This window comes from Ambystoma mexicanum, chromosome 11 (genome assembly GCF_040938575.1).
Source record: "Ambystoma mexicanum isolate Mex_15411 chromosome 11, UKY_AmexF1_1, whole genome shotgun sequence".
NCBI lineage: Eukaryota > Metazoa > Chordata > Amphibia > Caudata > Ambystomatidae > Ambystoma > Ambystoma mexicanum.
Window position 1 is genome coordinate 1,394,714,809 of NC_090934.1, and position 113,540 is coordinate 1,394,828,348.

Sequence of the window (113,540 nt, forward strand, 5' to 3'; positions counted from 1 at the left end):
AAACGCTTCCCATTGTGTCCCCACATCTGACACTGATCCCTCATTCACCTAAAAAACAGTAATTTCCTTCTTCAACCTAGTGCGATAGGCAGCGTCCTCCAGTGCCACAACTCTAAATCTCCATACTGAGATCACCGGTCTCTGGAGTGGCCTCACTATTCCACAGGCACTAATTAAGGTTTACAATGGGTACTCGGGTGCTCCCTTTTGGCCACAGGTCACTGCTGTGGGTCTTCCCAAAATATCTAGCACCATTGGTGGTTCATACACGAAGGTCCAGCATGGAAGTCTTCCTGTAGCTAGAAGTGGTTGATAAAGGCACCCTCTGAAGCTCGTGCACGCCAGAATGTGCAGTGTACCGGGGAAACCAACACCACTCTGAGGTTGGTGAGCGCACTTCCCCCAGCTGCAGATGAAGGGCATATAAATGTCTTGGCGCTGAGAGCCATACGTTGGGCATTGAAGTCCATCCGCCAGGTGCACATCGTGACAGTGCAGCTGGACAATACATCGTGCCACCCTAACAAGTAGGGTGGCACGAGATTGGTGCTTTTATCTACAGAGAAACTGAATCTTTGGAGGTGGGCTCTGAAGGAGGGGATCCACATCAGAGCAGAACACCTTCCAGGAAAAGAGAACACCCTAGTGGAAAGACTCAGCAGAGAGTACACAACGTCCCACAAATGAGAACTGAATAATGGGCAGCTTTGTCTTTGGGACGTGTGGGACACCCTAAGCGAACCGGTTTTCTGCCAATGCCAAGTGCTCCCTTTTTGCAACAAGAGACACACAGCCAGCGTCTCTGGGTGACGTCTTCTCCCTTTCATGGAGTTTGTCCCTCAAAGTACATCTCTCACCCATTACTTCTTACATAAGAGGGGCCTCAGTCTCCATCCTTCTTAACTCACCCCACAAGCAAAGATGTTCTTCTATGGACTCTACCGCCGGTGCGGCGATCTACACCACGTTGCAACTCAACACAGTACTAGCAGCTCTAATGTACTCACCTTATGAACCAATCCACTGGTGTTACATAAAGTATCTCTTGCGGAAATTAGCTTTCTTGATTGCTGTAACTATGGCCAGGCACGAAAGCGAGCTGCAGGCTGTGTAAAGCCGCCATTTACTATCTTTGACAAGGACATGGTCCTACTCAAACCTCATCCTAGATTCCTGCCCAAGGTAGTCTCGAAGATGACTCTTACAGCAATCATTGTGCTGCTGACGTCCTTCGGAAATCCCTCCATGGCGGATGAACGCTCTTCGCATTCACTGGATGGGAAGCACATGCTCAAATTCTACGTTGAACGCACAAGTTCTGTTAGTGAGCCTAGGCCACTTCAAAGCAAGAACTAGTCTGCTGAGTGTCCAGCAGCATCGCAAATTACACAAGATAAGGGGCTACCCGCTTACAGGCAGCTCATAGCACATAACAGCTCATTCCACCAGAGGCAAAGAAGCCACAACTGCTTTCCATGCATGAGTATGCCTGAGGTACATCTACAAGGCGGCCACATGGAGCACGCTCCATATATTTGCTAAGCACTACGTCTGAATGTAGATGCCAGGAGATTGTCAGCAGTTGGGCAAGCAGTGCTTCAACATCTGTTTTTCTTTAGGAAGGAGCAACCTCGCCCTCCTTCCCTTTCAGTACCTGTGGCATGCAATATGGGGGCAGACGAAATGGGTGTACACGACTGTATATGTATGCATAGAATAGCCTTAGCTCAGGGTGTACCCTCATGTATAATAGTATGGTACCCTTATTGTGGCTACAATGTCCATGGGCCTGTTCAAACTGCTTGGTATTATATTCAAGTATATGCATCTATAAAAGATCCAATGCAGGAGAAGAATGAGCTGCTTACCTGCTAAGTAGTCCTCCAGCATTACTATCTTTCATAGATTCATATGCACCCTCCCTCCTCCCCTGTGAGGCTGCTCCTAGAATGCCACCAGTCACTTGATTAGAGGTTTGACTCTGAAGATGGCTGCCCTTGGTGGAGCTAAAGCCCTAGCAATCTCCTTGGTTGAGGGACAAAAGAACCAAAATTAGGTGATAGTCTACAAACTCAAGCCTTAATGGCTAAGAGAGCAATTTAAATAGTGTTTCGTCATTGTATACACCAGGGTATTCCCAGTATGATGATGGTTAATATTCAAGCAATTGAATCTATGAAGATACCAATGCTGGAGAACTACAGTTAAAGGTAAGCAACTAGTCTGTCACGTGCGTACGCACACATAAACATGTGTATCCTACAGCAGTGGCTCTCAGGCCAATGATCATGGGTGTCTTGCGGATGGGATGATCTAGTGGTGGTGTTACAAAAGTTATGTGATCTGCATTAGTGGACAAAATCAAACCTTTAAAAAGGAAGACCTTTCACCAACTCGCTAATATAGATTTCAATAACTACAGGCCTCAGTTCAACTCGGGGGCTCATCGTCCTTAGCTTACCACAGATGGGGCATGCGCACAAGACCAGGCAGCTCAAAAAATAAACGTGTTAGAGCTCATGGCAATAAACATGGCTCTACTCTCTTTTCAAGCAAGACTTTACAACAGAAGTGTTTATATCAATACAGACAACACCACTCGCCATTTTCTTTATAAACTAACAGGGTGAAACGCATGCAAAACCCCTGCCACAACTTGCATAGCAGGTATGGCATTGGTGTGTCCAGAGACTCGTCTTCATTCAAGCACAGCACATTCCACGAGATCACCACTTCCTTACAGGCAGGGTGCTCCTTCAAGATCGGAGTAGTAAATCAACAAACACACTCCAAACAGATCTTTGCTGTGTGAGTCAACCAACAGTGAATCTGTTTGCAAACAGCCAGAACACAAGATGACCAGCCTTCACATCCAGTTAACCAGAGAAGGGGTCGCTAGAAAATGCACTATGGATTAATTGGTCAGGGATATTTTCTTGCGCGCCCTCAACCCACCCCCCTCTCCTGAACACCTCTACTATGCAAAGTGGTACACAATCTACTTGGCATTTAACACAAATGTTCATAGCAGCAATGCAGGCTAGGCAAACTTGGTAGCCCCACCCCATGGAGATTCTTGTCCAACTAACAATCACATTACCACACCCCCTCCCTCCAATGTGCAATTTTCTAATGCAACAACAAGCTCAGGTAACTCGTCCAAGCCTCAGACCACAAACTTGGCAGCATTGCTCCTGAAATCATAGTTGCATTTACCACTAAAATGCATGGAAATATTACAATAAATTAAATAGCCCAACACTAGACGCTATTTATCAAATGGAAGTGGTTCATCATATAGTGCTCAAAAAAGGGTACTAACCCGATGGACTGTTCCACAGCAGCTATTAGTACGCATCTGCTATCTTCTAGACTCAGGATTGGTTTTCAACTCCCTTAAAGTCCATCTGGCAGCATTGTCAGCATACACCACATTGCCATACTTGTTATCTTGGTGGATGGTGCCTGTCCTTAAGGCTTTTATGTAGGGAGTCAAACTCATTCACCCACCAGTCGCTCACCTGCCTTCTGGTTGGGACTTAATATAGGTTGGTTTATTACAAAACTTTCATATTTTCAAGAAACACATTACATTTAATCAATTCCAATTCCATATCATTACATTTTCTCATTCTAAAATCTCCTACAAAATCAAATACAATTGCAATCATATCGCTATTACAAAGTTACAACTTCTTCACAAATGACATAACTGCAAAAATCATAGGTCCCCCCCCCCTTAAAAACATATTCCACCATTCTTCAGCCGTCAAAGCTTTAATATTATTAACAAATTCACCTAAATAGCATGTTCTTGGGATCATCAAACCCCTACAACCCACAACTAGATGTTTTATTGATTCAATCGTTCGATCTGTCATCCAGGGGGCCAGGACAAGGCCATCACTATAGGATCCAGTTCCTGGGGGTGGTCTAGTGAGGGAGGATCACTTGGATGAGGGGTCCTCTGGGAGTGGAAGTGGGACACCAAAGGGTGAGTCAGTATCCCCTTCCTTATGGCACCTTTCCCCGTCCTACCTGGTAGGATACTCAGAAATTCTGCCCTACCCTTTTCTAACACAAAGACTTTCCCACAGCATGAACAACAACTGACCAATACCTGAGCCATTTACCTGACATGTCCCATCACAAGGGTCAGGCAGAGTTAGGAAATTACTGACAACTACGCACACCTGACCATCCTTTCCCTCATAGGGATAAAAGGCGGAGCACACAAGCACACTCAGAGCAAGGCCGAACACACGAGGAAGCAGCCTTTCCAGGATGCCAGTTCAAATGAAGGAGAAAGGCGGCGAGACCTGAGAGGACGTCAAGGAGGGAGTTGCCCTTTTCAACCCAGATCCGGAAGCCTCAAATGAAAGAAACCTAAAACCGGGAATCGCAGCTGGCAACCAGTGTAACGGATGTCAGCGGTACATGGCACGCTCCCGCACTGATAGCCAGGGTGGGGAGACCGGTTGCCATCGTGGTACCGTCCTTGACTCCAGCGGCAAAGTAACCACCGAGTTAAGCACAGCCGGTGAGTGGGAAGAACCTGATAGTCAACCGGACTGTGTTGCTCAAGGTTGTAGTGGCAACATTAAGAAGATAAATAAACAGGTTTTTTGTGAAAAAAACTTGGTACCAGAGAGAGAGTTTTCTGGCGCCACGTGGGGGCTCAGTTGAAAGGGGTCTGGCTGGTACCCCTCTCCTGAACGAAGAGACTGTGTTGAACATTGTGAGTAAAGAAACTAAAAATACTTAGTCCATAGGGAAAGTCATGCTGCAAGGCGTTAAGGTGGTCATCCAAAGGTCAAATCAAATCCTTTGTACAATCGAAAGTCCTTGACACATTGCAGATGTTTTTGTTGTTGCAAATTGGCATTTGCACCCGGCTGAGGGGAACGCTGTGTGAACTGTGATGGTAAAAAGATTGCACTTGTCGTCGTTTAACAGTGACCCAGCGAGACAAGATTGCCCTTCGGCAGTCTCTGTTTGAATCAGCAAGCTCTCTGGTTGATCTGAGCCCAGATGAAGGGGGCGTAATCTGAACCTTGTTCTATTGCTCAAAGAGACATTAAGAGTTGCAAATGTCATAGAAGAAGAGGAAAGTTAAGTAAAGCAAACAGTGACTGGGGCAAGTGTGAACCCGACTGGAAATGCCTGGGAATTCATAGTGATGGTAGAACTAGATGAAGCCTGACTGGGGGCTTACGAGAAAGCCTGACTGGAGGCATAAGAGAAAGCCAAGGGAAGTGAATCTTGCATTGTGTTAAAACACCTATGACCATTGTGATGACAAGTGTGAACCCGACTGAGGGATGTCCACAGTGAGTGGTTGGTCTGAACCCAACTGAGGGAGGCTGACAATTGAGAGAAGGATCTGAACCCGGGTGAGGGGATCCAAGGTTGACCAGTATTCACCCCACATAAAGATTACCTGAAGGAACCTTTTTTTTTTGGTGTATCGGGTGTTTTGAAGCAAGAGACTTTGCTTAAGAAGAGACTTGGGCATAGAAGGCCCTGATAATATCTATCCATGTTTCCTTGCCCTGTAAGAAAGGCATGGTATCCAAGCAAGACGGACACAAGTGATGACAGTTCACAGGTGTTTATTAAAATGTAAAATGGATGAAGTAAATGCCTAATCTAAATCTAAGATGGGAGCAAGCTACAACTATTAAATACTAATAATACTGTCCAAGTGGAGTCTAGTCAAATAAAACGGGCCTAGAAAAAAGTGTTCACTAAAATGATAAGTCAGGATGTTATAGCCGCGGTCTCCCTTCCCCACGTTTTGTGCACAGCACACTCCTGGGTTTCTACAGCACACAGTTAGTTCCTTTTCCAGTATCAGGGTCTTTGGTGGTTAAGTCTCTTTTCTACAAAAAGTCTCTTGCCTCCAAGGACGTGATGGGTTTAAAATAACAAAACAAAAAGTTCCTTTCCCCATGTACATTTGGTGATGACTTTTCACCTCTGGATCCCCCTCTTCCGGGCTCAGACCATTCTCAAGTTTTAGCCTCTGTCCGTCAGGTTCACTACAGCTTTTATTCCAAAGATTTCACCTGTTATATTCACAATTCTCAATGTCTTTTTAAACAATCCACTGTGGACCTCCCTCAGTCGGGCTCACGTGTCATTGCAATGTTCATTGGGGTATCATGCTTCACCCCGTTCTACAGGCATCTCTCAGCCGGGTTCACGTTTGCTAGTTTTATAGTTCCCTCTGCTGTATTATGATACAAGATTTATTCCCCTTAGCTTTCCAATTATTTGCGGATCAAAGACTTTCGACTGTACAGGGGGTTTTACTCGACCACTTTGACCTTTTCCTTGCGACTCTCCTTGGGCCTTTTGGTATGGGCAGTTTCAACAAAAAGGGGGGGAACCAGCCAGAGTCTTTTGAGTGAGCACCAACGTGGCGCCAGACCACTCTGCAGCTGGCCTTTCCCTTGCAGTTTTAACAGTTCTTTGATTCACCTTATTTTGCCATTTGCAACCTTTGCTCAACAGAGTTTGGTTTCTTATCGGTTCTCCGACTCCCGGCTGTGATGAACCACTTGGCTTTTCTTGTCTCTTTACTTGATTTATATAGCGCAGCAATGAACCCGGAGGCATGATGGTGCTGACAAACAATTAGGCCCGAAGGCTAGGGACAAGCACACGGAGGCCAGTGGCGGGTCTCTGAGAACAAGAGGCAAGGGTTATGCAAACAGCCATGTTTTCAGCTTTCATTTAAACGGCTCGAGATTGTACTCGAGCCTTAGGTCCAGCAGGAGACCGCTCCACTCCATGGGTGCTGCCACAGAAAAGGCTCCCCTCTCGGTTTTCCTTGATCTGCTTCTGGGGATACCTCATAGTTTGTGATTGTTTGATCTGAGAGTTCTGCTAGTGGCCTTATTTACAATCAAAACCCTCAGATAGCATGGCATCATACCCTGTGTGCACTTAAAGGTAATAATCCAGTTTTGGGCCTACAATGGCTCTTGCTAGGATCTCTGCATTAGCCTGTGTGATGAGGGGGTGCAGGTGGGCAAATAGTTTCAGGTAGTATGCCGCTGAAGAGACCAGGCTCCCTATGTGGGCATTCATGCTGAGGTGCTGGTCGAGAGTGACCCCTAAGGATTTCACTTTCTTAAGTGTGGGAATTTTCACCTCACCAAGTTTGAAACCCTCATAGTCCGGGCTGAGCTTAGATACTGCACGCTGTGAGCCCACGACCAAAAGCTGTGTCTTGGATCTGTTAAGAGCCAAGCCATTCAGAATCATCCAGTTTTCAATACTGGTGTAGGCTTTGTTCAGGGCAGCTTCGTCTAGAGTGTGGGAGCCTGTCAATGGAATAATGCACTGAGTATCGGCAACATTAGTGAACCATATCCCTTCCTGCTCCAGCATGGCAAAGAAGGGGGCTGTGAAGATGTTATATAAGCAGGGGGAAAGACTTGCCTCCTGTGGGATGCTGAATTCAATAGGAATAACTGCCGACTCTGCTATCTTAGAGCAGACTCTGCTCACCTTGTTGTGGAGAAACGATGCAACCCAGCGGGATGCAGCCGGAGAAAAATGTGTCGCTTCTAAGAGCCTGGAGACCATCAAATGATGGTCTACCAGGTTGAAGGCAGTGGACAGATCGAGGAGCATGAGCATGGAGGAGAGACCTTTGACCAAGCGCGCAAAGAGCCTGGATATTAATTACAACAATGCCGTTTCTGTACTATGAACCCTGATTGTCGGTAGTTTAGGATAGGAGAGTTATTAAGGTGGAAGGCCATTTGCTTGCATGCAACCCCATCCAGGATCCTCAATAAAAATGCATTGTTGGTAATAGGCCTATAGTTTAACAGATCTCCCACAGGTAGGTCAGTTTTTTTCAAGAGGTGAGTTACCCCCGACTGTTTGAGATCGTCTGGTACCAAACCTTCCCTGAGCGAGGAGTTCACACATTTTTGGATTGCTACAAGCAGGGTTGGTGGACAGGTTTTGATTATTACAGCTGAACATGGGTCTGCCTTACAGCTGGTAGATTTGAAATGAGCTACTACCTCTGCCAAGTCCTCCAAAGAGATTGGGGGAAAAATTCAATTTGGGGATGGTCGGGCATCTTTTGAAACCCTCGTTGCTCATCTTTTTAGCCTCAGCTAAGGCAGCAGCTATTTTGCTGGAAATGATGGCCTTAATGTCCTGAAGTTTCATCGCCATTGCATACTGGATGCTCTGACTCCATACTTTGAAAAGTTCCTTGGTCTGCGACTTGGCGCTAACAATCCTATCATTAAAGAAGCTTTTCTTGGCATCCAAAATGGTGATTTTATATGCTCTGAAAGCCAATTTGTATGCGGTGTGATGGCTAGGGGTAGGGTTACCCTTCCAAGTATAGTAGAGGTTGAGCATGGTGCATTTGAGCTGTTGAAGGGAGGGGGAGAACCAAGGTTTGTTTTTTAACACTGGGTTGGGTTTCCTGATTTTCACAGCGGCCAGAGTATTGGTGATATCTTCAAAATTGGTAATAAGGGCTTTTGCCATATTTGCCGCCATGCAAGATGGTGAAAAATTGATATTGGTACTCAGCAGTGGGCTGATTTTTTTCCCGATGGGAGAAGCCTGAGATTTCTACCCCTATCAATAGGCAGATATTTGCTTCTATTTTTCAAGGGAAAGACTGTCTGAATAGCAAAGTGTATAAACACATGGTCAGACCATCGGCAAGGAGAGACCAAAAGGTCATTTATAATCCCATTAGTGGCCACAACCCAATCCAGGGTATGCCCAAGACTGTGTGTAGGATAATGGTTTATTTTGGCCGGATCCAAGTTGGTCAAGGCTGTCTTCAGGTCTATACCCCTTAGGTCATCTTTGTGGCCTAACAAAAAATTAAAATCACCCATAACAATAAAACTGGAATGTGGTTTAAGACAAGAAACAAGGTGATTGGATAATGCTGTGGTAAAGTCTTGGGTGAGAGAGGGGGCCTATAGATCACAAGAAGGTTGAGTGTGGCCTCTGCGTTAAATCTAATTTTCACCTGGAGGGATTTGATACCTTCCATGATATTCCCAGCTATTTCCCCAAACCGTACGGCAAGATTTATATATCAAAGCCACATCCCCACCTCTACCCTGTCTGACCTCATCATAATATAACTCTCTGGAATGGCCAGATTAAGAGAGGGACCCGCAGCGCAGTGTGCCCATGTTTCAGTGAAGGCGCAGATGTCCGTGCCGATGAGTTCAATGTATGCTGCTATCTCAGCAGCGTGTTTCACCATAGATTTGGTGTCTACAGTCTCTGGAGTCAAGAACGGAACCACGGTAGCAAGCGTCTCTCCCCGTCCTGGTTATCAGCATAGGAGGACTTCCTGTACCTTTGACATCTGCTACAGCACACAATGGCTATTGTTAATCAGTCTTATGATTCCTTTCATGGAGGCTTTGCAGGTCTGGTTCAAAAAGGGCAAGGCCACTTGTCTCCTTGTCGTCCCTTCGGTTCTCGCTGCTCTATTCCTCCTCTTGAACTGTCATCCTGGAATATTTGTCTAGTTGTGCAGTCTGCCTTGCTCGTAGTGTGCTCTCGTACTCCACCTTTTTTCCCTGTGCGTAAGGGAAAGGGAGGTCAGTTGTGTGTGGTTATTAATAATTGCCTGACTCGGCCTGACCCTTGTGTTGAGACATGTTAGGTAAATGGCTCTGGTGTTAGTCCATTGTCTTTCATGGTGTAAGAAAGTGTTTGTGTCGGAAAAGGGGGGAGGGTAGAGTTTCTGAGCCCTACGTGTTAGGATGGGGAAAAGGTGTTATAAGAAAGGGGATACCACATCTCACCCGTTCGTGTCCCACTTCCACTCTCCGAGGAGCCTCCATCCAGGTGATCCTCTTGCACTGGTCCACCCCCCAGGAACTGGATCCAATAGCCATGGCCGTGTCCTTGTTATCTGGATGTCAGATCCCCGGGGACTAGTCAGGGAGACACCTTCAGGTTTCTCACAGTGCCCACACCTTTAACAAAACCTGACTGACTGGAATCTGGTCGGCCTGCTTCAGTTGCACAGCTCGTCAGTTGGTGCAAAAACCACTGAAGCAAAGATCTTACCCAAAATATGCAAATATGTTTTCTAATGTCTGCACAAAAGATTTTTCCTTCCTCTACTAGGTTTTTATTATAGATATGAATTGGCTTAAACTCAGGCCTCCCTTGTGTCCATCCTTCTTCAAACACAAGCAATACCCAGGGATAATCTAAGCCCAGAATCACATCCTCCAGGTTACCCCTATACTTGGGTATAATATGGGGCATGTCCCAAGACTCGATTCTTAGTCTATTCCTACCTTATATCATTTGCAGCTCTCAAATTGGGGGCTCCAGTACGCTCCTTCCACGTTATTTCCAAAAGGTTAAAATCACTGTTTTCCATTGGTATCACCAAAAGGGATTCAACCAAGTCAACCAAATTACCTGATACAAAATAATAATCCAGGAAGGCGGTCTGATCTCCCCTTGACCAGGCTGCTATTCCTGGAATATCACCTCTGGTCTGACCATTCAGCATATGGAACCCGGTCTTTCATTTCGCACAGCATAACGCCATCTCTTCTGTAGCAATCTCTTGATGGCTGGTTTTCCCTGCTCATACAAACATTTTATATTAAGATCGCCACATATCATGATGTGTGGCTCTTTCAGTCGAATATAAGATGCATCTACTAAGGTCATTACACAGTCAACAAAAGATTCCTCCTCAAATATTGCCGAATTCCAATACAAATGAAGTATTACTGAAGTTCCACTGGAGCCTCCTACATCCCTTTCCAGGACCAACATTTGTACAAACAGGTTTGATTTATGGTTTCTACCATAGATATTCCCAGCCCCATTTTCACCAATATTATGAATCCTGAATAGTCTCTTCCCACAATTCCCTTTTTAGCTTGATTCAGATGGACAGAAAATACGTCACAAATTGGTCTAGACTGGAGCCAAATCTCTTGTAAACCCAGGATCAGAAGACTCCAGTCCTAGATCTTCTCCATTAGACAGGTGTATGTGTTTCAGGAACCAATTAGCAAGGTTCTTTGTTGTTCTTCGACCTTATGTTAATTATTCTTAGCAGTTGCTAACACACCGGCAAGCCATGACCAATCTTGTTTGCCAGTAAGTGATGTAGATGTATCCCGTATCTCAGTAACTTTGCTGTCCTGCACCTTTGTACAATTGAACGGCACTCTTAAAGGGCCGGACGTTCTCGTAAGAGGAGTTAACTGGTTGCTTCCAAGATTTCTTTCAATAGGTTTAGGCGTTCTTGCATTTCTTTTATCCCCCTGTCGGGCCATTTCGACTTCTGCATCTTTTGATAGGAACTGGTGGTGGCACCCAATTATCAATATGCTCCCTTAATTCAAATCCCAGCGCTAGAAATGCTACAGAGGCCTCCGAAAGGGAAGCCTGATTTTAAAGGGAGGATTACCCAATCCAGGAGATCTTCGTTCACAAATTCTACCACTTGTATGTCCTCAGATTCAATATATTGCAATTTTGGAATGTGATGCCATAACTTTAGGACATTTCCGTGGTTCACAATTAGGTCATCCTCCAAGGATAACAGCCGCTCTAGAGATAATGTTATCCCACAGGATTGATTATTTTGTTGTTTGTTTGGGACATCATTAAATGTGTTGCCAACATTAGTAAAAGCAGGCTCAACAATGTCCAAACCTTGCAGATTGGACTTCAAGACTGCACCCTTCTGCCAAGGGTGGACTGGCACATCGGCCTTTCGGCCAGGGGCCGAACAGAATTCTTGTTGGTGTAGGCGATTTTAAAAAGCCATATCATTGGGCTGAAATTAAACTGTATTCAACACAAACCTTTACGTGTGTGTGTTTAAAAGAAAAGTAAAACTTCCTTTCTTCTGGCTGCTGCAGTGTTCGGCAGCGCTCTCTGAACTCTGACTATGTTTCTATGTGGCCTAACTTGTTACAGTGAACACTTTAAGTTAGGACGAAAAAAGCAGGCCCTCTCCCCTGTGCTCTTTGTGCTTCCTGCCACCAGTCGCCATGGTGCCATCCGTAGTCAAGCTCAGCTGGCAGCAGCAGCCCACCCAGGAACATCCTAGAAATCTGGCCCATTTGCTGGAGTACAAGTCTGTGGAGAAGAACTCTTTATCGCAGCATGTCCATACATTCTACTACCTTCAGAGTGGCTCAGCGCTGGCAAGGTATTATTTGCTGTGGGCGCTCTGCTAGGCCAGTTGGATTTTATGGGGAAAACTGCATTTGTAAACAGCGTAAATGCTAAATGTTGGGAGTTTGCCTTTCTGCAAAGTGGTTTCAACAGCACAAAATGTAAGTTCATGTCATGTTCCTAACACACGAATGCTTAGTGTTTTTATTTCTATAAATGTATGGTTTCAGAAGGGCAAATTGCTGTTTGGGCAATGGGGAATGTCTCAGGGAACAAGAAAAACTTATATTATAGATTAAGGACTTACATTAGCAGAAAGGATAGTTGTCGGGCGGGGGTCATAATGATCAATTAATTTAATACTTTATTAAACTTTATTCTAAAAAGATTAATAGTCATATGATTTACACAAGCACATAATATTGTTTAAAAAACATCTAATAGGTCACATATTCAATAAACACATTTTATCAAAAAATTTTGCGAAGGTATGTGCAAAACAAGTGCCACAGTCTAGAGTACTATGGGAATATAATTAAAGGCAACCGATTCCCGTACCTTCAAAATGGAACATTGTCTTGTCTTCTATATTTGCACTAGGGTGCTAAATATCATATCACTAAAGTGCCAGCTGTCCGTGTCACTAAAGTGTTAAGTGTCATAACATTAAAGTATTAGCTGTCATATCACTAAAGTGCTGAATGTCATGTCACTAAAGTGCTTACTACCCGTGCCACTAAAGTGCTAAGTATCTGATCACTAAAGTGCGAGATGTCAACTAAAGGTATTCTAGAACGGGAAAACAAATCTCAAACACTTAATAAAAGAATATTCCTTCATATTTGGTTTCGACAATTGGTTCATCTAGTTGTTGAAACACCAACGGATGTTCATCTTCCTCAGGACAATGGTACATTTATCAAGGTAATACATCAATAAAAGACAACATATGGCAATCATTAACAATTTAAAACATGATGTGGTGTTGTCCATAGATTTGTTCATGTTTCTTTACATTTCTTTATACACCATCCACACAAAGAATACCCACAACGTATTCTATAAGAAGATACACACATTTCAATTAAAACCACATTAAAACCTGACCGAGCACTAATCCAATTCTGAAAAACCCTTTGAGTTCCATTTATTTGAAGACGAACAATTCATCCTTGTTTCTTCTGTGTTCGGGTGGAGGGAATCGCTTCTTCATTCAACCGATGAATGCGTCAGATAATTAAATCACTTTTTATCTGCAGAGACCAGAAGAAAAAAAGGACTGGGGTTAACCAACCACTGGTTCTAATGCGTGGAATTGCAAGCTCCCGCCTATGTCACTTTAACACAGCAAATCAACAAATGAATAGTGAAACATTGGCTATTCTCTGTCTTTTCACAAGGGTCGATCTAACGAGCCTTTCCCATCAAGCTTGGATACTTCACCCCAAGCGAGTTCAATAGTAGTACATACATGCCGGTATGTTAGCAATGTACCTGGGATAAAAAGAGAAAGAGAAAAAAACAACTATTAAGGCTGCTGTTGCGGCCATATTGATAGCAACATAATTCTCAAAAAGCCCCTATCATTTTGCGTGAGTGACGAGGATGACAATCGAAATAATCATATGTGTAGCCAAAAGTTCAGGCTACACGTACGTAAAAGAAGTGATGTAGCTAACTGTTGCCACACCCTGGGCATGGAAACCATTTTGGTTAAAAAGCCATACATTCACAAGTAACGTCTCAGTAGGTGAACACGTGTGTTCTACATTTAAACATAGTTGCCTTTGTACTATTTCTGTAGAACACATTACCAAGTCCATACACCACTTATCTAGGTATGGGAATCGGTTGTCTTTAATTATATTCCCATAGTTCTCTAGACTGTGGCACTTGTTTTGCACATCCCTGTGCACATTTTCAGATAAAATGTGTTTATTGAATATGTGACATATTAGATGTTTTTAAAACAATATTATGTGTTTGTGTAAATGATAATATGACTATTGATTTGTTTTTTAGAATAAATGTTTAATAAAGTGTTAAATAAATTGATAATTACCATCCCTGACCGAGGACTATCCTTTCTGCTAATGTGAGTCCTAATCTAATATATATATATTTTTCTTGTTCAGTGAGGCATTCCCCATTTCCTTTGCTTAAGTTTCTTCCCCCATGTCCACGATGAAGGGGACACCCATCCTTTTGGTCTAGAAGTTGCTGTTTGGAGGCATGTTATGTGTTGCTCTGTGGTTTCCTCCCTTCAATATCTGCTGCCTGTGGTGTGTATCTGCGCATGTGTTTGTGTGAGTGTGCACATCACTTTGCATGTAACTGTGTGCTTGTCTGCATGTGCATCTGTGTGTGCACACACATATGGGAAATCTGTTCAACTAGAAGGAAGCTTAAGTTGGTTGTCTTTCTTTAGTCTGACACAACAAATACATGCCGACATAATTTTCTGAGAATGGAGAAAATGGCCATCATTTTCACTGTCATGCCTTAAAACGTCCCAGCCATCTACTCACACAGGCAAGGTTTCCCACTGAGAAAACACATACATGTCCTGTGCCTGTTAACCAGGTTCTGCTCTCTGCCCAAACAAAGCTTTTAACTGGGAGAACCCAACCATTTACAAATCTAAATCTTATATGAAGAGTCCTAGAGTTGAACCTTCATACTCCTTCCTTGATTACTACATCAACCCAACTCTGCAATATGAGACTACAAAGCAAAGTGCACTTTTAATATTGCAGAGGTTTCTGGGTCTCACAATCAAACGTACTCCTTCTAGTCGCTTTGCAAACACAACAATGGACAGAGGTTACAGCTCAGCTTAATTGCTTCACTTTTTTGTGCACCGATTAGTAGAATTAGCTTCTTATTAAAAGCAAACTTCCAATCTAAAAGACACTCGTGCAATTATTCAAACAAATCCTAGTGCGATCTTAATAGTGAGTGTGACTCTGCGTGCATCTGTGTTAGCACACGGATGCATTAAATGCAGCGTCAAGAATGTAGCATAAATGTAATGTTTAGATCAAGCCCTTCTTCGAACATCATGCAGGACACAGAAAATGAGCTTCAGCGAACACGCTTCAACCACATGCGCATGCTTTAGCCTAAAAACTCAGGATAAGGCCGTATCGAAACACTGTTTGAAAAACAATGAACATAACCTCATGTTGCTAGTAGTTCAAACAGATCTGCTTGTTCTTGTGCAAATGGGACAAGCAGACAAGCCAGCATGCCTTATTGGCGAGATGCTAGTGCAGTCCTAGTTTTATATTTGCATTCTGGGTCTTGCTGTCCTAGATTTATAATGGAGAGATGCAGGTGTTAATAAAACCAGGCCTGGACTACAATCCCCTGAATGGAATGAGGAGGCATGTTGGCATACATGTCAAATTCATTAATGGTTTGTGGGTTGCACTGGAATTGTATTCCAAATGTGAAGTTGAGCATAAACGTGGCTGTGTTTGAGAATTTGGTAATGTGATGCCCACACAGAATAAAAATCTATTTTTAGCAACTTTAAAATCATAGATATGAATTGAAAACACAACAGGTTGACCCATTCCATTCGGGTGATGCTATATCATTCCTGTCTTTTACTTTGCATTCTGGAGTTTATAGCACTGAATTTCCCCATTATAAATCCAGTCCTACAAATCCCAGAATGCAAAGAAAGCACAGGTTTGGGCTGTCATCTCCCAAATGGAATAGATTATAGGCCATGTTGGCATGTATGCTATTGAGGCGTGTGCGATTTCCTTCAGAAAGGGGCTAATGACAAGGGTGTGTTTCTTTTCGTTTTCTTTGGAAAGGGTCTATAAGTGCTGAACACTCAGCTGCACAATGGTTACACATCAATAACGTTATGCAGTCACAGAGACAGGCCTGTGTGCTTAATATTCACGCATTAAGTAATGCCCATTGTCCTTTATGGTGGAACACTGCTTTTCTCTGCCTCAACCCACATGGATTTCTTCTGCACCAGTTGAGCGGGTAACGACGTCAACACAGACACTCACTCCTCCTTTCATTAATCTGAGGTTCATATATGAGTACCAACTTGAGTTAGGAATAATTGTATGCAAGTATGTTCTATGTACAATGCTTTGGCAAAAGCGCTAGATAAATAGCAAATCATTATCAAATGCCAGGGCCATGGCTTATGCCGGGAGTATCTGGGTGGGTCGCTGACAAATTAAGTACTGCTGTTGTTGCTCACAGTGGAGCCAGTCTGCACTTCACAAGTTTGAATCCCGCATGAGCCCATTCAGCCTTTCATCTTTCTGAGGTGGCTCATACATTGGCCACTATTCATTAGAATAATGACACATGCTATTACAGCACTTAAAAGCAGGAGTAATCAGGTGAGAGTGTAAAGCACACTGGGAGCCTGAATGCAGCTGTGTGGCGTGGTCAGATCTATGCATTCTGATTGCACTGTTGGTTTTCTCACTGCCATGCAGGAATGCTGCAATATCAAGACTCATTTAATTGTGGAATAGTTATAGTTTACATGTTGTGTAGATTTCTGGAATGTTAAGTTGTGCACTACCGGCTCTTCACTCTGCAGCCGCAGGGATAGCACCTGTAGCATTTTCTATAAAGTTGTGAATTAACACGATTCACGGATTATGGTATGAGGGGCAATTTTTTAATGTGAGGGGTGGGCCACTTTATTTTTTCTTCTTTTTTTTAGGTGTCCGGGCCTATTTCCTATCCCTAACCCTCATCCCCGGTTCGAGACGAGCATCAGAGTGAGTGAATACGCAGGCCACAGGCCCTCAATTGTTATCAAACGATGCCAGCGGGCAAATGCGGGTTTAAATCCGCAAATTGGTAGAGGATTCGTCAGCTTCTACATAGGCATTGTCTACCTCATCAGAACAGATTGATAGATTCAATATGGCACTTAATCCAGAATCGTCTTCTTGACATCTTCTCAATTGTCTTTATCCTTCCCTGGTAAATTACATGTCACTGAAAACACCTGGTACTCTCTGTTTTTTCTACGATTAGTAGTTCCCATCCGTTCACCTCTTGATTGAGACGGCAGATCTAAAACCAAAGCTGGAGACGTCTTCAAATTACAAAGGAATTTTCTTGAACCATTGGACTTAAGTCTATTCCCTGATTGCATTTTTTTTAGACTTTCTTTGTGCTTCTTTAGCCAAGGAGTTGGTTTGTTTGTGTTTCTTCTGTTACTCAAATATAGGAAAAGCCTTGATGGGGGCGTTGGTGATTTGGTTGTTTCAGGAGGTCCAGTGAGGCTGTTGATGTCATTCAGCAGTCCTCCTGATGATGTTAGTCCCTGCCCTGCTCCTTGAATTATCTGAGCTGTCAATTGCATTGCATCATTGCTACCATTCATTGCTCCACTATGTATATCCTCATTCAACGGAGATAAAATGATATTTGATTCTGATCGTATCTGGGCACTATTATCCCACGATGTTTTAGGGATAGTAGCCTTTGTGCCTTGGTCCAGTGGAACTCGAGGTTTAAGCAGAGTACCAGCGTTTCCAGTCAAGGCTTTAACACCAAGATTACCATTTTCATGTACAGTCCTCATCCATTTAAAGGCTTCCACGAGGGCATCCATCATAATGTTTTTATCTGACACTTCTCCTCTAGCAAGGTCACATAATCTCCCCTGCCATTGCGCAGAGAGTTCAGCTTCTCTGTACAATCTAGTTTGGACAACTGCAGTAAAGGACTCCAAAAATTATTTTCGAGTGGACCATAGCTGATAAAGCCACCTGGTCTTTAAGTGTATCATTCAGTGTTTCATAAAGCTTTATAAAAGGTGCCCGAGAAATTATTAGAGCCGTCATTATATTATTTTGGAGTTGAAAGGCGGGCACAACAAAGAGATGGGTACCATATAAGTTCATATTGGGAGAAAAAACTGAATAATTTGGCGAGAATTTGGCTGACGAGGGAAGAAGTATGGGAATCCTGGAAGTTTACTTTGGTTTCAAGTCCAGCCTCCGGAGTTATTTCCCAGGATTCGGGGGTCTGTGTTGTAGCTCTCTGCATCCCATCTGCTTTGCTAAGATCAATGTTCTAAATGGCGATTCTGATCAAACAAGTGGCCCTCAATAAGTTTTTCATGTTTGAGCATTAGCAGAGGGGTTTTGGGTTGATCTGTTTACACCCACTGAGTCATTCAACCTTCCTCGCAACTCCATCCTTATTTTTATTTCTGCAATAGGTCGAGAGGGTCGGGCTGCCAACACTGAGTGTTGCCCCTCCAGTTCACCCTGAACTGACACAGTCTCCATAGAAGTCTGCACTGGTGTTTGTGCAGAAATTTGTATTGGCTCAAAATCATGTCTCCCCATGATATCGAAAATGTGCCGAAGTAAAGCGCCCTCTTCCTCCACCTCCTCATTTTGACCCAAATCCCCCTTCTCATGAAGTTCCGTTTGAGCAGCATAGCTGGAGTTAATAGAAACTCTATTCCCGCACTTCAAACTCTCCTGTCCCGGTTCCCCACCAGTCGCTGCAACTGCAGGCGTCCCCTCCACTACTCACTCATTCACAAGATCAGTTCAAACAAATTACCCACTCCCAATGACTCTCAAAGCCAGAAGTCCCAAGACAAGATACTCGACGTCCCCCTATTTGAGTTCAAGCCTGTCACTGAAAAGGATGTCATCACAATCCTAAAGGACTGCAAGCCTTCAAGATGTCAAGGCGACATCTGTCCCGCACCAGTTATCAAAGGATGTGGTGAAGCTCTACCGCCATTCATATCTTCCATTACCAATGCCTCCTTCTCCTCGGGCATTGTACCAGCCAACCTAAAAGACGCTTGGGTCCTACCGAGTAGCGGCTCCTTTGAGTGGGCGGAGGGGCAATGCCCTCGTTGTTTTGGGACACTAGGTCAAAGATGTAAATTAATTATAAAATACATCTTTTACCTAGCGAGGCACAGAGGAAGTGGCAGACCAATAATGGTAAACCAAATGCCTATGTTGTGCTTGCATGTATATTTCGTGATGCGAATGCAGGCTGTTGGCATTAGGTGGTACATTCAGGTGCAGGTTTCTGCTCCTGCAGCCTGTGTGGGGCGCGTTCAACAACAGGTTGGGAAGCCTTTCTTCATGATCTGGATAAAGCTGAAAAGGCTCCACGCAGATGGCGTAGGAGGGCTTTCCATTAAGAGGATAGCGGGCCGTTGGTGGTCGGGCCCTGCTACCTCTAACTTTTGCGCAAACAGCACAAGTTGTAACAATGCATGTCACGCTGTATGACTGACAACAGACCTGGGCCAATCCAAGGCCAGGATCTGCTGCCAGTCATACCACATTCAATATCCTTTGGCTGCCTCACTGATCCAATAGAAGTTGAATGTGTGTGTTTTGGAGTGGGGCTGCTTGCAGGGTCAATGGTACACCTTAATTCAATTTGTCAGTTGGCACAGACAGAGATTGGAAAACCCACTGCCAGGCACAGTACATGGAGAGGGCATGCAAGGCACTAATGCCTTGAGTAAGCTACTGTCAGAGACAGGGCCCCGAATATTCATGAATCACTGTAATAATTGGCACAGTCACACGACTCCTCTCCTGTGTACCATCCAAGTTACTTTTGTTCACTCCGCCCTCATCAGTACCCGTATGTTTTTACTGCCATAAGGGTCTCGGGGAGAAACATTGGTGATAATATAATTGATACGTTTAAACGAACACATTTGAATTCGGCCTATTTCTTTAAGGATTATCCGACAAAATGCAGCCTTCTAAACTAAAATAAAGTTGGAGGGTTCAACAAGTTCAGATTTCGAAAGAAACAAGATACACGTTGTTGTGCAGTTTTTGGACAAGTACTCCCCGTATAACGATAACCATTACCTTATACTTGCAACAAGAATCCAAAGTTTGAGGATAAAAATGCAGGCATAAGGAGAGCACAGTATTTATTATTTTTCAAAAATACATTAAAACGCGCAATCCTTTAAAAAAAAAGATGAATTCAAGAAAACCAATTGCATTGATTTCAGCTGTGTAGTGGTAGGATTATTACAACGCGTGGTTCTGGAGCAAATCGACATATTTATTTGTTGTTGCATGAGACACTGCCCAAAACGGGTTAATTTCCGCTTGTTTTACACATTTCAGAGTTTGGGAATAAATAGCCATGTTCACATTCTGCTGGCTTTAGAAACCGAGAGCTACGTGTTCGACGTCACAGGCATTGCACAGTGTGGACAGCACATTGGGTCTCATTACGAGGAAAGTGGCCACGGAATGAACGGTGCAGGTAAGGAACCGGCACCGTTCATTCCGGGCCGCCTCATTACGAGGTCTGTTGCGGGTCCCACGCAGGACGCCTGGCCAAACCAGGCGTCCTGTGCGGGACCCGCTAGCAGACCAGGATGCTAACAACGGCTCGTCATTAACAGGCCCGTTGTTAGCATCCTCCCCATTCCCATTGAGCCCTACGGGGGCTTAAATGGGAATGGGGATGTACCGGGTTCGGGTCCCGGGAAAAGGAATTACCGGGCCCTCCAAGATCGGAATGGCCCGGTAATTCCCTATTCCTTGAACCCGGACCTGGTACCTGGTATGGGGGTAGCTACCTCCATACTCGTATAATATCTTTCAAATTAAATATATGCCGACATGGTTTCAATTATTTGCGAACCGTGAATTCACTCCATGTTGATGGCAGTGCCCAAACCATCATCCTCAGGTACGGGCCAGTACACATATTCCTATAAGCCTCATGCAACAGGACCTGGATTGCACACGGGGAGCTGTCAGAAAGGAACCATCCAGTAAAAGTGGAGCGTTCTTTTCTGTAAAACGTCATGCATCTCATGTGTGGGCTGCACAGCGTGCAACGTGCTTCAAGGGACTCCATGATGTGTTCCAACACATGTCGTTTATGTGAGCAGATTCACCTGGCACGTGCTGGCAGCGACACTTAAGAGGTGCTTAGTTACGCGATTTTAACATTTTTAACCACAAAAATATAATCGGTATGTGGTCATTGTTTTACCCAGTGCTTGGGGCCTCTGACAAACAGCTTCTGACTGTACACGTGTGGACACGTGGGAAGGTGCACCTCAGAGAGAGTGGCTAATCTCTAAATCATCCACAAACGGACGCACGTGCACACATTCAATATGAAGGGTAGCTAAGAGTCTCTGGTCTTTAGACTACCGAAATAATTAAGCAGCATGAATGCAAACATAATAACCAGCAGTCATTCGGAGTCATTTCGGTATTTTCTGACCTTTTCTAGAAATCTATACAAACACAGCTGATTTAAAAGCAAGCTTGACAATTGCCTATGAATTTAGGGTCAAACCATGAATAGCAAAGGGCCACGTGGGCTTACATGCCTACTTTAAAGTATAGCAATGATATCAAAGCAGCTTGTATCCAAGCACATTGGCAAGTGGCCATTCTGATATACTATCACTTGTGGGAAGAACACATTTAAAACATACATACATTTAGCGTGTTTGTAAGTGGAACTTTGTGGTCTGCCAAATGGGTAACACCTCACACTCACCAACTCTATTATGAATACCTGTTGATTTTTCACTGCTGATATGCACATTTATTTTCTCAGCAACATCACTAAAGGTCTGCATGTTCTCCATTGCACACAAAGTACCATTTTGATGCAGTGCCTTCTTGCAAAGATGCTGGATTTAATATTTGTAATGGCATTGGTCTTGGTGTTTAAAGTGACAATGATGACGTGTTGTGGCATCACCATTAGGAAAGTGATTTACTATGGCAGTGATGATATTGTGGGTACGAGCATCGGAAACATGTGTTTTTTAATGGCAGTGTTAACTAATAGTGTGGGCAGAGATATCATAAAAATGTCTTGTAAAATGCTCCCAAGTACTGTTTGTTAGCTGGCATCTATTGTATTTTTCAGGTGTTGGTAAATAGGCCTGTTTGAAAATTGTGTGGCGTTTTGTCAATTTTTTCAGCAAAAAATGTACGCAAAATTAAATCAGTCGCATTTAGCAATTTGCGGGAAATAATTACGCCCCTCCTTTGCAAAATTTCACCAGCCGCCACTGGTACTACAGCTCCTGAAAAAGCCCTCTCTAGATCCTGACAACCCCACTAACTGACCTCCACATCACAACTGTCCCATTCCTTCTAAAAATACTGGACAGATCCAACAACACCTGGAATCCCACAGCCTCCTAGGCTTACGCCAATCAGGCGGCATGCCCGGCCATGGAACTGAAACAGCTTTACTTGAGCAAAAAAAATAAGGTTCACAAATCGAAAGATGCTGGTAAACTTGCCCTCTCCTTCTGTTAGATCTTTCTGCTGCCTTCGATTTGGTGGATTACCAAACTCTCTGCCAACACCTCCTTTACTCAGCCGATTTCTCCCCTCAGGTACCTGGATATCCTCCTTCTTATCAAACAGGACAATGAGAGGCATTGCCATAGCCGCCTCAGCTCCACCCAATCCGGTCACTTGCGGTGTCCCTCAAGGATAATGTGTATCACCCACACTGTACAATATTTTCGCAATAGCGCTCTTCGACTTGCTTGACGCACAAAGCATGTCCTACTCAAACTACGCTGACGATACACAGCTTCTCCTACACATCACCGGCGACTACCACACAGACTCCGAATTACTGAGACTAGTATACCAAACAATCCAAGCATGGATGGCAACACATATGCTCTGCCTCAACGATGAGAAAACCGAGCTGCTCCTAGTCGGCTCACAATCCCTTCTGAACAAACTAGACCTGGCTTACAAATCATTTATCATTGACGGCATCCCTATCCAGGTCTCCAGCAGTGTCAAAACTCTCATAGTATATCTAGACTCCACCCTATCACTTTCCAGGCCCGTCAATGCCATTGCCTCCTCAGCAGCTTACACCACAAAACGTATCTATGCCTGTAGACCATTCCTCTCCACAGAGAGCTGCCTCACTATTGCAAGAGCGTTCATTGGCTCCAGATTGGACTACTGTAATGCCCTATTCACTGGGACATCAGCTGGCAGTCTCAACAAGCTCCATATTATACAAAACAGTGCTCTAAGGGCAGCCCTGAACTTCGCAAAGAAAGATCATATCTCACTAGCCAGGAGAAACGCACATTGGCTGCCAATCCGAGAGCGCATCCAATTCAACATACTGGCCTTGACACACAAATGCATATCAAACACTGCACCAAGATACCTTGCGTCCAAATTCTCCAAAACTTCAGACTTGAGACTTACCCGATCGTAACACACAAACTGCATCAACACCCCAAGTTCAGTCTCACAAGAGCAGGGGGCACCAGCTTTCCGGTAATGATGGCCAAAAATTGGAACACCTTAGCACCTTCCTTTAGACTAGAGCCATCCTACTGGGTTTTCCACAAACAACTCAAAACACTGCCCTTCGCCCAAGAATTTCAGAAGTGACCGACGTACCTTTTCTCGAAATACTTGCACTTGTACTTACATGAATGTCGGTACTCTGTATATATTAAGTTGCACTGTCATTCCAACCATACCTGCGCTAAGCTATGTTAATGATTGCAACCGCGCCTTGATGCCCGAGGGCTTAGTGCGCATTATAAATTACAAATTAAATAAATAGTTAAAGGAGCACAAACTAACTGGAATGGGTACGGAGGGTGGACCGACTGTTAATAGTCATGAGGGCAGAAATGGAGAGAGTAGCACTCACCTCAGATGGAGTCGTGGATCTTACTGTTGTTACGTCCAGTAGTTATAACTGCCAGCATGTACGAGTGCCGCCTGGTTCCACGAGAGCCAGTCTCACAGACAAAGGCGGTAGGCCACCTCGCCGGAAGCTTGCCTGAACTCTGACTAAACTCCTGCTGCCAATTCAAGCGCTGCGCTACATGCTCGGCTGCACCTTATGAAGCTGCTTTCCAGTTCTTAAAGGAGCAGCTTCCAGTACAGCAGCAGCTGTAAAAGGTTCAGTAAACACAAACACAGCAAGCTTCTTCACAAGTCTTCTCCATCTAAACTCCTGCTGCCAACTCACAGGCTCACGTAGCATTCTTAGAAGCAGTCACATCCATTAGGAGGATGTGTGTGCTGCAGCCCTCCCTGTCTTGGAACATTTTGTCACTATTCACAAAGATAAGGTGGCCGTAAGGACGCATCAATGTTTTTCAACCAAAATTCCATGTCAATGCATTGAATTGCTGTCATCTTTTTTCCAAACCCAGTGGGGAAAAGCATTGCACACTCCTGATGTCTACAGAGCGATAGTGTTGTACCTTAACGGGATGAAAGAAATGTGCAAGACAAGCACATTTTTAGTTCCTTTTGCAGTGGGGAGAGATGGTGAACCAGTGACAAAAGTCACCATCGCTAGATGGATTAAGTGTGTTCAACTCTGTTACACACTGGCACATTAATTACTTCCATCACTTCCATTCACACTAAGGGGTCCATTTCACACATAGCACAGGTACAACGTCGGCATTCACAGCTATTTTACCATTAGAGGAGCTTTGTAAGGCAGCAACCTTTTCATGTCATGTTTGCGGGACACAGCAACCTATTTGGTCATGGAGCGTTCACTCGCAGTACGACTCCATCTACTGAGTGTTCAGAGTTTGCTTAAATATTCTGTCAAAATATTTTGTCATCCAGGAAAATGCAAATTTCTGTGTTTTTGGTGACAATATATTTAATCAAATGCTGGAGTTAGTGTTAGGCAAGAACTGATGTAGTACCCCTGTGGGAGACTACACAACCCTTGTCCTCTTGGTATTAGGTAACGCACCTATTGGTAGAGGTCTGTACTACACAAGTTGGTAGAGTGACTGAGCAGCCAGACGTATCTCAACAGGGATAAATGTGAGCTGTAGAGCTGTAGCATTGAAATTCACCAATATGAGTATCCAAATAAAACTTACACTCAAGGCCTTCTAGTAAAATAACTATTTATTTATTTAACGGGCCGTTTTAAATAAGCATCCTTTAAAAAGGGCAATGTGCTACAATAAAAATACACTTCAGATTATTTTCTCAGAATCAAGGCAAAGCAAGTATATACTCTTTAGAGATGCGTCATACTAGCTTCCTACACCCTGGGGTGACTTCACTAACTAGGACAGTAATGGCATTTATATATCACTTTTGCACTTTGTAAATTCTGAGATTGGTAGAAAGGAAAGGTTAAAAGAAGGAAAAAGGTAAAACAGTTTCTCAGAGCATGTGAGCACTTTTAAATCTCCCAATGAAGTCCAGATAAAAACCTTTCCCAGCAATTTTAGTTAAAAACCAATTTATCACCTATGAGGGACAGTAAGAATCAAAGTCAATGGACTAGAAGAGTCTGCAGGGAGCCAGGACAGCCAAAGTCAATTGGAGCAAAGTCTATGGAGCGGAGGCACCTCTTATATAGGAAAATGTCTTGCACAAAGTTAGAGAGTTGGTTGTAGAAAATCACTGTTGGGCCACAAACTGTTACACTTCTGAAAGTTAGAGCTAGAATCAACTCCAGAATAGCAGCTACTGCAAGTCTCAACTGAGAAAAGCAAGCTACAGACAGAGAGGTAAGTACCCCTTAGTCAGAACAGTACCTTAGGTTAGAAGAAGGGGGATCCAGCTGGCTTCTGTCTTAGTTGCAGTGTTGCAGATCATGTTTGCTTGGGCCTCAGTCATGGAGGCAAGAAGGAGGACGTCTGGAGGACTCCTGCACAGCAGTTCAGAGGTTGGTGGCTGCAACAGGCTCTTATCAATTCAGTGGAACTTTGCGGTTTCAACCTACGGTAAACAGTACCACTGTGCATCCTGGACACTGGTTGGACTTCCTTCACTCCTTGAGTCCAGCACTCCAAGACATAAATTAGTCTTGCAAAATTGATTAGTTGCGACTGCTAAATAAAAATATTTTGATTATCAATTCATCATATATGATTAGCAAATTTGTATATCCTTACTTTCATTGGGGGCCAATGCAAGACATGTTTCCCCTGTACGGCAGCAGAGGGCCTAGGGACCTCACAGGCTTGTTTCGCCACTGGTACTATAATGAGGATGACTTTTGTTGGACATATGACCGACACCACTACCCTTGCAAATTCAACAGGGCTTCCCATTAGTCTACAAAACAGAGTTTTCTTTAAAACCAAAGTACTATTTCTACCAACTAAAGCTGGAAAGATATTTGGTTAAGGGCTTTATGTTACAACCTAATCCTGGCTTCACACTTAACTAAAGTGTGTGATCTTTGGCAGATCATTTGATCTCACTGTGTGTTATCTGCCAGAATTGGAAGTGCCCAAAAGCCATTCAGTTGACATCTGTATGCTACACAAAAAAGTTAATTCCAGGTACTGCTTCATATATAATAATGATAATGCCACTTGTTAATCTGCAAAGACAAGTTATTTGTCTGTTGGCTTAATTTTAAAAACGTTTTGTAAGGTACCTTACAATCATCACATTGAGTATCTAAGCCTACATATGAGCTCGTTTTCTGTGGTATCGCTTCCGTTGATGTCAATACATATGCAAATGAGGGGAGGCTTCATGTATTGCACAGCCACACAAATTATAAACCTGGCAACTTTCAATGGAAAGCAAAGTTCAATGCCAGCATGCACATCAAGTTCACATCACATGGCATGTGCACTAAGTCAAAAAGACTAGCATACGCTTTGCATGCTTGGTTCGGACTACAGAACCTGGTAATAAATGGGTTAACCATAATCGTAGCTTTTGTTGCAGTCATTAAATTAAGATGGTGTCCAAATCTGGTAACATGTACAATACCCACAGCAACACAGCAACACATACAATGGCACTGCAGCTTTGCATGAGCAATGCAGACTTTAACATGCACACAGACATCAGCCTTTCACCTGCACATCTAGCCTTTCATATGCAGCATAGCTTTTCAGGCACACAAACTATAGTCTTTCACATGCATGCACACTGAAAATGCACATGTGCACACTCAGCCTTTCACATCCTTTCAGATGCATGCACACAATAGCCTTTTGCATGCGTGCATGAAAACCTATCTTGTCTAAGGCTATTGCAGTCTGAGTGGTTTATAGAGGTCAGCAAAGATGGACAGCGAAGAGAGGAGAATTAGACAACTGATATAGGAAGCAAGATGTGCGAGAAAGAAATAGATGAAAGAAGAGCATCTCAGAAGAGATGAGGAAATATGGGTAAGAGAGAAAGTTGTAGGACTTGTTGATACATGAGAGAAAAGTGAGGGAAAAAAAGGGGGTTGACCATCAATAAAGGGTGCAAAAGTGTGCAAATGATGAAATTGAAAAATAATGCTGGGGAACAGAGGTGGAAGCAATGACAGATCAGAGAGAAAGGGCTACCTTGTTTAGTACCATCCTGACTACCTCCAAATATGTACAGTGAAAAACAGACACGCTCCCACACAGTCACCCTTTTCTGCAGTTTCCATCAGCCAAAGTGCTCATTAAAAGTAAGGTTTGGGGTCAGCCTGCCGCATGGATCTCTACTTTCCTCTGTATAGGCCCTGTTCTGTCCTGGAGCTTGGTACAAAGAATAATAAACATGCTCATCTTCTCTGAAATTACATCGCAATTATTGAGACATGATTTATAAAATGAAAAGCAATTCATCATTCTTGTCTAGTGAATTGCGATGCGATACCAGTTATTTTATGCCTTACACTCTGTTGAGGTGGCTGGAGCTTGGGTTGTCCTGCTTCAGGAGGGTCTTCTGGAGACTCCTGGAGCTTTTGGCCGGCTTATAGACGTTGATCTCCACTACAGATTTCTTGACCCCTGGGACTCGGCTCCAGCAGCAGCAAAGAAGTACAGCCAGTTGAGGAAAGTCTTCCAGCAGAGTTCGTCTCAGGGTTAGTTGATCCCACTAACTCAAGGGAAGAGGTTGTCCTTTCCGGAGCTTCTCTTGTTGACCAGAAAAAGGAGTTTCAGCACAGCAGCAGGGCTTCATCGGGCATTTCAAAGGACCAGAAGGATGCAGCAGGCATCTGCCTTGGTTTCTTCGACTGGTTGTTCTTCCCAGTGGTCAACTCTGTCTTCAGTACAAGAAGTTTCGTCTTTTATGCAAGTTTCTCCCATTCATGCACAGCGTAGCTGTCACTCAAACAGCAGGGTGGCTGTCCTGCAAGGACAGCCAGCCTGCCAATCAGGACTGGGTGCATTCAGGTTGCCCTGGAGACTAAAGTCAGGGAAGTTTCGGCCACCCCCTCACTTCCTGCCATGCCAGACACACTGGAGCCAGAGGCGGGTTTCAGTACTGAAGCCCGCCAAAGGCAAAATGAACAAAGGGGTTAAACCTGGTATGGCGCACAGAGTAAAACTCAAGAAAGACCTCACAAACAAGAAATGGCGAAAAAAAGAAGACCGGGGCCTTTTTGACACAATGGTCACCCAGGGGTGCTATACTGCAGCTGAGGCTTCAGACTGCGGTAGAAAAGCACAATGGTAGGAAAATTAAACCACTGCCACCAGCCATTTCAATTAGTGAGGGTAAGATAAAAAATGTTACATGAGTAAGTAGGAAATGGTCTACTAAGTAACCCACCCAGCACTCCACATAAGATGGGATCTGCTGGACCTACAAAGAGAAAAGGTAAGTAAAGTCAATTTCCCTTTACTATTCTTGGGAACTGTAGTTTACCCAAGGAAAGGTAGTTAAACCTTAAGAGAAATCTAAAGGATTTCTCAGAGACACTGCTCTGAAGGTGCTGTGTGTCACCATACACAAAGTAGATGCCTATGGAGTTTGTCATACTCCAAAAACACAGTAAACACATAATGCAAATCTGATCAAAAATACACGAGAGAGTGAGAACAAGGTCTCACTCATTCCAGGATAAAATTAAAAAGTCCTAAAGTCCAGCAAAAGAGCTGGGGAGTCTCTAAGGTTGAAGTGAATTAGCACAGTAATGTGAATTCTCCCTAACACTCATCCCCCTGCCCCCAGACCAATGGACAGGAGGATTTAATCTACTCCTGGATGAATCTCCTAATCCAGTCAGTCATACTTTCTGGAGAGACCATCAGCATTTGGTGATTACACCCTGACCTGTGTTCTATGGTGAAATCAAACATTTGGTGGCTGATTGAGCACCTTAACAATTTTGGATTCTCCCCCTTCATCTGCATTAACCATCTCAAGTGTTGGTGGTCTGTCTGAATAACAAAAGTAGAACCATACAAGTATGGCCTAAAATTCTTCAGAGACCACACAATGGCAAAACACCCACATTCAATAGTTGCACAGTCCTTCAGTTACCTACTGATGAAGCAGATAGGGTGTTCCCTTCCTTTCTCATCCATTTGACCCAAAACTGCACCTATCCCTGTGTTAGAAGCATCTGTCTGTACAATGAAGGATTGGTTGTAGTCAGGAGCTCTCAAGACTGGAGCTTGACAAAGGGGTTTATTTAGTCCTTCAAAAGCCTTAGTGCACTCCTCATTCCACCTCACCTTCTTGGGGAATTTGGGTGAGGAGAACATATTCAAGGGAGAAGCTATGGTCCCATAGTTGTCTATGAAGTTCCTGTAGTACCCAGTGAGACACAGAAAGGCTCTCACTTTGCTCTAAGTAGTAGGGATGTTCCATTCTTGTACAGCTTGTACCTTGCTAGACAATGGCCTTATTTCACCTCCTCCTACCTCATGTCCAAGGTAGACCACTTTACTCTGACCAATTTGACATTTACTAGCCTTTATGGTCAGATGGGCCTCTTCAAGAGCCTGCAAAACATATCCTAGGTGGTGAAGATGATCTTCCCAAGTGGGGCTGAACACTGCAATGTCATCCAAGTATGTCATGCGGCAGTCCTCTGACCCATCCAGAACTTGTTTCACCATCCTCTGAAATGTAGCAGGTACATTTTTGAGTCTGAAAGGCTTACCCTTAAATTGGTAGAGGCCTCCTGTGGTAGAAAATGCAGTTTTCTCTTTGGCATGGCCTTTCAGAGCTATTTGCCAAAAGCATGAGGTCGGGTCAAATGTACTGAGGAAATTGGCTGAACCAAGTTTGTCCACTAGCTCATCTGAAACATGTGTTCAGTGCGTCTCAACACACAGTGTGGTTTGCTGTGCTCAGCGCTAACTTCTGTTCCCTTCTTGCCTTCCCGTTAGTGCCGCCCCTGGGTTGTGCTGCCTACCCTCTGCACCTCGGCTCGTTCTACTTTGCAGCTTCCTTGCTTCTCCCTTTTGCTTCTCCCTTTTGCTTCATCCTCACTCCTGAACTGCTAGCTACTGGTTTTCTCTTGAAACGCTGGACTCAAACATTTGTAATTTCCTTGACGGCGGCGGCGGTGCCGTTCGCCTGATTGCTCTTACTATTGTTACTTCCTGGACTCCTGGATTTACCTCTCCTGGATATCCTTCCCTGGAATCAAGACCGCGTGGACTTCCCGGACACTTCTCTGGTATGCCTTATATGGGTAGTTGCCCTTGGTGCTAGCCTGGTTGGTTCCCAACAGCAGGGTGGTGTCAAGGGAGGCTCGCCCTTATCTCCACACACCCCAGCCTACAAGAAAGAAAGAGAAGACTCCTACAAAGAAGAAGTCAACCAAAACTAAACAGGTGAGAAGAGAATCAAACTCCTCAGATTCTGACAGTTTGAGACGCCAACAGATTGCTAGACCTGCGAAGATGGGTCCCACACTCCAGGATTTGTTGTGAGGCATGCAAGAATTATCAACAGAAGTTTAGAATCTCAAGGCTGAGAATTCCGCCTTACAACAACTTGTCCTATCCAGAGATTCAGCATTTTAGGAAAGTGCTTCTACAGGAGGCATAGTGGAGAGATATGATGGAGCCCCAAAGGCATTATGTTCCTTCCTGGATTTGTGTATGGTACACTTCACATTCAAGCCATACTATTTTTCGACAAACAAGGACAAGGATGGCTTAATTGTACTACATCTGGCTGGAAATGTTCTAGCATGGGCTACGCCACTCGTAGCGGCTGGATCCCTTGTTAGACAACTATGATGGATTCATCCAAGCATTCAAAACCATGTTTGACCGTCCAGAGCAGGTTTTTTCGGCCCAAGAGAAGTTGCTTGAATTCCAACAAGGCAATCAGGATATGTTCCATTGTTTCTTCCCACAGTTGTGCCTCATCCTTCTCCGGTTCCCTCTGTTGATGCTTGGATAACCGATCTGACAACTGTGCACAAGAACGTCAAGAAACATTTACTAAAGGCCAGGACGGACATCAAGAGATCAGCAGACACCAAACGTTGGCCTTCACCCCCATATGCTCTTGGGGACAAGATGTGGTTATCAGCTCGATATCTAACCAGACACCTAAGGCCAAACAAATTATCACCATATTTTTTTGGTCTCTTCTCCATCATCAAGATCATCAATCCTGTGACCTTTCGACGGTGACTCCCCAAGTCCTGGAAGAGAATCCATCCAGTCTTCCACACATCCTTTTTGAAACCATATCACCCATCTACAAGAACCCAAATAAAACCTCCTCTGCTTCTCAAGGACAACCAGCTTGAATATGAGGTGTTGAGGATATGCGAGTCAAGATGCTGAAGAGGACGTCTGCAGTACCTAGTTGAATGAAAAGGATATCTTCCTAGCGAGTGAACCTGGGAAACCAAAAACAATATGCATGCACCCTAATTGGTTAATCGATTTCACCAGATCCATCCAGGCAAGCCCGGTGGAGTTGGGTTTCGGAAGGGGCATGCTGTCATGATTCAATGTAGCCATCCATTCCTTTCAGCCTGGAGTATTCGTCGGTGATTGGCAGCATCCATTTCGACTTCAAAAATGGCCACTGCACAGAAGAAACAAGCACGCTCTAGCAGTGGGCTTTGCTGACATTGTCATCATTTAAGCATTGTTGAGACATGTGTTCGATGGATCTCAACACTCTGTGTGGTTTGCCGTGCTCAGCACTTCTGTTCCCTTCTTGCCTTCCTGTTAGCGCCGCCCTGGGGTTGCGCTGCCCACCCTCTGCTCCTTGGCTCGTTCTACGTTGCCGCCTCCCTGCTTCTCCCTTTTGCTACTTCCTCGCTCCTGAACTGCTAGCTACTGGTTCTCTCTTGAACCTCTGGATTCAAACATTTGTCATTTCCTTGACGGCGGCGGCGGTGCCGTTCACCTGATTGCTCTTACTATTGTTACTTCCTGGACTCCTGGATTTACCTCTCCTGGATATCCTTCCCTGCAATCAAGACTGCATGGACTTCCTGGACGCTTCTCCTGTCTGCCTTATATGGGTAGCTGCCCTCGGTGCTAGCCTGGTTGGTTCCTACCAGCAAGGTGGCGTCAGGGGACGCTCGCCCTTACCTCTGCTTTCTTCAAGAAAGAAAGAGAAAACTCCTGCAAAGAAGAAGTCAACCAAAACTAAACAGGTGATAAGAAAATCAAACTACTTAGATTCTGACATATGTAGGTGGATGTGCATACCACGCAGGGGGTGATTTTGAAAAGGAATTGGTGGTCGAAATAAGGAATTTTGTGGGTCAGGTGTAATGGTATCCCAAGAGTAAGCATGAGGTTAGGTTTCAAAAGCAGTCAGATTACAGAATTGGCTGCCATCTACAAGGCAATATTCACAGCTGTAGAAAATAAATTCAAAGACATTTTAGTTACTGATTCTGAGTATGCCCGTAATAGTTTTGTGGAGTATTTACCTGAGTGGAAATTGAGAAGAATGGTCACATATACCAAGAAGCAACTCAGATATGGTAAAATTATTTAAGCCATAGATGAGCTTGCTTCAGAGAATAACATGGTCATTCACTGGAGAAATATATGAGGCCAACTGAAAACACCAGGGGAAGACAAAGAGGGGAAAGACAAGGCAGATCAGTTAGCAAAGATTGGGGCAGTGAGGGGGGGGGGGGATTATTTCCTATTGAGCACCTACCTGGTGGAATCCAGGTTAATGCGATAACACGCTCCAAATCACAGGGAACAGTTGATCAGCTGGTGGCATAATGGAGTTTTGAACAGGACTTTGTCAAGGTACAAAAAGAAGATCCCATTTCAGGTCTACTCTATAACCATTTACTGGATGCAGAGCAACATCCTCTGACTAAGGAGGGCTTTAAAGGGAGAGAAGAGTTGAGGGTGTTGTTAAAGAACAGACAGAGAATTCAATTATAAAATGGGCTGATGGTTCGAGAGTCTGTGTTAGGCCAAATCCAGTGGGTGGTACCTTTGTTTGATGCCATAACTCCGGGTCACAGAGGGTTTCAGAAAACATTGAACATTTTAAAAGAATATGCCTATTGGCCACACTTGTCCCAAGATGAAGAGTTGCACAGTTGCAACCTACCTCACCAACAAGTAAGGCACCATTAATGAAAAGAGGTGTGACACTTCACTGGTTGGATCTACAAGTTGATTCTATTGGGCCAGTCCAATGATCAGCCTGGGGAAACAGATATAAGCTGACAGTCATCTGTTTCATGTCCAAATGGTTGGAGTGCATTCCAGCACCTGACTGCAGTACGCAAACAGCAGCCACATTGCTGGTGAATCATATTTTATCTAGGTTTGGTTTGACTTCAAGAATGGAATCAGACCATGGGAGACATGTTACTAATTCAGCGATAACAAAGATGCAGCAATTTTTGGGAGTGAAAAGGAAACTGCACATTTCCTATTAGCCTTCTTTTTCTGGAGGTGTGGAATGTTGCAATAGACCAATTATTGACATTTTGAAAATGTTTGTAGCTGAAGCAGGATCCAGATAGGATTTGCTTCTCCTTCAGGTGCTAATGGCTGTTAGGTCAACACCATCAAAATCCACAGGTCTCAGCCCACATGAAGTTATGACAGGCAGGAAAATGGTTTTGTCACAACATTTATTACACAGTACTAATGGTAAAGCCCTAGTAAATGCCTCTACAATTCATTAATATGTAGAAAATTTGAGAAAGCACTTAGAGCATGCATTTGCATTTGCACAGCAGAATTTAGAAAGGGCAGCTGAGAGTGCAAAATCATACTATGATAAGAAAACATCTTTGAGAGTATGCAGTAGGCGATAAAATGTATTTAAATTCAACTTTGCAAAAGGTAAGCACAAGCATTCCACATTTCTAGCAATCTGGAGGGGAACCTTGGAGACCCCTAGACCAAACCCCCTGAACCAAACAAGTGGGGAAATGAGCATGAAGGAGACCCCACCTAAGGCCACGTGCCTCACCGATAAACAGAAGCATTGTGCACGGCTGCTGGGCCAACTCTAGGACTTCTGATGGATTTGCCACTGCTAGTTTAAAGGAACCTTCATTTTCCATTAATACAATACATGAATACAATACAATGGTTGCATGATGAACCATTCTTCCAATCTTTATTCATTCATGACTTCTGAACAACTGATCCACATTTATTTCTGGGTGTGAGCCACTCTGTTAAATCAGGAGACATTGGTTTCAATTTATTTCTATATATGGACTTGCAGAGCCATTCATTCCTATGAACTTTTATTAACTACATGGACAAATATTACTTTTCTTTTGTAAAAGGACCCGATGAAGGACTCTGTGTTACTTGGGAATTGGTAATTTATTGGTAAGCTACTAAAAAAAAAGAAAGAAATATATATCTCAAAACACATTATTACCTGTTTAAGGACATGAAAAATGTGTGAACATTTGACATGAAAACCCATAACTGATGATTATTAAGCCAGTTACTGTAAATGTTTATGTTCTCACAAATGCACCCAATATCACATGAGTGGTGCGATGTAGCAAGGAATAGTGTTTCTGTAGGAACTCATGTTTATTCAGGTCTCAACAGAAACAACGAGGGAAAGTGTAGGAATAATAATTGGTGTGAATTTTAACTGGCCAAGAATTTTATCAGCACCTCAGTCTCCTATAGAAGGTGTGTGCCAATGTATAAAGGATGATGGTATTGCATACAGTATGTGTATGTGTGTGGATTAGCACTGATGTGAGGCACTGAGGTGAACTAAAGAAGGGGTGACTTCGGATTTAGCATTGCACAGCATATGCATGGTGTAGTTTTACCATAGGAACTAACAAATATAACCTTTACTAATTTCTAACCTATTAACAATTAAGTGATTTGAATGGTGCAAACTATGGGTGCAAACTGGGGGTGTAGGTACTGAATGCAGGCACAGACTGTAATGCTGGTTTGTAATAAAAAATGCACAAAATGCAGACCGACTCAAAGTGTGGATGTTCAGCTCTGAACGTGATGAATTTGCAGAATTATTCTCCCTAGAGCAGCCATTGAACGTGTTTCAAATATCCATCCGTGGCCACTGAGCTGAACCCTGTCCAAAGGGAACTTTGAAGGAGCATGTGTTAAGCTTATGGAAAATTACAGGGAGTTGTGAGAAACCTGAAGGTGCATCCTTAGCTAGTCCCTGGGGATCTGTCATCCAGGTGGCCAGGACACGGCCATCACTTTTGGATCCAGTTCGTGGGGGAGGTCCAGTGTGGGAGGATCACCTGGATGAGGGGTCCTCGGGAAGTGGATGTGGGACACCGTAGGGTGAGACGTGGTATCCCCTTCCTAATTATACCTTTTCCCCATCCTACCAGATAGAATAACTAGGAATTCAACTTCCCCCCTTTTCCGACAGAAACTCTTTCTCACTAACAGTTCACCGTGAGCAACAACGGACTAACACCAGAGCCAGCTATCTGACATATCCCAACACCATTGACAGGCAAGGTCAGGCAATTACGGATTATTACACACACACACCTGACTTCCACCACACTTCCCCACACAGATAAAAGGCAGATCATCCCTAATACAACGAAAATAAAAAGAAAAATAGGCAAGCTCGACTGGATTAAAATCTTGGACTATGCAGCAAAAGCAAAATCAGTCAGTCATCTCCCACCGTATCAAAGTAAATTGAACACTGTTCCAAACTATCTGAGCAAGTTCCCCAGCAAAGCAGCCAGAAACTTGTTCTTGAAAGCACGTCTAAATTTACTGGAAACCAACGAAATCTTAAAACTCAGAGGACAGAGTAATTCAGACACATGCTGCTTCTGTAAGAACGACACAAAGGTGGAAACCATACGCCACATGCTCTTAAACTGTCCAGGAACAAGAGAAATAGGTGAGACATTCCTGCTTCCACACCTTTCGGCATCATATACTAAGGAAGAGGAACTGTGGTGGAGCCGCTTAATGAGCGGAGAAAGGAACACTTGGACAATCGCCACAGCACAGACTCTTAAGATTATTCTATCTTTATGAAATCTAAACCACTACTCAAACAACAAACTTAGCCACTAGAGCGCTGTTTGCTGAAACGACTTCTGCAAAATCGTTTTTCTTCTTGGTTTCCTTGGTTCTCTTCTTTTATACTCTGAAAGCATTGATCGTCCTGTCCTTCACATGAATCTCTTCCTCTTCCTTTGCTATGCAGCTTCTTTTTTTTCGATATACAGATTTTGATATACAGTTTCTTCTTCTTCTACAATGTTTTGTAAAAATCATTAATTTGATTAAATCAACTAAATAAATAAGTAAAATAAAAGGCAGATCATGAAAGCACTCTCTGAGCGAGGCAAACGACACAAGGAACCAGCAGTTCCAAGATGGCAGTTTAGTACAAGGAGAAAGATGGTGAGACCAGAGAGAGTCGCAAGGAGGGAAGTACCCCTGACCTCTAAAGACTGTTACTTTCTTGAGCCTTGTAAAGTAAGAAACCGAAGATCAGGAACTAAGGCTGACCAACCCTGCAAATAGTGTCAGAGGTACCCAGGGCTCTCCCATGTCGATAACCAAGGTGGGGAGGACCTATTGCTGCCATGCTACTGCCCTTGGCTGTTACAACAAAGTGGCGTCAGAAAAGCCAGCACAGCCGGTGAGTCGGAGAGACTGATACCAAACAAGCTTGTGTTTTGAACCAAGGTTGCAAGCAACAACATTATACAAAGAGAACAGTGTGTGAGGTGTTTGCGAGGAGTGATGCAGAGATAATTTGAACTTTGCAATTGAACTTTGGGAGGCCCAGAGAGGATACCATATACAGAGGGGTCCGGCGCCACATGGGTGCTCATTCAAAAGTCTCTGTTCAGTTATCAAAATAATGCTGAGTGTGAGTAAAAGGAATAATAAGATCGAAGTGGTCATGCAACGGGTCAGGCTAAACCGTGTGTACATTCAAAAGTGTTTCATAGTTTAAAGTGCATCACAATTGGTCGAGCCTGGCTGAGGGAGACTAACTAAGTGTATAAAAGGGACCTGAGCCCGGATGAGGGGCATCTGGGGTGAACTGTGAGTCACCCCAGAAGGAATTATCTGAATTAAGTTTGGATGGGATCTGAGTCTGGAAGAGGGGTGATCAAACATTAAACTTTTGTTTTGGAACTTTTGTTGTGTAAAGGGAATCTGAGCCCGGCGGAGGGGGGTTCAGGGAGAACACCAAAAATTGAATATGTGAAAAAGGAAAAGAAAATGTTAATGTTGTTTTGTGGCCCCCTGAGCCAAGAGACTTGCGAGAAGCAAAGAGACTTGGTGTAAATGGAACTGTATCCTCATGCCCCAGAAGCCAGAGTGTGTGCTTTGCTTGAGTGAACCGCCTTGTCCCGTGCTGAAAATGTGGGGAAGGGAGGCCAACGGCCCGAACATCTTGATTTATCATTTTGTGAACACTTCTTTCTTTTTTCATGAACACACCCCACATTATTTGTAAACTAGAAGTTAGGATTGGCAATTGTTTTTTTTTTAGTATAGGCCCTTTTTATTTGACAAGACTCCACTAGGACTGCCTCATTATTATTTGATGGTTGTATCTTGCTCCCATCTGTAGATTTAGGTTTAAATAGTTTAGTTTAGTTTAGTTTATTTCACCTTTGTGAATGTTCAATAAACACCCTTGAACTGTGGTCACTTGTGTCTGTCTTACTGTTGATACCATGCCTTCCTTACAGAGTTCACAAGACAGGCGCAAGTTTGATTGATGCATGATGTCACAAAAGGAGTTGAGAAATTTCTGGTGAAAACATGTGTTTTCTTTAGGCAGATATAAGTAAAGGGGAGGGAAGTCAAAGGGGGTCCAAAAGGCTGAGAAGGAGGAGTGTCAGCGGCTCATCGAGAGAGAGAGAGAGAGCGTGGAGGAAGGATGTTGGAGAGAGAAAAGGAAGTAAGGTTCTGGGATCCGAGGCCTTGCTGGGTGGCTGCATGTGTGCAGAAAAGCTGCAGTGTCGAGCTGAGCTGAGCAGAGAAGGAAGGAGGGGCTGCTCCAGTGGGCAGTGGCAGTCCCGGATCTGAATGAGGGAGAGGGAGCCGGGATTATCAAAGACTTCCCATGCAAGCTTAGTTTCTTTGCTGAATTATGTGAGAATGCCCTTTCAAGGCAGTTACAATGAATAAAGCAATTGATTTGGGTTCAAAATAAAAAAGGTGACACGAGCACAGATATTTTCAATGTGTATTTCCCTGCTATGTGAAAGGGCCAGATATTCTAAGAGTAAACTGAGAGCAACGTAAGCTTGCCAAGATTTCTAATACATTTCAAGGTTACAGATAGCTATGTGTTTCCAGCCACACGGTGAAGCGTATATAAAATTGCTATGAGAGAAAAGAACTTTGTTGCAGCGAGAGGGGTGGCTGTGAAGCATGTTTGTATCACTATGTTAGTCTGAAAAAATAGAGAATGTTTTCACTCTAATGTAAAATGTGAGATTACAACTTGTGTTTTTTTATCCTATATGGTTGCAAATGTCACATCCAGTCTGTTACATTGCATTTATTATTTTCATCCCGAACATTGTGTGATGAGCTGAGAATTTCAAACTGGATATAAAGCACATGGTGAAATGAGTACTGCGGTGGCCTGTATTTGGGTGCTCTGTTCATTTTTAGTGATGCATAGAGTGTGACGTTTGGGACATTTGATACCGTCAGTGGTCAAATTAGTGTGCACAGACCTTCACTAAGTCTGGTAATTGTATACACAGAGGACCAGAATAAAAGAGGTATTACAGCAAGATAATTCCCCATGTTTTAGATGCATGCTTTAGCAAGCAAAAGATAGGTACGTTGTTGCAGGTGGCGGTAGCAATGGTATAAAAAATCCTACAGGTTATGGGCTGTGCCCTACTGAGCTAACTTTGGTATCCTTATTAATGCCTGGCTTCTTTGCAGGTGCGTCTATATTAGCTAGTGCTTCAGTTGATATGTACTTCAATATAATCCCTCCACCTAGAGACATCGCTGGAAGGGTTTTGGGGGGGATATAGCCCCGGGTCTTTTGGTTGTAGCCCCAGATGGAAGCTCAGGGGCTACAACCAAAAGGCTATAGCTAGCCCCCGAGTTGCAACAGTCCCGGCATTAGCTTAGCCCCAGATCTTTTCCAGATATTGCAACACCCCTGCTTCCACCTGCCTCTTGAGTTGGACAGGGACCCTCGAGGTGATGAGCTGAGTGCAGAAACCTCCCTCTCGATCATTGATACATATTCATACATCTATCTACATATTAATAAACAAACTAATGAATGCAGACTCAATTAACAAAAGAGCAATATATTACAAACTGGTCTGTTCCCGAATTGCCTTTCTCTTCTTAGGGATTACATTAGCTCTCTAAGGGAGATCTATAACATTATTCTCAGATATTCAAATGTGAGGGAGGAGAATAAGCTCCAACTAGTAAAGAACTTCCAATCTTGAGTGGGGGGCATTATCCCTTTAGCTTGCACCCGCATTTAGAACTGAGGGAGGTTGAAGCAGACCAGGTCAGCAGCTCAGAGACTGACTCGTCTGCATCCAGATCCATGTGGAGGATCTAGAGAAGATTGGTCTTGAGGAGGCAGGCAGGATCCAGCCACATTGAGATGTTTGCGAAAGAACTAGAGTGGACTTGCCTCAAGTAAGGGATTTTCCATTAATTCACATCTACCCGGGAGGATAGCTCCGGGGCAACATGGGTTTGGTACCTGGTTCTGTGCTAAAAGGTGGGACGCAGGTATGAAGCACAATGTAAAAAAGCAATTTCGTTTTTTTCTGACCTGGCTTGTTTATGTTATTTAAAAATCTTGCAGATGAACTACCTAGACTGCATCACTTAATTGTAAGTAGCAGCGTGCCACTAGGACTTTGAGCAGTTCTTTTTCTACAGCATTTCTTCACCTTGCAGATTGACTTTCTGAAACGTATAGTTTCAATAATTTTGTGCATTGTTGCATGTTGCATCTGCAGAGAGATAACACAATCTCATTTAGCATTTCCCCGTGTTTTGACCAAACATCTTTGCAGTACCTTGGGAACTACATCGCCCAGGCACCCTACGGTATTTACTGCTACATCAGGCGCTTTTAGCGCCAGCGCTTTCAGAGACCAGCCGGTCTTTGCCGGTCCTCGCCGAACATCGCTGTCTCAGCCCCCCGCTCTGTGTTCCACCTCCTGGACATTCACCTAGTAAGCTGTGTCTCCTTCCTGTATAGCATACTTCTTCACAGTTATTAAGAAGGGGCATATCCGCAGCCACAGACTTGTTTGTTAATGCTCAAAAACTGGAAAGGCTCACCAGTATTCAGAAATATGTCAATTTAAAACTGGATTAGCCCGACCAGTCTCCTCAATGGCTTCCTCCCACGGTAACGTCAACACGGGACCCCGATGGATTCTGCGGCCCGGCCGGCTGCCTCAGATACGCCCACTGTCGACACTTATCCAGTAGGACTGATCACTCCCTCCAGTTCCCCAATTCCATGTCAAGTTAGCTGCCCCCTGCAGGACTCGCTTTCCTTAGCTACTGAACCAAGGGAATCCCTTAATAATTATCATTAGAATCTGTAACCCAGGTTTCCGTAACACACATCAAGTCCAGGTCCCCTTGGGTAATGAAGTCGTGGGCATCCCTTAATCCAACCGCTGCCCTAAAAAAACATCTTCCCCAGGCTGTTTTCACCAAACCACTTAAGATCGGCCTCTTAAATACCAGGTCTCTCAACAACCACACTCAAAATGCCCACGACTTCATTACCCAAGGTAACCTGGACTTGATGTGTGTTACAGAAACCTGGGTTACAGATTCTAATGATAATGATGTGTTATTTATATAACGCCTTTATCCAGAGCACATATTTACATACAATATCACCCAACCGAAATTGGTACTCATTTATTGACCTCGGAAGGATGAAATGCTGAGTTGGCCTTGCTATGATTTGAACCAGCGAGCACTCGATCCGCTGAGCTACCTAACTGGCCTAATGGTCCCATGAATAACATGGCCATTCCTAAAGGTTACTCATTCTTTAGTAAGTACAGGGAATTTAGCAGAGGCGGAGGTGTAGCAATTATTCCGAATCCAAACTCCAGCTCTTCCCGTCATCATGCAAATGCATCAGTTGCGAAATACTTCACCTTAAGATGACACCTACCCATCAATCAGGTATTCATTTATTCTGATTTACCGTCCGCCACAAACCATGCCTCACTTCCACAATGAAATCCTACAACTGCTGAGCAAACTCAGCAGGTCTAAAAGTTCCACTCTTTTCCTGGGTGATTTCAATTACTGGCGGGGTAACCCTATGGATTAGAAGGCTACAAATTTGGAAGTTTCACTCCTGAATATGGAATACCAAGTCATGAATAATGAACCCACAAATGACAAAGGAAATATACTGGATTGGGTGACAACCAGAAATCTGACACTACACACCTTTTACGCAACTCCTTGCATCTGGTCAGACCATTAAATAATTAACTTCCACATTGAATTTAAGACTCACATTCAGAGACCACCAACTCCCAGCACAAGGGTTATGAGCCAGAATTTTAAAAAGATCTCCCTTGATATTCAATCCTACCTGAACCCAGACGTGTTAAACAGCTCAGATAATGACCAGTCTGATGTATTGGCTGAGCATTACACTCTGTCTCTCCAGACCATGATTGATCTCATTGCCCCGCTTCGGTCAAGGCTTGTTAAAATTCATCCGAGACACCAACACTGGTTTACTCCGGCACTATCTGTCTTAAAGAAACTGAAACGCTCCCTAGAGGCTAAATGGCAGAAACTGCCATCCTAAGAGAATAGGGAACTATGGAAAGTTACAGACAAGAGCTACAAATCAAAAATAATTGAAACAAAAAAGAATTTCCTCAACTCCAAAATAGAAGAAGAATCCAACAAGTCAGGAAAACTTCCAAATTCTTAAAACCTGCTGTAACCAGCCTCCTATGTGCCTGCAGCATCTGACTTCCGGATGGTCCAGGCACCTTTCAAAGCTATAACAGTCAAAGCAAGGAATCAGGTTCTCCTTGCCCAGTTCAACCCTAAACCTCCTGATAATCCCCGAGATTCTGGGGACCTTGCAGACTCTCCCTTAATACTCCCTCAGTTCCATCGAGATCAGATAAGGAGAAATGACTCTCAGTAATGAAGCCCACCTCAGGTGCAGAAAACCTCCTGCCACCAAAAATCATCCTCGAACATAAAGCCATCTTTGCCCCCTTCTTGACACAGTGTGTTAAAGCCTCCTTTCGGGACAAGCAGGTCCCTTCTTCAATCAAGGTGGTTACGGTGACATTGTCATGATCTCTGCTTCCAAAAGGTCAGGGTTTTCCCAACTCCCTTGGAAGCAGATCCATAACCCAGGTTCCGAGTGCCAACCAGTCCCAATTGGGACCTTTTGGACCCAGTCCTGGCGCCAGTGGCACCAGGCTCATAAATATGCCCAGTCCCAGCGCTGGAAGCGCCGGGCTCATAATGCTTGGGTGGACTTACCTGCAGCAGACCATGCTGCTTACTTGCCTGCCAGTTGAGCCTCTGATCCTCTTCTGTTTGGAACTACTTTTCCTGTTGGGTGGGGCAGGAGCCACTCCCTAGGTTCAGAACACTGGAACTCTTCTGGAAAGCAGGAACTCTTTTCTTACCTAGGCGTGGCTGTGGAAGGAGACACCTAAGCACTACAGGAGGCTATTTAAACCACACCCGATGGATGAATCTTGCTTTGCGTTATTCTGCATCCTCTGCAGCAGAACGCTCATCGTGTCTTCTGCATCTGATCCTGGGCCTAAGGAAAAAGGCTTACCATCCTGAATCCAGTCTTCAGCAACACCTATAAAGACAAGAAAGAACAGGTTAGCATTACGGTCTTCAGTGACAGCGCTTCACTTACCTGGTCCATCGGCTGTCACCAACGCCTCGCGCTGCATTCCGGCATCTGAAAGACAAAGGCTTACCTACTCTTCGTGCGCTCCGGAGGTCTTCGCACTGCATTCCGGCATCTGAAAGACAAAAGCTTACCAACTCTTCGCACGCTCCGGAGGCCTTCGGCGCTGCATCCCGCATCTGAAAGACAAAACAAGGTGTGTTTAAAGACATTGGGGAACTTTAATACTCACATGCCATTACTCCTTTCCACATCTAACCCAGTGGGTATTCCGGCACCCTGCAGCCGCTCCGAACTTGTACCTGCAAAATAAAAAGACAGTTAGAGCGCATCGTGAAGCAGGCAACAAGCGCTTACTTACGTGCTTCCAGGCGCTTCTATTCACCACACGGGCTCCATCTTCAACTCACTTCAGCCAGTTATCCGCCATCGCCGGAACCCTGCAAAACAAGAGACATCATTACTAAAGACTTTTAAAGACATTAGAATTACTCGAAACTTACCGTTCGTGCAGTAAACGACGGACAGCAGTCCTCTGAAGTCAAGAGGCCTGCTCCCCTTATCCAGTGAAGAAACTGGTTACAGCACCCTGCCCCGAGGCAGATGGAGAGCACGGCGTTCACTTACCTAAGACATCTTACCCTTCGAGTCAGACATACAGTGCACAGAGATCCAGCCCAAAGAGCCAGCCGTGTGTTACACATCACCTTTGAAGATACGGTATACGCCCAGTCAAGACCGGCGCCTCTACGGGAATCAGGTGAGCGTTACAGAACGCAAAGCAAACCGCAAAACTCCCGTCCAGGCGCTATGGAAACCTCGGATACCGACCAGCTAGCCCAGTTACTTGGGGAACTAAGGGCAGAAGTGCATGCAGCCCGTCAGGAAACAAACGCTCTAAGAAGGGAACTGATTATTTCCAAGGAGCGAACAGATGATCTCGCTAGACAATTGCTACAGTCACAAGCCGGACAGACCCCGTTACCCGCATCTGGGGGAAATCTTCCTTCTACATCCTCTATGAATCCAGTGCAGATCAACCTACCTGGGAATGTACCTCTGGCTCCGCCCGAACGATTTTCTGGTGACCCAAAGAGGTTTGCAGTATTTATCAATCAGTGCCGGTTGCATTTCTTATGCCGGCCAGCAGCCTTTCCAACTGATCAAGCTAAAGTAGCTTTCGTGCTTTCGTACCTTAGTGGCAATGCGGCAGACTGGTCGATCCCTCTAGTAAATCAAGATGATCCGGTCCTCCATGATTTTCAAGCTTTTCAGCTCAGTATGGAAAAACTGTTCGCAAGACATTCACAGGGGCAGGCCTTGGACAAGGAGCTTCTTTCGTTGCGACAAGGTAATCAAGACCTTTTGGCTTATATTGCGTCTTTCAACAGACTGATAGTGGAAACTCAATGGCCTGAGGACAAAAGGATTACGAGGTTTTATAGAGGTCTACTTGGAGAGCTCAAAGATGTGTTAGCCCAAGTAGTGAATCCCCCACAAGATTGTTCGGACTATATAGACTTAGTCGTTCAAATAGATCACAGACTGCAGAACAGGAAGGCCGATCGTTCCAAGTTTGATGCTCGAGTATTTTCCAAACCGCCGACTCCTTCCAAAGGAGTAGACTCCGGGGAACCCATGCAAATAGGGGGCCTGAAAGGTCCTCTAACACAAAAGGAGCGGGAAAGGAGAAAACAGTTGCAATTATGCCTCTATTGCGGAAACTCAGGGCACTTTCTTCGAGACTGTCCGGTGAAACCTGCCAAGAAGGCAGTAGGAGCTGCAGTTACCAAAGTTACAAACTCTGAGCAGGGAAACGACCTTGCCCGACAAGAATAGAGGTCCTCTTGCCGAGCGTGAAAACCAGTTCCGTGACCTCGCATTTCGTGATACCTATGGTCCTCATTAGCCCTGATAATCCGGATCGATTACATGCAATTGAAGCTTACGTCGACAGCGGTGCCATCGGCAATTATGTGGATCATGAAATGGTTTTGAGGATGAATCTGACTCTTTGTCCAAAGGCTGTAAAGGACGTCATTACTACGGTGGATGGTACGGAGATAGCCTCCGGACCAGTAACGCATACCACTCAAGAAGTGACGCTAGTAAGTCAAGATGGACACCATGAGAAGATCGTGTTCGATGTGATCAAGGCTCCTCAGTTTCAGATTATTCTAGGAATACCTTGGTTAGAGAAACACAATCCTCTGATCGATTGGCGAGCAAGAACGGTCCAGTTTCCAGAATGTGTCTCTACTTGTCACCCTCCACCTGGTGTTGCACTGGCAGCAATTTCTTCAGAGACTCCCCAGTTACCTCCCGAATACCTAGAATACCAAGATGTTTTCCGGAAGGATCAGGCTAACTCTCTACCTCCTCATAGGTCTTATGACTGCCAGATAGACCTGATACCTGGATCTACTCCTCCTTGTAGTAGAATTTATGCCCTCACCGAGCCTGAGAACCTTCACCTTCGACAATACCTGGATCAATACCTGGCAAATGGGTTTATTTGTCCTTCCAAGTCCCCTGCTTCTTCAGCTTTGTTCTTCGTTCCAAAAAAGGAAGGAGACCTTAGAACTTGTATAGATTATCGCTCCCTGAACCAGATCACCGTCAAGAATAGATATCCGTTACCTTTGATCCCTGAACTCCTGGACCAAGTCAGAAAAGCATGCATATATACAAAGCTGGATCTTAGAGGAGCCTACCACTTGGTACGAGTAAAAGAGGGCGATGAATGGAAGACGGCCTTCCGCACCAAATATGGGCTATTTGAATATCAGGTCATGCCCTTCGGACTTTGCAATGCCCCGGCCGCCTTTCAATATTTTATGAACGATGTCCTCAGAGAGCTCATAGATGTGTGTGTTGTTGTTTAAATTGACGACATCCTCGTTTATTCTTCATCGGAATCTGAACATCGGAAACACGTGAAAATGGTCCTCGAAAGATTGCGTCAACACAAACTCTTCGCTAAGTTGGAAAAATGTGTTTTCAACGTGACTGAAGTTGAATTCTTGGGATTCATATTATCACCTAGCGGAGTGCGTATGGATTCAAAGAAGGTCGATGCAGTTCTCAAATGGCCATCACCATCCTCCGTAAAAGGTGTGCAAAGCATGTTAGGCTTCGCTAACTTTTACCGCAGGTTTATCCCCGAATTTTCTCGAATAGTCCAGCCCATCACTGCCTTGTTAAAGAAAAACAAACGTTTTGAATGGTCTACCGAGGCGGAACAAGCTTTCCAGGATTTGAAGACTAAATTCATCTCTGCACCAATCTTAAAACACCCTCGCCCCGAACTCCCCTGCATCGTGGAAACTGATGCTTCAAGCCTTGCCATGGGGGCAGTTCTATCACAAAAGGACCCGGTAACCAATCAGTTGCATCCCGTGGCATTTTGGTCCCGCAAATTCTCGCCTCCTGAAATCAATTACACGATTACTGACAAGGAACTTCTGGCTATCAAGTCTGCCTTTAAGGCTTGGCGGCATTATCTGCTGGGGGCCCGACACACCGTTACTGTGATTACGGATCACCGAAACCTGCAATATTTGAAAACCGCAAAAGCCCAATCCTCTAGACAACTCCGTTGGGCATTATTCTTTGCCGAGTTTGACTTCATAATTACCTATCGACCTGGTACAAAAAACGGTAAAGCTGATGCCCTTTCTCGGATGGGAGTGGAAGAACACTTGATCAACCCTAAACCTGTACCAATCATTCCCGAACAAAGAATTCTGGGTGTAATCGCCACACAATCCATAGAGGAAGTTAAGGATAAAGCCAGGCAACTTGTAACTCCAGCAGACATACAGAATTGGCATCTGCAGGGAAAGGACTTTGCAGTAAAGGACAACTTATTGTATTTCCAAGAACGATTATACCTGCCCAGCACAGATTTACAGAAAAAAGTAATCTCTTGTTATCACGATTCTTTAATGGAAGGACATCCCGGTATGGCCAAGACCTCAGAAAAGATCAAGCGCTACTTCTGGTGGCCGTCTTGGAAAAAAGATATCAGAGACTTTATAATGTCCTGTGGAGTATGCGCCCAAAACAAGAGTCAAAAGGAAAGACCAGCAGGCCTCTTACGCCCTATTGACATCCCACCTCGCCCTTGGCATACGCTTTCTATGGACTTCATCACCGATCTACCTCCATGCTCCGGATACAATACGATTCTAGTAATCGTGGACTTATTCTCCAAGATGGCGCATTTCATTCCGCTCAAAGGCTTGCCAACAGCAGCAACTCTGGCCCGAGAATTTCTCGAAAACATCGTCCGACTGCACGGTTTTCCTTCGGTTCTAATTTCGGATCGAGGTAGTCAATTTATTTCTCATTTTTGGCGAAGTTGCTGTCGGTCGGCTCAAATTGATGTGAGACTATCGACCAGTCACCACCCTCAGACCGACGGACAAACCGAGAGGACCAATCAAACTCTGGAACAGTATTTACGCTGCATGCTGCAACAAACTGAAAAAACTTGGAAAGACATCCTTTGGATAGCCGAATATGCCTACAATAACTCTGTCCATTCGGGAACTGGGAAAACCCCGTTTTTTCTTTTATACGGCAGTCACCCTCGAACCTCGGAGTTGGATCCCCTCCAAGATCTTGAAACACCAGCAGTAGACTACCTGCATTCTACAATCACCCAAGCCTTTAAGGAAGCTGTTTCTCACCTTCAAAGGGCTAAGGAACAATACAAGAAAGGAGCAGATCAACATCGGAAGGAAGCCCCTCAATATCAAGTAGGGGATCAAGTCTGGTTATCCACCAAATATCTACCTCTAAAAGGGCCACGCACATTCAACCCAAGATACCTTGGTCCCTATTCCACCACTACCCAGTAGCGGTCAAGTTGGACTTGCCCCCGCACATGAAGATACATCCGGTCTTCCACGTCTCTCTATTAAAACCCGTGCAACCTCAAACCCGACTAACTAAATCTCCAAAACCCATCCTAGTTGATGGAGAACTCGAGTTTGAAGTCAAAAGCATTCTGGACTCCAAGATCTCCAAATCTAAACTATTTTACCTAATTGACTGGAAAGGCTACGGCCCCCAAGAGAGATCCTGGGAACCTGCTGAATATGTCCACGCTCCTCGCCTAATCAAAAGATTTCACCGAACATTTCCTGACAAGCCAAAACCCCCGGAGAAGCCCGGTTTGGGAGGGGCCTTGAGGGGGGGTACTGTCATGATCTCTGCTTCCAAAAGGTCAGGGTTTTCCCAACTCCCTTGGAAGCAGATCCATAACCCAGGTTCCGAGTGCCAACCAGTCCCAATTGGGACCTTTCAGACCCAGTCCTGGCGCCAGTGGCACCAGGCTCATAAATATGCCCAGTCCCAGCGCTGGAAGCGCCGGGCTCATAATGCTTGGGTGGACTTACCTGCAGCAGACCATGCTGCTTACTTGCCTGCCAGTTGAGCCTCTGATCCTCTTCTGTTTGGAACTACTTTTCCTGTTGGGTGGGGCAGGAGCCACTCCCTAGGTTCAGAACACTGGAACTCTTCTGGAAAGCAGGAACTCTTTTCTTACCTAGGCGTGGCTGTGGAAGGAGACACCTAAGCACTACAGGAGGCTATTTAAACCACACCCGATGGATGAATCTTGCTTTGCGTTATTCTGCATCCTCTGCAGCAGAACGCTCATCGTGTCTTCTGCATCTGATCCTGGGCCTAAGGAAAAAGGCTTACCATCCTGAATCCAGTCTTCAGCAACACCTATAAAGACAAGAAAGAACAGGTTAGCATTACGGTCTTCAGTGACAGCGCTTCACTTACCTGGTCCATCGGCTGTCACCAACGCCTCGCGCTGCATTCCGGCATCTGAAAGACAAAGGCTTACCTACTCTTCGTGCGCTCCGGAGGTCTTCGCACTGCATTCCGGCATCTGAAAGACAAAAGCTTACCAACTCTTCGCACGCTCCGGAGGCCTCCGGCGCTGCATCCCGCATCTGAAAGACAAAACAAGGTGCGTTTAAAGACATCGGGGAACTTTAATACTCACATGCCATTACTCCTTTCCACATCTAACCCAGTGGGTATTCCGGCACCCTGCAGCCGCTCCGAACTTGTACCTGCAAAATAAAAAGACAGTTAGAGCGCATCGTGAAGCAGGCAACAAGCGCTTACTTACGTGCTTCCAGGCGCTTCTATTCATCACACGGGCTCCATCTTCAACTCACTTCAGCCAGTCATCCGCCATCGCCGGAACCCTGCAAAACAAGAGACATCATTACTAAAGACTTTTAAAGACATTAGAATTACTCGAAACTTACCGTTCGTGCAGTAAACGACGGACAGCAGTCCTCTGAAGTCAAGAGGCCTGCTCCCCTTATCCAGTGAAGAAACTGGTTACAGCACCCTGCCCCGAGGCAGATGGAGAGCACGGCGTTCACTTACCTAAGACATCTTACCCTTCGAGTCAGACATACAGTGCACAGAGATCCAGCCCAAAGAGCCAGCCGTGTGTTACACATCACCTTTGAAGATACGGTATACGCCCAGTCAAGACCGGCGCCTCTACGGGAATCAGGTGAGCGTTACATACATCCCTCCCCAAAAAAAACAGGCCTTGACCCTAGGGATCCAACTAATCTCAGGCCCATAACAAATTGTCACTTCCATTTGAAGATACTAGACAAACTAGCCACGACACAATTACAATCTTAGGTCGAAGCCAATAACATCTTGCATGGGGGCAATCAGGCTTTAGGCCGGCACATAGCACAGAAACTGCTCTGATTGGCTTACAATCCCACATGTTCGGGATCATGCAGAATGGCAAGATGCGCCTGCTGGTCCCTTTGGACTTGTCTGCAGCCTTTGATTTGCTTGATCATGAACGCCTTCTCCATGCCCTGGAATCTATGAGTAATTGCTCCAGCAGAACAGTCGAATGGCTTCAATCCTTCCTGCTCCACTGTGTTTCTAGAATCCATTGGGAAGATGCTTTCTCACCTTCTGAGCCCATCCTCTGTGGAGTTCCATAAGGTGCTAGTTTGTCACTGGTGCTATTCAACATCTACATCCAGCCACTCTGGCGTCTTTTTGACTAATTACATGGACGACACGCAACTTGTGATGGAATTAGCAGGGACCATTCCTTGGACTCCTCCAGACTACTCTCACTTCTCAGTCATATTGAATCTTGGATGTCTGAAAATTGGATGTGTATTAACAGAGGGAACATGGAGCTGCTCATCTTCGGTTCCTCCCAAGCCAGGGGAAAGCTCAGTGCAAAATACGTTAAGTTCACCATCAATAACATCAGCATCCCAGCCTAACATAAAGTGAAAACACTGGGCATTACTCTGGAACCCTCACTCAACTTGCATGAGCACACCAATCTGATTAGTAGGAACAGCAACTATCACCTCCTACTTCTCAGAAACTGCACTGGGCACCTGGCTACCCTCTGAATTCGGGCCCAGGTCCCTGCCCACCCAGCTGCATACCCGCTCTGCGTCCTGGCAGCCCTGCACTTGGGTCTGTATCTGCAAACCTACAGTCCCCTAACCTGCACTTATTAGACACCTGTTGTATGTGCTTAACTTTTGCACTTTGCACTTGCCACCTGCTGGCTGCAGTACCTGCTGTTGTTTTGATCACGTGTTCAGCACTTCTCACTCTTCCCGTGCCCCTTGCAGTTTCCCCCTTCCATCCCTCCTGTACTTGTGCATTCTCAATGTCACTGGGCCTAGTAAGATTGTTGTTTTGTCCTCCTTTGTACCCATCCCTTTCCTCATCACGCCTTGAAACCCTTGTGTATGGGCGCGCTATAAATAAAATAGCATATCATATCAAGACTATTTCTGAGAGAAAAGAATGCTGCTACCATCGGTTGCGCCACCATCGTGTCTAGACTTGACTACTGTAATGTACTGCTTCTTGGGGCTAATAACACCAGTCTAAAAAGATGTCAGCAAATTCAAAATGATGCAGTTTGAATCATAAAAAAACATCCTATGGAAGGAACACATCTCCAAACATCAGAAAGACTTACATTGGCTGACAATTCAGAAGCGCATTAAATTCAAAACATGTACCATTGTTCACCGCTGCCTCTTCGCCTGCGCCCCTTCCTATCTCAAATCTGCAATGACCCCCCTACACACTCGGAAGAGGCCTTTGTTCTTATGATCTGGCGATCTGGCCCTGGTTGCATGTCCATCATTTAAAAAGGAAAGGGGCCTTGGTCGTTCTTTGCCAGTCCGGGCTACCCAGCTGTGGAATTCTCTCCCTCGGGACCTGAGGCTGGAGAACAACCTTTCCAGTTTCAGGAAAAAACTCAAGACCACACTCCTCAAGTAGTAGACTTAGGAATTTGATGATCGCCCCTTACTCTATCCCATCTATTTTTTGTCGTCCTTGTGTGCATGTGCGCCCTGATGCCTGCAGGCTCTCAGCGAGTTACAAATAAATTAATAAATACATGCACACATTTATACTAGGGGCCAGTTGGCGCACTAAATAAGGTTAGGGGCCCACGTCTTGCTCCCAAGGTGAGGTATATCTTACTCTGTCTTTTGTCCAAACCACTGTCCCTTGGCTTCCCTGGGTGTCAGAGTACCCCCAGAGGCCCTGCCACAACTAATCTCCAACAGTCACTCCGCTCGGGTTCGCCCTCCAGGGGGTTAGCTCAATGCCATCATCTCATGGAAATTGGTTAGCATTGGGGGAGCCCCTCCATGCAGGAGCCAGGAGGATGACTCAAGCACAGCATGCTCGCATTGGGACCAGGACTCTGCAGTGAGCATGGGTTTGATACCCCGGTACAGCCATCTCAGCCCTTCACCACCCTCTGTCCTCCCAGATCAATACATTGATAGTGACGTTGATTATTACAGTGCCTAAAAAATGCCAAATTATTATTATTTTGAATTATTATTGTAGACATTGCCCTGAGCATTCCATCAAGAGGAGACCTTGTGCCATGGGCTCTGCAATGAATCCTTACCTCCTGGTACCGAAACATTCTTCCAGAGGATCGATCAAATGGCTCGCCCCATGGAAAAAGCTTTTAGAAAAGCTGCCATTCCTGTTTGGGCTCACACTCGTAATCCCTTTCTTCACACAAGGACTACCACCAGAGTTGGGACATCCCACTCATCTTCCAGACAGACCAAGCTGCTCATCTCTGTGTGCGATTTCGATGCAGTGCATTGTTCAAAACCCAGCGCAGAGGGCGTAGAGATGCATCAGGACCATTGTGGTTTTAGTTTAGAAATGCTTATGAAGATTGCTAAGTATTTAAAGCATGCATTGAATTGGGTGATAGGTATGCCGGGAGAGACCAGAATCGATTGGCTGACCTTGGACAGTTTGTGTGGGTGGGTGGGTGGGTGTGGTTGTTGGAGATGAGAGCGTGGAGGTAAGAGCATTATTCAAGGTCACATGATGAGAAGAATATGGCAGGGACCTTTGACTTTGTAGATTGTGAAGATCAGTGGTTGTTGCTCTATTTCACTTTTGGATATCTGCACATATGAGTAAATGGTGGGGACGATCCATGGTTGAGGATGAGATTCTCAGCAGGAATTGGAGGAGGAGGAGGTAGAATGCCTCAAAGACAGAGTGGAGTATATTGTAAGGAAGTGGTCTTACATAGAGCCATTCTGCCACTATTGGTGACATTGCTGTACATGTCTATGTAAGAACAATGAGAGGGGATTATTATTTGGGCAGTCGAAGAAGCAGGGCATTGGCCTTACAAAGCAATCTGCAACCGTGCGCTTGTACCACTGGCCTCTTGCAAACAGGTCCCACTTACTAGCTCACATATCCTCTCTCTCTCTCTCTCTCTCTCTCTCTCTCTTTCTCTCTTTCTCTTTCTCTCTCTCTCTTTCTCTCTCTCTCTCTCTCTCTCTCTCTCTGTCTTTCTTTCTCTCCCTCGCACATTTGTCTCAAATAGATGCATTGTATCCCATGTACAACAAAACAAGCATCTGCGAGTTGGTAGATGTGGGCATTCTGGAAACTCCACCAATTACCATTAGCTACATGCTAAGGGTTTTGGGTGGCAAGAACATTTAGATCAGAGAAAGGCATACAGGGATACTTGAAATTTGAGGACTCAGTCACCCATTTCCCCTTCCTTAGTATGTTGGTTGGCAGGCTGGGGGCAAGGCTTTTGTCGGGCGCTTGTCAAGGCAGGGGCCAGAATCCCTGCTCCTTTCTCCATGAGTATACCCTGCTTTGTCCCACAAGCCCCAAACTCTTCTCACACAGTCCAAAATTATTCAATGATTCTGCAATGCGTCTGAGGAGTGAGCAGAGAGGGACTGGAAGGCATTCTTTATGGTGCGAGCGGGAGACCCCGATATATTTGCATGCAGAGATAGGTTTGAGGTTTAGGGAGGGGAATGGAGAGGGCGAAGTGGGGGTCATGTGGATGAGAGAGTGGTTCATTATGCTGGTGAAGAAAGGTATGTATTTGAGGCATTTAACACCAGTGTAGTATAGAAAATGTAAAGGGAGATGGTACTTGCAGGGAAGGAGGAATGTATCCTTTTAAACGTGAGATGGGAATGGCTACAATGGCCGGAAGAGATGGCTACGGAAAGGGTGAGGATGAGGGGGCTGTCAATGTGAAATATCATGATTTGGGGAACAGTCGGCATAGATGTAAGGGCTGAGGATCTGAATGAAAAGGTTTCAGGAAGGCCGATGTTCTTACCTTAGTTGTTGAAAGTCTGGGAGAAGGAGGATAATGTCTAGAGCTCAGGGCCTTTCAGCAGGCAGGGAACATTCCTCAGTCGCCCGAATGCTGCGCTGGATGCAGCCTACGGCGCTGCGGGAAGCTATGCAACACTTAATGTTTGGGGTCGGGGGCTGTGTCCTGCTTTGCTCCTCTTTACACTCCTCACATGTTCTGATTGTCTCTCCGAGCTGCAACATGTTCTGATTGTCTCTCCAAGCTGTCGGGCTGGGTGATGTCCCTCCTCTTGGGGCATCTGAATAAGCAAAGGTGCCTTTTGGTTCTGTATGGTAAGAGGCGCCGTTGATTGGTGTGGACGTAGCCTCCTTTTCTGCTACTTGACTCCTTCTGTATGCTGCTCTTGTCGTGCACTGTCCTACGTGCATCTGCTCGTCCCCAGTGAGCAATGTATTCCTTGATGTTCCAAGTTTCTGGATATATCTGAATGACGGCTCTTCTTATAATTCTGCTCTCACTGTGTGTGCAGACCTAACTTCTATCAGCTGCTAAAATGGGTAAGGCCCCCTCCTCCTGAGGACTTCGTAATGTATCCATTCTTTCAACATGGCTAGGAATTAACCTGATCATGTTTAACTCACCCTGACTATTTCCTACACTGGCACAGTTCTAAGAAACACTGGAACTGCCTTATTGTGGAAATGCAAATACATGTCGAAATTCTTCCAGAAAGCACTGATCATGCTTCAAAAGTGACTTAAACCATAGGCAGTTATAGCACCCTCTTAACTGACCCATCAGTGTGTGGCCCTGCCCATGCATGTTGAACACCCCCCATGCACCCATCCGGAAATGACCCTACAGGATTTGAAACTGCCCAGACGTGTCTCACTAAATTCAACCTTCTGGTATGCTCAGAAATATTGCCACAGTAACATGGCCTATCAGTTACTGTATTATATCCAGCAAGTCTCGGCTGTCAGGGACAGCATTCAAACGAACCAGTTGCTCAGTCTCACAAACACTCCTGACAGAAAATGAATGACTTGGGAGCTCTGGAGGTAACTTCATATTCAATCAAAATAACTTTAAATAAAAAAAAGAATACCAATGTTTCTTGGATTTGTTTATTAAAAGAAAGACAGGTTCTTAATCCTTGTGTAGGTAGTTCAGCTGATGTAAATACACGTATGTATGACTTCGGGACAGCTGGTTTAGTCAAAGCGCACTCTGCGGATGGACCCGATGATGCCGGAGTGGTTGCCCCATTCATTGCAGTTGTTGTGGTCCCCTTTCTCTAGGACGCAATGCGCCCCCCTGTAATTGGGCTCTTGATATGCCACCCAGCTGAGAAGGAAAAACAGGGGAGCTTAGAAAGAAAATGCAAAAGATTTAACTACTAAACTTCACAACACACTCACTAAAGAAACAGGATAGGCTCAATCTGATTCGACTGAAGTGGCTCTGGGAAGCAAGCAATTTCAGCCCCTCTCAGCAATTCGCAGACTGAGGAACGCACATCTCCCTTTAATAGGGCGGGCACTGCATGCTAGCGGTGACTCATCTGACATCTGTACATTGCCGCCATTTGCAACACCATGCACATATTTGCACAGCCGAGATGTAAAATGGCGGCTTGCAGCAGATCCCCACTCCCCTTCCAAAGCATATGGACTGATTACTGCTGATTTTAGATGGCATAGAAAATAATGGAACATCCACCAAATGCATCAAAGCCATGAGCTCTCCAATCTGCAGACATCACTGCCAGCAGTGGCGTGCGTGCGTCTCCATGACACCTCTAGTAGCTCGGCTTTCCGAATATGGGTCACAGCTGTGTGGCTGACACTTCCACTGAATTTGTGGTTTTTTCGTTTTTCATCATGTGTTGTGCTTCTACCATAAATGACAGTTAGCCATTCAGGTGCTTATATTGCAGTGGGTGCAGTTAGTTCCCAGTGCAATATTGCAATATTAAACTGGACAGTTATTGGTATAACGTCCCAAACTTAAGTGGCCAACAAAACAGTGTAGAAAATATAAATACACTTTAAAGCACATTAATAATATTCGGTATCGGCAGCAATGATCGTATACAAAAATGCCTAATGAGAAATGACCGAATCTTTTGGTCGAATTCGTTTGGCATTTTTTGTTCATTTTTATTATAAATAGATGGGAGGTGGGGTAAGGGTATAATTTAGGGTAGGTGGAAAGAGGGGGAGAGGTCTCCCCCGGCATTATTAAAAAAAAAAATTCAATCAAACAAATTCGGTCATTTCTCAGTAGGTCTTTTTTCGATCATTTCATGGTAATCCATAATATTCACATCGAGAGGGAAACGTTAAAGCCAAAGAAGGTCTTACAATAAGACCAGAGCAGGAATAGCGTTGGTGTGCCTCTTAGAGCAGCAAGCAGATTGCTCTAGACCCCTAGCTGGCACTGCACTTGAGACGGGAAACCTCCTAGCGTCACGGGAAACACCCATGGCACACGCAGGCGCCTAGCTCCTTCTCAGGACCTTAAGTTAGTTGCCTTCTGGTGCATCACACAAGACTGCAGACAGAGCGCCTTTTCTCCCTGCAAACGCCTGAATACCAGAATGACCAACTTGTATTTTGTACGGTCCATCACCACTGGTGAACCATGTTTGCACACAGTGGGCGTTATTTGGACAAGGAGCAACACCTTGCCAGCGTGTGAGCAGCACCGTTCTGCAGCAGCTCAAACCTCCGTGGCTAGACAGAGGCAACTTTGTGCAAAAGACATCTCAGTGGTAAACACTTCGAGACAAAGGCGCAGATCTGTGATTTTAGGCCAGCAGCAATGGAGTAACTTGGCTGAAAATGTTGGGGGGGGGGACATGACATTTGAAGAAAAGGTGCCCCAGCCAAATGAATGGGGACAAAATGGTGTGCCATGAAAGTTGGGAGGGACAAACACCCCTGTCCCCCCTAAAATTACGCCCATGGGTGGAAACCTTGTACTGTCCCGAGAGAAATCTATCATACTGTGACCAATGTGGCAACTTGTGTACTCTGTTTAGGGCTCTGGCCAAACAGGGTGCCGCGACTGAGAACTTGAATTAAATGGGCGATGGGCTCTTAGCCATGAACCTATGTCTTTGAGGACCCCCAATTACCAATATATATTATTAAGTAATGGCACCTCCAAGTGTTTTGTTAGCTCAGTAAGGGCAACTCCTGGTGTGATTTCCGTGAAGTAATGAAAGGTCAGCGTGTGATGATCTCAGTACTGCATCCAAAGGACCCAGGGGTGGCACTGCATTCCGAGATTGACTTCCTGCTCCAATGTCACTGCAGGAAGAAAAGTGCATGCCACCTAGATGTCACTGCAGCAAGAACACCTCTCCCTGTGATGACGCGCCAGTAAGGGCTTGGGCCACCTAGACAAAGTCTGAGGACCCTTATGCACATGGGCAGTATGAGAAAGGCCGCCACATGGAAAGTCAGTCTGGCCAGGTTAAGGCCCACAGACTCTGATTCCCATGGACAGACAGTGTGGGGAAGTAGGTGCTGCCACAGACACTGGCGGGCAAAGGCCACATGGATAGACACTGTATTGATAGGGACAGGTTTTATGCAAGACTTATTTATGCATTTTTCTTTTTTACATTGACATGATGACACCTTACTTGTAGAACTTCTACCTTACCTCCCAGACCCATTCGCACCAGCATTCTTCTGTATCCTACTGTCCCACTCTGTGTGTCTGCTTGTATCCCTCTCTACATGTTCATAATTACATCTGTGGACGGCTAGAACCCAGCCAATGCCTCCCTCCTCTTTCCAGAAACAGATGTTATACATTGATTCCCCACAAAGCCCTCGCCATGTTCTCAGGCGCTCCCAATTCCATCTCACACAGTCCCTAAGATCCTAGCAACATCGTAATCATAATTCAATATATCCTCTAAACTTACGTTCCTCCCAGGACCCGGGCTGAAGAGATGTGATTTATCCGGAAGCGGGACATCATGTTGGGCACGTCCTCCTGGAACTCACACTTCCTTCCGGAATATCCCGGCCACTCGAACAGGTGAACCCTCGGCATGGACTGGTCCTAGACATGGTTAATGGTTACAGGGTCAACAGGGTGTATGGCTAAAGACCTCACTCTGTCTATGGATAGGGGCATTAAGGAAGGAGATATCGCATGCATGTAGAAATGGGTATGAGTTCTACTGATGTGATATTACACGAGGCGGCAGGCAGACCCTGTCAGTAACGTCCCGCCAGCCAAGTTAAGGGTCCAAGCAAAGCCATTAGCTTCTGTGAAGTTACCTACGTGAGTGCTAAGGATTTTTTTTTTTGTAATAAAAAAAGAAAGAAACGTAATTTTAACTCGCGGCCAGATGCCGGACAGTGTTGTCATCCAGGAAGTCTGTTTTCAATGTTGATGACTAATGTCATCAACATTGAAGAGGGAATGCCTGGACGACAGCAAAGCCCCCGGCTGCGGGATACAGCTACATTTCCTTCTTTCGTTCTAAGAAAAAAAGACACCTTTAGCACACATGTAGAGAGCTACACAGGTGCTGTGGTGAAGGGGGAACGGGGAAGGGAAGGGAAGCGCCCGACACCAATGAAAATGCCCCGAACAGGGGATTTCCTTAGTGAATACAGCCCACGTTCCAAGCATTCTCATTGGTTGATGGCACCTCCCTGGTGCTAATGATTTAACTATACATTAGAATATAGGTATAAGGGTTAACAGATCTCCATTGTGCTTATGTAGGACATGTGGGTTAGGATGGCATTAGGAACCACACACTGATAGTGTGAAACAGGGGAAGGCTCGCTGAGAGGGGCCAGGGAAGATATCACAAAAGGCCAGTGCATTACAGCTGGTACAGCTGCAGTACATGCTGTCACAGCCACTGCTAATATAGTCCTCTGGCATGATACTACACTAGTTTCCACACATTTTCCCAATCAGACTTTCTGAAGCAGGGTTCTGCAACCTTTTCCTCTGAAGATGTTGTGGACTACAAGTATCAATGCGCCCAGATACCCTTGGGTTAGGTGCGCTTTACAAATGAACAAATAAATAAATACATTAACCCAAACCATCATAGTCAATGGAGAGGGATGATGGGAGTTGTAGTACAAATTTTGTGAGCCACAGCTTGCAGATCCCGGCGCTATAGATTCTCCCAAACACAGTTCCCAATCACTTGTGGGTTCTGCTTTCCTGTAGAAGTTCTGACTTGTGCTTGCACACGGAAATATGATTATTCCTTGCAATTGTAGATATACCCAGCCTATGATCATTTAGAACAATACTGCCAGAATGATTACTTAGTATTTAATAACCAGGCTACTCCTACAACCACTCCATGACCCATGAGTTCCCTCTCAGGCACTTGCTACAGGGATGGGATAACAGTGAGCCTAAACATTCAAGTGAGAATGATAAGGACTTGTTTCCCCTGTTGCCACTTCCCCAATACTCCTCGCCAATGCCTCAGCAGCCTCTCTCTATTACAGCACCCCAAAAGCCGCTCCCTATTACAGTCCCTCATCATTCTCTCCCTGTCATACGCCCTCCATCTCAATATCTCCCTATAAGAGTATTTATCTTTCAATCACTTTCTTGTGGGGCCTTCCTTACACTTCCAGACCTAGCGTTTTTCACTGCTACTACAATGACAATGAACACAATGGTCTTCACCCACCGCTCTTGCATTAACATCCTTCTGTACTCCATCTCACCTGCTTGAGACACCTCACTGAGGCGATCTGGTCAGACGAGGAGCACCAACGGTCAGCACTGGGATAGTCACCAGAGTCGTACATGTCCCACAGGTGCTGCCGACCACGGTAGTTCTGGTCTTCATATCCGATCCACCTGCACAAAAGCAACAACTCTTAGGGGAGGCAGATCAGTAATGTTTAAGAGATCCCACTAAGTGCCCCCTTAGATCAGAGATACAAGCACACAGATCATTGAGGTCTGGAGGATCCCCTGCCTGTCACTACGTTAGACCCCTAAGTCGATGCATCAGGAACCTCTGGGAAATCCACTGTCCTTGTGGAGAACACAGCCCTATGTGCTCACCAGTGCATTGCTGTGGAGATCCTACTAGATGCACATGAGATTCGGTGTGGGGAATATGTAGGTTTCCATGTGGGTTCATGGGGAAATCTCACGAGTTCTTGACTGGCATATAGAAGAATGTGGAGATTTCCAGATCGACCTGTAGATTGATGAGGTTGAATGATGAGCTGATAGGAACCTTGGGAGATGTCCACAGTCTTTTGACCTAGGGAGGTTGGCAGGTTTTGAGTCTTAGGGGGTCATGACGACCCTGGCAGTAGGGGGTTAATGGGGCCGGTAGAGCTGCCGGCCCTGTTAACCCCCTACCGCCGCATTACAAGGTTTGCTCGCGGGACCCGCTAAGGACGCCTGGTAAAACCAGGCATCCTTAGCGGGTCCCGCGAGCAGATCAGGGTGCAAACAAAAGGCCCGTTGTTAACGGGCCCGTTGTTTGCATCCTCCTCATTGAGCCCTATGGGGGCTTGAATGGGAATGGGGATGTACAGGGACTGGGTTCCTGCAATGGGGAAATACCGGGCCCTCCAAGGTCAGAATGGCCCGGTATTTCCCCATTCCAGGAACCCGGATCCGGTACACGGAATGGGGGTAGCCATGCCGCAAATAGCGGCATGGCTACCTCCAGGGTCATAATGACCCCCTTAGTATGACACATGGCTGGCTCTTCGACAGCCTTGCTAGAATTTTCAAGACATTAATGTGCCTCATTATGAGCTTGGTGGTAATCTGGAGGTAATACCACCAACTTAAAAGCATTTACCGTTACTGCCACTTGGTCCCATGGGCTTCCCATGGCATTATAAGTGGTGGTATGGTGGCGGTATTCTAATTAATGGGGTTGGCAGGACTCCATTGGGGATGTTTGGCAGAATCAGCACTGGCAGAATTACCACTCTGTAATTTCACCGGTTTTTGCATGGAAAGTGGAGGATTCACCTCCAGTATCATGCTGGAGGTAAATTCTCCACTTCTCCACAAATCGGTGGAATTACCACTCGGTTATTCCACCAGCGGTAATTCCCCCAAAACGTGTAACTTGACTGTGCGGGAAAATGGAGGTAACAGAATTAACTCCACTTTTCTTCCTGCACTGCCAAATTCGTAATGAGGCCCATTATCTGGTCCAGAATGCCCTCACTATCCCTATAGTATTGGTTAAACTCTCTTCCCAAGATGCTTGTCCATTGGGCTCTAAAATCCTGCTGGACCACAATGGCTCTTGTCGGAATCTCGGAATCATGACTGACCTTAGTGCAACATTGTATCAGACCCTTGCATTCTCCTGTAGAATTATTACAATCGTGTCTGGGACTGTGATGTCATCACAGTCACGACTGTCCCTGCAGGATAAAAATCATGCCTGCCTCTATTCAGATGACTAAATTATGGCCGTGCCTAGTGTCTGTCGCTTTCAGAATTTAATCGAACAGAAGAAATCATGTCCGGACACGAATAGAGTATGTTAATCAAGAATTTGCATGTGAAAGTGTCAGAATCATGCATGCCCTGCTTGGATTATCTGAATCAACCACCACTTCATTATGTCTTTTGGATGCCTAGTTCTTTCTTCCACATGTGATTACCCCAACCTGTGCGTTCCACCAGTCAGGTGCCCCCACCTCTTTATTCTGCCTTGTGTTGTACCAGGCTTCAAGGAGCTTTGTGTGGACTACTGCAGAGGCTAACCTTTTGTTTTGTCACCCTCGCCTCATCTGCTTCACCATATGATATCCCAGGATTTTTTAAAAAAACCTTTAGTGTGATACTCACGCTCCGCTTCCGACCTGGACAGAATTGCACCTCTCTGGAAAGTTCTTCTCATGCAGTTGTGGACAGTCACCTGTTAAATCCAACCTCTGGCCGGAGAAGTTCCGTTGGTCATACAGGGTCACCTGTGCAAAGCAATGGAGCAGAATGGCTGAAGTGTGCAGTACCACTTGGGACACTCAGTAGGCCATTTATAAACCTCAAGTTTAGCCTACATCAGCCAATATTAAACATTTTAATATTACCAGATCTACCTACACATTTTGAAATGTAATAGTGCCAGTGTTTAACAGTTGGTTTAAATCTATGGAGAAAACGATTATAGATTTATTTTGCTGAATGTAGAAAAGAGAGTTAAAATAATGCGCACTTGACTAAAGATAGAGACTCTCCTTTCCAAATTCTGTGAATATTGTCAGTTTACACAATTAGCCCATTCATTATGCGCTATGGTGGCGAGAAAAAGAAGAAATGGGTTACCTGTTTAAGAAATTGAATTACCTTTCTGGATGTGACATTTAAGATAGCATGTTGGAGAATTACATTGTACCAATAAGAAATAAGGTCGGTTTCTAATATAATATAATTGATGGTGCATAGACTCCTGATAAATAACTTCTAGTATGGATATTTAGGTATTAGTCCCCAGCTCATAGTGAGGATGTGGAGATTTTTTACATGTCATATTTTTTAATCGCATGTATATATTTTACAATGTGATTTTCTATGGTATGATTTCCTACAATATCATCAGTTCTGGTAAAACATAACTGAACCGACTGATATATTCAGAACGTTAGATTTTCCATAAAATGTTAATATATAATGGATTTATTGCACTTCATTGAGAGACATTTGGCTATTTCACTTGAGTGAAAGCGTTATTCCATGTTGCAGGATTGGGAACTAAACGAAAATCACAGAGCAGGTGTGTGCACCCTGGATCACAAACAGAAAACATCAAATTGAGCTTATTATCCTCTTTAAAAGTTCCACGTCATGATTACAAGCACACTGATCTGCCCAGAGTTGACACAAACAAAGCTGAAAAATGACGCCATTAAAGGTTGTAACATTCTGAAATTATCTGAGCTTCCAATTCACCAAGATTCCTTTTGAGGAATTGGAGGCTTCCATACACATATTAGATTTACACCAACCATCACAAGTCACATTTACAAAGACTTGCAGTAGCCAAAATCTAGAGATGACTGGATCTTCTTTTTATGTACTAAGACATTTATGTTGACTCCCAAAGTTAGCATCCTCCGTGCGCCTCGAAAATTGAATTGGCCTGTGAATACAGTATAAGAATGCGGGTGCAATTCTTGGATCTTCAGGAAAATCTCCCACTTGCTGATTGGCTTCTCGGTTTTGTCTGCAGAAGAAGTCAGTTCAACTGACCCTTAATAATATGCTCCATATGCAAAAGAGGCAACAACTATCATTTAGAGCATCTGTTTCAGAATTTGTTTGCACTTCAGAGGAACGATTAATATAATGCTAAGCATATTCATACAACCACTATTAGAATTATCATAAGTCCCTTGAATATTAGGTCTTACGATATTATCAGTGTGCTCGGATTCTGAACCCCAATAATGGTTTTACAATACAGAGTAACGTTGGCAAGAAAAATGTCTCTCCTGCACCAGAAACATACCAAGATGTCTGCTCTTTGACTCCCAAGCATAGAATTATGGCTATATTAAGAGACAATGGGCCTCATTACAAGTCCAGCAGACCATACCACTGTTTCTGGCATATGATATCCTGGTGCCACCGGGACGTTACATGTCCCGGCGGGCCGGGATGTCAGGTGCCGGAAAATGCTAGTCCCCATTACCGTGGAGTCCAAAAGGACTCCACGGGAATGGTGACTTGGAAGCATCAGCACTGTTAGTAATGGTTCCGGTGCTTCCATGACAAGTGAGCCTGCCGGGGCCGATGAGCCCGGTAGGTCAGACCTGCCATGTGCAACGGCACCAGCAGGCTCAGTTGTAGTCTGTCCGTCCGGAAAGGGTGCTGTGCTTTGCTACCAGCACCCTTATTTCCACACCAGCAGACTTCTAATCAGGACCAATGTCTGTAAAAATAAATTTCATAAAGCTCTGTCATTGTTTGCCATTGTCAGAATTAAAATGTATAATTGACATGTCGGTATTCCACACTGTCAATTGATGCATTGTTCAATTGTCTATCTAATATGTTTTTAAATGCACAATAACAAATAATCATAGGAAAGGTTTTGGAAGGTGAACCTACCCTCCCATTGGACCAGAAGAACGCTCGCTGCAGGACGGACCCCAGTTTGCTGAAAGAAAACCAACAAATATATATAAGATTAGAGGCATGTGAACCACCGAACCAATTTGCAGAAATGTGATTCCCTATGACGAAAAAGCAACATTTCAGATCGCGCTGGTGACTTTGCAAGACAGTGAAACTTTGGCAGAGACAGTCACACAAACAAGCAATTACCTACCAAAGGGGGCGTTGTCTCAATACACCTTATTAACATCCACAGAAAACAACAATGATCACAAATAAAATCCTTAACGAAAGTACAATCAGGAAGGAAAAGACATACTGAAGGAATAGTGCTTGCAGAGGGATGGGACCAGTGGGAACATTCATGAGGACCCGGGAATCTGAAGACATGAGTATCTTGTCCTACAATTTAGTACCTCTCCGGATGGGCCTCTATGCCCCTGCATGTGCCACGCTGGAAATGAGGGACATGAGCCTTTGATTACAGGTGTTCATTTAACTTTATTCTTTCACCCTCTGCTGCGAATGCAGCAAATCCTTTGTGTGCATGCGCGAGTCTCATTGGTTCCTCCCGGTGTGACGAGCCTCCTCGTCACACCGAGTTAACTGCCTGCATGCGGGACATGACATCTCCCCCTCTCGGGCAAACAGAAACACCCTTTACTGACAGGTGGCTTCACATCCCTCCTATGAGACTTATAGGTCTTGTGATGCACCGCTTGGGCCTCATTGACACCACCATTGGCTGCCTCCCATCTCTGGCGAGGCCCCCTCCTGCTTCCTCGACCCCACTTGGGCACCTTCCACAGCATTCTCCTCGTCCTTGCACTCTTTCTCCCCCTCGCAGTAAAGTTGGAATTGTTACACGTTTTGTGTAATCACTCACCATGTGGACCAGGCAGTACCCATAGACCCTTTGATCTGCGTGATGACGCAGGGATCAGGATCAAACCTGTACTCTGACTTCTGTTCTTGCTTCCAACGCACAAGAACCTTATCTCCCATTTGCAGTGTTGACCACTTTGCTCCCCTCTTCTCGTCAGCATACTTTTCCATCTCCTGTTTCTTTGTTGCATCCTCATCTTGGAGTGCCTTCAGGTCTGTTTCTCAGAAGTCCCCACTGTGGGGCAATCTCGTCTTCACTTTCATCTGAAACACCAGCTCCAACGGGCACTTTCCCGTTGTTCCATGTGGTGAGTTTTGATGATCTCAGAGCATGCTACACAGTGCCTGGTTCAGCGACTTCAGACTCAATGCATTCTGTTGCAGCACCTTTTTCAAACTTCCCATAAATGTTTCTATCATTCCATCATTCCGTTGGCTTGTGGCCACAGGGGTATAATTTGTCTATGACGTATGCCCATGTGGCTCATGAATCAGGCAAACTCCCCACTGTTGAACGGAGGCCTGTTGTCTGACTTGAGCACCTCAGGAATGCCCCACGCTGAGAATATATCCAACTCAGGGATGATGGTGCTGGCTGATGTGTATGAGATCAATTGTACCAACGAGGTTCGAGAGAATTCGTCCACGACCACCATCCAGTATTTCCCTCCACCGAACCGCCCAAAGAAGTCAATCGCGACATGCGTCCATGGCCCCTCAGGCAGCTCAGACACCCTGAGTGGCTCTGGATTACTGAGCATCAACGAGCACTGGCACAGATGGCATCCTTTCACAGTGTCTTCCACTATGGAGTCAATCCCTGGGAACCACATTGTGTCTCTTATCTGGCGCTTGATGTCCACCATGCCACAATGCCCTTCATGGGCCAGGTCCACTACTTGCTGTCAGAGGTCCGTGGGTATAACGATCTGCCTTCCATGCATCACAAGACCCTCCGCAGTGACTGACAACTCATCTTTCACTTGCTTAAAAGCCAGCATTTCTTGCCGCACAATCTCTTGGTCTCTTTGTGTGTGTTCTAACTCACTGTCTCTCCATCTTCGTGACATAATGAGTTTTTTCAGTTGCTGCAACATCCAATCGCTCATGGTGTGGTCTCTCACCTCGCTCGTAGTCAGTGGCTTCGGTGGACCCAGCAGAGCCAGGAGCTTTATGTATTCCTCCACCATGGATGACTCATGATCGTGTTTCACAAGCGAGTGCCTTGACATGAAATCTGCCGGATTGTATTCCTTGCCTGGCTTGTGCATGATGGTGAAATTGAAGTCTTGCAGTCTTAGTCCCCACCTTTCAATCCTCAGAGGCATTTTGCTCTGTGGGTTTCCGTAGATTGTGACCAACGTCTGATGATCGGTCAGCACCGTGAATGGTTTTCCCAGGAGGAACATCTGGAAGTACTCACATGCCCAGACGACTGCCAGCCCCTCCTTTTCCAGCTGTGAATATTTCTTTTCGGCATCCATCAGACTCTTGGCCGCATAGGCGACGAAGGCCCCTGCACTGTCTCTACCATGCTATGCTGTGCTAGGAGGGCTCCCAAGCTGAACAGGCTTGCATCCACCGTCAGCTCAGTGACTGGTCAGATCTCTTCTCGAATTGGTGCCCAGTCTGGGGTCTCGGGTGCATTAATGATACTCCTGTCTCGCTCCGCCGGGACCACTTACATGCGCCCTGTCAGGCGGCGCGTTGCAAACCCTCACTGTGTGATTTTCATGTCCATAATTGGTGCACCTCTGTCCAAACGCAGGGCACCACATTCCTTCTTCATGGGGAAAAGGCAGACCACACCTGTAACAATTTCCAGTGGAACCATCTCTTCTTATCGAGGAGTGACTACTGCCACCACTTCTCCCTCCTTGAATGACGTAGTACGCTTGCTCTTTCACCTGTCCTTTTCCAGTCTCTACCTGTGTGGCTTGCGCATCTGCTCTCGCTTCCGTCCGTACCATCTGGAGAATGGTGGCCAGGGAAGCCGGTTTTCAAAGTAGTTTCTTTCTGAAGGCAGACGACAAACACCCTCAGATGATCCTTATTCAAATGGCCTCCTCATTCGAGAATTTGTGGAAGTCACAGTGAGCCACCAGCTTGCGCAGTCATGTTGCGAAGGCATCCATGGACTCACCAGTCACTTGACAGGCCATGTTGAAAGTGTGTCTCTTGTGGTCTATGTTAAGCTGTGTTTCGAAGTACTTGAACAATGCCCCTTTAAGTGCTTCATACGTCTTGACCTCTTCAGGCGGGAACGTGGGGATGAGATCTTTGACTCCGTCCCCAACAAGATTGATGAGCAGTCTTCTGGCAAACTTGTCCGGGGCCTTTTCATCATATGCAGCCATGTAGTTTTAAATCGCTGTAGCCATCCCTCTCATCTTTGTCCTAGGGTTTGTTGATTGCCCATGTCAAATGGGCCTGGTCGCCGGAAGGCAGAGGCACTGGTCCCTTCATCCTCAAATGCATCACTTGCCTGCCTCTGACTGCCCCTCTCTCCATCCCGAGGCATCCTGCTGCAGGCAGGTGCTTCACTGCTGCACACTATTGTTGAAGTGGGAAGGGTGTTCACCAGGGTTTAGTCCTTCTTGTATCATGACGCCTGATTTCTCTATCATTTTTTTTCAAATGGGGAACAAGAATCCCATCCTCGCCGCCAGTTGTCTTGTCCTGATATGTAGTGCCTCTCAGGATGGCCTCTAGGCCCCTACGCGCGCAGCGCTGGGAATAAGGGACATGGAGCCTGTGATAACAGGTGTTCATTTAACTTTATTCTTTCACCTTCTGCCGCGAACACAGCAAATCCCCTGTGCGCATGTGCGAGCATGCGCACGTCTCATTGGTTCCTCTGGTGTGATGAGCCTCCTCGTCACACTGAGTGCCTGCATGCGGGACACAAAACTGGGTTTCCTGTCTCTTAGGTAGCAAATGAGGGATCCAAAGCCCCAGTGTTTTCCCAGGGACGCATTTTCTTCAAAGTATCACGTCATACACAAACTGTGCTTCACACAGTGTGCATACACAAATTGATATATTCGCGCGATGTCAGCTGCTTTCCGTTTTCAGCTACTTAGGCTTCAGGGTAAAACTACATTGCAATAATTTACACAAAAAGGAATCCTGCTCTGCTAGGGCTGGTGTCGCCCAGAAGCATAACCTCTGGACATTTGGATTAATAATCAAAAGACACGAATTACCATTTTTACACCACAGTCCATGCTAGGTAACTGTAAATGTCCTCGAAATAGCCAGTTAGTTGTTCACCTGTCTGACAGAAATCCGCTTTATTGATTCATCTTTTCTTCAGAACTAGGAGTGGCAGAATTAACATTTATTAGACCACTTATGTCCACATATCTGTGACTTCTGTGTAGAACTGTAGACTACACTCCAATTGCCCTTCTTGGCCCAACCTTGCTGCATATACTCCTCTGTCTTACTCACTTCCCAGCAAGCTCTCATTTGCTTTACTCATTCTCCCTCGTTAAACCCTGGGTTTCCAACAAGGTATGGCCCTCTACTCAAGTAGAAGTCTAGGCAAAAGCAAACAGCTGATACATTTTGACATCCAACTAGACCTGTAGCTCTTCGGCAAACTGAGCAATTCAAGCTGTGATTTCTTTTAGGTACTTCCGGTACATAAAGTTCACCCCCCAAAATATTTCCACACCAATATCTTCTGGAAAGTTGTATGACCCAAGCACACGAAAAAGCCTCCTTTTTAAATACTTGATATATTTTCTTTGCAGATACCAACATATGATAAGCAAATGCAACCATGCAATCTTTTTACAAAGCTTTCGGAAGTGTAATGCGGCCTATAGGATATCCATCGATATCAACCTGTACAGTACATTATCAACACTAAACAGAATTGCCTCTGGTTAAAAATCAAAAACCATGAGATTCCGGTTGCTTGCATCACATCCTACAGTTTGTGTGCTCTGCCCCCTCTTCCATGCCACTTTTCTAAGGACTGTGGATTTATTCAAAATATTTTATTTCAGTTCTCACCACCAACTCTCGCATCTCCCACCCCATCCCGCTCCTCCTACCGGCCACTAACCCTCGACCCCTCCGTGCTCCCATTTCTCACCCTCTCCACACCTTCCACCTGCTGATCTCTTGACATCTCTCATCACTTCCCGCCCTCCAACTCTACTATCCTGCTTTCCCCTCCCCAGAAGTCCTGTTCTTTGCTCCCTTCCAACTCTTCATGTCACCTTCTCAATCTCCCTTTCACTCTTTCTCAGTCTCTTTTTCCTTCTCTCCCTCTCTCTCTCTGCCCCCTCGCTCTCTCCCTTCTCTTTCCTCAACTAGTTCTGACCCTCTCACTCATTCCCAAGCCTGTAATTCCTGGCTATTTCCCTCTATCTCTTTTCTTTTGGCCCTGACACTCCTTTATCTCTTCCAGCTCACCTTTCTCACTTGACCTGGCTGAACGTACCACATTAGAATGATGTACCTCAGCTCAGCATGAACAGACAGAAATATCAGCTGCTGAAAGAGTAGACATGAAGAGCAGTGAGATCATCCCGTCAATGCAGTGACCACGTGCAGCTCTGTGATCTCTGTTTCTGCCTGTTCACAGAGGCATATTTTTCTCTAAATGTTGATGCTTTCTGTGGAGACTCAAAGAAGAGCACAACCCCAAAGAGAAGCAGGAGAAACACAGAGAGTAGGCAGCTGTGCACTGGATGGTAATAAGGTTCTATTTGTATTAATGGAAATATTTCCAACATGTCCTGTTTCAGAAACCTTCTCAATTAGTTTCTTCTGCAGAAAGTGTCCAATAAAACATTTTAAGAGTTACCTATTTTTAAAATATGCAGCATCTTGCTTGGCATGCATCATTCTATCGTGTAGCATAATTTCCAGCATTTAAATGGAGTGGTCCTCATATTGCATCACTTATCCGATAAATACAGATTTCTCCCATTTTAGAGTCAGTACCCATTTTATTCTAGCAGCTGTTACTAACTGTAGCATATTCAAATGTTTTCCATATCCTCAGTATGTCATCCTGGAAGTGCACAACATGTTGCATGCTTTGAACAGGTTATGTATCACTCTCTAAAACACTGACCAAACGGCAGCAAGGCCAACATGATTTATGACAAAATTAGCATTTGATCCAAGTCATAAAACACTGAATTTGTGAGACTCAATGTGCAAACGGAAATGGTAATCATTTCTGTTGTTGTTTTAATATGCAAAATTCTGCATTATTCTCGGGTAAAAATAACTCATTTATATTGGAGAGTACTTGCCAATCCTCTTGAAATCTATCATTGAACATTCTGAAATCTACACCTAAGCTTAGTTTACGCCCATTTTCTTTGCACACACAATGGATGATAACAAAATCAGAAGATTCCACTTGCTTCAATATGTTCTCTTTGCATAAGTTATTTATCATATTACTTAACTGGGATGCTGTCCCAATATGCATCCTTTGAACTTTTTGTTAGGCTAGAATGGCCTCCCGTGTGAGTTGAATGTTGTGTTCAGATAAATCCAAGTTAATATCATTACAATTTTATGTAGCACTCCATGTTGAATTTCTGCCATTTCAAAGTGCTATGGTGATAACAGGTATAAATATTAGCCACATTATTAATACTCAATTTAACAACCTTGAAAGGATCAAGGTACTTATTTTACCAGACATGATTTAAACCTCTGACTGCAGGTTGCACTAAGATATCATATCTAATTTCTTAGAAAATACTTATGAATCGCTGGATTAAACATTGCTTGTGCACTTCAAAGTGCTTCTCTTTGCTACAAGGAACTAAGACCATTCACAATGCACAAACATGTAACAACCACTCTCCCATCCATCTTGCCCCATAAAATAGGTATTACTTTAAATGCATCAATAACCTCATGTGTCCCTTTTCTGTCTTTATATTTCAACATGCTGTTAAAAAAGTACCAATTGTACATAACACTCACTCAATATATTCTTGGCTCTATTCCTAGGTTGCTTAACATATTTATTCTTGTACTAAACACTTTACTGTATGCAGTGTTAAAAATAAAAATACAGATCAAGATTAACCATAACAGAAACAGGCACCACAGGTGAACTCTTAAAGGCCCCATCACCCTACATCCATACTATGTCAATCATCCTTTTCAACCACTTAAGGTCCAGTACTGCCACTTGGTTTTTATTATTAATCATGAACGTAGGTGCTTTCCGAACATGTAAAGGTATCACAACAGCTGGGCAAGTCATTGAGGTGTCATAAAATGCTAACAGTCTGGAGTATAAAGCTCAGTATAAAATTTCCTGAAGCATTCGAGTATTTCATCAGAGCGATGATCAGAAATGCCTTGAGTATCCTTAATATGGGAAATATGAAACTTTTCCTTTTTGGTTTTTAGGTAAGAAGCAAGCATTTTGCCAACTTTATTTGATGTTTGATATATCTGTGTTTTGTATTTTAGTATTGCACCTGCCACAAGTTCTGTAATTTCTTTTTTAATTTCAAAACTTAGCATTATGACCTGCCCTAGGTTTGTCGAGCTAGAGTCTGAATAGTAGCATTGCTTGGCTTGGGTGAGTTTGGAATAAAGGTCATCTAGGTGTTTTTTTCTAAGTTTCTTGTTCCTACCGGAGAGGAGCATAATGTGGCCTCTTAAAGCTGCTTTGAATGCATCCCAGTTGGTAGCAGCAGAGGTATCACAGTCTTGATTATTAATGAAGTATTGTTGGATGAATGATTGAACGGATTGATTAACTGTGGATCATGTAGAAGGAAATTATTAAGTTTCCATCTACTAGCAGTTTTGTTCACTTCTGTGAGGCAAACGGGTGTAATAACAGGTGCGTGATCTTATATAATAATGTTAGAGATTTTAGAATCTACGATGGATCCAGAGAGGGTTTTGATTGGGAAAATATATTCCAGGCGTGATAGTGTATTGTGCGGAGGTGAATGGAAGGTATAGTCTAATTGTGTCAGATGGGATAGTCTCCAAGTGTTCATTAGTCCCGTCTCTGCTAGCCATTCAACAGAGGACTTATGGGTTTTATTTGATTTAAACATGCAGCTGGATTTTCGGTCCAAGAATGGGCCGAGGACCTGATTAACATCTCCACACAAAATCAAATTGGTGAAGTTATTTTTGAATATCATTTGTTTGATTTAGATCCAAAAGGAGGTAGTGTGGGACCATAAATGCTAAGGATAGATACTGGTGTAGAATCAATTAAAGGTTTTACCCATACCCATCTACCATTAGTATCAGTGGGCCTCATTACGAGTCCGGCGTTAACCGAGGCGGTAAAACCGCCTGGTTAACGCCGGACTCGTATTACCATTCCGCCTCCGTGATTCCCAGAATTACCGGGGCATCACAACCCCGGTTTTACGGGAATCACGGAGGCGGAATGGTGTAAATCCCCATTCCCATTGAGTCCTATAGGACTCAATGGGAATCGGGATCATGGAAACACCGGCAGCATCTTGTAATGCTGCCGGTGTTTCCTCGTCCGCCTGCAGGCGGGCGGTGTTAAACCCGCCAGGTCAGACCTGGCAGGAACATCACCTCCCGCCTGCAGGGGTTGGGATCAGGCGGTCCGGAAACAACGGTGGCGGCGGGTTTACCGCCACCGTTATTTCCGGACCGCCACGGTCGTAATGAGGCCCAGTGTCTTGGTCAAGAATTTTAAAGGTTTGTTTTTTACTTATTAATATGGCCACTCCCCTTGAAATAACCTCCTTTACCCAAAGGGATTTAAGCTTCATTGTCTCTTTGTTGGATAAATGAGTTCTATTTCTAATGATAATATTGAATCCTTTCTTGATAGTATCAGTCGTACATCATACCCTCGAACAGACCTTTATCACCTTGATAATGATATTACATCCTCAGAGATTACTAAAGCCATTCATGGCCTGGGCAAAGGGAAAGCACCCGGCCCAGTTGGACTATCCACTGAATTCTACATCAATTTATCTCAAGTATTAACCCCAAAATTTAAAACACCATTCTCATATTGTATACCCCAAAAATCATCTTCTGGTACATTCTCAGAAGCTTTACTTATCATACTCCCTAAACCTGATAAAGACCCTTCACACCCCAGTAACTATCGACCCATTTCCCCTATCAACATTGAAAGTAAAATTTTCACAAATATACTAGCAAATAGAATCGAATCCTCAATCCCAATCCTGGTTAAAGCATATCAAACTGGCTATGTGAAAGGACACAACATATCCTCCAATGCTAGATTTCTATTCAACACCATTAACCTAGCAACTAAAGACAAAAAAGATAGACAAGGCTATACTGCCATTGCATTGGACACGGAGAAGGCTTTTGATCGTGTAGATTGGAACTTTATGTTCCAAACCCTTCGCTGGCATGGATGTGGTGAGAAATTTATTTCACATGTTAAACTCCTCTATTCATCCCCCAAGCCTCCAGGGCCAAGAAGTGATGTGGGAACCATGCCCTTTAACCCTGGCGGGCTTAAGTAAACAGTAAGAGAAGACAATCATAGAGAAGAATCAGAAGAATAATCAGAGCAATGGCTGATACGAATGTTAAGTGTACAAACACTCAAACCAAAGGAACGAGAAACTGTATTGTGAAATGTTGGTGGATGGGATACAGATAGAAATGATGGCCGACTCAGAGTCGGATCTCACTGTCATGTCTGAAGAGCAGTACGAGCTACTGTGGAAAGGACAAGAAGGAGATTTAAGAAAACCTGAGCCAATCCTGGAGCCTACATAGGCAAAGACATTGGCAGAGGCAGCTTTTTGTGCCGCTGGTGGGGTCAGGGGGGGAGGCAGTGGTGTAACACAAGCTCTGGGCCCCCCTGCAAGCCATGCTGAGGGGGCCCCCCCAACTCGGCAACAAATCACAAGTCGTGCCACACTCTGGGCCACCCTAGATTACCACGCTTGTGCAATATGCACATACGTGTTGCTGAAGAGGTATGCCACACACTGCACTAGGAGAAAGATATACATATGTGTTTTAATGCAATATACAGCACACCTTCTGAGAAAAATTGACTAAAAAGCCACAATGTTTGCTATTGTTGTGTAGGGTAACAGCAATCCAAAACATGCAAGTCACCAACAGTGCACATGAACATTAATGCTTTGCTATTAAAAATGCCATGCCACAATAAAAACATGTCCAACTGGCTGCACAATGTAGACCAGTGTAGACACATAATAACATTACAGTAACATTAAGACATACCTAGACTGGTTTCATCAAAATGCCAGTTGAAGCAATAAGACTCATCAAGAAGAGAGCACACATTCAAGCCTGTGTCTCTACGGCTTCTAACAACACAGCCAAACTCTTTAAAATCTGCAAGGAACTGGCCAATCCTGTTGCGGTTTCTACCTCTCCTGTTCCCTCAACAGGCCCTCTGTACGGCTTTGGCCTCTCGCTTCTCCGCTAAAACTCATGTCATCCTGTCCACTATCTCCTCTTCCTCTCCCTCTTCCACACTCGGGCCCCTTTGGCCACCTCTCCTTCTACTTCTCCTTTCTTCTCTTTCTCTCTAACACCTGACAAAGTCCCATCTATGGTGGTGTCATTGAAGCAGGTGCTCGCCTGCTACTCCAGAACCCTCGAGGACCACATTGACACGTTCCAGCCTTGGCCAATTTTTGTAATCATTCTTTTGCCACTGGAACTTTCCCCTCTCCCAAATTCTTGGAAAAGCTGGCCAACTGCCAGCTTACACTCCACACTGAATCTGTTGGTTGTCTCCATAACCATCAGTCTGGTTTAAGAGCTGCCAGAGGCACGGAAATTGCTCTCCTGAACACCTGTGAAGATTTGATCTCTAACCTTGATTCCAGCATTCCTTCTGTCCTCATCATCCTGGAACTTTCCTCTGCTTTCGACATGGTCAACCACGCATTCCTGATCAATTGACTCTGTGAGAACCTGGGCATCATGGATCAGGCCCTGGAGTGGCTGACCTCCTTCTTCTTGGACCGCCCCTCCCAGGGCCAACTTTGTCCATTTCACTCTGCCACCTCTCTCTACATGTGGCGTTCTCCAGTGCTCTATCCTCTCACCCTGGTTTTTCAACCTCTACTTGGCCCCTTTGACCCACCTGATCTCTACCTTCTCCTCTAACTTACAGTGTTATGCGGATGACACTCAGCTTTCCTTCAGGCTCCCCTCAACCTACTCTCCTCTCTCGCTCATTCCTGGTGTGATCTTCAACTCGACTCCCTCTTTCTCTCCTCACATCTTGGACGTCGCCAAGAAATCCCACTACCAACTGCACTGCCACAAAGGGACTCCTCATTTTCTCTCTTTCCCCCAGAAGCTCACTGTCTCCAGAGCTCTGGTTCTCTCTAGGCTGGACTACTGCAACAGCCACTTTCTCAATCTGCCTTCCTCTACTCTCCACCCTCTGCAACTAATCCAGAACAGGACTGCGAGAATTATCGTTGGCCTCAAGCCCAGGAACTGTATCTCTCCGGCCATGAAATCTCTCCAGTGGCAAATGTGGACAATGAAAAGGGTCTTGATCCTTGCAGCCAAGGATCAAGACCCTTTTCATTGTCCACAAGGCTTTCTGGGGCTGGTATCTGCACTACTTCCAACGCTATCTTCCAAAATACCTTCCTTCTCGAGCCCTAGGGGTTAGATACTTCTCCAGGCAGAGAGTGGAGGGAGGTAGATCCTTCTTCCCTGCAGGCGCCTCCCTCTGAAATGGCTTCCCTGACCCTCCCAAACTTCAGCCGGACCACCTGAAGTTCCAGAAGCAGCTCAAAACTTTCCTCTTCTCCTCTGCATTCTCTCTCTCCCTCCCCTGCTGATCTACCTGTCCACTCTACCAACTGGTTGCTTGGCTACCCTCTGTCTCACTGAGTCCAGGCTCTTTCTTGATCAGTCACCCTTGCACTGCCTCCAGGTCTACCACGCATTTAGGGGCTGTAACTGTAACTCTAACTGTACAGTCCCTTTTTCTCCTTGCACTACCAGAGCCGCGCTGCCCTAGCGGCACTTATTCAGAGAATTGCTGCCCTGTTTACTCCTCCCCTCTCCCTTGCACTTCCCCCCTCCCTTTCCCCTTGCACTTCTCGTTCTCGCACTTGCACGATCTGAATGATACAAAGCTTAGTAAGATCATTTGTCTTGTCCTCCCTCAGTTTTCCTCCTCAGTTTTCCTTCTCTTGTCTTGTCATGTCTAAAAACACTTGTGTATAGGTGCGTTATATATGACTTATCATATCATAACATATCATTTTTTCACAGATGCCCAGAAAAATATACAGTGCCGCAGTAAGAAACGGCTAGACTGGCAGAACCCTAATGCCAGTCTAGCCAGGTAATTACATTTAGCAGGACTGCTTTATCAGAAATGCCCAGTTAAAAAAAAGTCATACCAAACTGAGGAATGACTAGACTGGTTGCACCAAAATTCCTCTCTAGCCACTAATACCACATATCATGCCTGCTTAGCATGGACATGGATGACCATTATGATTTATTGCACAACCCCACCCCCTCACACATCCCTTCTCCCTCCCATCCCCTACCCTAACCTCCAAAATCAGCTCAATGGCTCAGAATTACCTCCACGTCCCTCTTCCTTGTCCCATTGTTTACTTATGAGGCTCCTTGCCACACTGGTAAGTAATGGAGGAAGAGTGGGACTAGGAGTAATGAAGATTACAGGTGAAGTCAGGCATTACCTTCATGTACCTCTACCTTATCCCTGTACTTGTGTATGGGGCATAGTGCCTCATAAACAAGTACTGCCTCATACACAAGTACTGGGATGAGGAAGAATAGGGATAGGTGTAAAGAAGATCACCAATAATTAATCAAGGCATTAAACACAAGTAGTGGTGCAACACCATTGAGCTGACTGGGCTTCAGCGCTCCCCCCCACTGAAATTGTGGGCTATGTTGACTTGTCCTGGCTGACCTTCAGAGCAGTTGCCGACAGAATAGAAAACAGATGTTAAACGGCACCTGGGTTTTGCCATTAAGAAGGGCCCAGCCCAGCAATTACTAATGCACATCATTTCACTGTTTTACCTGCATTCAAATGCCAAATTTTTTAAGCAATTGAAAGTGTGATGTGGGTTTAGTACTTGCATGCCAGGGGAATGATTGGAAGGGTAGAGCGGAAACAGGAGACCAGTCATTCTCACAGCAGCCCATAAGTGGGTGCTTTCAGACCTAGAGGAGAGGGTTAACTGCTTGTAACATTGAGGCTGCTCTAGAATAGTCTCATTAAAATGTGTAAAGAAGTTAGATGCCCCCACACAAATAAGTTTGCAGCTCCCCACCACACGTGAAGTTAACATTCTCCCAATATTTGAAAAGTTAGCCCCCCTGAAATGTAGGTTTTGTTGCGCTCCTGAACACAAGCAAACACACCATTAACCATATATACACACGCACACCCAGCCATCCATATATTTAAGTGTGCACCCTTTCACCATACAGGCACACCCAGGCAGCCACCTGTACATTAAAGTGTGCAACCTTTCACCACACAGGCACACACACCCGGGCACCTATCCATACATTTAAGTGTGCACCCTTTCACCATACAGGCACACCCAGGCAGCCACCCACACAGTGTGCATCCTTTCACCGTACATGCGCACCCAGCCACCCATACATTTGTGTGCACCCTTTCAGCATACCCTCACAAAGAAAGTCACCTATACATTTAAGTGTGTACACTTTCACCATACAGGCACACCCAGGCAGCCACCCATACATTTCAGTCTGCATCCTTTCACCGTACACGCACACACGCATACCCAGCCACCCATACATTTGTGTGCACTCTTTCATCATACACTCACACACGCACACGTCATGGGTTGAGGGGAGCCATAATACTTCAAAAATACATTGGGCCTCATTAGGACCCTGGCGGTGACGTTATGAACGGTGCCGGTAAGGCTCCGGCACCGTTCCTACCGTCCCGCCGCATTACGAGTTCTGCTCGCGGGTTCCTGACAGCCCGTCAGGTCTTACCTGGCGGGCTGTGTGGCACCCACGAGCATAACTTGTAATTGTGCCGACACCGTTATCAACGGTGCCGGCGCAACCATGCTCCCCACCCCCATTCTGCCCTATTGGGCAGAATGGGATTCGGGAGCCCGGCAATACCGCCACCCGCAAATGGGCAATTACTGGCCAATTCATCTTGTAATGGGCCAGTTATTGCCCAATCGCGGGAGGCGGTGCCGGTAGCGAGCATGGCAGTAGCCGTGCCTTCCATACAGGCACGGCTACCACCATGCTCGTAATGAGGCCCATTGTTTCTTTTTGAAATCACTCTGACTTCATAAAGAAATTATTTCCGTTAAGGACTGAAACATAATGGAAATAATTTCTTTATGAAGGCAGAGTGACTTAAAAATAAACTATTTATTTTTTAAGTCATAGGCTTCCCCCACCCCATGACATGGAGACCTCCAGCCTAAGGTCTTCATGTCATGGGGTGAGGGTAGCCACCAGACGTTTTGTATTCACTCTGCCTTCATAAAGAAATTATTTCTGTTACAGAAATCATTTCTTTAGAAATGCAGAGTAAATCCAAAAAGAAAATGTAAAAAAAAAAAAGATTTTTTTTCCTCCAAGTGGGGCCCCTTCCAGAACATGTGGTCGCGGGGCCCCCCGCACTTCGGGGTTTGCGGGGGCCCCTGTTACACCAGTGGGGGGAGGTGGATAATGGGCTGCCAACGGGAGGCTGCGCCCCCCCCCCTCTCCTCCCCTCTGGCAACGTCACTGGGCAAAGACACTTGAAAAAATAAATAAAATTCAAAGACACAGAGCTCAGAAGGAAGGTGTACTTTAGAGATGGGGAGGTGCACTGTTGGGATGGCCACATCAAGCAGAAGTGGAGATAAAACTAGACCCTATTGCAAGAGTACACGTCATGGCAGTAATGAAATGTGAAAACAACTGAGAGTATTTGTGATGTCTTTTACACATAGCAATAAATGAGACTGTCCAGTGGTCTTTGCTCCGTGGTCTTATTATTTCAAGGAATAATGACCCAAACGCTGGAATAGAAAAGATCAAATATTTCCAAGATGCCATCCTGATATTTGAAACCACTGAAGAGAAACACAACCACATGCTGGATAGAGTGCTTAAAAGAATAAACGAATATGGTTTTCATCTACAAAAGGAGAAGTGTGACATAGGCAAGGACAAATAGGACTTTCAAGGATATACCATCTCAGCAGCAGGGGTGAAACCAGAAGAAGTCAATCCGCGCAATCCAGTTAGCGCAAAAAGACCAAAACAAAGAACAGCTAAAGCCATTCATGGCAATAGGAGAACATTACGAAAACATGTGAGTGATTTCTCTAACAAAACAGAATGCCAGAAAAAGTTATTAAGAAAGTGTGAACAGTACAACTGGAGGGAACAATGCTGAGATACCTTCATGTAACCCCCGGGTCGAGGGGATACACAAAGGATCCCCGTCTTGTGAAGCCGCGCCGGGGATACCTAGAAAAAAAAAAGAAGTTATGCAGCTGCTATGTTTAAGGTAATTTATATATAGTGTGTTGTGTTTTGCCCCTTTTTGTAAAAAAAAAAAAAAAACCCTGCTGGTTTACCAGAAAAGTATAAAACTAAGCTTTTACCAACTAAAAAGAACCGTACACCAGCATTTCTTTGTCCACCTTTCCTTTTGTACTCCAGTTACTCTAACCTTGTGTTTTCTCCTTAGGGTACTTGGGAAACCTGCCTGCCCTAACTTCTTGATCTTCCCTAAACTTACCATTTCATAGCGAGGAACATCGGGGTGATCTTGAACCCAGGAGAATGGGGTTTTAGACAGGTAAGAGGCGGGTCAAGTTATACGTGAAGGTTTAAGTGTGCCCGCCTACACCTGTCTCCCAATAAGGTGCGTTAAATGATCACCCTGCTACAGTCAACCAAATAAAAACAGATATAGCAAAGGGGCCCAACTTGAAACCTTTTAACAGAGCCAATAAGACTATAATAAAGGTAGACGTCAGCAGTTATTGAGGGCTGGCAGTGCTATTGCAAGCTTTGGGGAAAGAAACCTACACAGTGGCCTTTGCCTCAAATCACTGACAGTGACGGGACAGTATAACACAGATATAGAAAAGGAGATGTTAGCATGCACCTGATATGATAGATTATTTATAACACGCTTAATACCCAGAGGGTTCTAAGCGCAGACCTCGGGATCGAACCTGTGTGGCTCTACGTCATCTTGCTTCCAAGGCGAGCACGTTGCCCCTGAGCTATCCTCCCGAGTCACCTGAGCAGTGAACCACTTTAGAAGGTACATTTGAGAAGGAGATTCAGATTGTAGACTGTCCACAAGTAATTGGTGACTATGCAAGCACCCTTCTGTGCCCCAGCTGTATATTAGCAATGTTTTGCAGTAAAGTTGTATTATGGCATGGCATGCAGGTGATTTTGTAAAAAGTCCACCCAATTGCAGCAAGTGCATTCTATTTCCAACAGGCACAGGTCGAAAGCATGTTGCCTATTGTAGCAGATATTTGATCCTACCTAGAATGTTCACCTGCGTGCACACAAGAGCAAGCTCCCCAAGAGGTATGTGTAAAAAATGTGCATTCTAAAATGTCTTGGATAACGCAGGGCAAACCACCAAATGCTGTTCATGGAATTGTGGTAATATAAGTAGTTTGTTGCAGTTTGTTGGTTACCTCACTAGCCAATATGCCCAATTGTGTTTCTTTAGGCGCACTTGTGTTGGGCATGTGATGGCTGCCTTCGCGAGGCTTAAGGTGCTTGCAACCCCTGGCGTATGTATCAACAAACATACGTGTGTGTGCAAGGGTTGCTTAAGACGTATGGCAATGTTCACAATGATTTACTTGACAAGCTGCAGAGCAAGCCCTATACTGGAAGTGTGGTGTATCAAGCAGTGGTGTGAAGGTGAGAAACTGCATAAGGCTAGTGCAATAGTGCTCTGACAAGAGTGTGACCAGTGCATCATATCATACCGCCAAAGCACATGTGATGCATCACACTCTTTATTGCATGAGGCACCAGCACAGTAGACCCCCCTTCACCAAGTGCCAACCATCCTATGAAACCCATTCTCTAAATCCCATCTGTAATGTCAGACCTGTGTTGGAGGATTCCGATCTTTTTTACTCTTCACCACTGGGCCTTTCCATGGCCTGAAGGTCAGCATGCCCCTCCCTCTATCGCTCTGCTGGCCCTTTCTTGTGTGTGAACTCTAAATTCATGCAAATGTGTCTGAGATCAAAAGCAAGCTGTGTTGGTCCATTGCTACTGTGCTTGAGCCTGGACCGAGCAGCGAAGAGGAGGCTATCTCACAGGTGGACTTCGGAGATGAGTGTGCATCGAGTGTGGTTTTGCATGTCCTGAGAGACTGACTGAATAGGGCTTGTGCATATCTTTCTGTCCATTGTGCGTCAGTCAAAAGGCATGCGAGTTCAAAAGACCCCGGACCATGGATTTCCTGCCCAGTTGTCCTCCAGCTGTTCCCCCAGTGATGTATTTTCTTCAGAGTTCTTTGCTTCATTTATTCACTTTTGATCTGTGTTGCCTTTATTCATTTATGTATGCTTTTGATGAATAAAGGGCTGTATAAGAGCCGGTTTATCATTTAGCTGAGTGTGTGTATGTCTGAATCATTGCCTCACCGCGTTCAAGGTGTTATTCAGTGTATTGGTGAGAAAAATAGGATATGATTGTGCACTCTTTGAAAAGCAAAACAGTGGGAGCTTTGCAAGTTTTCTAGATATGACAATTCACATTTGGTATGGGATTTGGATGGATGTTTGGGCTATGTGTGTCAAACTGTTGTAGTCACAAGTGTATATTTTAGAAACAAGCTCTGCCTTACCGAAAGTCTGGGAAAATAACCTTTGCTCTAGTTTCCTCAGTCCACTAAGTGTGAACATTGAGAGTGCATGAAAAAATGACCATCTTAAGAAGTGTGATATTGTTACGCTCACCTGGCTCCCACAGGGGCGTCGGTCGGACCCGGACTTCTGCGGCCTCCACCCACGTGATGCGTAGTGCAGCGATGACTGACTGGATCTGCCCTCCTAATCTTGTCTGCTTTGCCCGTAGAAATATTCTCCTACAAGTGGAGAGATAGATTTAGCCACTTGAGGATTCAAGTGATAGCACCCCCACTGTCCTTAAACACCTCTGAAGCGCACTCTCAGCAATCTCACCTTATATTCTTGAAGGATGAGCCCTCCATCCTGCGAAGAACGCAGGGGCGCGTTGATGACCAGTTACTTCACTGGCCTGAAGATATTGGAAGAGTTGTAGACGAATTCTGACTCCAAAGGTCCTGGCGAAGAGCCGTAAGTATATAGTTCGTAAGAGTTAAAAATGTCTGAAATTCACTCCTGTCCAATTCCTCTTTTATCTTGCACCTTTGATCCAATAAGAAGATTGACAGCTGAAAGCGCTCCGGTAAAAGTCTGTGTTACCCAAAACTGTCCGGTAAGTAATGCAAAGAGTTAAACTTGCTGCTTTCTCCTTCTCTTACAGGTGCGGCATTAGATGATGTGGCGTGCTGAAGAATTATACCTCCGGCGGTAAAATCAGGTAAGCATATGGCAGCTAAAGAGATTGTCTCTGTCTGTTCTCTCTGCTCACTTTGTTGTTTCTTGTCCCCCTTAGGTGCCAGGATTCGCAGATGTAAAGATGGAGACAGCGCCGGATCGAAGAGATGCTGCGTGGAACGGTGAGTATGGCGCGGCGCTGCTGCTGGCGATGCTACGCGTTTAAAACAAAGTCTTTCCTCTGGTTTGAAGATGCGATAAATCCAGAATCAGGTAAGAAATCAGGTAATACTCTTGTTCTAACCTTTGCTTCTTTCCTTCTTTCTAGGTGCTCCAGGTTCGAGGCGGTGTGGCAGAAGGCTGTATGCTGCTGCTGGCACGGTGAGCGTTACGCTGCTGGATGCAGAATAACGCGAAGCGTGTGCTGCTCTTCGGGTGTGGTTTAAATAGCCTCCAAAGTAGTCCCAGGTATTCCTCCCCGACCACACCCGAGTAACAAAATAGTCCCTGAGGTAAAGTAGTCCCTTCCAGGCCTCACATGGGCTTGGATCTTCTTGCAGCATGGTCTGCATCAGGTAAGTGTGCACCTATGAGCCTGGTGCCTATGGCGCCAGGACTGATGTCCCATATGAGCCTGGTGTCATAGGCACCAGGACTGAACCCAGACAGCCCCTAGCAGGGGTTGCTGGGTTTTCTCAAGGCGACATGATGCCTGCTCCCAGGGCTGATGGACGTGGTCTGGATGCCCGGGGGTATGCATCATGACAGCACTCCCCCTCAAGGCCCCTCCTAAAGTCATTCCTCCCCTTGGTCCTCGTTTGTCTGGGAAGTCCCGATGGAATCTCTTCACTAATTGTGGTGCATGAACGTGGTCACTAGGCTCCCATGACCTTTCCTGTGGCCCATAACCTTTCCAATCGATTAAGTAAAAAAGTTTTGATTTAACCACCTTGGAGTTCAGGATGTTTTTCACCTCGAATTCAGGTTCTCCATCGATCAAGGTAGGATCTGGTGGTTTGGTTACTCTTGTTCCTGGTTGAACTGGTTTTAAAAGTGAAACATGAAAGACAGGATGAATTTGCATATTGGAGGGTAATTCCAGTTTGACGGCTACCGGGTTGATAATGGCCTTAATGGTGTAAGGTCCCAAATATCTAGGATTAAAAGTCCGAGCTCCTTTCAGAGGTATGTGTTTTGTAGCTAGCCAAAGCTGATCTCCAATTTGGTACTGTGGAGTTTCACTTCTATGTAGATCAGCATGTTTCTTGTATTTCTCTTTTGCTTGCTTCAAATGTTCTGTCGCTTCTTTTGAAGGCTTGTGTAATAGTTGAATGTAAATGACTAACTGCAGGCATTTCTAAGTGATGAGGGGAATCGAGTTCTGAGGTTCGAGGGTGGTGTCCATATATGGTATAAAAGGGGCTTGTCCGGTTCCTGAATGTATAGAGTTATTGTATGCATATTCGGAAATCCATAAAATATCTTTCCAATTACTTTCGGTCTGGTGAAGCATGCAACGAAGGTACTGTTGAAGGGTCTGGTTGGTCCTCTCTGTCTGACCATCGGTCTGGGGATCGTGACTGGTTGATAACCTTACGTAGATTTGCTCCAATTGGCAACATTTCTTCCAAAAATGTGAAATGAATTGACTACCTCGGTCAGAGACCAATACAGAAGGAAACCCGTGTATTCAAACGATGTTTTCGAGGAACTCCTTGGCCAGGACTGAAGCAGAAGGTAATCCCTTCAAAGGAATAAAGTGGGCCATCTTGGAAAAAAGATCCACGATAACTAGAATGGTGTTAAATCCATTACATGGCGGTAGATCAGTAACCAAGTCCAGAGATAAGGTGTGCCATGGTGTGGGTGGAATATCCAAAGGTTGTAAAAGGCCAGCTGGTTTTTTTCTTCGGACTCTTGTTTTGGGCGCAAATGCCGCAAGACATCACAAATGACTTTATATCTTTTCGCCAGGTGGGCCACCAGAATTGTCTCTTAATTTTGGCTTCGGTTTTTGCGATACCTGGGTGACCTTCCATTAGGGAATCATGATAATTGGAGATGACAAGTTCCTGTAATTCCTTGTGTGGTAGAAATAGTCGTCCTTCATAGTAGGGTAGGTCATTGATGACTGAGTAATCCAGGCCTTTCTTTACCCAGTCCTGCAGAGCTGCTGGATTGATGAGTTGTTGGATTTTTAAATGAATTTCTTCTAGTGTCTGTAAAGTAGTTATGCCAAGAGTTCTTTGTTCAGAAATTATAGGCACCGGCTCCGGGTTCGCATATGCTTCTTCCATTCCTATTCGGGATAAGGCATCAGCCTTGCCATTTTTACAGCCTGGTCGATAAGTGATCACAAAATCGAATTTGGCAAAGAATAATGCCCATCGAAGTTGGCGCGATGATTGGGCTTTGGCTGTTTTTAGAAACTGCAAGTTTCGGTGATCAGTGATTACAGTTATGGTATGCCTGGCACCGAGAAGATAGTGTCGCCAAGCCTTAAAGGCGGATTTGATGGCTAATAACTCTTTATCGGTAACTGCATAGTTTAACTCGGGTGCCGAGAACTTTCTGGACCAAAATGCCACTGGGTGAAGTTGACCAGTTTCAGGATCCTTCTGGGACAGGACAGCTCCCATGGCTAAACTGGATGCATCAGTTTCCACTATGTATGGAAGCTCTGGGCGTGGATGCTTTAAGACAGGCACAGACGTGAATTTGGCTTTAAGCTCTTGGAAGGCCTTTTCAGCCTCTTCGGTCCACAAGAAACGTTTATTCTTTCGCAAAAGTGCTGTGATGGGATGTACAACATGTGAGAAGTCCGGAATGAATCTGCGGTAGAAACTGGCAAATCCGAGCATGCTTTGCACACCTTTAACAGAACTAGGTGATGGCCACTTGAGAATTGCGACCACCTTTCGTGAGTCCTTTCGGACTCCTTTTGGAGTCAAGATAAATCCAAGGAATTCAACTTCCGTAACATGAAAAACACATTTTTCCAATCTGGCATATAACTTGTGCCGGTGTAGTTTCTCAAGGACTGCACGTACGTGCTTAACATGGTCTGATTCTGAGGAGGAGTACACAAGGATATCGTCTATGTATACGACAACACAGATGTCAATGAGTTCACGAAAGACATCGTTCATAAAATACTGGAAGGCTGCTGGTGCATTACACAACCCGAAGGGCATCACCTGATACTCGAATAAACCGTACTTGGTGTGAAACGCCGTCTTCCATTCGTCGCCTTTCTTTACATGTACCAGATGATATGCCCCTCGGAGATCTAACTTAGTGTAGATACAAGCATCCTTTACTTGGTCTAGTAGTTCGGGGATCAGAGGCAATGGGTACCGTTTTTTTACCGTAATCTGATTTAGTGCGCGGTAGTCTATGCATGTTCTAAGGTCACCTTCCTTTTTTGGCACAAAGAACAAAGCTGAGGATACAGGAGACTTGGAAGGGCGAATAAAGCCATTGGCAAGGTACTGGTCTAAGTATTGTCGTAGGTGAAGGTTCTCAGGTTCCGTAAGGGCATAGATCCTGCTACAAGGGGGTTGTGCACCGGGTATGAGATCGATTTGACAATCGTACGATCTGTGAGGAGGTAAGGGTTTTGCCTGTTCCTTTTGGAAGACATCCTGGAATTCTTGGTATTCTGGAGGTAGTTGCATGACTGCTGTGGTTACTGGGGCCAGGCCTGCGTTCTGATTTTTCTTTGGGTAACAGGTTTGTGTACAATCCGGGAAGGTTATTCTCTTCTCTCGCCAATCAATACAAGGATTATGTGTTTCCAATCAAGGTATCCCCAGTATTATTTGGAACTGTGGGGCTTTGATTAGATCAAACACAATAGTCTCTCGATGCCCATCCTGACCCAATAGTGTCATCTCTGCGGTGGAATGAGTTACAGGCCCAGAGGCTATTTCAGTTCCATCGACTGCGGTGATGACATCTGAGGTGGTTTTACGGCAGAGAGGTAGATTCATCCTGGAAGCTAATTCGTGGTCCATATAGTTCCTTACGGCCCCGCTATCAATGTATGCCCTTACTGCGTGCATACGTGAGGGTTGTCTAGGATCAATTAGGACCATTGGTATGATCAGATGCGAGGTCTGAGTGTCCTTCTTTAAGCTCGGCAAGCGGACCTCTACGCTTGTCAGGCGTGGTCGTTTTCCGAATCAGGCTCTTTTGGACTTTTATCAGCAACTCCTGCCACCTTCTTGGGTGGTTTTATAGGGCAATCCCGTAGAAAATGTCCTGAGGTTCCACAGTACAGACGCAATTGCATCTGTCTTCTTCTTTCCCTTTCCTTTTGAGTTAAGGGTCCTTTGACCCCCCCGATTTGCATAGGTTCTGATGCATCTGTTCTTTTGGGGGCAAAGTTGGATTTAACCAATACCCCATTTTCGAACTTAGCTCGATCAGCCTTTCTATTCTGGAGTCGATGATCCAGCTGGACCACTAAGTCTATAAACTCTGCGCAATCCTGAGGTGGGTTCACAACTTGAGCCAAGATGTCTTTAAGTTCTCCCCGAAGTCCACGATGAAACAATGTAATTCGTTTTTCCTCAGGCCATCCGGTTTCCAATATCAATCTATTGAAGGTTGCGATATAGGTTAGCAGATCCTGGTTACCCTGTCGTAGGGACAAAAGTTCATTATCCAGAGCCTGTCCTTGAGTGTGCCAGGCAAATAGTCTTTCCATGCTCGTTTGAAAGCCCTGAAAATCCCGAAGAATTGGGTCATCCTGAGTAACTAGTGGAATTGACCAATCAGCTGCACTGCCGCTGAGATATGATAATACAAAGGCTACTTTGGCTTGATCGTTTGGGAAGGCTCCTGGTCTGCATAAAAAGTGCAAGCGGCATTGGTTCATAAACACGGCGAACCTTTTGGGATCTCCGGCAAAGCGTTCGGGTGGAGCTAATGGAATATTTCCTGGTAGGTTTATTTGCACAGGGTTACTCAATAACACAAGAGCTGGGTTTCCCCCGGAACCAGGTAGGGGTGCTTGTCCAGCTTGAGTTTGCAGCAGTTGTCTAGCAAGATCATCTGTGCGCTCCTTCGATACAATTAGTTCTCTTCTGAGGGCATTAGTCTCTTGGCGAGCGGAGTCCACTTCCGCCATAAGTTCCCCCAATAGTTGTGCCAGTTGGTCAGTTTCTGAGGTTTCCATAACGCCCGGGTGGGGATTTGTAGATAGGCTTTGCGTTCTGTTACGCTCACCTGGCTCCCACAGGGGCGTCGGTCGGACCCGGACTGCTGCGGCCTACACCCACGTGATGCGTAGTGCAGCGATGACTGACTAGATCTGCCCTCCTAATCTTGTCTGCTTTGCCCGTAGAAATATTCTCCTACAAGTGGAGAGATAGATTTAGCCACTTGTGAATTCAAGTGATAGCACCCCCACTATCCTCCCCACTAATCACCTCTGAAGCGCACTCTCAGCAATCTCACCTTATATTCTTGAAGGATGAGCCCTCCATCCTGCGAAGAACGCAGGGGCGCGTTGATGACCAGTTACTTCACTGGCCTGAAGATATTGGAAGAGTTGTAGACGAATCCTGACTCCAAAGGTCCGGGCGAAGAGCCGTAAGTATATAGTTCGTAAGAGTTCAAAATGTCTGGAATTCACTCCTGTCCAATTCCTCTTTTACTTTGCAGCTTTGACCCAATAAGAAGATTGACAGCTGAAAGCGCTCCGGTAAAAGTCTGTGTTACCCACAACTGTCCGGTAAGTAATGCCAAGGGTTAAACTTGCTGCTTTCTCCTTCTCTTACAGGTGCGGCATTAGATGATGTGGCGTGCTGAAGAATTATACCTCTGGCGGTAAAATCAGGTAAGCATATGGCGGCTAAAGAGATTGTATCTGTCTGTTCCCTCTGCTCACCTTGTTGTTTCTTGTCCCCCTTAGGTGCCAGGATTCGCAGATGTAAAGATGGAGACAGTGCCGGATCGAAGAGATGCTGCGTGGAACGGTGAGTATGGGGTGGCGCTGCTGCTGGCGATGCAACGCGTTTAAAACAAAGTCTTTCCTCTGGTTTGAAGATGCGATGAATCCGGAATCAGGTAAGAAATCAGGTAATACTCTTGTTCTAACCTTTGCTTCTTTCCTTCTTTCTAGGTGCTCCAGGTTCGAGGCGGGCGTGGCAGAAGGCTGGATGCTGCTGCTGGCACGGTGAGCGTTACGCTGCTGGATGCAGAATAACGCGAAGCGTGTGCTGCTCTTCGGGCGTGGTTTAAATAGCCTCCAAAGTAGTCGCAGGTAGGTATTCCTCCCCGACCATACCCGAGTAACAAAATAGTCCCTAAGGTAAAGTAGTCCCTTCCAGGCCTCACATGGGCTTGGATCTTCTTGCAGCATGGTCTGCATCAGGTAAGTGTGCACCTATGAGCCTGGCGCCTATGGCGCCAGGATTGATGTCCCATATGAGCCTGGCGCCATAGGCACCAGGACTGAACCCAGACAGCCCCTAGCAGGGGTTCCTGGGTTTTCTCAAGGCGACATGATGCCTGCTCACGGGGCTGATGGACGTGGTCTGGACGCCCGGGGGTATGCATCATGATATAAACAGTAAGGCCAGATCGCCTGGTAGTCCACCACTATACATATTATTCATTGACTTTAAGGCGGCCTTCGATTTAGTGCCTAGAGATTTGCTGTGGAGCAAACTTGAGATCTTGGGCTGCCCGAAGGGAATATTATACTATCTTAGATAGCTACACTGTAACACTACAGTCTCCCTAAAATTAGACGCTAAGGGTAATATGACCAACAAGATTGATCTAACTCGTGGCATAAAGCAAGGCTGCGTGACGGCACCAATATTATATAATCTCTTCGTGCATGACATACCGAAAGCTTTATCAGAAGTACATAACTGCCCTCCTAAAATAGGCCCCGCCCCCTGTCCGGTTCTTGCTTATGCTGACGACTTAGTCAGCATGGACCATACAATCAGTGGTCTTCGAAATTCAGCAGAGGCACTATGGACCTGTGCCCAAAGAAACGGCCTTATAATTAATCTGGACAAAACCCAGATGATGTTCCTTAGCAGCAAGAAGATAGCACGAGTGAGTGTTAAAATACAAGGGTCTACAATACTATACACACCCTATTATAGATATCTGGGAATTGAGATAGAGCCCAAGGGCCAGTACACTATGTGCAAGCAAGCTCGAATTACGCGAGCTGCTCAAATCAGTGCCCTGATGTATCGCTTTTACACTTCCCACTGCGGGTACACAGTCTGGGCTGCAAGACAATTATATCAGCAGGTTTTAACCCCCATGACCACCTATGGTCTAGAAGCCTTGCAGCTGATGGACTTGGGATGGCTCCAGATACTAGGGGGGAAATTCTGGAAGAAAATACTCGGACTCCCGAAATGTATACCAATGTCTATCCTCAGACTGGAACTGGATCTCATCTCCCTGAAAGCGCAAGTACTTTGAAAAAGAGCCGAATTATATCTAAAGATGTCTCCGCAAACAGAAAACCCCCTGCTGAATGCCATGTACAACGAAATCAATTAATCCTCTACATTCCCATTCATGAAAAAACAGATGGTGGATTATCTGGAAAAGAATGGTTGGATTAATAGGCCCAATGGGGATCAAGCCATTACAATGCGTGCTTTGTCTAAAAAGTCTGAATTAGACGACTGGATTGATAATTTTGCACATTTGGAAGATCTGAAACGCTATAAACGTGTCCACCATATGAGATACACCTTTAAGAAGCCAGTACCTTATTTGTCTCTGTGCCCTTCACCACGACTGAGACGATTTATCTTACTGCTGAGGATTGATCAATTACCGGCATTGGCTATCAGCGGGATCATGAGCAATCTTACCAAGCCAGAACGTTCCTGTATGACTAGAACTGTCACTGAAACTGGTAAACATGTCCTAACTAGATGTCCTGCCATTCTAAAAACCTAGGCAACATGTTATGGGGACATTGTCCACCGAATGGACTATATCACCAGGGTTGACTTCTGGCCGAGGGCACTTAATGCAACTGGAATTAAACTTTATATTGCATTATACAACTTGTGGTTGATAGTTGAGAAACTATTGGACATATCTATATAGAGATTTTCTTCCTTCTAATTATTGATGGGACTAAAACTAGTCAAACTTTTGATGGGACTACTAAGCGTCTGTACTAGTAGTTTGTATGCAAGAATTATACAGTTTCAATGTCAATCCAGTATAAACATATTGGCCCTCATTAGGACTCCGGCGCTAAACCATGGTGCTATTAGCACCATGGTCCATGCCGGAGTCTGCCATGGAGAAAGGGGGAATTACCACCCCATTCCAAGGTTGGCGGGGCGGTAATTCCCCCTTTCTCCATGGCCCTTTCCCATTCCCATTTTTGCCCCATAGGGCTCAATGGGAATGGGGAAGGCGGCAATTACGGTACCGCAAATTGCAGTACCGTAATTGCCATCAAGGTCCCTTTGAGGGTCCATACTTTAACGACTGGTCCAGACCGACCGTTAGGGTCGGGAGCCGCAGAGGGACCTCGTAGTAAGGCGTTAAGGGGTTAACGGCGCTGCAGCCTTTTACGGCGCTGTTAACCCCTTAACGCCTGGGTTGTAATGAGGCCCATTGTGTACAGGTGTACAAAGCACAATGTTAAGGGACTGTTGAAATGTCATTATGATGAAATTTTAAATTTATTTTCTATTCTTGATATTTTTTGGTATAAGACGATTTATTCTACTTATTTAACACAGTTAGGGCCTCATTACACGGTAGGAGGTGGGCCATGGCGCTATAAGCGCCATGGCTCATGCCGGTAAAATACCGGCACCGCCTTCGCGGAAAGGGGATTTACCGCCCCATTCCATGGTTGGAGGGGCGGTAAATCCCCTTTCCGCCATTGCCCTTCCCCATTCCCATTCCTGCCCCATAGGGCTCTATGGAAATGGGGAAGGCGCTAATTACGCCACCGCAATTTTGCGGTGCCGTAATTAGCTCCGAGGTCCCTTAGCGGGTTGGATTTTAACGCCTGCAAAAAGCAGGCGTTAAATCCTCCAACCCGCAAAGGGACCTCGTAGTACGGCGGTAAGGTTAACGGTCACCGTTGCCATTAATGGTCACCGTTAACCCTTACTGCGGTCCGCGAATGAGGCCCTTAGTCTTCTTATCTTTCCTTGATTAATTACTATATTTAATGTTGTTCTTTTTATTATGAATATGTTTAATGAAATCATAATAGTATTTTACTCCTGTAATTTTTATTGATTTATGATATGTGAAAAGCTTATGTTAAGCTATAACACATTAATAAATACATAAATAAATAAATAACCAGTAAACAAGCTTTGGCAAAGCCACTAGTTGTGGCTTTGGGATAGGCCTTGCAAAGAGGGTCTCAGAGAAGTGAGGCATAGATGGGGGACAAAGCAATGAGGGGTGAAGAGGACTCAGGGAAAGAGGTGTAGGGCTTAGTGAGGGAAAGAGTGGAGTTTGAATGTTGATGTCTGTAGATGTATAGTTAGGGGGAAGAAGTCTGCTATGGTGCACTGGATCAAGTAGAAACTATTTGGAAATAGTAAAGAGGAATTTGTAACAGGGCACCATGCCTTCAAGTCAGAAACCCGAGATAGCAGAGGCCTGTTAAAGTAGCGGTGAAATAACCCATCTGATTCCAGGTCAACTGCAAGTAGTTCACACTAGTAAACTTCCAATCGACATTTAAGAACGTGTTTCTGTTTTATTCATCACCCCATAACCTTTCCTGAGAGAACATCAGGAGATGTACAGACATCCACCTGTGAGCAACTGGGTTGATGAGAACCCATGGGTAAATAGTTTACTGGAAACGATGCCAGTACTCCCTGCTTTCCTGCGACAAGCACAAGACAGCAGAGTCTATTTGCAGCAAGGCTGGGCTGTGTCAATTGGCTTCTCCGGGATCCAGTTGCTGATGTATACTTTCGCAAACAAACATCCGTAGACACCCTTTTAATGCACCATCACAAAAGATATTTGGCAAAATGTAACAATCGCACTAAAGTTAATTACACACAGAGCACACATATGATCATATCTTACATGTGCTTCTACAATAAAAGGCTTGGAGATTCCTGCTCTTAATATAAATAAGTATTAGTTTAATTTCCATGCACCTTCAAAATTAATTTTTTGGAAGGCATAGTTTTACTTCCGCGTATTTCGTGAACATCTTTGTAGTTTTGGTCCTGCTTTAATAAATGTTTCTTACTTCTGGTATCAAATTGAGCCTCGCAGGTATTTTTGTGTGTAATTTAGCATATGGAGGCACAGGCAAACAAACTGTGGTTTGTCATGTTGCTATAAACTGTTGCAGATAGATATGTGTAGGCGTTTCAGTTGATATCATTTAATAAGTAGACGGCCCCTTATTTTTTGCCTTGGTCCAATGTCAAAACCAGATACACTGCACCAGGATCTAGTAGAAACCATTTGCAACGAACCTACCGAAATGTCCAGCAAGATTCTATCAAATTCAGGGGGTTCCCTTTAAGGAGCCGTTTCAGAGACAATGCAGTCAACTAACTTCATTTCCGGGAAGCTTGGCTGCAACATTTATATCAGAGAGATTGCTTGATAATCATAGAGGCTCTCTCAAATGATGAGAGGTTTGGGTGACCTGTCCAGAGCACGTATACTATTGTATGTTATCTTATAGATGTGTTTCATGCCATAAATAGAATATCTTCTTCTATTTCTACTGGCCTTCACACTAGTACAGGGGCCTTCATCCTCTCTGGTGCTATTTCTCAGTCTCCTTCCATAATCCACTGCATGGAGGGCACGCTGAGGAGATTTTGTGCTACAGCATGCTGTTAGCAATGTCTTTTCTCCCCAGTCTTATCCGTGAGTGACACACTGGCCCTCATTAGGACCCTGGCGGTAAGGGGTTTGCGCCAGCGTTAGCTGCGCCGACCCCTTACCGCCAACTACGAGTTCCCATAGCGCCATGGTCATTTTTCCGCCCGCTTTTTGCGGGCGTAAAAATCCATGGCGCTATGGGACCTTGGTGTTAATTTTCCCCACTCCCATTGAGCCCTATGGGGCCGAAATGGGAATGGGGAAGGGTAAATGGGTCAATGGGGACTTACCGCCCCGCCGACCTCGGAATGGGGCGGTAAGTCCGCCATCCGCCATGGCGTAAAGGGACTTTGCGCCATGGCGGAAAAGTCCGCCGACGGCGGAAAAAATCCGCCAGGGTCCTAATGAGGGCCACTGTCAGGATTTAGCCACCTCCAGTTATGTTGGCTTCCTCCACCTGGCCTGTGGCAATGTTGTGCAGCTACGTCAGCAGCACGACAAGTGGCAGTTTGCGGGACTCCATCCCCCAGGGATCTGGGGACGGAGCGTGTGACACTATAATGGTCGTGCTGCCGGACTCAACCCGGAAGCACTGTGGATTCACTGCAATGCCTACTTAAGCGGTCAGGAACAGGTGTGCAGGGCTCCTCAAACGTTCCTTTTGGGCTTGAGCGGCTTTTGCTTGATCTTCGCATTTTACCTACTTTTTTGCTGTTTTTGACCTATTCTTTCTGTTTCCCGGATTGCCTTGCTGTACAACCTTCCTTCAGTTTTCACGGATTCCGTTTGTGGATTATCCTTGTCTACTCTGCTGCTTGGTTTTGTTTTTGGACTTTCTATTACCTTGGATATTACTGCTGTTGGTGTATTGGATTACTGTTGGATCACCCCTTAACTGTTTTGGACATTTGGATTTCCTTGTTTGCCTCGTATGTGGAACTGGGTATTTTCCCCTGATGTGTTACTCCTTTAGTTTGCATCCTCGTGCCGCCCGGGTCAGGTCCTTGGTTTTTTCCTGGCACTTTAGCATTAACTGGCTACTGTCGTCGGGCAGGTCATCTGGCTTATGGACAAAGGTACAACTGGTAGGAGCCTTCCCATACTTAAGGTTCATCTGCACATCACAATAGAAACCAGGTGGGACAGAGGACAAAGGAGAGGTGGGTGGTGGTGCTCTGCCCATGGTATTCCTTAGGATTCAGACTTCATTGCCATTTCTGTATTTGCTTCCCCTATAGCGCTGCTGGTTTAGCTCCTGCCTTTACACACGAGTCCTTAGTCTGACAGGTTAACTTGGATTCCTGCTGGCTGTGCTCTCACGGTAAAAGTCTCCCTGTGAAAGGAGACCGCAGTCATCTGTGTTTGGGTGACTGGGGTTATCTGGGCAAGCATTTGGTCTCGACACACATACACAAACATACACACACACACCCCAAAAGGCTTTTTCTTTGCTATGTATTTTGTATTAAATAATTATTTTCAGTTAGAAATATAACTCTCCACGCTATATCCGAAGATTCCAACCTTGTCAGATACTCTAGAAGACCAAGGGTGCCACCAGCAGGAATCTGTCAATAACTTTGGGTGACCAATCCTTACATATTGTGGAAAAGCTTGCTGCTGATGGTCAGTATCTGTTAATTGTGTTAAAATACAGTGTTATATAGTGCCAAGCAATCTGTCAATGTAAGGCAGCTTCAGAGTGCTAAGGATTCTCCAATGGGGATTTTTGAGTTAGCATTGGGGTATTTGTGTCTAAAAGAGATATATGTTCTTCTAAGGCAATCATTAGGGGGTGCAGGGAATAACTGGGATGCCTCTGAAATGAACATTTACGTGGCAAAGGGGGGTCTTTCCTCTCTAAAGAAGTGTGTTTTGAAGACATGGCTAGGACGCATGCCACTTCTTATAGACAGTGAAGACAGTGAGTGTACTGGGGATAGGCTGCCACCTGAGAATTACATTCTCATGGATTTTGAGTGAACCTCTATTGGGGAGACTGGTCCTCTTTTTACCTTTCTGGACATACCACCTAAGCAGGAACAAATGTTTTTTTAGCATCTTCTGTACTGCCATAGAGACACAGAGCTGATTTCAATTCCACCTAGGAACGAATTATTGGTGTTTAATGCCCTTAATTGATTGACATTTCTATGCAAATAGTAGCCTGCACATTGACTGTTGGCTTGAACATGAAATTGCTTTCTTTTATTTGCAGTCATAATAACAAACCAAATTAAAATTCCTCCGTCCATAAAGTGAAAAGTGAGTCATTGTGACACCTGTTGAGGCATAAGTGGAAAGAATAGTAAGGGGCAACACCAGACTTTTGAACCCGGACTCATCAAATACTGTGTGTGCTTTGTAACTGAACTGGATTTGTTGGATGGTGGTGTAGTGCTGACCTGAGTTCTTCCACAGAAAATGCATATTAACTAGTCTTGTAAAACATGTCTATGTGTTGTGGCACAGTGCAGCTTCTCAAAGGCTATGGATGTGAACGAGTGAGCTACAGATCAAGGGCCCATTTCCATGTGCACCCAATTTGCTACTGCTACACCTTCTGATGAGAAACGCAAGGGACCTGTTAAAAGGCGACCAATATGGGGAGGCTACTGCGGTGAAAGAACCATCTAACCAATTACACACGGTTTCCTCTGAATACAGTTTCTAGCATAAGGGTTTTAGGACGACTAACAGGTAATTCTCTGGGTAAAATGACAGTGGATTCCACTAACATCTTGGAACAGAGTATAAGCCTGTAAGTGGGCCTGGTGAGTTCAGTTCTTTTTTGTATTTAACCCGTTTTTATACAACCAGTGGAATTTCCTTTATTTTTTGTTTTATAGGAACAATTCCTTTAACAGAGCAAGTGGCTATGAAGCCAACAGGAAGACATGTATCCTATCATATGTAATAATTAAGTTGATATTCCACACATTCGTTATTGAAGCACATTAAATAAATCATACTCAAATGCTATCAGCACATTTGATTTATAACAAAAATAAGGCGTTATCTAAAATTATAGTACCGCAAGAATAAAACAAGGGAAACAAATGCCAAACAAAACATGACATACGGGCAGGGGGGCGGAGGGGTTAAAGGAAAGAGTAAAATAAATATTAATTTTACTAGAATACAGAACAACCACCCGCAAATACAACCATCACCAAAATAATTCTGAACATATTTAAAGTAATCTTAATATGTTCAAGAGCCATGTGTAGACATACTATGAAAGGTTAGATAACCAATGAACATACGTCATTTGGATTAATATTTCAGTGATACATTAGCCGCTCTGGCCATACATTGTTCTAATATTTGTATATGGCAAATTTTATTCCACCAACCCTTAGTGGTAATGTTTTGGAATTGCTTCCAGTTACCTGTAATGATTTTAATGGTAATTGCGATACAAAGATCATATAGAATAAACAAATGGTTGATTTCGGATCTATTAAACGCCACACTGACAAGTAGAATGCTTGATAGGGACAGTGGGACAATTACTTTCAAAATATTTTTCAAATGTCTCCACATGTCCTGCCAAGACCTGTGAACATATATACACTCGAAGAACATATTCTTGAACGAGCCTCGATTATCTTTACATGACCAGCAGTTCCTATTATTAAGATATTTGGTTTTAAATAACTTCATAGTGGTTATAAACACTCTGTGCATAAAGAAAAGGGATTCTGTGTGATATTGGCAGATGAACGTGTGGGTTTATTTGTTTTCCACATTTAAGACCATGTAGTTTCATTAAACAATGCATCACAATGTAATTCCCAATGCAACTCAGACGACCATTTAATATCGGAAGCTCCTATATGCATTACCACTTTGTAGAATTTAGCTGCTTTGGATGATAAGTGAGAGACCAAGTACTCCAACTGAAGGCATCGGGTCCTAATCTCTTTGCACTGAGGAGGTTCAATTTGTCTAAACATGCATTCATTAAATCATTATAAAATCTGAAATCTGAGTTAGGCAATGAGAACATATCTCTGAAATCATTAAATTATATTATTTCAGAGCCTGTAAATATCTGATGAATAAAAGTAATCCCTTTACTCAGCGATTGCTTTCAAAGGATAGATCACCCATTAATAGTGATTAATTTGTTACATCATAAATAGGGTGAGATCATCAGAGACAGGCAATTTGTAAAGGGAAACAGGACATCTTTTAAGTTTACTAGAGGTGAATTTCATAGGACTAGAACATCTGGAGCTGGTATGACCAAAAATATAAAATAAGTCACACATGCTAGACAGGGACGCCAATTCCCTTTCTACTACCAGCCAAGTGGGGCTATCACGCGTATTATCATATGAGAACCAAGCGTGATCTTGTTTCAATAAAAATGTTTTATGGTAACCTTTTTGTCTGGAAAGGGTACCCCTCCTCTCTCATAAGGGGCTTTCCATTTGTTTATAGCAATTCTTCTATTTTTCCCAGTATCCCATAAAAAGTAACAGAATTTATAGATTTGAAAATGGAGGTGCGTAAGGGGACAGAGGGCATTTGCAGGAAGTAAAGAATGATTGCTCATAAGATAATTTTGATGGTTTCCAAATGTCCCCACCAGGATAAGTATAGTGGGAACCAGGCTTAAGTTAGATCTTTAAGCCAGCTAATTAACACATTAAACTGAATTAAGTTTAATTGTGCTAGAAACAGAAGGAGCTAATTGCATCCCCAGATATTTGATTGAGTTCTTACACCATTTAAGACCATAATAATCTAAATCATGTTTAATACTATATGAATTAGTTCGTATCCTGACACTGTGGAAAAGAGGTCTAATGTAAGTAATACATTTGGGAGGTGTGCCTTCAGTTTTTTCAATTACACAAGTATATCATCAGCATAAGCAGATAACCTGGCCATTCACAGAGAGGCTACAAACGCTCAGGTGAAATAACATTATGTTGTCCACTTCCTCCCCACTACCTGCTTACAAGTGTAGACTCAATAAATGTTTCCCTTTGCAACCACCTTAAAGCGCTTTCACAAACAGGCGAAAATTATGTAGCAAAACTGGGTCTGCATCATTCATGCCTCTATTACCCTACTAAACTTTAAACATCCTTAGTCCAAGGGCACAAGGTATCGTCACACAAGTAACCAAGAGAGAGCCAATGCCTGTCCCTTGGCCCCCTTGGGAGGAAAATATTGCATTCAAATCCAGATGCCTAGTCCTCCAATGATATATGTCTTTCTAGGTAAATTAAGGGCTCTATCTCTGGCAGCCGGACCAACTCTCTCTAACTCTAACTCACTTTAGCTCTATGTTTCAAGACTACATTAGGGGTAGAGCCAAAAACAAAAAACAGAGAGAGTCTTTATGGAAACTCTGTAAGGGAAGAGGCAGAGAACTGCTTGCCTTGAACCTCTTTGGCCTAGTACTACTCTCCTTGGGTTCCTTTACTGAACTCTAGCTTACTGCTAGTCCCCTTTTCATTGCCCCCCTTATTTCTCTTCAGTATTTACACCCTTCTTTCCCCTCTCTCCTATTCCTTTCTCCTACCTTTCACCTCTTACTCGATAGCGCTTTGAAGCATCCTCAATGCAATATTAAGAACTATACAATAAACATTCACTATAAACATTCACTTCCCTCAGCTATAGAGCTGGCCATTTTGGGAGGCTGAAGTTCACTTCAGTGCGGTTCTTTGGGGGTCTCTGGTGCTTACATTGTTGGCTGAAAGAGTCCCTCCCCGCTGCTCAGTGCTGTAAAATGGCTTTATTGTGACATAAAGTACTATACAAGCAACAAACAGGTCATAACCTTAAGTGGTACAGCCACATTACCAAGGAAGCTCCCCAGTGCAGGATCTCCGAGCTGTGAAGCGCCTAAACACTTAGACAATATGTTACCAGAGTGCCAGGCTTTCTGAGTGCCAGGCTTGCAACATTACCAAGAACGCGACCAGAGATCCAAAGCTGCCAGCCCCACCCTTTTGTTCTCCAACTACATTCACCTTTCACACAGTCTATTCTTGAGTGGGCCACATCTGGCCTCCCGGCTTGGCAGCCCCAAATTACTATTCTGGAGTTTGCTGCGCAGAAATATGTAAATTGTTTGGATGCCACTGGAGGTGTCATGGTCCGCCAATCTCAGGACAAGCCTCGGCGCTCTTTGTCCACAACAAGTGTTGACTGCTGCAGTATAGAATAAATAATAAAATGTGTATTTTAAAGAAAACACCACTTAACATAAAATAACATAAAGAAAGCATCTGATATAAGCTTTTTCTGTTCTCTTATTCCCCCTTCTATTTAGACTTTGAGGTAGCCTAAGAGCCTTTAGCTGACATCCCAGTAAGCAACATAACTGCATAGGTTTCCTTTACCCATTACTTTCAATGCTTTCCTACTCCGCCCCTCAGCAAGTTGAACTGGCCATCCTCCGGGCAATTAGGCATCCTGACCTTAGCAGTGAAAACTGATTTCTCAGTTGTTCTGTTTAAGGACAGGACATAGCACCTTTAAATGAAAAAGGCTAGCCTCTGCTGCTTGGCTGGAGACAAATATTGCATGTGCTGGTGTGGATGTATTGTGGACCTATGTGTATGGGGTGGAGGAGGGTATTTAAACCTCACTCTACTTTATCGATCCACAAAACACACGGAAGCCTGCCTCTGGTAAATAATTGAAAGAAAAGAGGTATTTGTAAGTATACTATCTGAATGAACTAAGACCACTTATCCTTGGAAAATGCCTATTCTGGGCGGGAGGGTAGCATTGGTGCAAACGAATGTGTGCTTCCACAGATTTTAATGTAATTCTGCATAGTTTTTGGAAAAATTAGAAAAGGATGAACCTGCCTAGGTCCTGCCCACGTCCCAATGTGTACTGCTGCTGGCGAAGTACCTAGGTCTGTGAGTCTACTTTACACTGGTTTTCACAGGTTTTAATGCAGTCCCACTGCTTCCAGTAATCCATTGTTTTTAAAAGAGTGAGACTGGTGAGTGAGAAGGTAGTTGCTAAGCAACTACTTGAATGAATCGAGCCACTCGGTCTGCTCTGGGATTACCAATCAAAGTTCTGCCCCAAGGCTACCACATCCAAAACACTATACCGCATAGCTTGGTTCCAAGGAACCAAGCTATGTGTATGCCTCCTTGTTGGCTGGCACTTGAAATAAAGTAGTTCCCTAAACACAAGTCTTTATCAAGTATGAGCCTGGCGCCACAGGCGCCAGGACCGGCCCCAAGAGGGCCTAGGCAAAGGATGCCTAAATTTGTTGGAGACTCGAGCCAAGACCCCTCCTGGCCCATGGGCTTGCCAGGGGGTTTTCTGGATGTGGGTCGTGACAGGGAGCCTCACTGGTCATCCTCTTCATGGCAGTACCTGGCAGGGTAGTGAATCAGGTCTGCCAAAACGAATCACTAAAGGAATTGCGATACAAGACTGGGACCCACATCGACTAAAAAGCCTGAGAAAGGCCAGGGGAAGGTACACATTCCCCCTGGTGTTGTGAATTGTGATAAATAGCCTGAGAAAGGCCAGGGGAAGGGAGACATCCACCAGGCATTGCGAACTGTGAAATAGAGTCTGAGAAAAGCCAGGGGAAGGGTGCTATTCCCCCTGGTATTGTGAACTGTGAAGGAGAGCCTGAGAAATGCCAGGATAAGGGAGCTATTCCCCCTGGTCTTGTGAACTGGGAGAGCAAAGTCGGTAAATACCAGGGGAAAGGAGTCCTTCCCGTGGTAATTGCACTCACAAGAAGGATCAAATTAGTGTCAGGGGGGAGGGAGTCCTTCCCCCTGGGATACAAAGTATTGACCTTTCTGATGCAGAGTGTTGGAGGATCTGCTACCCTTTGTTTTGTTTCTAAAGTACTGAAACAAGAAGAAGGGAGCTATTCCCCCACTGGTAAGGAACTTGAAACCAAAACTGTGCCACCCAGTCCATGCAGAGGGAGTCATTCTCCTGGACCAAGAACTTTGGTACAGCTGTTTAGTTTAGTTATAAGTTTAAGGGAAAGATATAGGGATGTCTTGACACAGGGCAGTGGACTCACACTAAGACACCCTGACAGACCCACTAGTACTTTAGTTGAGATAGGGAAACCCCTCATAGATATAGGGAGAGTTATGTTTTTTCTTTATTATTACCACAAATAAAAGTCTATAACAATCACCATACCACCTGTGTGTTAGTCTCCTCCTTCTGCACCCTTACAGGACACACAATATGTCACTTGTCTTCGCTCAAGCCTTGTAACAGCTCGAACATGGATGAAAAGTGCCTGCTTAAAGGATAGCCCCACAAAGACCGAATTTGTATGTATAATCCACCCCTCCAAGGAGGAATCCACTCAAAGGAGGCTGTATGAAATGCACTTGGACAAGTTCAACCCTCACCTTAGCCACTCAGTAAAATCCCCAGGCTTCATTGAGGATAGCAATCTTTCTCAAACGGCTTGGTATCAGATTTCTCTACTTCTGCCCTAGGACTTCCGAATGGTGGTTAAGGCCCTAGTGATCTTGCATTTTTCAACAGAGATAACACTGTCATCGCAGGGCTCAATGCTGCTCAGTTGGCTTCCTCAAACTATCCCTCCACGTGGCAGCTCGCGCCATCACAGCTCTAGGGAATTTTACCACATCACCCCCATCTTGCACAAATTACATTGTCTCTGTATCCCAGATGGGATCTGCTTCAAAACTGCATGCCTCACATACAAGTCAGACCCATCATCTCAGCATGTGACTCAATCTTCGAACCTCTGTCAGAATACACCGATTTTTTCCCTAAACCATTCGTCAACAAAATGACATCCTACTTAAAAGATAGCACCGACACCATTGTGATGCTTGTTGCCATCACCATGAAACAGGAATACATCCTTGCCACCCTAGATGTTGAAGCATTGTATACATCTATACCACAACAAAAAGGGCCGGAAGTACTGAAACTCTTTTTGGACACCAGAACAGATACCGCAACCGTACCCACGGACTTCATTTTGGAATGTGTAAGACTGGCCATGACTGAAAATGTCTTTCTCTTCAGGGATCAGTTCTACAAACAAATTAAAGGCGTCAGTACGAGCGCAACATTCGCACCGGACATAGCGAACCTGTACATGGCCCACTACGAAACTGAAACCATCATGTCAACCACCAATCCATACAAAGAAAAAATCCTCCTATGGAAAAGATACATCGGCGATGTCCTCCTCATATGCACGGCAATCCTGCAGGCCTCATGGCTTTCCACCTATGGCTAAACCAGCGGAATCAGCACATCAGATTCACCATACATTGGGATTTCCATGGAATCGAATTTTTGGATCTCCACATCTACAGGTCTGGCGGTAAACTACACACTGAACTGTTCCGAAAACCTACCAACAGAAACACCCTGTTACACTTCGAAAGTTACAACCCTGAGGGTTTAAAGTATAATCTACCTTACGGGCAGTTCCTACGGATCAAAAGAAATTGCACAGACTGCACCAACTTTGAGAAACACGCCATTGACCTCCAAACACGTCTGTCTGACAGGGGCAACCCGAAAAAAGCAATCAAGAACGCAAAGAAGCAGGCCGCTAACACAGACCGCAACGTATGTCTCACAAAAACTACTAAAAAAGAACTAGACAGGGTAGTATGCGTCACCACCTACAGTCCACTGAGCAACCTCATCAAGAAAACAGTCAAACAACATTGGCCCTTGATCAAAAATGTGGGGCCTCTTCAGAAAGTCCCACTGTTTGCATTCAAAAAGAACCGTAACATCAAAGAAACGTTAGTACACACCTTCTTTGAACCAGCCAGACAGACTAACACCTTATGGAATCTACCACCGGCTCAAGGCCACTACCGATGTGGCAAATGCCCAGTGTGCCAATTCACCGAAACTACAAAAGTATTCCTTCACAATGAGTTCAAGCGGACCCTACAAGATCATACGAACTGTAACACCAAACAGGTTATTTACATTATAACCTGCCCATGTGGACTCCTCTACGTGGGCAAAACCATGCGACCAGTCAAGACCAGAATCTGCGAGCACTAGTCGTGCATAAAAAACAGAGTACCGGACAAACACCTTGTCGACCATTATGTCCGCAAGAATCACACCAACATGGACTTAAAGTGCATAGTGATACAAAAGGTGTCCTCCAGCAAAAGAGGTGGCAATATTGACAAAACCTTGACCCGCCTTGAACAAAAATGGGTGCACAAATTGGACACTGTCAAGAAGGGGTTAAATATCACTGCCGAGTGGAGGCATTTTCTGTAAACAGCACCAGCTTCTCATGTTTCTACCACTGATTGCATGACTGGTGATGCCCTACATGTTGTATCCTATGCAATATTGACTCAGCTCTGACTCTGTACCCACTAATGACATTGGCTCAGATATTGTATAGTAATGTTTTGGTGCTTCATCATGATGCCTTACATGTTGTATCCTCAGCAGTATGGACTCCGCTCAGAATCTGTAGCCACTAGTGACATTGGCTCAGACAATGTATAGCAATGTTTACATCACGGTGTTTCATTATGATACAATTGTACAGACACATGTTCAAGTACACCGTTGTCAAACTCATGTACCTTAGACATGGACTGGCATTGACATTTATTGGAGTCCTTAGTTGAGGATGATCCAGGATGATGTTTGTCATAGTCTCCATTAGCACTACCCCTTTGTCACGTGATAGTCGTCCTTGGCATTTGCCTGCATCCTTATGCATCCGTATGCCTCTCCCCAAATGTACAATAGTGCCCACTATTCTATTACTAGATACCCATCCAACAGCACTTGGGGCACATACTGCGACATTGTCCCCGTCCGAGTCCACACCCTGCAGGCACATTCATGGGCACCCTGGCCTGGGAACACCCCAAAATGGCTGCCTATATGTCATTCTTCCTGCTAGCTCATTCCCCACACGCAGCGCCATTCATGGGTCTCGTGCTTGCCTACAGACGTTCAGCTGCTGCTGTTCACCGTCCGACTTTGAGGTAAGCCGATCCGACGTATAGATTAAGCACAGCAATCCTAATCATTTTGTCGCACACACAGCCAGCTACACACAGCATCCACCTCGTGTTTACATTCACACACTTGGATACTGTTCCTCGTAATATCACCCACGCTGGCTCAATAATAATTTTTTGTAAACTGGTGTGATGCATTTTATGTGATGTATTACCATCCCCACGGACTCCGGCACTAGCTCATTGGGCACCAGTCTGCAACATTAGCCCGCAACAACCCTATTAATCATGGCACCGACCAGCATTTTTTTAGTTGCACTTGCTGACGTTCAATATTTGAATTCTCTAAAATGACAAGCATGCAACTAACACAGACCAGACCACACCAACTCTTATCATGCCTGTTTCACTGCACTGTGCAACGCGGGCACCTAGACATTCACGAGACCCTGGCACACAGTTTGACTGAACCTCGTGTACATTTTATCCATAGTCTTCCACCTTGGTGGACTGACATCGCGTTACCGAACGCCGACCTGACGCAACATCCAGCCTCAGATCACCTATAGATAAGTCCCCACCTTGCCAACTGCTTTCTAAATGAAACAGCAGATACTGACAAAATTCATGCCGCCTGTCCTTCCTATTCTCCACAGGAACGGGCACACCTAGGACCTCGATTTCCTCACAGTGTACTTTGACACTGCCTCCATTCGAGCCACTGCGCTCCCAAGAACCAGTAAGGACCGGCTCTTTCCTCCTGTGACTCATGTCACTTTCTTACTGTTAGATATTACCTTTTTGTCTCACTCCTAAAACAATCCTGTCTGTTTACTCCAACAGACCTCAAAAGATACCTCCACCCTTGGAATCATCTTGTTCTGATGAAGGCCATTCCATAAGAGCTCACTTAGCTCACCTCCTGGCCGAAACACTGTCGTGTTGACTTTCTGTATTTTGTGTGTAGTTGTTGTTCAACCCTACATTGTTCTGACTAATTGTCCGCCGCTAAATGTTCTATCACATCACTAAGTCTGCTGGTCTCCCTCCCAAGGATACCTTAGTGGACATGGAAGCAATAGATTGATACTACAAATATTCAGCATTTGTACCCTACAACCTGGTTACTTAACCTTGCAAATGTACACTGGCTATTGTATCTTTTGTCCCAGATTATGTGTATTGAAAACACCCGCTGCAATCTAATTAAAACCCTATTGCAGTCCACAAAACTGTTCCGTCAAATATCTGTCACAACTATTGATATTGGTTTAATACCACTACTCACAGGTGGTTTTTATTTAGGAGTTGGTTCATCTTGTTTTCAGCAGTAAGACTCTTATGTCCTTACTCAATTTTGTTCTACTCACATACAAGTCAACCACCACCGGTATGCCGGCCCATCTGACAGCCAAACTAAAATCATTGGGCAGCGCAAGATGATATCGCAATAAGACCATTAACAGACTGGAAACTAGACTAGCTCACAAGGAGAAAACTCAGAAACAGTGCTTCTCTGGTTATGGTCTGGTCCTGTGGAACTTCCCCAGAGTGGCAATCTGGACTTCTTAAAGTCTCCTTCAGTTTAGAAAACAATTGATGAGCTAGAGCTTCCAACAATACCATGGTGTAACCTAGATTCTAGCTAACTTTTGAACACCCCCATCCAAACATTATACTCTGATAATTAGTACTAATGTTTACTTTCTGAAAAGTGTATGCGCCCTTTTCGTTTGGGTATTGCTTGGAGACAATTGCCAGACAGACCCTGCATACGGGTCTTATAATCAACAGCCGCCCTCCTTGGGTGTTGTTCGTAATGTTAGATGCCACCTGTTACATATAAAGCCTGCCATGCACTATTTTACAACCTTATCTCTAATTGAATTCTCTCATATTACATTCCAGTGTATTATTTACCAATTTACTACAAACAGGGGCAATACTTGTTCTCTCTTTTCCACCGGAGGCCAATCTGGTATGGCTCCGGGTGGGAGAAATCCTTTCATCAAATTCTCATTTTGTGTCCCCATCACTCATTCTCTACACAGCCGATTCCTGACTCTGACCCCTATGTCAGCGGTCTCGGCTTTACCAGACCATCTACAGCTGTCAGCAAAAAGGGAATCCAATTTGATTATTTAGTTGGTAAAGTCTGCAACTCCTTCAAATTCTTGAACACCCTTCAAGGCCATTGCACACCCACAAATTACTTAATGTAGTATCACTACCACACTAGTAGTGCCTTTCATGAAAGTTCTGCCTGCTAACAAGGGAAGCTCTCTGCTCTTCTTTTGATTACATTTTCTTCTGGTCAAAACAATGAAAACTATACATTCTTTCCAACAATCACTAAACTTTGCCCATTGTACAGCTCCCACTGCAACTGGTAACTTTTCCTCAGAGTTGTACATTGAATATTCACTTTCACAGTGCTTAGAAGCAAGAAAGCCCCTACTATGAAGCACCATACCAAACTTGGTTTTATTGCATTGTTTTGCATATGAGAATTTCTTTAGCAGAGGGGATTTTGGTCTGAAGCATGGGACTTTAAGTCTGCGGCAGCTACATTGCTTATGTTTGCATCAAAATGTGTATGCACAAAGGCTGCGAATTTTTCTTAAGCAATAGCTGGGAGGAAGGAGGTTGCTGATAAGTCTCCTATAGGGAAAGGGAAGAAAAGAAATGGATCCGATTAGGATCCTCTTTTTTTTTTAGTGCGTGTTTCCAGGGGCGATATGGGCCTGCTTAATATGGTGTTCTATTGCAATAGACATTTAAGATGATATATTCTGTTATTTATTATAGGGTGGTAATTTTGTGTACTTAGTACTTGTCTGATAATACACGAGGCTTAGATTTGTTTTATTTTGGCATATTAGGTATTCAGAGGCAAATTGTGCCAGAATAACCCTTAATCTCATTCATAAAACTGAAAACCTGGTCATTTTCATTAATGCTCACAAAGGACTGCACTGTTTTCTTGGTGCATACCCAGTGATTCTGAATATGTTTTTTGTATTATTATTGTTACAGTTATACAAAACAACTTTTCAATAAATTATTTAAGAATGACATAAATCACATATGGTAGAATGGTAGCTCACATATGAAAAAAATAATAGTTCAATCGTAAACTTTTAAAAGAAAAAGGAGAAAAAGAAAAATAGAGAAAAGAAAAAAGGAGGGAAAAAAGAAAAGCAGAACTATTTGTTTAAAACAAGTAATAAAACTAATGGTTTAAATGTATCAGGAAGAGACACAATCCGAAAATCAAAAGAGATAGAAAAGAAAAGTGAACAATAAAAGATAAAACAAGCATAACATTAAACCAACAACAATATAACTTTAAAAAGCTAAATATGTGACATCAAAATAAAAATAAAAGTAAAATATTGAATCGTAAAGATTCATCAAGCATTCTGAATACGTATTACAAAGTGGTGTTAATTCCTGGAATCCTCTTCCTCCTCTGAATCCTGTTTTACCATTTCTCCAAAGCTTTTATAGGTAAGCAACACATATAGTTTGGACTACTGTGTCCTTGGCAGCCTATTTCTCTAGACCTTTCACATGCACAGTCTATACATGTTGTGTCCTGGTCAATCATGCCTTTACTCTCAAGCACCTCAGACATCCATGTAACATATCCACATGTCATTATTGACATCCTTTCCATTCACATGTTCACACATTGAAATTGTCCTTTTACTCCTTACTCTTCCTATCCCATCTTCCTTCCATTATTTTCAGTTTCCTCCAGCAGAGTGATCTCAGGGCGGGGACACAATACTCCCTAAAGCTTGGACAATGAGAGGTGCTTTGAGACCACTATGTGGTGATTCAGCCCATTATAAAAGCTCCATAATTCATATACTACTCTAACCATATATGGCTAACGCAAGTCATCTGGCCTTTGAACGTCATAGATAACATAACAGGCGTATTTGTAAAGCACCTTAATGGAGCTCATTTTATTGACCTGGCAGGAAGAAGGGCTGAGTGGACCTGCTGGGATTCGAACCTGTGACCATGAGGTCAAGCACAGGCCCCTGTAGTCGATGCATTAGTCCACTGAGCCACAGACTCGGCTCAGGCAGGTCTTGTTATTCTGAAATACGGCTTGAAAAGTAGACAAGTGAAAGAATCTTGACAGATCTGACAAATGTGCATGTAGTGTGCATGTGATTGCATGTTATTCATTGTGTACACGCTCTGCATGTAAAGTAAAGCAGAGCCCTCAATTGTGGACAGTTGCCTTTAGGGTTGATAGAGAGATTTACACTGGCTCTGGTTCCACCATTAGCAATGTACCCCATAGAACATGGCCAAACCCTACGAAAAGAAATTTGGCTCAACTGTCACATAGTCACTGACATAGCAATCCATGCCGCACCTGAACAGAATTCATACTAGGGCTATGGTAATTTACTCTATGCTAATAATGGAACAGTGGCTTGAAATGATCAGCCTATTCGCCTGCAATGCTCTTTTTATTTCATGCCTGTTCATACTAGGATCTGCTGAATGGCCATTCGCCGCACAGCTTTTTGAAGCCATACCAATGCAAGTAAGGCTTCATATAAACATCAAGTAACATAACATAACATGTATAACAAATTGGGTTAGCTGGGAGCCGGGCACATCAGGATGTGTACCTCAAAGAGGCTGGGCCCATCACATGGCGACCAACAGAGTGGACAGGGGGCAGAATCTGTAACAGAATATCCCACGGGGCCATCACTGGGCAGCATGGAGAGGCAGGACATTAAAGGGCCTGTCATAAGATTACATGGAGAGGGGGCAAAGGGGGCAAAGGGGGCATGTATCCCAGATCAGATGAAAAGGGCACCGGGCCTGTCACAGGGCAGCTCCAATAGGGGAGCAAGGGACAGGTGTACCAGATGGGTGATGGTGAGGTATATCAGTGGGCAGACTAAAAGGAGAACTGGCAGGCTGATCACGGGTTTAAGTGGGTGGGAGCTAATTAGGACAAAGCCACGGAAAGGGCCAATAATAGCTCATGGACAAGCTCCTGTCAACATCCTGCCTTGATTTTCCGGACCCAATTTTATAGCACTAAACGTCAATGAAAAGATTGTGAGTGCAATACTGCTCTTACTCAGTAAATGTCAGTATCACCCCGGAGCACTTGGTGTTCAAAAGTGTAATTTGTTGGCGGTAGCAGTTATGGGTTGAAATACAATTAGGCAGCTTCCACACTGCCCAATTCTGACCATTTGCTCAGGGCAAAAGCGGCATACACTGTATACATGTGTACGGCACCTTTCACCCTACACATTTGCACTCTGCCATGCAAAGTGAGTAAATGCTGCTTGCCATGCTCCCATGGCAGGCAGTGTGTACAATTGCAATTAAACAATCCCATAGGGATCCCCAGGTCATGCTGCCTGCCATGTTGACATGGCAGGCAGCGTGTACCATTACAAATAAACGCTGCCCAACATGCTCACGTGTCTGGCAGGGTTTGTTTTAATTGTGAACTTACCATGCATGAATGGTAAGCAGTGTTCACAATTACAAATAAACAATGTCCAACATGCGAGCATGTCAGGCAGCGTTTAATTGTAATTGTACACGCTGCAAGCATGTATAGTGGATCCCTATGGGGTGCACCGGCTTTATGCATAAAGCTGGCGGACCCCATAGGGATTTTCAACATTTGCACCGGAATGAAAATGCATGCAGCATTTATATGGCAGAGAGGAAGCAAGGAAGGTGGCGGAAATGCAAGTTGTTTTTCGCCCCTCCTCTCTGCCATACAAATGATTGAAAATGTGGCGTGATGTGAATGAAAGGCGTTAAAGCCTTACTCATGGCTTTTGCACCTTCCATTCACGTTACAACTCAATTACTACATTTGCATTTACTACATTTGCAGTCAGGTAATTTATTTTGTTAAGACTCTGAAGAGAAAATATAATATGGACATACGTCTGGCCATTGGAATCATTTAATACAATTATTGAATACATACAAATCATGGATTTCATTAAAAAGAACTGAGACTTTGGGAACTTCTGCATAGAGCAATTTTTATATTTGAATTCTTTTCACCGATTTTTTTGAATGAGGGTAATCATGTTATAATCAACACACCCTTTAAAAGAGATTTTACTTCCTTTCATGTCACGTCCACAAATTCGGCGTTGTCTGTTAGTCCACTCCTTTAGCAACATAGGCCACCCATTTACAAAAGTCCCGTAAACATTTGCGATTCTTAGGCTTTGCCAGACACCTCAGACCTCACCCACAAATATTGTTTCATCCGTCCTTAGAAAACCCCCAACCCCCTTTCCATGTCTGATCCTTCCTAGAGGGGTCAACATCGTAGAGCTCAAGTGTCAGGGCCACAGTGGGCCTCATTACGACCCTGGCGGTAAGGGGTTAACGCCAGCGTTAGCTGCGCCGACCCCTTACCGCCAATTACGAGGTCCCTTAGCGCCATGGCGCTTTTAACACCTGCTTTTAGCAGGTGTTAAAATCCATGGCGCTAAGGGACCATGGAGTTAATTACGCCACCGTAATTTACGGTGGCGTAATTAACGCCTTCCCCACTCCCATTATGCCCTATGGGGCAAAAATGGGAATGGGGAAGGGTAAATGGGGATTGGGGACTTACCGCCCCGCCAAGGTCGGAATGGGGCGGTAAGTCCGCCAACCACCATGGCGTAAACGAAGTTTACGCCATGGTGGTAAAGTCACGGCCCAGGCGGTAACTTACCGCCTGGGTCGTGATGAGGCCAGTGGGCCTCATTACGACCCTGGCGGATTTTTTCCGCCATCGACGGACTTTTCCGCCATGGCGTAAAGTCCGTTTACGCCATGGCGGATGGTGGACTTACCGCCCCATTCCGAGGTCGGCGGGGCGGTAAGTCCCCATTGACCCATTTACCCTTCCCCATTCCCATTTCGGCCCTATAGGGTATAATGGGAGTGGGGAAGGAGTTAATTACGCCACCGTAAATTACGGTGGCGTAATTAACACCAAGGTCCCATAGCGCCATGGATTTTTACGCCCGCAAAAAGCGGGCGGAAAAATGACCATGGCGCTCTGGGAACTCGGAATTGGCGGTAAGGGGTCGGCGCAGCTAACGCTAGCGTAAACCCCTTACCGCCAGGGTCCTAATGAGGCCCAGTGTCTTTTATAATTTGCAGCCCTGCGCCATCTGTTGGCAGTCTTGGGGTACTGCAACCTCATCCCTAATATAGGCACCTATAGAGGTAAAAACAAATGCTGTATAAATAGTCCGAGCATCACATGGACACTGGCGAAAAACACTCTCTAATTACATATTTACGTTCATTAGGGGTACCTCGAATGTCAAGGGCGGTACATCTTATCCCAGGAGGCACTGAAACCGGTTCAAGGTGATGAAATGGTGCGTCACATAAATATGTAACGCAAGCGCAACGCGTAAGTAAGGGACAAAACGACATACCAAGTGTGACCTGTAGAGACATATCAAGCCCAGGGTGAGGGCAGGGATGATCCCAGTGGACATAGACAAACTGTGTCCATTGTATGCACGCCAATAATGACGAGTGAGTGACCACATAAATAGTGTGAGCAATGGCTATATATCCTTAGGGAGTCTTACCTACTCCAGTCTGATAGCACAGCAAGTAGAGTGCTCGCTTTGACATCTGTGCAGAGCCTACCTGAATCAGGTTCGAATCCCGGAAGGGCCAAACTCAGCTTTTCATCCTTCCAGGTTGATAAATGAGCACCACACAGATGACTGAGGGTTCATAGCAGTATATAATAACTAAATTATTAATTATTATTACCCCCTGGCAGATACATAGCCAGTGTAACATACGATGAGGAGTGACTGGCAGGCGCATTTCCAGTGTGGTTGGTGGATATATACCCACTGTGACCAGCGAGATCCAAAATGGCTGACTGATACATACCCAGTGTGACCCTGGAGCTATCTACCCAATGTAGCCCTGCAGCTATGTCCCCAGAGTAACCGTGGAGATACTTGCCCAGTGTAACCAGTGGATACATACTCGGATACGTTTCAAATGTGACTGGCACAGCCCTATACCCAGGGTCGTTGATAGATATGGACCGATTTGAATAGACTGGCCACCTCCCCAGTATGTCAGGAGGGCACATACCTAGTATCATTGTCGGGCGAATAGCCATTATTCCCCAGTGCGGCATACCCAGTGCCATGGGCATCGACAAACTCAGTGTGACGGAAGATGCGTACCTCACGTGATGACCGCTGGGTACATACACACACCCGCATATCCAGTGTTACCGAATGGCACATGCCCAGGGTGACAGGAGGGTACGCACAGAACGTGACTGGTGATAGTTACCCATCTTGACAGCGCCTACATACCCAGTGAGACAGCACGGCTCCAATAGCTCGGTGGAGGGTTCTCCCTGTGAGCCCCCAGGCATTTCTGCAGCTGCTTAAATACTGTGTCCCGGATCAATAGGCGAGTGCTCGAACGAGCCCTGTGCATCCCCGAGCCCCTCGGCATTGATATGCTAAGCTCCCACCTGCCCTGGACTCAGGATCAGGCGACAGGACAGAACGGGTGCCCGCGTCCTGCAGTGCTGTCACTTTCACTCGCCCACTTCAGCAGATTGTAAAGCCACGCAGGAACGCATTGACCGTGAGCTGTCGGATCTGTCAGGCGCACGAGAGGATTGCAAGGGAGTTGCGTGTATATAGGGGCGGGGGGCAGCGAGGAGGGCGGTGTTAAAGACCCCTTTTTCTAGCATGGTTCTCGTGTATATCATTTCTAGCATCCAGTTTAACCCACCGGGCGTTAACGAAAGATTACTGACAGTTAAGGGGTTCTGTGTTAAAAGCAAATAAAGCAAACCTTTCTAGCGGGGGGGGGGGCGGGGGGGGGGTGTTGCTGGTGGGTGGTTGGCAGTTAGGTACATAGGCAGCAAAGGGGTTGGAGAGAATTCTAGAGCCTAGAAGACAGGCATGACTGCATACGCTAACTGCTGCTTTGCCACGTCCCTGCCCCTAATTGGGGCCCCCCACCCCATTTCTGGCACATAACACTTTCAGGTAGTGGTTGCTGTTGATTTTTGAATTGGGGGCACAGGGTGGTGGGTGTAAATATTTGCAATAAATGAGAGTGGCAGAGTGTACCGAGGAAGCCAAACCAACATAGTGAGGATCCGGAGAGTCCCTCCTCCCCAGAACAATTTTTTGAATAATCGGTTAAACGGTGC

At 44.9% G+C, this 113,540-nt stretch overlaps 1 protein-coding gene across 2 annotated transcripts; it reads right to left on the reverse strand.

The window, feature by feature from the left end:
- Positions 1 to 13,490: 13,490 nt before the first annotated feature.
- On the reverse strand, positions 13,491 to 112,979 carry LOC138504481 (gamma-crystallin C-like). Of its 2 annotated transcripts, none has more exons than XM_069625013.1 (6): positions 112,684 to 112,880; positions 64,051 to 64,099; positions 61,789 to 61,910; positions 59,676 to 59,811; positions 57,884 to 58,023; positions 13,491 to 13,668 (listed from the first exon to the last, which is right to left on the reverse strand). In XM_069625013.1, the coding sequence occupies exons 1-6, from the start codon at positions 112,743 to 112,745 to the stop codon at positions 13,629 to 13,631; spliced, it is 549 nt and encodes a 182-aa protein (XP_069481114.1). In that variant the 5' UTR covers positions 112,746 to 112,880; the 3' UTR covers positions 13,491 to 13,628. The 2 variants fall into 2 exon arrangements, with proteins under 2 accessions (XP_069481114.1, XP_069481113.1); XM_069625012.1 differs by lacking the exon at positions 13,491 to 13,668 and adding an exon at positions 55,017 to 55,287 and having other exon boundaries at positions 112,684 to 112,979.
- Positions 112,980 to 113,540: the final 561 nt, after the last annotated feature.

What these genes read in the sequence shown, in the direction of transcription:
- LOC138504481 (XM_069625012.1), bottom strand. Translation starts at nt 112,745, where the DNA reads ATGCCTGGGGGCTCACAGGGAGAACCCTCCACCGAGCTATTGGAGCCG. An exon ending in TCTTCTGGTCCAATGGGAGG is followed by an intron (nt 61,911 to 64,050) that starts GTAGGTTCACCT and finishes TGCTTTGCACAG; the next exon opens with GTGACCCTGTATGACCAACG. An exon ending in GTCCAGGTCGGAAGCGGAGC is followed by an intron (nt 59,812 to 61,788) that starts GTGAGTATCACA and finishes GCTTTTGTGCAG; the next exon opens with GTGGATCGGATATGAAGACC.